Source organism: Prionailurus viverrinus, chromosome A1 (genome assembly GCF_022837055.1).
Source record: "Prionailurus viverrinus isolate Anna chromosome A1, UM_Priviv_1.0, whole genome shotgun sequence".
NCBI classification, from domain to species: domain Eukaryota; kingdom Metazoa; phylum Chordata; class Mammalia; order Carnivora; family Felidae; genus Prionailurus; species Prionailurus viverrinus.
Genome location: NC_062561.1, coordinates 98,359,815 through 98,503,993, shown reverse-complemented (window position 1 = coordinate 98,503,993; position 144,179 = coordinate 98,359,815). Strand labels below are relative to the sequence as shown.

Genomic DNA, 144,179 nt, shown 5'->3' with positions numbered 1-144,179 from the left:
TCTCTCTCTGTCCCAAAAATAAATAAACGTTGAAAAAAAAAAATTAAAAAAAAAAAAAAACAAAAAAAAAAAACCATATCCTTGGATATTGAGAACAGCTAATTCATAACAACCAGAAACTAGAAACAACTCAGGTCTTTCAGTGAGTGAATGTTTAAATAAACCGTGATACATCGATACCATGGAATTCTACCCAGCAATAAAAGAGGAATGAACCTGGATGAATCTCCAGAGAACTATGCTGAGAAATAAAGCCAATCCCAAAAGCTTACATACTAAATGATTCCATTTATGTAACAGTTGGAGATGACAAAATTATAGAAATGGAAAGTGGGTGAACAGTTAAGTGGTTAAGGGGTAGTATGTAAGTGTGAGAGGGAAGTACGTGTGGCCATAAAAATGGCAACATGAAGTATCTTTGTGGTCATGAAAATGTTTTGTGTCTTGATTCTATCAAGGTCAATGTCTTGGCTGTGACATTATACTATAGTTTTGTAATATGTTTCAATTGGCCAAAGTGGGTAAAGTTGACATAGGATCTCTCTGTATTATTTTTTACACAGCACATGAATGGACAATGATCTAAAAATTAGTTGAGTGAGTTTAATTTAAACTAGTTATTTAATTGAGTTAACTAAAAATTAGTTTAATTTAAAAAAAACTGGACTAGGAGTACTTGTTTAAAAATAGAGGTGGCTGGCTATGGGATTCAGGTGAAGAATTAGCTTGCTTCTCCAAACAAATTTTTCTTAGCACCTGTGCAAGTATCCATGGAAGGCACATTGAGTAAACCCTCTTGGCTATCCATGGGAGAGCAAGAAAGTTACTGGAAAAAAAACACTCCATAAACCAGTGTAAGGCTCAAAAGTTATCCTCATGAGCGCTAGACTAGCAGCTAGAAGGACCTTGAAGATCTCTAATCGAATCTAAAATTCTGGCACCAATTCTAATGTGCAAGGGAGTGGCTTCCCCAAGCAATACTCCAACACCAGCTGTGCATTCTACAATTCAATTCAATGTGGACACTGTCTACCCCCAAGACAGCATCAGATTCCACAGGGTAAGGGGTAAATCCTATATGACTTCCCCAACCCACCCAACCTACCCCTGCTCCACATACACACACACCTCGGACACAAGCTGTCACCTGTGCTTCTTACCAACTGGCTGTAGTTGGGAGGTTCCAACAGCCTACCCCACCTTGAGTTCAGCTATTTTGCTAGAGTGACGCACAGAACTCAGAGAAACATTTTGCATACTAGATTACCAGCTTATTCTAAGAGGATATAACTCAGGAACTTCCACCAGCCAGTTGGAAGAGATGCATAGGACAAGGTATGGGGAAAGGGCATGAAGCTTCCATGCCAATCTCCCCAAATCTCCCCCAAATCTCTGTGAATCCCGCCCTTTTCAGTTTTTATGGAGGCTTCATTATATAGGTGCAATTGATGCAATCATTGGCCAGTGAGGCCTGATCTAACCTCCAGCCCCTCTCCCCTCCCCAGAAGTTGAGGGTGGGACTGAAAGTGCCAACCTCTATTTACGTGGTTGGTTCCCTGAACCAGTCTCTATCCAAGGGCGCTTCCAAAGTCATGTCATTAACATAAGCCACCTTCATGGCTCTTATGACTTAGGAAATTCCAAGAGTTTTAGGAGCTCTGTGCCAGGAGCAAATACCTATTTCTTACTATATCACACAACCACCTTCAATTTCTACAGCACTGCCTTCAAGAAGTTGCCTAGTCTATATCTCACTATTTCCAATGATAGAAAACTTACTTCCCCTCCAAGCACCTACAACATTTATCTATAGAAAACTTAGTAAAATCTTAATTTAAGAAAAGGAAACATCTTCTTTACCGCATTCATCACAGTCAAACTCTCTGGGGACCATATCAGTCTAGAATAAACTTAGGGGCACCTGGGTTGCTCATATGACAGCCCAGAGCCTAGAGACTGCTTCAGATTCCGTCTCCCTCTCTCTCTCTCTCTGCCCCTCCCCTGCTCATGTTCCATCTCTCTCTCTCTCTGTCTCTCTCAAAAATAAATATTTTTTTTAATTTTTAAAGAATAAGCTTAATTGTTTTATTGTAACAAATAACTTCCCCCAAAAAAACAGTAGCTTAAAATAATAAAAGTTCATTTCCTACTCCTTGTATGCACCACTGTGCGCTGGCCAAAGTTCCACTTCTCATTGTCCTCATTCCTGGATTCAGGTGGATAAAAGCCACCACTATCAGCCTTCACTGACAAAGAATTCCGGAGTTTCACACTGCCATTGAATGTTCTGTCCCAAAAGTAACACATTGCTTCTAGCCAAAATTGTTGATCACAATCTTAAGTGTCTCCCCATCTTCTGAATTTCTTAGGCAAAAATAATCTTGAACAGTACCAATGAATAGCACAGAGATCATCTAGAAAAATCCTAATCACTCCCCATGAGATATGAGACCTAACAAAACTATCATGCCACATACAAAACTAGAGTTAGCACTCAGATCTCTTAGATAAAAATTCATCACCTTTTCCTACCATGCTATGTTGGGATTTTTATACCAGGATGATATAGTTGGGATTACATGGCATTTACTTCATTTTTTGTTTTGTTTCTTTTTTCTAAATAGACTCAACAGAGGGAGGGCTTGGGAGTTCCTAAGCCACTTGCCTTAAACTGAAAAACAACTGGAAAATAATTTCACTGCCTCTTGAAATGTGTGACCCGGTAAAGAGGAGAGGTCTGGGAGGATTTTATATTCTGAATTCAAGGAAAACAAAGGAAACAATCTTTCCAAGACTTTTCAAGCAACAGGAGGAAAAACTCTTGTCTCACATGTTGCTATTTTGATTTCCTTGTTGACACTCCAGGTCTTTGAATAATAATGGTGGCAAGAGCCAGAGTCTAGCCAAGACAAAAGTCTAGATAATGGCCTGACAGCTCCTGCAGAACCAAATACTACAGAAAATGCTTGAGCTGAATCCTATTTGCTCACAGGTCTGTGCAAAGCAACAAAGGGTTCTGAAACATTTGCTTCAAATAGCTTTTGTTCTTAGTATCTTAAAGGTAATTTCACTGCAAAATATTCGCTCCATGATGAAAAAGAATGCATACACGGGAAGAAGATTTTTGCATTGAGATAGGCTGCTTACTTTGCACCTGAAGGTACAATGCACCGCTAATTAATTTAAGGCAATCTTCCACTCTTCCCCCAATTGTAGACCAATGAGTACATCATCCCCAGCCTTTAACCCATCTTGGTCATAGTTATTTTCTGAAAGAACATTGTTCTCCTGCTCAAATTGTAAATGGCTTCTGAATTAAAATCTAGAACATTCAACCCAGTACTCAAAGCTCTGCACGATTAAGGTCCCTGTTGAGTTTTCCAGGCGACAACACAACACCTATCTTCTCATCTCCACGCTACAGGGCCAGACTTCCCCACCTCAAACAGAGCACCTTCCTTGCTCAAGTCATTTCTTTCAAAAGTACAGATTTTCAAAGAGCAATTTGTATTTTGTTTTTGTTTTCATATATGACGCTATTATATACCATTGACTGTAGTCCCTATGCTGTGCCTTTTATCCACATGACATTCATTCTATAATGGGAAGCCTGTACCTCCCTCTCCCCTTCACCCACTGTGCCCATACCCCCACCCCCTCCCCTCTGGTGAGACCATCAGTGTGTTCTGGGTATTTACAGGTCTGTCAAAGTACAATTTGTTTTTAAGTTGAACTAAAATCCTACTTTGGAAAAGAAGCCTCTCCGGGTGTCCTAATGAGAATGGACCACTGGTAGTTGTACCTCTGATAGCTCTTTTCATATCCTGCCTTTGGATCAGTCTATTAATGAATGTGTCTCATTCACCCCCAACACGGTATGAATCCTTGAGAAGAGGCTATGATTCCTTATCTCTGGAATCTCTGCAGCTCCTTGCACTTAGTATGAGCTACCTCCCTTACAGGCTCCCCCAACCCCCAAAAACAAAGCTCAAATAAATCAAATCCCAAAACACAGGATCTTCTTTTTCTCTAGACCAAACAATATCCTGACCCGTTACGTATCTTTTCCTCATCCCAGCACAGAAGTGCTATCTCTGCATCTATCCCAGAATTGGCACCACACCCACATGCCTGAACCAAAGCGAGAGCCCTGGTCATCCTGTGTCATCAACCCAACTCCCTTCATCTCCCTCTCAAATGATTTTTTCCATTACCTAAAATTTAGCCATAGAGATTCAATCCTTTGAATACTTAAACCTTCTGAGAAGCACTACCTTCATTTCAGCCATTATTAGCCCCTGTGTTAGGAAGGACTAGGGGAAAAGAGGCTGAGAAGTGGGCCATTTTTTCATGGGATAGGAGATGTGGAAATTGGGAAAAGAAAGGATGGTATCTGGCAGGGAGACAGATGTTGGCCATGGTGGTGAGAAAGTATCAAAAATAAATATTCAACTTCTTCAGAAATTTGCAACAGACAAGCTCTTCCAGAGATGGTGTCCCAGGGTGAAGCAATGTATTAAGAACATAAAACAGGGGCTCCTGGGGAGGTCGGTCAGTCAAAGGTCTGACTCTTGGTTTCAGCTCATGTCATGATCTCACAGTATGTGAGATCAAGCCCTGCCTTGGGCTCTGTGCTGGCACTGCAGAGCCTGTTTGTGGATTCTCTCTCTCTCCCTCTCTCTCTCTCTGCCCCAGCCCTGGCTCACATTCTTTCTCTCTTGCAAAATAAATAAATAAACTTTTTTTAAAGAAAGAACACAAAACACATATACCCATTGCAAATTAGCAATGTTAACAAACTGAGATGAGACTCAAGGAGTTCAAAAAACCAGAGTAATCAAAGTTTAATTATAAAAGAGCCCAGAGTTTGCAGTAAAACGCACAACTAGAAAGGACACCACACCAGGGACTCAGCTGCTAGGAGTATAAACTGTAAGCAAGTGAAGCAAGCTTTATGAAGCAGAGTTAGATGATTATTGGTGCCTAGAAAAAACCCTGGCCAAAAGGAATAATCTTAATGGAGCCATATCTCCCTCTAAACCTATTTAGTAGGGCTTTGAAAATCTCCGTGAACCTAACACCTTTGACATCAATTCATGGAACTAAATGAGATTCATGGTCTCAGTGTCCATGCCAAAAGATGGGTGGTATATCTTCAATGAGGAGGGGAATGTGAAATTCCCACAAATCCCACACTTAAAATGCCTCTTGGTCTATAAATTATGCTTCTCTGATATTTACAGGTCTGTAATGGATTAAAGAGAAACCTGCTTCTAGGTGTGACAAGTGAGGTCATTGAAGATTACATGTTGCCATTAGCCCATGGTGTTTGCCCCAGGGAAAGCGATAAAATGGTCAGCTCCCACTTTTTTTGCTGGGATATTTATTGGTTGACTCTACAAGAGTTCGGCTGTAGGCTGTGAGCAAAAGCCTTCTGTCAATCTCATTGAGTGTGTATATGGATAAAAAGCCAGTAGAGGCTCAAAACAGTTGAACATTCCTACCTGATACAGAGCCAGCAGCCGTGTACTAGCAGATGAGTAATTTTCAAAGGTACTTTCAAGTGTGTATAAAACCCTTTGATGGATTCTCTGTCACTTGGATGACCCAAAATTTCCATCTCATTGAAATCTGGAAAAGAATTCAGGTTCTGTCTTCCCCAGAGAGAGGAGGCATCCAAAAGTTTCACAAACCTAGAGTTTATGTAAGCAGTCAAGTCAGATTGTCTTAGTGCTGGAGCGTGACAATACTTGATCTCTGATTTGATACTTGATAAAATCATTTCAAGTATCATTTCTAAGAACCCAGTGGCATGAGATGGTGGGCTAAGTTGAGGATCGTGATTAACGCATTAGTCCTCCACATGCCCACAGTCTAAGGCAAGTCTGTGAATATAAAGGAAAGGGAAAATAGAAATGGCAGACCAAATGAGAAGGGCTGAAATAATTGCTCTGCCATTATGGATTCTTTCCCTCCCCTGCCATCCATCATGGATTCTTTCCATTCTCTGTCTGCCATCCCCCCATCTGTCCATCCATCCATCTGCTAAAAGCATATTCCAACCATGGCGACCAAGGTGGAGGCAAAGTCTAAAAGGACAGTCCAGTAGCTTCTGAGATGCTCAGGGTTGGAAAAAACTTTGATGCCTGTGAAATCCAGTCCCCAATGGTACTCCAATTCAATGGTTATCTTGAATTTCCTGTGCGATGAATTTCCTCTACCAAGTAGTTACTTGGCTCGTATTCCAACAACTTAAGGCCCAGGTATCCAACATTTCTGTCCCCCAAAAAACAAAACAAACAAGAAAAGAACAACTCTCTGTATCTGGGTGGGGATAACAGAAGACTCTTCCTTGTGATACAGGTGTGCTGTTTCAAAGGGGCACATGCACCCCAATGTTTATAGCAGCACTATTGACAATAGCCAAAGTATGGAAAGAGCCCAAACATCCATTGACAGATGAATGGATAAAGAAGAAGTGATAGACACACACACACACACACACACACACACACACACAATGGAGTATTACTTGGCAACCAAAAAGCATGAAATCTTGCCATTTCCAACTACGTAAATGGAACTAGAGGGCATTATGCTAAGCAAAATAAGTCAGAGAAAAACAATATCATATGACTTCATTCATATGTGGAATTTAAGATACAAAACAGATGAATAGCAGGGAAGGGAAGCAAAAATAATGTAAAAACAGGGAGGGGGACAAAACCTAAGAGACTCTCAAACACAGAAAACAAACTGCAGGCTGCTGGAGGGGTTGTGCATGGGGGGATGAGCTAAATTGGTAAGGGACATTAAGGAAGACACTTATTGGGATGAGCACTGGGTGTTATACATAGGGCACGAATCACTAGAATCTAAACCTGAAATCATTATTGCACTATATGCTAACGTGGATATAAATTGCACTATATGCTAACGTGGATATATTGCACTATATAACGTGGATATAACGTGGATATAACGTGGATTATATATATATACACACACACACACATATATATGTATGTATATATATACACACACATATATGTATATGTATGTATATATATATACACACACATATATATGCATATGTATATACACACACACACACACATATATATATATATATATATATATATGGAAGCACTTCCTTGTAAGGACACATCTACTTTTCCAGAGGTTGCTGTTTCTCGTTGCATCCCTTGGGGCCACAAATAACAAATCTGCATCCCTCCATTAAGACAGTCCTTCTAATTTTTGAAGACTGTTATCTCAGCTGTTCAAATCTTTTCTTCAACAACAGAACCCTATTCTTCCAAACATCCAGGGTTCATTTCCTCTTTGCCATTCATCTTTCTCCTGAAAGTGTCCTAGTTACTTTTTGCCCTAATGTGCATTCCCCAGAACTGAATGCAGTGTTTTCCAACTAAGGTCTAACCAAGGCAATGTGGGATGGGGCTCTTACTTCCCTTATCACAGATATCTCTCCCACACCCAGTTTTAGGTAGGCATGTCAAACTGTTCAGTCCTACTGAGCTGACTTGGCCACTCTGAAATAACCACATTGCAAGTCAAAACAAATTATTTGTTACCAAGTAATATAGCCAAATGGTATCCAGACCCTTTCTGTCCCCTACCCAGAGCCCATCCATAAGTCCCACTCCACAAACACAAAAGCATGAATGAAGTTTTCTGTTTTGCATATTCCTTTTAAAAACCTGACAATTGTTTGATTTGGCCAGGATTCTTCAAAACGTCCCCAAGTCAAAAAATGGTCATCTCTAAATTTTATACAACTTGATGAGCTGACTGCCTAAGCCTTTAAATCTCATGAAGGGATACCTGAAAAGGTAAGCCATTCAAGGTCAAATGGTATCCTGTCTAGTTAAGAGCTGAATGTCAGGGAAGGAACTCAGGTCAGTCTTTAGAACTACCTGAGTTTGAGTCAGAGCCGCATTTATCAAATGGCCCAGGCAACTTACTCTGAGCCTCAGTTTCCTCCCCTAGAAATGGAGATAATCCTCCTATCCTGCCATGTCCTTAAAGTGCTTGATGTAATACCTGGTCTATGGTAGATTAAAAACTAAATGGCTTGTTTCCCCTCAGAGCACAGATCATTACTAATTACATCTTATTTCTCTTAATCGATTAGTAGCCCTGAGAGAAAGGGACAAACTCTTGTTTATTCTCATATCCCTCAGCACCCTGACGCCTAGCATGAGTAGACACAAACTTCCTTCATTCTTTTAAATGTTTATTTATTTTGAGAGAGAGAGAGAGAAAGAGAGAGAGAGAACACATGCACGTGAGTGGGGGAGAAGGACAGAGAGAGAGAGAGAGGGAGAGAGAGAATCCCAAGCAGGGTCCACACTATCCTGCAGAGCCCAAGGCAGGGCTCAAACTCAAGACCATGAGATCATGACCTGAGCAGAAATCAAGAGTCAGACACTCAACCAGCTGAGACACCCAGGCACCACATCACAAACTTCCTTCTTGAATATATATGTGAGCATCTGGCTTCAAATTCAGTTCTATATCACACAGAAATAATTGCATTTCTATTCTGAAATCTCAGCTATACCAGGGATATTGACAATTCCCAGGGAGTATCTAAGGTTACCCGTTATAACAACAACAACAAAAAAAGACTCCCCTCAAGTCTCAGGCAGCCATGGTCAAATGATGCTTTAGGTTTCAGCTTTTTGGGAAAACAGACTGGCATTGACATTTCTAATATTTTTAATGCTGACCTAGTTTTAAGCTCTATTTCTCTCCTAAAGTAATGATGTTCCTAGACACGGCTAACACATGAGGGGCAATAGGAGGTTACTGGGGAAAGCCAACATCTGATATATTCAATTTCTGACCTATGGCTCAGGAAGCTACAGCGAAGTTTTGTTGGTCTCCCGTGTCTACCCTGAGCAATAAAATTCAAAGAGTTCACTCCCACACAGCCTCGACCAGGTTGAGGTAATTGTTACTGTTATGGCTTTAGCAATTTGAGTGGGAGAAGATGAGAATTTCAAAAGAGATTTATTTACTGCAAGGCATCCCAAATATCTCATTAATCTGCTTTTCATTTGGCAAACTTTTCCTTCATCAAAAGTGCCACGGTCTGCAGTTTATGACAAGGCAGAATTGCCTCTGGGAACACACAACGGCGAAATGAAAAGGATCTGGGCTCGGGAACGAGGAAGATGTGAGTTTGGTTTGCAGGTGTGCTGTGTACTTGCTCTTAACCTTGAGCAGTTTCCCTCAGGCTGCGAGAACCCCAACGTCCTCATCTGTAAAGAGAGGATCATTGTCCTGCCCTGGTTTATGAAGAGCTGAGATCAATGGTCAGACCTTGGGCAGGTCTGTTTGTGTTTGTTACTTCTGGAAGGCTTGGGTGGTCCTCTGCACAATGAAGATTGTAAAAGTAGCACTGCACAGGGTTTATGATGAGGATTCAAATGAGTGAATATATGTAAACAGATTAGAACATTGTCCGGCACAGGGGGGTGCTATATGTCTGTTACCATCATCATGATTAAGGATTAATGACCCATGTAAAGAGCACCTTGCACAGCGACTTGACATCTGGCACATAGGTAGTGCTCAATAAATGTAAGCAAAAACACCTCTGCCCAAAATGAGAGAGTTTGCACTGGGGTCTGAAGAAACTCCTTGGGTAGGAGGACCTTTTCCACAATTATATACTCAGAGCTTTAAAGAAGGAGAGATCAGGGGTGCCTGGACAGCTCAGTCGGTTAAGCATCCCACATGGGCTCAGGTCATGATCTCACAGTTTGTGAGTTCGAGCCCCACGTCAGGCTCTGTGCTGACAGCTCAGAGCCTGGATCCTCCTTCCGAATCTATATCTCCTGCTCTCTCTACCCCTCCCCTATTCGTGCTAAAATGAAATAATATTAAATAAATAAATAAATAAATAAATAAACAAATAAATAAATAAATAAATAAATAAATAAATAAATAAAATGTATGCATGCATGCATGTATGTTACCTTAAGAAATACCTTTCTACAGAGTTCAAACTGTCAGGTGGCATCTGATCCTCTTTGTGACTTGAACAAAAAGGAATCTTTGCACAGAGCTGACGGGAATGCAAACTGACGCAGCTACTGGGGAAAACAATATGGAGGTTCCTCAAAAAATTAAAAATAGAATTACCATATAATCCATTAACTCTACTACTGGGTATTTCCTCAAGGAATACAAAAATACTCATTCGAAAAGACACATACACACTTATGTTTACTGCAGCATTATTTTTTTTTTTTTTTTTTTTTTTTTTTTTTTTTCAACGTTTATTTATTTTTGGGACAGAGAGAGACAGAGCATGAACGGGGGAGGGGCAGAGAGAGAGGGAGACACAGAATCGGAAACAGGCTCCAGGCTCTGAGCCATCAGCCCAGAGCCTGACGCGGGGCTCGAACCCACGGACCGCGAGATCGTGACCTGGCTGAAGTCGGACACTTAACCGACTGCGCCACCCAGGCGCCCCATGCAGCATTATTTATAGAAGCCAAGATAGAGGAACAACCCAAGTGTCCATCAACTGATGAATGAATAAAGGAGATGTGGCATATGCATATATTACGCAACCATAAAAAAAGAGCTAGACAATGCCACTTGCAACAACACGGATGAAGCTAGAGGGTGTTATGCAAAGTGAAATAAGTCAGAGACAAACACCATATGATTTCACTCATATGTGGAATTTAAGAAACACAACAAATGAACAAAGGGAAAAAGAAACAAAGACTCTGAAATACAGAGAACATACTGGTGGTTACCAGATGGGAGACGGATGGTAGACCAGGGGGTGGGTGAAATAGATGAAAGGGATTAAGAGTAAATTTATGAGCGCACCTGGGTGGCTCACAGTTGATCGTCCAACTTCGGCTCAGGTCATGATCTGGCGGTTCATGAGTTCTAGCCCCACGTTGGGCTTTGTGCCGACAGCTCAGAGCCTGGAGCCTGCTTTGGGTTCTGTGTCTCCCTCTCTCTCTGCCCCTCCCCTGCGTGTGCTCTGTCTCTCTCTCTCTGTCTCAAAAATAAATAAATATAAAAAAAAATTTTTGTTAAGAGTACCCTTATCATGGGGCACCTGGGTGGCTCAGTCAGTTAAGCGTTTGACTTCCACTCATGTCATGATTTCATGGTTTGTGAGTTTGAGCCCCACTTGGGGTTCTCTGCCGTCAATATAGAGATGGCTTCAGATCCTCTGGCCTCCTGTCCCTCTGCCCCGCGCGTGTTCTCTCTCTTTCAAAAATAAATGAACTTAAAAGAAAAAGAGAACACTTATCGTGATCAACACTGAGAAATGTAGAGAACTATTGAACCATTATACTGTATGCCTGAAACTAAGATAACACTGCATGTTCATTTTACTTGAATTTTTAAAAAGTTGTTTTTCTTTAAGAGAGAGTAAAGAAAAGACATGGGCTCAGGACGTTTTGGGGAGATGCTTGCAATGTCAAGGGAGAAAAGGTCTTCCCAACAACATTCCCAGGAGTCCCAATTCAGGGTAAGTAATATTCACCTCACTCTGGACAGTAAAACAGGGGCAATAAACTCAGGAACTTGCCACCTGTGAATTGATTCAAAGAGCTGTGTATCCTTTGGTTAGTTTTATCCCCCTCCCCCTTTTTAAAAAAGTTTATGTATTTTTGAGAGAGTGCAAGCCAGGGGAGGGACAGAGAGAAAGGGGGACAGAGGATCAGAAGCAGGCTCTGTGCTGGCAGCACAGAGCCCAACGCGGGGCTTGAACTCACAAGCTGTGAGATCATGACCTGAGCCGAAGTCAGACGCTCAACCAACTGAGCCACCCAGGCACCCCTAACCTTGGTTAATTTTAAACACTGCTTTTACAGCACAGTTCAGATTCATTTTGTTTTGTACACACAATACCCCCGAGTTCCACATTCCTTACTCCTTAGCCCTAGGAATGACAATGCGTTCCTACTGCTCTGGTGTCACTCACTTCCGGGGGGAAGTAGGATGTTCCTCTTCTCAATGGCCACACATACCTTTGCTTCAGTGGGTTTCTCTCATTTCCTCTCCTTCAGTCAGGAAGATAGATCTGACCTAAGGAGTTTGGCCTTTCAAAGCAGCTCTCACTTCATGAATTTAGGATTAAAAAAAAAAAAATCAATTAGCCAAAGGAAACAGGAGACTACAAGAAAGAGAGAACAGAAAATAGAAGGGGTGAAAAAAATCAACCCGGGTTGAGCACGAAGTATTGATATTTTGTGTGCCCCAAGCTTAACCTAGGTTCTACTTTGTGCTGAGATTCTGGACCCCTCTGGCAGTGAATAGGTAATAGTCTGCCAGGAAATGCTAATAAATATTTTCATTAAGAACCAAGGGGAAGATAAAGTGATGGTCTTTAGACAGCTTTTAATGTTTCCCAGTTTTGCCTGTGACCTACCTCCCCTCACAGACTCACCTCTCAGGGCTAAAAAGAAAGGGCTTGAACTTCTGAAAATAAAATGGAAACATGCTAACAACTTTGCCCTGCCTTGAAATCCACACTTATCCCCAAAGGGGAAGACCACACTATATCCTTCTGCCTGGCTTACGTTAAGAACCCCAAGAACAGAATCAGAGGCGGGGGCAAGAATGGTACTAGGGGAGGCTGCCAACAGAGCAAAATCTGTGTTCCCTCGGAGGACAGCCAGTTTTCTCCAAATGACACTGAAGCAGGAGAGGAAGGAAACACATCATGACCCCCATGGGTGGTAGAAAGAACTAGAGAGCATGTAGAAGACAACCCTTGGGGACTCTGCTGAGGGGTGGGTGGGGAGGCACAGAGGTTCATACCATCAAAGGGATCAAAAGCTACAAATAAGGGTTATAACCATTCGTGTGACCCCTTTTAAAACTCCAGGCTAGTGTGGCCTGAGAAAATGGGCTGACATTGGTAATATCACCTCCTTCTCTTCTTTTTCTACAATTTAAACTGTACACAGGGTTATAATGAAGCTCCCTAGTGGGCTGTGTTCATCCCAACTCTTAACTGATGCAGGCGTTCCCACTAAAAGAAGTATGATTCTTGACTCTTAGAATTTAATTATGTGCTGCTCTTCAAATATTGGAGTAATTCAAACTACTGAACCACTGGGTATATGATTTGTGTTACTTTCCTTGTAAGTGGGATGGGCAGGTACTGAATCATCCATTTTCTCACTCAAATTCCCTTGTAATTAACTACACATGTTTGAGAAACAGCAGGTGAGGGGTAGGGGCACAATCTGTGTCCATGAGAGAATTTCTCTTCAAAGAAGCAATATAAAGAACCATGAGATCAACGTCTGATACTTTAGCAGCCCCTATAAGCAAGCAAACCAGAACCTAAACCTATAAATGCCTCAAGGTTAAGAAATCAAAATCTCTAATATGGGAGCACCTGAGTGACTCAGTGGGTTAAGTTTCTGACTCTTGGTTTCAGCCCAGGTCATGAACTCATTGTTCATGGGTCCAAGTCCTGCATCAGGCTGCGCACTGACAGTGTGCAGCTTGCTTGGAATTCTCTCTCTCCCTCTCTCTATCTTTTTTTTAACAGAACTAAGCAACTCTGGTCCAGAGGATAACAAAAATATTCATTATTATTAGCTAGAGCTTTAGGTTTAAAATGTCCGGGCCTCAGTTTCTTCATGAATTAAAACAACAACAACAACTCACAGACTTATGAGGGCCAAAAGAGATCTTCTGAAACATTTTTTTTAACCCATAAAGTATCATAAATAATAAGGGGCTGTCTTGTCCATTGGCATAAGAGGTAAGTTAAAATACCTGCTTCCCATATTATGCTGAGTGAAATAAGTCAGTCAGAGAAAAACAGATACCATATGTTTTCACTCATATGTGGATCTTGAGAAGCTTAACAGAAGACCATGGGGGAAGGGAAGGGAATATATGAGAACAAACTGAGGGTTGATGGGGGGGTGGGGGAGAGGGGAAAGTGGGTGATGGGCACTGAAGAGGGCACTTGTTGGGATGAGCACTGGGTGTTGTATGTAAGCGATGAACCATGGGAATCTACCCAAAAAAACCAAGAGCACACTTTACATACTGTATGTTAGCCAATTTGACAATAAATTATATTAAATAAATAAATAAATAATAAAATACCTGCTTCCCAAACGGTGATATTACAGTTTAACAATTTATAAAACATAACACTCTGGCTCATAATTCCCATGTGATTGCCTGAAGTTCAGGGCAAAGAGAATGAATATCAAATCCTTGCCCTTTCTGGGCAGTTTTAGCTCGTATTAAATCTAGGAGTGACACTTCATTCTAACATCCAATATTAAGCTTCCTCCCAATAAACTAAAAAGTTTATTGTGCCAATACCAAGTTGCTTTTGTCCCTGGTATCTTAAATGCACATGGATGTTTCCTTAAGGCACTTCATCAATCAATATGTCCCCAACCTAGAGAAATGTAGCCACACTCACCCAAAGTGTGACTAAACAGAAGCATCCTTCCCATGAACACAACTATTGGATTTTAGTGAAGAGAGTAAGAAAATACATTGGAATCTGTGCATGGTGACAGCAGAAGTGGGTCATCCTTTTAAAATCTATTTCCCCCAAAGTTTCGTGTTAACATTAACAGAAGCCCAACCTCCAAAAATGAGTTTCCCATTGCCCAGGGGGAATGATGTCAAAGTAATTTGAATATTTTTCAAGTAACTTTCCTTAATACTCTATGCAACTGAGAAATCCCACAGGCCTGTAAATGTTAGCAAAACCACTGTTCCCAGCTGTCAACTTTGTCTTTGGGTTTGTCTTTCTCTCTTCTTTTTATGGATGAATAACATTTTCAATCGAGTTGTTTTTCTAGTTACTCTGGGAACCAGGCTCCATTATAATAAGCAGATATTCTAATAGAATAAGCGGATAGAATCCTCTATTTCAGGTTCTCTGGCCTCAACTTCTCTGTCTTGTTTCTGCTAGAGCATGACATTCACATTCCAGGAACTGTGTGGAATACAGGGGAGACATTTTGGGTTGGGACAACAGACTTTTGAAATCTTAAGAGCAGGGTCACCTGGGAGAAGACGCTTCACCCCTCTGAGTCTGATTGTCCTCTATAAAACGTGGCCAATAATGACACTAGTAAGAATCAAATAGGACTTCACTCAATGACACCTCCTCTACAAATGCTCTCCTGTAGACTGTCCTTCCCTTAGTGAGAACCACCCACTCCCCACCTTGTGTCCCTTCTCTGATGTGTACCAACTTCAGACACAACCTTCTAGCTCATTTCCTGGTTTATATTTCTCTCTCCCCCCACCAGATTAAAAACTTGCCTTATTTATTTTAGGAATCCCCAAATCAGGAGGGCCAATGTTTGCTACGCAATGGGTTCTAATAAAATGTCTGTTGAAGGACTGACATGTTAATCAACTAGTTGACTGATTGAATGCTACAGATGAAAGCACCTTATAAAGCTCCAATCACAGACAAATGTAAATCATTATTACATGGAATGCTGTGAATTTGCTTTGAACTTAAGGTAATGAGGCAATTGCTCAAAGTCAAGAGGTAATGGACCTTATAAATGTTATTTCATAGCATCTTTAGTTTTTGTTTATTTGTTTAATCCAGACAGGTGCCAAGAACTCAGACACTCTAGGAGAGCCTGGGTGGCTCAGTCAGTTGAGTGTTTGACTCTTAATTTCAGCTCATGTCATGATTCCAGGGTGGTGGGACCAAGCCCCACATCAGGCTCAGCACTGAGCATGGGACCTACTTAAGATTCTCTTTCCCTCCCTCTTCACAACTCACATGTGCTCTCGGAAGGAAGGAAGGAAGGAAGGAAGGAAGGAAGGAAGGAAGGAAGGAAGGAAAAAATTCACACACTCTAAAATAATAACACACTAAAAAAAGCAGTGTATGAGGGGGGAGGGAAGGGGGTAAAAATAGCTACAGAGAGGGAGGGAGGCAAACAATAAGAGACTCTCAAATACAAAGAACAATGAGGGTGGATGGGAAAATGGGTGATGGGCACTGAGGAGGGCACTTGTTGGGATGAACTCTGGGTGTTGTATGTAAGCGATGAATCACAGAAATCTATCCCCAAAACCAAGAGCACAATGTACACACTTTAGCCAATTCAACAATACATTATATTTTTTTAAAAAAGCAGTTCATGCAACAGAAATACTGAAAAATATTCTGCTGGTTAAGTTTGTGTTGCCTCTAAAAGACATAATAATGAAATAACACACTTGTATCCATTTGTATCCAAGTGCTTCTTGGGTACAAACTGGCATCCTGGTGAGACCATTAACACAAAAGGCCAACATGAAACACTGAGGTGACAGTCCTCAGACACCCATTTTGTTTTTACTGATAACTCTTGGTATAGGATACTTATAGGAAGTACTTGGGGGTGCCTGGGTGGCTCAGTTGGTTAAGTGTCTGACTTCAGCCCAAGTCATGATCTCACAGTTCATGAGTTTGAGCCCTGTGTTGGGCTCTGCACTGACAGCTCAGAGCCTGCCTGCTTCAGACTCTGGGTCTCCCTCTTTCTCTGCCCCTCCCCTGCTCACACTCTGTTTCTCTCTCGCAAAATAAATAAATAAATAAACAAACAAACAGTAAAAAAAAAAAAAGTACTTGGCTTTGAAGGAGTTTTTTTTTCCCCCACTATTCAACTTAAAAATATTGGACACCAGCTGCACATTGTCCAAATCCAAGAAATGCAAACACAGTTTCTAGATGGGCTGTGGGTTGCATGACAGGGTGTTGACAAGAACACAAATATCATAATCAAGGTTGAATGTAAACAATAAAATACAGACGTAACTTTTCCAGTGTAATGGGTCTAGAGACAGAGAGAAATAACAGGCACTTGGAGGACATCAGAGAAGACTTCATGGAGGGGGCGGTATCTCTGACAAAAAGTTAAGCTTTGAACAGTTTGTCAATGCACATACAAAGGGCACATAGCGTGGAAGGGTGGGGGAAGAGTGGGGATTGGGAGGAAGGATTGTGATGCTGCACAGAAAGCCCAGAAGGGAAGACCAGCTTCCATGGCGGTCTTTAGTCTTCATTTCCAGAAGTTTCCATTCTATCTGCTCCTGGTACACTGACTCTAATTACCAATTCAAAATTGGCTGCATTTAATGTAAAGTAACACTCATATTATTACTGTGAAGATCTCTCCCTTCTCACAACAGTGGTAAATATGATTTTGAAGGAATGCATTGAATACTATGTGTATATAATATCCCTGGAGAAATTATTCATAATTGAAACACATTTGGGGCATACTGTAATTACATTCTTTAATTTTCATTAGAATTCAAAACAAATCCTTCTTAGCCTTTTCTGAAAATGATCAGTGCTTAACATGGAAAAACCTTTTAATTATTAGAGCGTAACATCTTGCCAACTTATACATCATTTTGCCCTTGCGAAATTCTGATGTCTAGCATTAGAATTTGTTTCTTTGGGATATTTTTAAGAGCTGGGAAATGCAGCTGTAGAACTGTATGACATTTCTTAACTCCATCAAAGTTCAGAGAAGCCTCTTCCATCTGTGATAGAAATAAATAATAGATTTAATGGAACGTCTCCCAAACTGGTGTTCTGCCAGATATTAAAAGATGTTTCATTTAAAAAAAATGGGACGTGTTATTAGAAAAAATTTAATTAAAAGTTTTTGTTTTCCCTACAAGACTTCTCAGTCATTAGTGTATTCTTATAAATTGTGAATCTCTAAAGAAGTGAAGGGACCCATGTCTCCATACTTACTATACAATGAAACATTTTTTCAGAACACATTCCCAGAATGTTGTTTCAAGAAATACCAACCTGAGAAATACTCATGGAATGAATTACTCTAAATTAAAGATAAGTCACAAGTCATGTTTGGGGGGGTCAGTTGACCTCCAGAGAAACTATCTCCTTCATCCAACAAAGAGCAGGCTTAGCAAAACAAATAAAAACACACAAAAAACAGAGTATGGATCCAAAAACAAAACAAAAGTTATATGAATTAGGTGGCAAATGCCACTTAGATCATTCTTTCAAGATGCCAAAACAAAAACTTCAATCATGAATTCCAAAGAAATTTTGAGCTTCGGACTTTGGCTCAGGTCATGATCTCGTGGTTGACAAGTTTGAGCCCTGAGTTGGGCTCTGTGCTGACAGCTCAGAGCCTGGCACCTGCTTCAGATTCTGTGTCTGCCTCTCTCTCTGTCCCTCCCCTGCTCATGCTCTGTCTATGTCTCAAAAATAAGTAAATGTTAAAAAAAAATTGTTTTTAAATAACATGTTTGGTGTACTAGTAAGTTAGTCAGTTACCATGTATGAGACAAGTAGAAACACAAGCTACTTTACACAGGTTTCCTCATCTGCTGAACACTTAGCATCAGAATATCTACTTTAATGGGGATCCTGGATGACTCAGTCCATTGAGGGTCACACTTGTGATTTTGGCTCGGGTCAAGATCCCAGACTTGTGGGAATGAGTCCTTCACATCCCCCCTCCCCCACAAACCCATGTCAGGCTCTGGACTGAGTATGAGCCTGCTTACTGCTTAGGATTCCTTTTCTTTCTTCGTCTCTCCCCCACTTGATACCTCTCTCTGTCTCTCTCTCTCTCTCTCTCTGTGTGTGTGTGTGTGTGTGTGTGTGTGTGTCTTTCAAATAAAATAAAATAGCAATAGAAAAGTCCCCTCTGGCTGTTCTCCAGACAGACCTGTATACTCTTCGATCAAAAGTGTTGTGTATTACCACCATCACCTCCCTCACCTTACTAAGGGAAAAATCTACCCAAAGAGTAGAAAGATAGAAAAGCTTGTGAAGGAAGTAGGTACATCTAAGAAGGATGGAAAAGCCCAAAATTTAGAAGGGAGAAGTGAGAAGACAGAAGTTTGGTCACGCATTGTTCCCCTCTGCCAAGACTATGATTTTTTTTTTCTATGTGTGAAAACTTTGAAAGATATTTGAAGTTGTACTTGGTTCCAGAAAACTTCACTTTGTTGTAGAAGGATGTAAGAGTGATTTAGTGATTTGGGAGCAAACTGTTTTGAGTGGGTTGGAAATGCTTTACAATCTTTCCTATTTAAAATAATGGGATATAGGTCACCACAATTCCAAATTTTAACATCCAAAATCTTTGCTTAGATGTGGTGAGGAAAGATGCCTGAATATGTATATGAACTATTCATGAGGTAGGTGGTTCAATACCTGCCAAAATAAAGAGTTAGCCTTTCTCCAAGTAGGCACCTTGGGAATCTATGCCTTTTATCCGATAATGCTGCCATTCCTCAAAATATTTTGGAACACCTCTTTTAAAATTGCCTTTAGTTTGTGACATATACTTTTAAATTTCTTCAGTGGTGAGAAATTTTCAGCAATTATGGGTAGATTTGATTTGGAGAGTAGACAAAGACATTCAGAGCTGCATCTGGAAAATAAGGTAAATGGTCCTTCCAAGAAATGGTATTTTGCTCCATGGGAGTCTCCATATGATGTAATGACATGACATTTCTCTTGTCACTTATGAAGTGGTTTTTAAATCAGTAGGATAGAAGGAATTCCAAAGTGTTTTTATTAATGGCAGCATCGTTAGAAAAAATATATTTTTCCAAAATGAAAGTAAAGAATAAAATTTTTTGTTATGAACATGTAGATACGGTTTTTCAAAATAGTTCCTATTGCTTTTTCCAGATTTTTTTTCAAAACAACTTGTCCACACAAGGCAAATCCCTATTAACTGGATACCTACCTGTTTTCATCCAAATGGGTTATTTCCCTTTCAAGTATTATTTGGAAGGAGACTTACTCTGTCTTCTCTTGAACCCTCTCATTTACAGGACTTAAAAAAAAACTGATAGGAGATTTAAAAAAAAGAAGAAGAAGAAAAGGAAAAAAGGCCAAAGTTGGGTGGATGGGAACTGGTAGGTAGTCAGCAGGTATTACCAAATTGTCTTTTGACCTGGAGGTCAATCAGATCCCCAAAGTAAAGACGGTTTCAGTATCTCCCAACACCTCTCAAAGCAACCACACAAACAATGATGGTTTTGCATCACAGTATTTTTTTAACTTTAATTTCAAATAACCTTAAAGGTCCAGTCCTTTTGGCCCTAAGCAATGTGGCAAAGTGCATTTAAGACACTTGCCTTCCAGTCTCCATTCTGTGCCTGCAGGTGGGAACTTGGCCCCTGAGCCAGAAAACCCTGTTTTTGTCACTAATGAATGAGTCCCAAACACTTAGAATGTGCACTTACAGGTACTCAACAAACACCTGCAGCAAAAGGGCTTAATCTCTCTAAGCTTCAATTTCCTTATCTGTTAAACGGGGATACTGGTTCAAACCAAGAGATTCCATTCACAGGGATACAGTAGTTACTAATAGAGCCTCATCTTTTTTTTCCTTTCATTTCCTTTCCAGGGGTACAAACTTCTCCCCAAACTAGACCAAAGGGCAGAAGATCAGTCGTGTTAAAAAAAATATATATATATACATATATGTATATGTATACACACACACACACACACATTGTGATGCAAAACCATCATTGGTTTGTGTGGTTGCTTTGAGATGTCTTGGGAGATACTGAAACCATCTTTGCCTTGGGGACCAGATTACTATCTGTATTATCAACAGGCACTTTACTTTCATAAACTCAAGATTTTCCCAGAAATGAAAATGAAATGGGACAGAAATGACTGGTTGCCCACGGAATAGCCATGCTTTTCTTCTTTCTCAGTAGAAGTTTCAGTTTTGCTCCAACTATCCTGTGTTCAGCTAAAACAAAGGGAAAATATTTCCCCACAGGCCCTGTGGTCTCTGTAGTTATAGGACACAGCTCTGGGGAAAGCTGTAACATTTCCTAGAAGAAGAACAGAATCTCCTGATAGTGCCATAGCCATCTGGAAACAAGGGTACCCACCAGGGCTGAGATGCTGGAGGTGGGCCCGCCGTGTAGAAACCTCTAGCAGGGGGATAGGGGAGGGCCAGGTGGAACAGTCCCAGGGAGATCCTCCAGGAGGCACTCAGAATCAGATTGTTCCAAGAACATTATTGGGACGGCATCCACGTTTTTCTTTTCATTTCATTTTTTTTTCATTTTCAGGTCACATGAAAATAAAAACCTAAGTGGAGGGATTGCTTAAACTGATGATAACAAGAGCTAGAAAAGATCAATGATCTGCATATAAAGATGGACACTCATACGTATGTAAAGGATATCAGGCGTATATACACCAAGGCACTATTTACATTCACTGTGTCTTTCTTCATCAGACAGTTCTGGGATCATCTGAGTTGAATCAAAATAGTTCAAACTTACCTAATTATTAAAACTCATTTGCATCACATCCCCTAACACGGTTCTCAACAGCCGCCACTTACTCACCAGGAGCTAATTGAGGTGGGGACTTAGTTTTCAAATTGAACCAAAAGGCTCAGGCAGCCGGGACCCAGAGGGTAGGGAGCTTTGGTAGTCTGAGGACCTCTTTCTGGACACCACGTTTCCTCCCGCTTCGAAGAATCTCCAGGTAATGGTGGTGCCTGCACCCTCCAATGAGGAAAGCCTTCCAGAAGCTTCAAATGGAGGTGTTTTATCTGTTACATGGATCATGCCAACATTGTCAATGTCACCAGGCCACAGGGCACTGACTCTTGATTAGGAAATTCTTTATGGCTACTTCTTACAGTCAAGCAAATGATTCGTAAGGGAGCCCAGAACTGCTAAGACCTTCCTGGAGCCACAGCATTTATCCATCCCTAGACCTTTCAGGAACCAGACTTCTAAAGCAAAACCTCTGAGTAGATCAAGGCCAAAGCTGACACCCCCTCACCTACCTTCCCTTACAACCATTACTGTGTTTTGTTCTCTAGAAGCTTCTGGGCACTGCACACCACCCAGAAGTTCTGAAGAGCCTAGCATTTCTTTGTTTTGTGTGAGCATTTTTGTCATCCTCCCTAAAATCATATGAATTAAAAAGCAATCCATACTAACATAAACTGGCTTTTGTTCTCTTAGAAAGACAGGGTTTCATTCCATGAATAAGAAGCACCTGCTCCCATCCTTCAGCTTCTCCTCCTCATCATCTACAGCTCCAGCCACGTGTGACCCAGTCACTGTGGCTCCAGGAGGGCAATGCGGGGGCTAAGTGGAGAGCGTCACTTTCGGCCATGGCTCACTAAAGCCAACCCAGCAAAGGTTGGCTCGCTCACCAGCGAGGTAACAGAATTTTCTTCACACGGTGAATTTTTCATTCCCATGCACCTCACCACACTCCACCAAGGATTGAGGAAGGAATATATGGCCACTTAATCAGGTTAAGAAGAGAAACCTATGAAACCAGCTGGGAAAATTTACCTGAAAATTAGGTTTGTTCTGTTTTGTTTTTAAGGAAGGCATGTATTTAAGGTAACGTCAGGGTCCATCTTGTTTACATTTAACATTTTAATGGTAGGAAGGTTAAGGTTTGGGAGTGAGACTTGTTGCTACTCATGTCCAAGCAACTGATTTTATTTTAGTGAACCTTACCCCCTCCCAGGCATTTAAAGAGTCCTGTTATAATGTCAAGCCCTGATCTTTTTTCTGAAAGCAGGCAAGAGAAGAATTAACTCTATAAAATGGTGCCGTGTCACAGCAAAGCCAGCCTACCTACAGGGGAGCTGAAAAGACAGAACAGACAGTGAGTTGAAAAGGACAGAGGGGAAGGAGCACCGGAGAAACGAAATTTCATGCTAAGTTGTCTGCAGAAAAACAGGAGGCAAACTCTTGGGAGGGGATTTGAGGTGATAACTCCCATTACAAGCTGGGGTTCTGCGGCCGATTTCTCACCCTGTCTGCCCTCACCCTCCTTCTCTTTCCAAACTTATCTTCGTCCTTGCAGGTTGCAAATAATTAACAGGTGCCCCCAGATGGAGGACCTTGCCGTCATGCCTTAATGTCTTTTCCAATTGCCTAAGAAAACGGGAATCTGGGATTTACTAAACCCGTTCCGCATATGCACCCCCAAAAAAGAAAATTGTACACTCACGCCTACTGTCGATGGCCTTTCCACAGTGAAATGTGTTTTCTTCAATCTCGAGCTGCTAGTTAAATAGCCAATTCCACAGAAAATTGTCCCTTCGGAGAGAGTGCTGTGATTTCCAGTGCGGGAAGGTAAGAGGGCACTTTCAGGCCATCGGTCCCCAAGGGAGCGAAAACCAGCGGCCCAAGTCAGAGCAGCCTCAAGAGTGGCAAGCTCCCTCCTTCCACAAAGACAGCTCCAGGTGGCCTCGGGACACAGCCCAGATGAGGGAAAACAGGTGAGGAAGAGCAAGTTGCCCTCAAAAAGCACCTGAGCACAATCCTCATACCAAATAGGAACTTAAAATACTATCACGTCAGAGAAGAACTTTCTGTTGTTAAACCCAAACTCCCTAACCTGAAATTCCCTTTCATTTTTTTTTTTTATGCTTTACTTACTTCTTTATTGTGAGAGAGAGAGGGGGACAGAAAAGCAGAGGCAGAAAGAGACTCCCAAGCAGACTCTGGGGCTTGAACTCATGAATCATGAAAGCATGACCTGAGCCTAAGTCAGAGACACTTATCCAACTGAGCCACCCAGGCACCCCTCTTTTTTTTTTTAAGATGATCTCAGCTACGGGGCACATTGGAATCACCCAGAGAGCTTGGTGGAAAAAAAAAAAAGTGATGTCTACTCCCATGCCAAACCAATTACATAAGAATATCTGAGGGCAGGGGGAAAGCACTGGGGGGAGGGTACCAAAACCTCTCCAGATGATGCTAATGTGTCAGGAGGGTCCACGGTCCCTGGACTCCACCATCCACACCTTGATCAAGCAGGCACATCTGACACACCTCTTGTGACAAGAAATTCCCTAACCTGGGGCACCTGGGTGGCTCAGTCAGTTGAGCAACTGACTTTAGCTCAGGGCATGATCTCATAGTTCATGAGTTCGAGCCCGGCATCAGGCTCTGTGCTGACAGCTCGGAACCTGGAGCCTGCTTCAGATTCTGTGTCTCCCTCTCTCTCTGCCCATCCCTGTCACGCGCTAGCTCTCTCTCTCTCTCTGTCTCAAAAATAAATATTTTTAAAAATTTTTTAAAGGAAATTCCCTAACCTTCCATGGAAATCCATTCCATGTTGAGACCGTTCTGATTTTTAAAGGCTTTTCCTTACCTTGAGGCTCAACCTCCCTTTCCATAACATCCACCAATTTGTCCTTGCTTGCTCTGCTCACAAGGGCCACGGAAATCTGCACAACACATATATGGAATTTGGGAAGGGTACAAACCCAGAGGAACTTCTGTGAGAGCACAACTGACAAGCCGAAGGCAAAGGTGAGGCCAAATTTCACAAAATAAAACCCAACATGTATCTGCATCCTGTCTTTTACTTAATCAAAGAAACACCTGTGAGAGGAGAAGATGGGGGAGAAAGGGTTTTAGCAGCATGACTTCCGGGATGGACGTCCAGCACAGCGATGGAGGGGTGGAGGCAGGATCTTGATATGAATCATCAGGGGGACGTGGCTGTCCACTTTGCTCATGCTGTCCCAGGCTGCGTTCATAGACGTGTGATCCCCAGAAAAAAGGGCACTCAGGAGACACACCTGCAGTAGAGCCCTATCGTGACCATCCTTCAAAATAGATGGAGGAAAACAGGAGAAAGACCCCGATGGTGATCGATTTTTAAAGGTCTTCAGTAAAGAAGTGTTGGCAGAAAAGCCACTGAAAAAGACAACATTAAAATGGCAAGAGAAGGGGCCGGGTTGCTCGGAGCATCCAACTCTTGATTTCCGCTCAGGTCAGCATCTCACAATCATGGGACCTCTACATGGGATGCTCTACAGAGCATCGGGCTCTGCATGGAGCCTGCATAAGATTCTCTGTGTCTTTCTCCCTCCCTCTGCTCCTCTCCCCTGCTCACCCATTGCTCTCTCTCTAAAATAAAAAAATAAAATAAGATAAAAAATAAGTAAATAAAATGGCAAAAGGAAACTCACATTTGAGTTTATGCTCTTTGCCAGGTGCCCTATATCCATTCCTTCCAGTAATCAAGACAGCCTCTAAGGCTACCCGATGATCTAAAGGGAAGGTGTTTCCATGATTTCAAGGAATAAAACCAGGCAGGTGAGGTAGGCTTGAAGCTTAAAGGAACAGGTATCTGCAACTCTCTTTTTTCTTTTTGAGTCTCCTTCAGAGAAGACTCAGTTCATCATGCTTCTCACTTGGTGACACTCCGTTCACTAGTCCGAAAAGCCTCCTCACCTACTTATCTAAATGAACCCTTTTTACCGTTTATTCACATGTATATGGTTTTAAATCCCACTCTCCTCTTCCGCTTCAAAGATAACCATATATATTCTTTTCTTTGCGTATGTCCTTGTAGAATTTTGCAGGTATTCTGTAAATTTTTCTTTCCTGTAATACTTTGCCATTTTCCACTAGAGTTTGTATCTTTTTCCTGTTAATTTGCAGGCATTCTCTGTGTTCTAGGTATCAATCCCTTGTGGGCATTCACCACTTTATTTCTAGTCTATTCTGATCTTTGTAATAACATTTCCCAGATGTCCTGAAAATCAACTTTTTTTGGTATGGATTTTACATCTGAAGCTTTACTTAATAAATCCTTCCCTACCTAAGGTCACAATAAATTCTACCTTTTCTTCAAACAACTGTATCATTTCAGCTCTCCTATTTAGATTTTTGATTCATCCGGAAGCTATCATTGTGTGTGGTGTGATGACAAGGTCAGTGTTCTTTTTTCCATAGAATGAGCCTCATTTTCCAGTAGCATCTATTACACAGCCCTTCCCTTCCCCCGTTGACTTAGGGTGCAACCTTCATATTTTATCACCTTCCAATCAGTGTATGAGTCTGTTTTAAGCTGTTCCTCCTATCGCATTGGTTGGTCTGTCCTTGTACCAGTACCACACTGGCTTAATTACTATGGCTCTGGAGTCTGTCTTAATATCTGCCCAGGGAATGGTGCCCCACTTACTCTTCCCTGTCAAGATTGGCTTACTGTGAAAAACTTCTGGACATCTGCCATACAACATTGTGCACATAGTTAACAGTACTCTACACTTAAAAATTGTTATGAGGGTAGGGGTGCTCAGTCGGTTGAGTGTCCAACTTCGGCTCAGGTCATGATCTCACAGTTTGTGTGTTCGAGCCCCCTGTCGGTCTCTGTGCTGACAGCTTAGAGCCTGGAGCCTGCTTCAGATTCTGTGTCTCCCTCTCTCTCTGCTCCTCTCTCTCTCTCTCTCTCTCTCTCTCTCTCTCTCTCTCTGCCCCCCCTCTAAAAAATAAACATTAAAAATTTTTTTTTAATATTTATTTTTGAGACAGAGACAGAACCTGAACAGGGGAGAGGCAGAGAGAGAGGGAGACACAGAATCTGAAACAGGCTCCAGGCTCTGAGCTGTCCACACAGAGCCTGACGGGGGGCTCAAACTCACGAACTGTGAGATCATGACCTGAGCCGAAGTTGGACGCCTAACCGACTGAGCCACCCAGGCACCCCTAAGAAATTTTTTTTAAAGAGACTGGCTCACTATTTGTGGACTGTAATTATTCTGTATAAATTTCAGAGTAAAGCCTATCAAGTTGATCGAAAAAAAAAATCCAAATGAAATTTTTTATTGGGATTGAATTGAAATCACAGATAATATATGAAGAATCACCATGTTCATGTTTAAGTCATCTCATGAAATGTCTCTCCATTTACTCAGATCATCCTCTATGTCCTTTACTTACATTTTAAACTTGTCTCCATAGAGCGTGTGCATAATCCTGAATAAGTTAATTCCTAGATACAGTCTTTCTGGCGGGAATCCCTCTCCATGGACTGATAGAGAAATGATATCTGGACAGCAGTTCACTCTTATCGGTGGAGAATATGTTCCAAGACTCCCAGTAGATGCCAGCAACCGCAGACAGTACTGAATCCTATATGGGCTACGTTTTTTCCTCTATATACACACCTATGATAAAGTTTAATTTATAGATTAGGCACAGTCAGAGATTAACAACATCTAATAAAATAGAACAATTATAACAACATACTGCAATAAAATTTATGTGGATGTGGTCTCTCCCTCTCAAAATATTTTATTGTACTATACTCAGCCTTCTTCTCCGGACCACGTGAGATGATACCATGCGTGTGCAGTAAAATGAATCGAGGTGAATGACACAGGCTTTGTGATGTAGCATTCAGCTACGTATACTGCTGTCAGAAGAAGGACCATCTTCTTCCGGACTTTGTTGACCGAGAGTGACTGAAACCGCAGAAAGTAAAACCGCGGATAAGGGGAGACAGCTATGTAATAGAGAAGCCTCTCACATTCATACCCTGTGCTATCCAGCAACAGCAGGTGTATGCAAAGCAGCAAACCCAGCTGCCATTGGCTCCTGTGGTCAGGACCCTACACGTCCTTGATCTGTTTCCATCTGCTTCAAGCCCCAGGTGTGTGAAAGCCAGCACAGATTTAGCGCTGGTTGTATAACCTCTGCACCACAGACCCGAAGTCTCTGTTTTTTTCCCAGCTGGTTGCTGTTCACTTCCCGGGTTAGCGACTCACCCAGACAGATCATGTTCTCTGGTTAGTCCCCAGAGAAGTAGATTTCAGCTCAGTCCCAGGAAGGACTTTCTGTCCCAGCTGTCCTAGGAGAGAGTGGCTAACAGGTAGTTACAACCTCACCTAGTGAAGAGGGCATTCACTCAGCCTGGTCAGAGAGGTGATGGTGCAATAATCTGGAAACTGTGGTCTCTGTGGTCCCTCCCACTTCTGATATTTCGTGGTTCCCAGGCTTCAGGTACCTCTTCTCATGGCCCAGCTTCACCTTCAGAGGACCACTCCCCTTGTTCATCAGTGGTCCCCGCTTACCCCTCTAGGTCTCCAATCCAGAGCATACAGAGCTCTAGTCTTCTGGAGAGCTAGAGGGAGAGAAGGGACAATGGAAGGATCTGGCAGCCTTGTGGCACATCTTTGGGCACAGTGGGCATCACCCATGCTCCAAGAGTTCAGCTGGTACTAAGGAAACCCCACCTCCCTGCAGAGGGGTGCACTACCCCCACACACAGTGTGAATCTTGTTCATTACTCTAGATCCATAAAATGAGCTGGGCAGTTTTTACTCTCTGGAACATCTAGGAGGAGTTAGAAATGAACTGTTTCTTGGAAGTTTGGTAGAACTTACCTGTAAAACAACTTGAGCCTGGGGTCCCAGGGAGGGGAAGCCTCCTGAAATATTTGTTTAATATTGATGGTTCTGTTCAAGTGTTCTATATTTGCACTAGTTCTGCCATTTTATGTTTTTCAAGGAACATATCCATTTCATCTGTTTTAAGTTCCCTTGCCTATAGGAGAGAAAATCCCATAATTGGATAAGTAGAGTGCAAACAAACAAAAGAAATCCATTGTGTAAGCGCAGAGCTGTTGAATTGCAAGGTGAACCAGATGTTGGGGGCAAGCCTGCACAACCAGGGGCTAAGAGGGGCAACGTCACAAAGTTCACACTTACCCGGCTCGCTGCAATGTGATGCCATCTAGTGGTAATTGTCTGCTCTGGCTTAAATACACAGCAGAATACTTCTGGGACCCAAGGCTGGCCAAAACTTTCAGGTCACTGCCAGCAATTCCAGAAATGTCTCTGGTTGCCCAATGCTGCAGATTTGGGCTAAAGAGATCCCTGCTCCCTTTCAGGCCTCTTCAGTAGTTGCCTGCATCTGCCCTACCTCAGTCTCACTCCCACACAACGGCCCCAGAAAAGATCAAACTTGAGCCCACAGCCATTTGAGAACAAGGGCAGGATACATCACCAAGCTCAGTGTATCAAGTTCATGTTACTGGGAGATATTAAGGTAATCTTTTATGTGTGTGTGTGTGTGTGTGTGTGTGTGTGTGTGTTTCTCCCTCTCTGTCTGCCCCTCCCCTCGCTTGCACGCTGTGTCTCTCAAAAATAAATAAAACATTAAAAAAACTTTTTTAAACATAATGGTGTTCTTACCTTACTGTAAATTATAAAGACTTTGGCCTGCTATAGGAAGAGGTGCTCTTGCCTAATTTAATAACTACATATAGACGTATATCTCCAGCTTTCCTGGATCAGCTTATGTCCTATGAGGTAAAAAACCAGCTTTAAGTTAAAAGCTAGCCTGTTTCCCTGTTTTCTGATTGCATTTCTGATTACGGTTTATTGCTTATCATTTATCTCCCATAGGTGTTACTGAATGGAGTTTTACCCTGAAGCTTCATTTGTTAAAAAGAACACTATTAACATAAAAGAACTCTCACTAGAACTCCAAGGAAGATGTATTACTCCAGTTTTTTCTAGTAGCAGCCAGCACATATTTTATTCAAAGATTTAATAGACTATTGTTTACAAAAATGACGCATGGAAATCTAAGTCACAATTTATTTCTGAAAGATATAATGGGAAGGATCAGTCATAGAGGAGACACATGAGGAGTTGAGAAACTCTTTTGTTAGTCGGTGTCTGATATTATATCCAGCCTTCTAAAAAATAATTTCACCTTTCAGGATAGCCTGAGAGGGAAGCCAATCAGCCAGAAAGAGTTCTCTAATTTTCTTCAGCATATAATATCCATGCAAGGGAAGGGGTAATTTTAAAAGATTGAGAGCCTCATATCCCAAAGGTAAGGCATCCCCAAGGTGATATTTTTAGTTTTATAGATGGTTTCTCCATTATGCATATAAGGGTTCTCATCTTTCAGAAAGCCTTGAGTTTGGCTTGAGGTATAGTTTGTTTTTAATTTTGGATCATTTCATGTTGGTGTAAGTCTGTGGTCCAAAAGCTTCCTCGCCCTTCATACTAAGGCGACTGATTCTTCCGCAAGCTATTTCACTGAAGAGAACACTATTACACCTATGTCTACCCAGTGGCCACCTAATCCATTCTGGTTACATTTATAAAGGAGAATAGTCATAAAATTCCATATCCCAACTAGAATTCCTTGCATTACCTAATGAATTCATCTCAATCTGAAGGACTACACAAATATAATGATTTGCAAGACAGGTTTCACATTCCATTTTCATACAATTTGATTCTCACCTCGGACCCATTACAACCGATCCCAGGCTACATGGGCAAAACTCCCATGATGCTTATAGTCTCCTGATGTTGCCTCTGAGCCGCCATAGAGTTAAAAATGTAATTTCTGCAAACGAAAATTGCCTTTCCTGAAATTCAACAGTTTCATGGTAACTATCCATCCATATTTAATTTTTATGCACTATCATTTGGATACATTTTCATTTAATATCATCACATAAGTTCCCCCTGGGGCCCAGTGATGTTCATGTTGTCAACTTAATCACCATGAGTCAGGTGTGTATCTTGGTGTTTCCCAGAATTGCCCTTTTTCCTTTGCCTTATGAAGTCAGTACTGCCCTTCTTAGGCTCAGGAGTATTTTATACTAAAAGAGGCGAGATACCTTCCAGAGCTTTAGAAAAAAAAAAACAAAAAATTGTGGTTGGCTTTGTGGTGGAATTGCACCACCCCAGCTCAACGGGCCACATACGCATTTGCTACTAAAAGAGCTTGAAGACCAGGCTCTGATCTCCACCGCCTCTCACCAAAGAGTTCTGGAAATCCCACCTTCCTGGGGCTGGAATCCACTGAAGGCATGGAGATGGGGTGGTGCTGTGACCTGATCATGCCTCAGAATCACCTGGAAACTTGTTAACACAGACTGCTGAGTCAGTAGGTCCAACCAGGCCCAAGAACTTGCGTTTCCAACAATGAACCAGATGGTAAAGACACTGCTTGTGCAATGACCATAATTTGGAAACCACTGCATAAATCCCACGACATTAACCTCTTATCTGGAAAGATACTAACTTTTCTCAATGCATACCAATTGCAAAGACTGAAAAGACTGGAAAAACAGGTAGCACCGTCAAAAACTCGTTGGCGGCCTACTTCGAGATATGGTGGATTTTGTAAACCACTTGCCAAATCTGGCAGATTTCCTGGCCTTCTAGATTCTGGACCTTCCTCCCTTACCTAGATTTCCAGAATTTTCCAGACTCTCTCTGCTTCACTATTGGACTGTTGTTACCCTTGTCTCAGTATCACGGCTTTATTACCACATATCTTCTGACTCTGATAAAGCCTGCTGAAGAAAAACTTTAGTCATATTCTGAAAGCAGATGAAAACTGCTCACCAGGTCAGGATTCCTGACTAATAGTCTCCTGACTATTTAGATTCCTCTAAAAGCACAAGCCCTTTTAAGGGTTCGACATAAACTAGCAATTCCGGAAGTCCCTGCACATTTTCAAGTGACTCCAAACTCATAGGATGGAGAAGTATCTGATATTGGCTTCCACTATTACAAACACTTTAATAGCTTGTGAACAATTCAGAAAGGCAAAACCATGCCCTCAATGAGCTCATGGCTGCAATAAAGGCTGGATGAGGCTAGAAGAGGGGGTAATGTGACTGGGATTCACATCCCCCTGATAGTCCCCTTAATTCATTCCTGTTCAGGCCCAGCCATTTACAGATGCACTCACAATATAGCTTCGGCTCACTTAGAGTCCCTGGCACAAAAGAGGTTTCACAGGGCACTGCTATTTTCATCATCGAGCAAAATTATGTGTTGATTACCTTGGGATAGTTTGGGGAGAAGTCATGGATAATCCTTATTAAAGACAAACACCTGGTGGGGCACCTGCGTGGCTCAGTAGTTAAGGGTCTGACTTAGGCTCAGGTCATTATCTCCTGGTTCTTGGGTTCAAACACCACGTCAGGCTCTGTGCAGACAGCTCAGAGCCTGGAGCCTGCTTCAGATTCTGTGTCTCCCTCTCTCTCTGTCCCTCCCCCAGTCACACTCTGTGTGTGTCTCTCTCTCAAAATAAATAAATAAATAAATAAATAAAGAAGACAAACACCAGTTGGCTCAGTCATTTAAGCAACTGACTCTTGATTTTGGCTCGGTCATGATCTTACCATTTGTGAGTTTGAGCCCTGAATCAGGCTCTGCGCTGACAGTGTGGAGCCCGCTTGGGATTCTTTCTCTCCCTCTCTCTGCCCCTTCCCTGAATGCTCACTCTCTCTCTCTCTCTATCAAAAATAATAATAATGATAATAATAATAAAAATAAAATAAACTGTGAACTCCCTAAGGGCAGGAGAAAAAAAAAAACACGAGGGGCACGGGGTGGCTCATTTGGTTAAGGGTTAAAGGTCTGACTTTGGCTCAGGTCATGATCTCAAAGTTCATGAGTTCGAGCCCCGTATCAGGCTCTGTGCTGACAGCTCGAAGCCTGGAGTCTGCTTCGGATTCTGTGTCTCATTCCCTCTCTGCCCCTCCCCCGTTGCACTCTGTCTCTTTCTCAAAAGTAAACATTAAACAAGCAAACAGACAAACACCATCACCACCCCCCCACAACAAACCCTCTGAATTATCTTCTCACAACCAACATAATGATTGAAAACAATGCCAGAACATATTAACGACTACAATTGATTTATGGCACGGAGCAAGAATTTCAAACCATAAATAAGAAGACCTTGTGTGGCCCAGTTCAGTTGTGCAGCCCCCGACTTGACATCACAGAGTCAGAGAGGAGAACCCAACTGTTCTACTATCCAAAATGAGGTGGTCACCCTGGTTCCTAAGTCCATGGAAAACACGTCAGCCATGTTGGCTGCTCTCTGGTTATGGCTGCCTGTCTTCTCTGAAGCTAAGAGGCTTCTTCCCCCTTCACATTTGGAGAAAGAAAACCTAACACTGCAGAGCAATGAAATTCATCTCCTTCAGGCAAATGTAGCAGGGAGCCTCCTGGCTTCAAAAGCAAGGGTCACCGTTCGCCTTGGGGTCTTCCTTGCCTTAGGCAGTCAAGGCCACAGAAGGAAGGAAGGAAGGCCCTTTGTTAGTCCAGGCACAGACTGGAGTGAGTCCTGAGTGGCCTCTTCTGCTTGCCAGGCACCCTCCCCACCACCTTCTTCCCTCTCATTAGAAAACCTCTCATATCACCACTTAATTTTTTTGACTGATTATACTTCAAGGTAAATGAATTCCAATGCTTCATCCCAGCCAGGTGTTCGCTTTTATGCACTTAATCACTGAGGACAGATTGTGGTACCCTCTCTCAATACTGCTGTTTCGGCCAGCAGCAAGTAGTTGGAGGGCAAATTTTCAGGGAATGGTTGAGAATTGTTTCCCGGAAATAGAAGGGATATGGTAGGTGGGAGCAAGAGCCAGAGGAAAGTGGCACCTGAGGGACTGGAGCCCTTGTTCTCCAGCACAAATATCCCAACTGCCATACAGGGTCAGCCTGAATGTCAAGAGCATGCCTTGGGGAGCCTGGGTGGTTCAGTTGGTTGAGCGTCCCACTTCGGCTCAGGTCATGATCTTGCGGGTTCATGAGTTCAAGCCCCACCTCAGGCTCGCTACTGTCACCGCGGAGCCCCCTTTCAGATCCTCTGTCGCCCTCTCTTTCTGTCCCTCCCCTACATGTGCTCTCTCTCTCTCTCAAAGTAAATAAACATGGGGGCAACTATGTGGCTTAGTCGGTTAAGTGTCCGACTTCAGCTCAAATCATCTCATGGCTCGTGAGTTCAAGCCCACTTCAGGCTCTGTGCTGACAGCTCAGAGCCTAGAGCCTGCTTCGGATTCTGTGTCTCCCTCTCTTTCTGCCCCACCCCTGTTGCACTGTGTCTCACTCTCTCAAAAGGAAATAAACATTGAAAAAAAATTTTTAATAAAAAAATAAACATAAACATAAAAAAAAAAACACAACTTGTCCTTTCCTACACACACCAGTGCCACACCAGATGCCAGGATCCTGGGCCCATTAGGACACACAGGGGTGTCTCTTGTTATCACAAAAACTCAGGAGGACCCCCAGCATTTCCCAGGACTCCTTACTCATCTTTTCAAACTGGACAGAGGGTGGTAGGTCACTGGATCAATGTCTTTCGTTGGATTACACAAATATCCAGTGATTCCCCTAAATGAGCAGCTTCTTATAAACAGAGTTGGAAAACACAGCTTAGATCTAAGGCCACAATATAGCCTTTTACCTCAACTTACTGTGTCCAAGAAGTCAGGGTAATGAGGGGCGCCTGGGTGGCTCATTTGGTTAAGCATCCAACTTTGGCTCAGGTCATGATCTCACCATTCATGAATTCAAGCCCTGAGTCAGCCTCTGTGGACAGCACAGATCCTCTGTCCCCCTCTCTGTCTGTCTCACCCCCATTCTCTCTCTCTACCTCCCTCAAAAATAAACATTAAAAAAATTTTTTTAGGGGCGCCTGGGTGGCGCAGTCGGTTAAGCATCCGACTTCAGCCAGGTCACGATCTCGCGGTCCGTGAGTTCGAGCCCCGCGTCGGGCTCTGGGCTGATGGCTCAGAGCCTGGAGCCTGTTTCCGATTCTGTGTCTCCCTCTCTCTCTGCCCCTCCCCCGTTCATGCTCTGTCTCTCTCTGTCCCAAAAATAAATAAACGTTGGGGAAAAAAAATTTTAAAAAAAATTTTTTTTAAAAAGAGGCATAATGAAAAAGGCTATAGCCTATAATTAAGGATATCAAGAACTGTGAACAGGGAAGTTTCCTAAAAAGGGGGTGTGACTGAGCCAGCATTACTGGCCACCTTTGGAAGGAGGGCTGTGACTGGAACCTGATATCTGGGAGGATGAGATGCATTGGCTTTGCACTACACTTACATATATGAGGGGACTACCTTTTTTTATGAAAATGTTCAAATGTGCACAAAAAACAGAACAGTATCATCAACTCTTATCTCTTTGACCCTACATAATTCAGTGTGTCATTTCTCTAACAGAAGGACACTTTCTTTTAAAAGTTTATTTATTGGGGCGCCTGGGTGGCGCAGTCGGTTAAGCGTCCGACTTCAGCCAGGTCACGATCTCGCGGTCCGTGAGTTCGAGCCCCGCGTCAGGCTCTGGGCTGATGGCTCAGAGCCTGGAGCCTGTTTCTGATTCTGTGTCTCCCTCTCTCTCTGCCCCTCCCCCGTTCATGCTCTGTCTCTCTCTGTCCCAAAAATAAATAAACGTTGAAAAAAAAATTAAAAAAAAAAAGTTTATTTATTTTTGAGAGAGAGTGAGCAAGTGTGAGCAGGGGACCGCGCTGTCAGCACAGAGGCTGACACGGGGCTTGAACTGACGAACCGTGAGATCATGACCTGAGCTAAAATGGAGAGCCGATCACTTAACCAACTGAGCCACCCAGACATCCCAGCACATTTTCTTACATAAGAGAACACCACAGCTGCCCTTAAAAAAATTCCTAGATATCATCTGGCATCCAGTTTCATATTCAATCCTGAAAGAAGAGACATGTTTTTATTTTGCGTGGATAACAGGCAAACTGGTAATATTGAAAAATCGGTTATAGCATCGCTGACTGTAGATACCAAACAACTGTAAAAGAGAAACAAAACTTAGGAACATTTGGTAATTAACACTAATCACAATGATTTATTCAACTGCCTGACACTTATCCCCAGTAACCACAGATCATAATAACAATTATGCATGTCATTAAATGTTCACGGGAGTACAGCTGGAATCAAATAAAATGGACATGAATAGGGACAGCATCTGCTTGCAAATTTACAAGAAAATTGTTTCCTTCCGACAAAATCGAATCGACCTAGATCATCCGAGTTCAGACCCAAGGAAGGGTAGTTTCTATCAAGAGAACCAAAACACTTTGGACTTCATCAAACTCCTACCTTTTCTCATTATCTTTGCAATGATACATTATGCTCTCGGCTAGGTGGAGAAAAACGCTGATCCCAAATCAGCTGAATTACAGACCCAGCGCACCTGTTCTGGCATCTCTGAGAAGGAGCTCATCTCCCATGAACGTGACAGAGTGAGAAGGGCAGGTTTTGCGTACTGTTTAAGAACACTTCGTCCTCCCTACCCCTCCCTAAATGCACTTCAGTTTGCAGGACTGCACATAGGTGAGGGCGCAGAAAACTGACCTGGAGCAAATTCCTCCTGTGACTCGGTTTGTCATTTGGGGGACACTGATGGTTACATCAGAAGGCTTTCTGTCATGCTAGTGCACTACCTGTGTGACAAATTTGCGTGGTCCTTTCTAAATCCAGGTATAGGGGCACCTGGGTGGCTCAGTCGGTTAAGTGTTCAACTCTTGATTTCAGCTCAGGTCCTGATCTCAGGGTTCGTGAGTGTGAGCCCTGTGTCGGGCTCTGCGTTGACATCACAGAGCCTGCTTGGGATTTTCTCTCTCTCTCTCTCTCTCTCTCTCTCTCTCCTCTCTCTCTCTCTCTTCTCTCTCTCTCTCTCTCTCTCCTCTCTCCTCTCTCTCTCTCTCTCTCTCTGTCCCTCCCTTGCTCTCGCTGTCTATCAAAAGTAAATTTAAAAAACATGATAAATGAATCAATCCAGATATAAAAGGATACATTTAGTTCAAAGGCAAAGGGTCCAACAGAAGGTGAGGGCACTCTGTGCACCTAAGTCTCCATTCCCTAGCAGTTGGTGTTTGCCATGAAGGCAGCCCAGATCTCTGTCTCATCCTCTCCAGTGCTGGTGGCCACCTGGTTTTTTGGACACAGAATCTGGTGAACTCAAGGACCCCAACCTCCCCAGGGATCAACAGCTGGGCTTAGAGCCCTTCTGACAAAACCATCCCTGTAATGTTGACCTTGACTTTTTAGTAAGGCTGTAAGTATAACTGGGCGGGTTTTGTTAAGTTTACATTAGCCTAAGCCTTCTGCACAAGGGGAGGGAGGAAGAGAGGAAGGTGAGAAGACAGGCAGGCAGGCTGGGCTTGGAAATGGGACTCTCTGAACCTGAAACACTAGAGAGCCTGTTAAAGGCTTTGGGTCTGACAGCCCAGCTTCCCCATTCCACGGCAGCTATAAACAGAATATAATTATACTTAACAGAAGCCACCTGCGTTTTGAAGTTGCCCTAAATTTAAAGCTTCTGGGAGAGTTAATTAAATTTAATGAAAACCAAAGCCGCTAAACAAAGATGTATTGTAGCTCCCACTTAGGTATTCCTGAAGAAATTAAGTAGAAGTCATGAAGACCTACCTCACCTTTCCCATTTAAACCTCTGGATATTAACGCCCTAAGTCCATAAATAAGGTAATGCGGTCTTCTTTTCGTTAGCTAATAACACTGTCAAACTGCTCATCCGTTCCTGTAGCAAGCAAGTAAAACAAAATTAGAAGGGAAAAGAGGAGGAGAAAAGAAGGAAAGCTATCCTGAACATGACACGGGGTAATATCCTAACTGACTTCCCATCCCTAAAGCCCCTCCACCCTCTCCACCCCACACCCAAGTGGCATCTCTTTAGTTTGTGAGAAAACTGTATGTTATTTGCCATTGCAGAGCAATGCAGATCAGAATGGATACCTGTAAATCACAGCACCGGAACATGTGGCTTGCTATGCTCTTGTGGTCATCTTATTTAACCCAGACTATTTCTATGTAGACGCCATGGTGATCCTTTGGGTGGAGTTTAGCAGTAGGCTGGTAGACGGTAAAAGGTGACACCAGGCAGAAACTTTTTTTTAAGTTAATTTGCTTATTTTTGAGAGAGGCAGAGATGGCATGAGTTGGGGAGGGGCAGAGAGCGAGGGAGAGAGAGAATCCCAAGCAGGCTCCACGCTGCCAGCGCAGATCCCCACGAAACCACAAGATCACGACCTGAGCTGAAACCAAGAGAAGGACGCTTAGCCAACGGAGCCACCAGGTGTCCCAGCAGAAAACTTTTGTCTAGAAGAAGGACAGAAGAGGAGGAGGTGAAGTGACCTTATCTGCCTGCACAGAGGGTAACCAGACAGTCCGGGACAGGGTGCTCATCACAATCCCCTGGGGAGCTTGTTAAAACATAGATTGCTGGACCTTACTCCCAGAGTTTCTGACTCAGGGGGTTTGAAGTGGGGCTCCAGAACTTGCCTCTCGAACACATACGCAGATGCTGACTGATACTGTGGTCCACCAGACCATATTTTGAGACCCACTGATCTAACATGTAGTGTCTCCAAAGTCTAGAAAACAGGGGCATTTTTTAGGAAGTGTTTTGGTATTGGGTCAATCCAATCCAAAAGCACAACACAGTGTTGAGAAAACTGAGCCGCCAATGACAGGAAGTAGGCAGGTAATGGCTGAGTCCCAGACATCAGCCCCATCTGGCAGACCCATCAGTATCAGGTGAGCAACAAAGCCTCCCCCTTGAAAGGTGAAGAGAGATGGGTGGGGTCCTACAGCCACTATCTAGCTGCTGGAATCAGATTACAACCTCAGCCCTTAGGGGAACCAAGAATAAGCTGTGGAGGGTCCCCATGGGCTGAGGAATGAATTTGGGACAGACTGCTTCAGGCCAAGGAAGCTGGGAGCATCTCCTACCTATGAAAAAACCTGACCCTCCAGGAATATGCATTACCCTCCTGGCATCAGAACCTACCCTCTCCCCACCCATGTCCACAAATGCTCCAGCTCTTTACAATTCCTGTATAATTAAGCAAAATACCCAAATCACTAAAGTCCACACTCATCTGCCTACAATTAGAGCCCTGTACACCAGTTTAATGAATGATAAGGCAGAGAACCATAACGCAAAGTTACTAAAACACTTTCATGTTCACTGTCATGTGACTCTTCAAAGCACCCCATGAGAGGTACCAAGAGAACAGGCAAGATAAAGTAAAGGATTCTCAGGCATCACAGGACTGGCCCTCAGACCCACAACTGTGTGAAGTCGAGGCCAGCCTCCTGATTCCAAGCCTGGCCTTTTGACTGCAAGTCTAGTATTTCCCCCCCCCCCCATTAGACCACACTCCCTCCCATTTAAAAAGGATTTGAGGGGCACCTGGATGGTTCAGTCAGTAAAGCATCCGACTTCGGCTCAGCTCATGATCTCGCAGTTCATGAGTTCAAGTCCCGCATCGGGCTCTCTGCTGTCAGCACAGAACCTGCTTCAGATCATCTGTCCTCCTCTCTCTTTGCCCCTCCCCTGTTTGCTTTCTCTCTCTCTCTCCCTCAAAAATAAATAAACATTAGGGGGGAAAAAACACTTATGTAAAAATAAATAAATAAACAGAACAGAAGAAACTTCATCTCTCCTGCTTCATTAAGCAAACACCCAAATCAACAGATTATCCAACAAGCATGTTTCATCACTGCACTGAACTTTATAACACTTAGCTTAGTCCATTTCCCCACGGAAAGGGAAGTCCCTCCCCTGCCTTAGGAAAAACAGACTTCTCCATCCCTAGAGGTAACCAAGCAAAGGAACGTTGCAGAATTACTCACCAGGTACATTAAAAAGGGGATTCAAGTATTCAGTGGGATGGATATTGACAGATATGGCTATTGATTTTATTGATTATAAATTCTCTTAATTTCTTCATTAGGCTATTCATTAAAAAACACTCAAGGGGCACCTGGGTGGCTCAGTCTGACTTTGGCTCAGGTCATGGTCTCACAGTTCATGAGTTTGAGCCCCACATTGGGCTCTCTGCTGTCAGCACAGAGCCTGCTTCAGATCCTCTTGTCCCCCTCTCTCTCTGTGCCTCGCCTGCTCACATTCTCGATCTCTCTCTCTCTCTCTCTCTCAAAAATGAATAAACATTTTTTAAAAATTAAAAAAAAAGTATTTAAAAAAACACAATATCCCTATCACCCTCTCTGTCACTTTTTTTTTATTTTATTTATTTATTTTGAGAGAGAAAGAGAGACAGAGACAGAGAGACAGAGAGAGATACAGAGAAAGAGAGAGAATCCCAAGCAGGCTCTGTCCTGTCAGAGCAAAGCCCAATGCAGGGCTCCACCTCAGGAACCATGAGATCATGACCTAGACGAACGAAACCGAGTCAGATACTTAACCGATTGAGCCACCCAGGTGCCCCACTCTCTCTGTAACTTTTAGGTGCAAAAATGTTTCTGTGGGCACACTAATTTCAAAGGACCATGAAAGCCTGGTATTTTTGTCGCAACAGTGAACATAAATGACAACGTATTGTTTCATACTTGCCAGCTAGTTCATTTTTGTCAAGTGGAAGAACACAGTAAGATATTTCTTACTGGAATCCATGGGTTTGGAATTCCAAAATTAGAACAATCCTAATACCTCACAACCCCAAGTCTGTGTATTTCTTTTCCAATGGTATCTTTGCTATTTGAAAGTGTTATCTTTAATCTTCTTTAATGTATTCTTCCTCCTTTTCTATTGTTCTCACTGTCAAGTTTTCAAATAAATGTCCATATGCATCAACTCTGTGATGTTCATTATAAAGTCTACAAATTTTTAGTACAATCATTATAAAAAATTCTGCCTGTTAAACCCGAGTACGAGTATGGATACATGAATATTTTTTTAATATGAAATTTATTGTCAAATTGGTTTCCATACAAAACCCAGTGCTCATCCCAACAGGTGCCCTCCTCAATATCCATCACCCACCCTCCCCTCCCAACCCCCATCTACCCTCAGTTTTTTCTCAGTTTTTAAGAGTCTCTTATGTTTTGACTCCCTCCCTCTCTAACCTTTTTTTTTTCCTTCCCCTCACCCATGATCTTCTGCTAAGTTTCTCAGGATCCACATAAGAGTGAAAACATATGGCATCTGTCTTTCTCTGCCTGACTTATTTCACTTACCATAACACTCTCCAGTTCCATCCATGTTGCTACGAAAGGCCATATGTCATTCTTTCTCTTTGCCAAGTAGTATTCCATTATGTATATAAACCACAATTTCTTTATCCATTCATCAGTTGATGGACATTTAGGTTCTTTCCATAATTCGGCTGTTGTTGAAAGTGCTGCTATAAACATTGGGGTACAAGGGCCCCTATGCATCAACACTCCTGTATCCCTTGGGTAAATACCTAGCAGTGCTATTGCGATACATGAATATTTTAAATGGAAAGCCCATCAAGGCAGTGTGCCACGTGGAATTAGGAGACAAGTGATCTAAGTTTGACTCCCGGCACCACTACATCCTAAGTCTGTGACTTTGGCAAAGTTTCCTCTCTGGGAAAAAAAAAAAATGAAGAAAACTGCACATAAATCACAGGAATAAAATGCAATAATGTCGGGGGTGGGGGGCGCCAGCATAATGGATAAGGCAGCATTTTACCATGATGAAAAATGAAAACTATGTGTCTCCAAATCCCAGATCTGCCACTTGACAGTGATATGATGGTGAGCAAGTGATTTAACCTCCCCAAACCTATTTCCTCATCTTTGTAATGAGGGTCATCATATCATCTACCTCACAGGTTTGTTGTGACGACTGGCTGGGATGGTGCTTGTAAAACTCTTGGCACAGACTGCTCCCTTTCCCAGCATCCTTTTCCCCAGGGTCCTCAGGTCTTCCTATGCACCTCTCTCCCTATCTTGCCATCTTACGTGGCCCAGAAGGAGATAATACATGTAAGCTAGATGCTGAAGCCTCTCAGGGAAAGAAATGTATCTGTTGAGGTATGTACAATGGAATCCTTGTTATTGAAGAGAAACTCCCAAATGGCCTGGTTGAGAAATGAGCCAAACCACTGGATATGATAAAGGGGGAGAGCATGGAGCTTCCAGGGGCATGAGAGGTGAGCAGAGATGTGAGAGGAGCCATCCCATTGGGGAATGGCCAAGGCACTTGGACAGTGGGAATGGCCAAGGCATTTTTAAGAGCCAGAAGGTCTAGTATATGCCATGAGTAGCCAGTTGGGCTAAGCTGTAAGGTAAGGTTCATCCAAGTGTTTCGGTATCTGCCCAGTACACATAATTACCTTGAGTGTGTGTGGAGAAAATGTCAACAAAAGTGAATGCTGCTCCAAATTTAGTTTCAGGGTAGAAAGGAATGGCTGAGCCCGGTGAAATGAGAGATTATGATCCAATGGAATCAGGAAATCATATCAAAAGGTGACTGGAAAAGCCATTAAAACTCCCCAAGAATATTTGGGTGCATTGGTGGGGACACTGGATTTCTCACTGTAAGCAGGAATGAAACTCTGGATTTAATTATTAATGAGGGGTGATGGAGTGCTGGAAAACTTGGGCCTGACCCCCTTCACCTATCAAGACTGCTAACAGCTTAATTGTGCCATTTTCCCCTTTTCATCACTGGCTTTTAACTGGACATATGTATGATTCTTACTCAATGAAGTGAAATATTTGATTTCAAAGCAACGTTGGAAAGTGCATGCTCATAGGGTTCTGGAAATCTTGAAGCAAGACAACCTTCTGGCAGTGACCTAGTCCATGCTCGTAACAGCTAGGGAACCAGCCTGGGGAGTGGCATGCCCAGATCTCACAGCTCATTCCAGCAGTAAATGGACTGGAGCTCACAGCCACAGGCAGCCATTCCCCTCCTTATCGCTGGGCTGGTTTGTTTCACGTCAGAAAGGGAATAAAAATGAGCCTGAGTGTGTAAGGTGGCTCACAAAACCAGGCAGCTCTTCCTAGTTCCCTGCAGACGTTCCAGAGTAGAGACACTAGTGAATCCATTTCAGCAACAATCTGTTTCAACTACACCAATCAACTATGTCAATAGATTATTAGATCCAGTAACTCTGACGACAAATGAATGTTCTTTTGAGGATAAAATATCATGATAAGACTCATTCTTTGACATAGAAAAGTGAGATGAAGTATGAAAACAGGCCCATTGGACTATCAGAGCTTGTAAAGTTTTAGGGCACCTGAGCGGCTCAGTCGGTTAAGCAGCGGATTCTTGATTTCAGCTCAGTCACGATCTTACGGTTTGTGAGATCAAGCCCTGCATTGGGTTCCATCCTGACAGGGCGCTGAGACTGCTTCTGATTCTCTCTCTTCCCTCTTTCTGCCTCTCCCCTGCTTGTAGTTGCTCTCTCTCAAAATAAATAAATACACTTTTAAAAATATTAAAAAAAAAAAAAAAGAACTTCTCGAGTTTTCATTTGCTTTTCTGTGTCGTGAACTGATTTTCTGGTGAGTTGAAACAAAACGAACACAGGTTTAGAAAATTGAATGCCTTTACAAAGAATACAAGACTGAGCAATTTTTGTGGTTGTAGTCTAATTATCGAATATGTGCTTAAATTAAATGTCACTGAATGTATGAAATAAAAATGAACTAACCGTTTTAATTAACTTCATTTGGAGATTTTAAACCTGTGATTTTTACAGAATGGCTGAATGATAAAGGCATAACTCCCACAGTTATGATATAGGCATAACTCCCTATTACATTTATAATAGTAATAACTGCACTTTCAAGGTATACAAAGAAGTCAACGATGAGCTACTCTATAGAACTTGAAATTTGGGCAACTGGGTGGCTCAGTTGGTTGAGCATCTGACTTCGGCTGAGGTCATGATCTCACAGTCCGTGAGTTCCAGCCCAGCACCGTGCTCTGTGCTGACAGTTCAGGGCCTGGAGCCTGCTTCAGATTCTGTGTCTCCCTCTCTCTGCCCCTCCCCTGCTCATGCTCGGTCTCTCTCTCTCTGTGTCAAAAATAAATAAACATTAAAAAAATATAAAAATAAAAAAGAACTTGAAATTAACAGACCATGTCTCACGCCTCTAAGTATTTGCCTGGATAATAGAGTTATAAACCTAATTAAATTCAAGAGAAAACTTGACTGTCAACTATAAGATTTTGTCAGAAAAAGACAAAAGATATTTGCTTGGGTATTAGAGGAGGTGTGATGGTCCAGGAGAGAGGACTCCCCAAGGTATTGTAAAAAGGAAGTTAGGGGAAAGAACTTTAAAACATTGAGGAGCTAGAGGGGAATAAGCCAGGGGCATGTTTTCAACCCTGCAAGGAAAATCAGAAATAAAACATGTCCAACATAAAGGGGCTTCTCTGGTCCAAGTAATTCTACAATACCCAGCGTTCTCCTATTTCATCTTTTTTTTTCAACGTTTATTTATTTCTGGGACAGAGAGAGAGCATGAACGGGGGAGGGGCAGAGAGAGAGGGAGACACAGAATCGGAAGCAGGCTCCGAGCCATCAGCCCAGAGCCTGACGTGGGGCTCGAACTCACGGACCGCGAGATTGTGACCTGGCTGAAGTCGGATGCTTAACCGACTGCGCCACCCAGGCGCCCCTCCTATTTCATCTTTAGAGAATTTTCTATAATTCCAAAGTTAAAGAGTAAAAGTCCTGCTGGCATTATAGATCAGCACTCCTCTGAGCTCCATTTAGTTTAATTTTTTTTTAATTATTTTTAGTATTTATTTTTATTTTTGAGAGAGACAGAGTGTGAGTGGGGGGAGGGGCAGAGAGACAGGGAGACACAGAATCCGAAACAGGCTCTAGGCTCTGAGCTGTCAGCACAGAGCCCGACGTGGGGCTCAAACCCACAAACCGCAAGATCAGGACCTGAGCCGGAGTCAGACACTTAACTGACTGAGCCGTCCAGGCGCCCCACATTCAGCTTAATTAAGGGGCCTAAGTCAAATCAGATGATGTACCAAAGATAGGGATGGAGGTTTAGAGATATCACTTCGAATGCATAGTAGAATAAACACGAAGTAGGAGTGGGCGACCTTGTTTCTTGGTGTGACATTCCTGAGTCTCCCAGGGTGATCTGGCACAATTCATTATCTTCTGAGTTACATGGCCGTCTGCCAAATCAGGTTTTTTTAATTGTCAACTCTAAGGAGTTAGAGGCTAACAATTCACAGGTAGGAAAAATACATATTTCTCCTTTTTTAAGTTTATTTATTTATTTTTGAGAGAAAAAGAAAGGGGCAGAGAAAATCCCAAGCAGGTTCTACGCTGTAAGCTCGAACTCGCAAACAGTGAGTTAGTGACCTGAGCCGAAATCAAGAGTCAGACACTTGACCGACTGAGGCACCCAGGTGCCCTCATATTTCTTTTTTTAAGATTATATTATTATTTTTTAAATAATCTCTACACCCAATGTAGGACTCAAACTTACAACCCCGAGATCAAGAGTCACATGTTCCACCAACTGAGTCAGAGAGGTATCCCAAAATACATATTTCTTGAACGACTCCTAGGCAAATATATATTCTCTAATTAATTTAAAAAGTGCAACTGGGGGCACCTGGGTGGCTCAGTCGGTTAAGCATCTGATTTCAGCTCAGGTCATGATCTCACAGTTTGTAGGTTCAAGTCCCGTGTCAGGCTCTGTGCTGACAGCTCAGAGCCTGGAGCCTGCTTTAGATTCTGTGTCTCCCTCTCTCTTTGCCTCCCCCCGCTTGTGCTGTCTCTCTCTCTCTCTCTCAAAAATAAATAAACATTAAAAAAAATTTTAATGCAATTGAATTCAAACCTGAGACATCATGGAACATGTGCTAAAAATAGTAATTTCTTTAAATGATAATATCTTAAGACGTAACAATAAAATTGCATTCACTCTTCAATGGAACTAGCTCCATAACGTCAGATATTCTGTCTTCCTTGTTCACATCTGGATCTCCAATGCCCAGTACACATTAGGAGTCCAATGAATACTCCTTGACTGAGGATCCATTAATGGTCTTGAAAATTGTTCTCTGGGAAACAATTTCTGCTACTGCTTCCATATTAAGCTGAAGGGTGAAGAGTGAGGGGAAATAATTTGTTCCATCCAGTGTGTCCTTACCTCCACAGGCCAATAAAACTGAGTACTCTGAATTAGGCAGAAGAAAAAGAAGGGAGGTCTATTTTCATTGGGGGCAGTGGGCAAGAAAGTCGTGGTACCAACACCCCAATCTCTAATCTCCCAATCAGAACTCAAGGGTAAAACACACTTTCACTGTCCATGTGTCCTCCGTTGGGGCACGGGCAAACGTGAAGGCTCACATTTGGGTTGAGGCTTGGCTGTCATTGGACCCAGCTTCAGGTGATTATTCACAAAGGTCAGGACGACTGGGTGACTCAGTAGGTTAAGCGTCCAACTTTTGATTTTGGCTCAGGTCATGATCACACGATTCATGAGATTGAGCCCCACATCGGACTCTGCACTGACAGAGTAGAGCCTGCGTGGGATTCTGACTCTCTCTGCCCCTCCCCTGCTCATCCTTGCTCACTCTCTCTTAAAATAAATAAATAAACTTAAAAATATTTTTTTAAGTCAAAGATTCAACTCACTTAAACACACAACACTACGGATTTTCTTACAATACACTGGGTGAACAGGACTGTTAAGTCCTGATCACGAACCCACTTCCAATCAAAAACAGGGGCCAGCCCCCAGACACAGGGCACATACCTCTTGTCCAATTTACTGCCACAGCCACCTCATTTGAATCAGACATCTGAGTCTTAATTGCTTCAATTGCTTTTTCTTGTTCGGTGATACAAAACGTAGTAACGCTAAGCAATGAAAGCCTTGCTGCTGTCAGCAGGGAATGACTTTGCTTAAGGCCATTGCTTTTGTTTTTTTTTATGACAAAACTCACCGTTATGGACACGCTGACACCTGCCTTCCTCGCCTCACCTCCCCAAGTGAGACAAGCTTAAAGGGAACCTGCCAGCTGTAAAGCCGCTCTTACCATCTGACCCAGTAAGTAATTCCACTCCTGAAAGTTTTAGTCTAAGAAAACAACTCCGAGGAAGGGCAATGTTTACAACAGCACTGTGTAAACGAGGCTCATGAATGTTGACAGGGATGAAAAGCGAAGATGGAGGTGATACCTGAGTTGCTGGGTTGGAAAACTTGAGTAGGTGCCGGTGCCTCTCAGTGATACGGGGAATGCGCAGCTCAGGCTGGTACGAGCTGGTAACTGTGTGTGCCCGGCAGTTTTATTTATTTTTTATTTTTTTAATTAATTTATTTTTTTAACATTTATTTATTTTTGAGACAGAGAGAGACAGAGCATGAACGGGGGAGGGGCAGAGAGAGAGGGAGACACAGAATCGGAAGCAGGCTCCAGGCTCTGAGCCATCAGCCCAGAGCCTGACGCGGGGCTCGAACTCACAGACCGTGAGATCGTGACCTGAGCTGAAGTTGGACGCTTAACCGACTGAGCCACCCAGGCGCCCCCTGCCCGGCAGTTTTAACTGCCCTGGTGTGTGAGTGGGAGAGGGTCTTGTGTACTTCCATCATTGTTTACAGCAAGAAAGAATGACAGTCTTAAATACTGTTTTCTTTTTTGTTATTATTCATTTATTTTGAGGGAGAGGAGAGGGAGAATCCCAGCGAGGAGTCCCATGCAGGGCTCAAACCCACAAACCACGAGATCGTGACCTGAGCGGAAACCAAGAATCGGAGGCTTAACCGACTGAGCCACCCAGGCGCCCCTTAAGTACTGTTTTCTTAACTGGCACTCAATATCTACCCCAGGCCCATGCTATAGGCCAAATCCAACCCCCGACCTGTTTTTGTACAAGTTTGTACCTTTTTTAACAAAGGTGTTTAAAAAAAAAAGTTGTAACATCAAAAGATATTATAGAATACAAAGCTGAGCTGTTCAATATCCCTTCAAAGGACTCTTCCTCGATGTGATACTTTTTAGTCTGTTTTTCTGGTTCAATTTTACATCTTCTTCCATTATACCTCCAGAAACTTCCCCCAGTCAATGCTGCCCCAAGCAACACACAGCTCTTTCTGCTTGTGTATTTTGTTATTCTCGTCAGCTGTGGACAATTTATGTAGCCAAGCTTCTTAAAACAGAGGTTCAGGGGGTGCTTCGGTAGCTCAGTTGGTTGAGTGTCTGACTTCGGCTCAGGGCATGATCTCTTGGTTGGTGGGTTTGAGCCCCGTGTCACGCTCTGTGCTGACAGCTCAGAGCCTGGAGCCTGCTTCAAATTCTGTGTCTCCCTCTCTCTCTGCTCCTCCCCTGCTTGTGCTCTCTCTCACAAAAATAAACATTTTAAAAAATTAAAAAATAAAATAGATACACCGACTTCTGTGAGAAGTCAACAGTATTACTAAGAACAGTTTCACACAGGTGCACACTTGAAAAGTTTAAGGATATAGAGGAGTTTACCAGGTGATGAAGTTAAAAAAAAAAAAAAAAGAGCTAAGGAGTCTTTGCAGAGGCACCACTGTGATTTGGTTTCCCAGTATTCTCGATTTCCTCAGACATCACACCTGATGAGCTCTTGGGCCATGAGGTTCGGGAGAATGATCCCATGGATGCAGAAGAGTTAACAGGGCAGCTCTGAGACAGCTATCCTTAGAAAGGTTTGCCTGCAAGGTTGGCCCTCGGCTGGCATGTGGGAACTTAGATTTCAGGAGGGCTCCCCCATTCCCTGAGAAAGCGGCTCCCTGTTCCCAAACTGTACCAGGGGGTTTATGCTAAATATACCTGCTTTCCTTCTATGAATCTGGAATTTTGCTACGGGGTCTGGCAAGACGAGCCTGTGTGACAAGCCTCCCAGTGAAAACCCTGGACACTGAGTCTTGATAGACATTTTACACGTGTTGTCACGATTTGATGCTGGGGGGATTAAGCGTGTCTTGTGTGACTCCATGGGGAAAAAAAGTCTTGAAAGCTTGTACCTGATTTCCTCTGGACTTCACTCGATGCAGCCTCTTCCTTTTTCTGATTTTGTTTTATATCTTTTTGATATAATAAATTGTAGTCTTGAGTGTGGCTGTATGCTGAGTCCCACGAGTCCTCCCAGCAAATCATCAAAACCAGGGGAGTCTTGGGGACCTGCCAACACACTACCCTCAGCCATAAGTTTGGGTCCTGATAGATGCATGCATAGCCAACATCTCTATAGAGGTGATCCGAGGATTGGCTTCTGACTCCAGCATGGCTAGGGAGACCACATGAGGCCTTCCCGGGGGTTCTGAGAGAACCCAGCGTTCTTTATTCTGCTGGTTGATGTGGGATGGGACTGTGAGGCTGCACCTGGTGGTTGCCTTCTTATGACCAAACAAGAACAACCTGGAGTTACCAGGGAGGGTACCACATGGAGCCTATGGATAAGGCAGGCACAGAAGGCAAGGAATTGGGCCAGGATCACAATCAATTGCTTGATCAAGCCCCTTCAAAGACAGTCCTACCCTTCTAGATGTTTCCTCTGTTACGCAGGCAAGTTGTGTTACCAGTGTGAACTAGTTTGGCCACCGCAAGGATCCCAACTGATGCGACACTGAACCATGCCAGAGTCTGATGGAGAGAAGACTAAGTGAGAACCCTGTCAGGTTTCTGAGTTGGGAAGTCACATATTTATTCAGGTGTGTGTCCTAGTAAGGCCCCTCTGCTGGGCAGGAGGTGCATGGTGAAAAACTGGAGACCAGTGGGAACACCACTAAATGAGCTATCCACTAAGAGGGTATACATGGTAGCAGCAACTGGAAAACTCTGGAAGATTCAGTAAATGGAAGTGAAGGATTGGATGTGGGGGGTGAGCACTAGAAAAGTCGAAGATGACTGGTTTCTTAGTATGCCTCAGCAAAGCAAAAGGTGGTGTTCTTTTGTTTTGTTTATTTGAGAGAGAGAGAGAGAGAGAGAGAGAGAGAGAGAGAATGAATCCCAAGCAGGATCCCCACTCAGTGCAGAGCCCCATGCGGGGCTCAAACTCATGAACCACAAAATCCCGACCTGAGCCAAGATCAAGAGTCTGATACTTACCCGACTGGGCCACCTAGGTGTCCCTAAGAGGTGATGTTCTTAACTAAGGCAACAAGAATACATGCGCATTTAGGGGTGGAGGGGAAGACGACGTGTTGACCTGCACAGTAACCAGAGGACAACAGCCTCGTAATGACTTGTAACTGTGGGTGGGACTGTGGGATTATGGAAGGAGCATAACTAAAATACAGGTTCAGGGGCACCAGCACTCAGGCGATGGGTGAAGATATGAGAGGAGATGAAACCATCCAGGAAGAAAATGTCTTCCAAAGGGTGGTCAGGCCTGAAACCTCAATCCTGATCCTACAGAGATGGGTAGATAGGAGAAATTATAGAAGAGACAAAGAGAAAACAGGGAGACTAACCCATGGGTTCATTAATAAGTTAATATATTTCTTAATGAAGGATAAAAGGGAAATGATGAATTAAGGAGGACAGTGTATTCAACAGTATGAAGATTACAGAAAAAGTTAAGGAGCACAAAGATGAAGAAGAAGCTGCTCAATCTGGATAACAGCCTCTCTCTGACCTTTGAGACTGACAAGAGAAAGGTTAGGAAGATAATTAAAACATCTCTTTCTTAACATGCTTTAAAGACGTAGGGTCTACATTCAACACTCTCATCAGTGTGTGGCATTTGATTCATTTTGACATACTGTTTCTATTTGGAAGGACACTAAGCTCTTCCAAGCTCAAGAGCAACAATGGCTATGACAAAAGACCAACGTTAAAAGGCTGCCCCTTTAAAAAATAAATTCAACTGGTGTAACAAAATATCACTCTGAATTATAGTTTTAGGATACCATACAGAGATCGTGAGGCTGAGGCATAACTTCTAGGTCTTCTCCGCATCCTGCTCACTCATTAAGCCAACAATCCTGAGGCGTGCCTTCGTGTTCCCCCACTGTGCTAAATGTTCCAATTCCATGTTTCTGAGACCGTTTCCCTTGATCCTTGAGCCTCCTGAAGCGAAGTGCCAGGCCACACTCCCCGAAGCCCTATTTGGGACTGAAGATGGTCCCCCAGCTCTTGAGCAAGTCAACAGCGGTCTCTGAGCACACTCGTCGGCCCCAGGTCACAGTCCGTCCATAGGGCAGGCCGTAATCGGTGACTGGTTAGCGCAGGGCAATGCTGACGGGCACCAGAGCCTCCTCTGTTCTCTCTCTGCCTCCTCTGCTTACCACTCTCCACCCAGGCGTTGATCCCCACATCTCCAAACACATTCCTGCCCGGAGATCTCCACGTCAAAGCCGGGTGGCCAGGGAACGCAGCCCATAACAGCCCTCTCCGCACACATGTTCTCGGCTGCACTCCACAACTGGAATTCACTCCATCTCCGACCTTGGCATCCCACTTGCTGGTCGCCTCTGCGGCCGACCCATCAAAAGGGCATCTCCTCGGCACACATCATCCGAGCTAAAATGGTGGGGAAAACACCAGTGTTGACAGCACTTGCCTGTGACCTATTTCTGATTTGAGAGTACTGATTAAACAAGAAAATTCTTATGTTTGGTAGATTTACAGGCATTCTAGGAAAATAAAAAAATTTCAACAAAACCGAGGCGAGAAGAAGGAAAACTATTTGGGAACATAAAGACGTTTTTCCTGCTTTAAAGCAGAACACTGTCATAGCAAAGTATGGAAAAATAAGTGAATACATGTGACAATTCATGTTAAAACTGGGGTATCAATACATTAGAGAACAGAAATTAGCAAAACAAAGGGCAAAAGACATCAAAGTGGCTTTCTTCATTTAATGTTCCTTTCCACTTATAAATGCTATCACAGTTCTAAAGAATTGGGAGAAAATTTTTTATTATGAAGATATAGCTCTAAGAACAGAAAGATAATTACATGCTAGCTTATAGTTCATTGTAAAAAATAATTATAACATGAAAAGTTAGTAAAAAATTAAAATCTGAAAAGTTATCTAAAGTCTGAAAATGTTAAGCAGAGTCCTCTGTATCTTGGCTGTGATCACTTTTGCATATCTGGGTGAGGAGAGTACTTAATTTCTCTATTCTTATTAATAAGGTGGTGTGTCCTTCACAGCTTGGCATAGTCTTTAAGAATCATCTGAAGCTTCTGGCTCAGCAAGATGTTCCCTCTGGCCTTCAGTCTGCCACTAAAGAATGCCTGGAAAGGAGAGCGGGACAAAAGAGCGCCAGACTTTATCATGTTGCATTTCATTTCTTTTTCGAAAAGATCTCTGTTCAGACTGGATACAATTGAGATAATACCTCTGGACGACAAAGGCAACTTTTATCTAGCAATAATACTTTAATGATTATAGATACTACCCAAATCCCTAGATACCTAAGGAAACAAACAAACAAAAAGACTCCTTGTGTATTTTGGAAAACCACAGAATAATTTATCTGAACTGACAGATCTGGGAGTTCTGTGTCTCAACCCACACTTGGATGTCGGTCTATGTTCTTAAATGTGAATTTAAGACCCTATGAACATAGGGCTTTGCTGTAGTCCTGACAATAAAAGTATTTCTTACTCCTTGAAAGAGAAAGCCATGTAATGACAAAACAACACCGTGTAACTAAGTAGCGAATCGGCCCTGTGCTGTAGCATCAGAAGGGCTGGGTTAAAATCGAGGCTCTGCCACTTCCAAGCAAGGTGAGCTGGGCAAATTACTTAACCTCTCTGAGCTCCAGCTTCCTCATCTACGGGGGCATGACAACAGTACCTAAATAACGCAGCTGTGTCGCTGAGCTGAACGAAATAGTGTGTCAAGCGCTTAGCTTAGCGTGTGATGTGTGGTAAGGGCCTATCAAACGTGTCATTATTACCAAGTGAAGGCTGGAGAGTTCGAACACTACAGAATCGCCTGTGGTCCTGGCCTGACACAGAGACTTGTCCACGTTCCTTAAGTTCACCCTCGCTATCAACTTCCCTCGCAGTAAGAAAACACATACGTCAAAGTTCATACAGCTAATGGGGAAAAAGTATATAGACTATGAAGCGAAAAAGAAATCCCTAGGTTTTTAGATAGATGGAAAAAAATGTAATATCCATGTATTCTTACCATTACAAAGCAGCCTAGGAATACAGTCTCACCTGAGAAGCCAAGCCATCAGCTTGCAGTGAGCCTGTTTCCTGCCAGTCGACAGCTGAGAAAACTTGAGAGCTGTAATAACCAGCTCAAGGCCACAGCGCCAGTGAGAAGCGGGGCTAGGCCTTGAACTCACACAGGTTCTTCCTCAACACAGCCTCTGGATTATCAACATACAGCAACTTGATCTTAGAAGCAAACCCTCATCAACTGGAGGGAAAGCCAAAACTACGCCAACTTCTTATCCCAGAAAAAAATAACGGGGAACTCATTCACAATCAGGATCAACTGCGAGGGGTCCAAAGAGGAGCCTGGGATTTCAAAGCTAAGACTGCTTTCGTGGGGCAGTGACAGGCGCTACGCTCCACGAGCCTGGCAGAGGCGTCAGTACCAAGACCTGCCTGCTGGGGTCCAGCTCTGAGATGGACCTGCCACTGAGGATCAGAACACCTAATTCCTTGAAGTAGATACACCAAAGGCAACGAGGACGGGTGTCTTAGAGTAGACGAATTCTGTACAGAGATCTCTGTCCCTATCTATTTCCTTAGGATAGATTCCTAGAAGAAGAAATACTGAATCATGACACAACCACGCTTGCCCATCACCAGTGTGCAAACTGTGCAGCACAGTATGGAACAATATGGAACATTTAACATTTTCGAGGGAAATACAGAGACATCAGTGAAACACAACTCTTGCTTGGACCTAATCACTTAATAAAGGGCTGTTAGGTATTTCTCTGAGCCTAGGAGTGTGAGGCAAAAAGTAATGAGACCGTAGGTTGCCACAAAGGAACAAAGTCTGAAGCCCTCCCACAGTGCTTTCCAGAAAGACTGTACCCAGTTTATACTCGCTCCAGCTACCTATGAGTTCTCTTATCCCAACTGTAACAATACTGTTCATTTTAACCTTTGAAAATTTGAGGCAAAATGACATCCGCTAATTTGCATTTTGTGGCTACTGGGAAAAATTAATAGTTCTTATGTATCTAAGTCATTTCTATTTATTGATTACTGGATCATACCTTTTGCTAACTTTTTTCTATTTGGTGTTTTCCAGAGCGTTGCAGAGGTTACTGACACCACTCTACCGTGTATCGTCGTTGTCTGTGTTATTTCCCCCAGGTTTATGGGACCACCTCGAGGAGTCCGACAAGCTGGCGTTTTCAGTTTCCCTATGGCCTCAACTGCTATTGGTGAGCTCCTGTTCCTGATTTTTATCCTTGCTTTCATCTGCTCAAGTATCAGTGAGGGCCCACAGTATGCTAGGCGATAATCTAGGCAGGAAATAGGTTATCTTCCTCTGTTCCCATGGTGCTAACATTATGGTAGGGGAGTCAAAAAATAAAATGTAAGCAAGTAATTAAAACCTGTTATAAACACTAGGAAGGAGAGAGCAGGATGCTAGCTCACATCCTTCCTAACAGAAAGGAACTACTCTGGATGAACTGAAGCCAGCTCTGCCAAAAGCTCAGGGGACAAGATCCAGAAAAGGCAACGGCACAGACACCAAAGCAGTAAAAGGTGATGGGAAGAAATGGAGAGAATGAACAATGTGAATGAGTTAGAATTCTGAGTGGGGAGACAAACGGTGTGGGCTGAAGCGAGAAAAGACGAGCAAGAAAATCGCCATGCAGGACATGGGAGATTGGTAGTCTGGATGTCATCCAAGTGCAAACGGAAATCTTAGGGAGGTTTTCAGGTAGGGCGACCAATAATCCAATTTACATTTTTAAACGGTTCCCCTGGACCCTGTGTGGAGAACAGACTGGTGGAGAGGCAAGTTTGGAAGTAGTAAGACCAGCCAAGAAGCCATAGGAGTAAGCCAGCGGAGATACTGGAGGCTTGGATCGTGGTGGTATCTCTAGCGGGGAAGGTGGAGGATGAATGTTAAGATATATTATGGAGAAAGATCAGGCAGAATTAAGGACAGAATATAGAGGTATAGAAGGAAGCCAAGACAATCCTTACATTACCAAGCATATTAACTTGTATAGATAGATGGTAGTACCATTTACGGAGACAGAAAAGACTGGGGGAGAAAATGAACTCATGAGTTCTATCTTAGATGACGTCAGTGAGAGATGCCAGTAAGACCTCCCATCAGAGGGTCAGGTGGAGAGATGCCGACAACACTGTGGAACTCAGAGAAGACAAGTCAGACATTTAGATCTGTGAGTTGTCAGCACATCCAAGGCTTTAAATACCATAGGATGGAGGAACGCATTTGGGGAAAGACGTTACTTAGAGAAGAGCCCTGAAATGAGCCCTGAGAAGCACCAAATTTAATGGGTGGGGTAGAAGAAGAAGACAGTAGAGGATATTAGGAAAAGCCAAAGGTACAGAAAGCAAAACAGGAGAATATGGTGTCAAGAAAGCCAAGGGATGACATCATTTCAAGAAGTTGGTGGTTAACTCAGTTGAATGCTAAGAAGGGCTAAAGCATACGTGGAATGCAGTAAAAGATAATCAGAAGAGAGATGAATGAACAAAGGGTCACTTGTTGGAGAAGCCATTTTTATGAATCATGAGGAAAGGTACCAAGGTCAACAAGAGTCGGTGGCAGAGAGAGAAAGACTGTATATACGAGGAGATGCGGTCTCTGATGACTGAAGACTAATGACCTTAGCACTGAGGTTGGGGAGAAGGTAACAAAGCCAAAAGGCTTCAGAAAAACTCCGATATTAATTAGAATTTCTCAAAGGATTATCATTAAGAATAATAAGTAGCTAGGTTTCTGTTAAGTTTTTGCTTCTGCTTTTATTTTTTACATTTAATCCCATTCCGTCTGGTGGTGACTTAGGTACATGGAGTGATGAAAGCACTACCATTTCCTATGCCACTGCCCAGTGCCATCCACTAAATGATCCATTCACCCCCAAGGGTCTCGTATTCCTGGCAATTACAAAAATGTTTCCCTGATCCTACATTAAATCTTTATATAAGGGCACCTCAAATGTAACACGTCTAAAAAAGAACTCCTAATGACCCACTCTCTGCCCTGGAGTCAATTTTCCACTCAGCGGCCAGAATGACCTTTCAAACTCATGCCACAATGGCTTCCTATCATACACGAGATCTAGACTCCTTGCCAAGACTGAGAAGGTCCTGTGCAAACCAGCCCTTCCCCACTCTCCCACTTCCCCCCTCCCCCCCCCCCCCCCACCCCCCGTGCTCTTCACCTGTCTCCTCACAGTTAAAGTGCTTCAGTAAAGTCCGGCTACATCAACACTTCGTGTCCTTGGCCTCATGGTTCATCCATGAGCACTCACTTTGGCCAGTGTTCTGTCAGGCCTTTTTGGACAACCCCATCTCAAACAGTTCCCCTAGCCTATCACCATCTAATCCAGGGGCCAGCAAACTACAGCCTGCAGGCCAAACTCTGAGGCCAGTTTCTGGAAATACAGTTTTACAGTTGGAACACAGCCCCATTCATTTATTTCCATATTATCTGTGGCTACTCTGACTCTACAGGGGCAGAAGTGAGGGGATGCAGCAGAAACCATCGGGCCCACAAAGCCTAGAATGTTCACTAGGTGACCCTTTACTGACAAAGTTTGCCAACCAGTGCTCTGACCCATTACTGTGCCTTATTTTTCTCAATACCTGAAATTAGATTTTTTTTCCCTTCCACTCCAGAACTAAGCTCAAACGGTAGGGGGCACTGTCATGTTGAGCCACACCTAACGTCCGAATCAGAGTTAAGTGCTAAGTAAATTTCTGGGAAGGAATCAACTGAGGTCAGCTGGTGCAAAGCACCAGACTGAGCTCTTCGTATACGTTATCAGGTTTAGTTATGACTATTGTTTGGGATTATCACAATTATTGTATTAACTTTATCGTTGAGAACACTAGAATTTAGAGAGTAAGTGACAGCGTGGATTCAAACTCAGACCTATCTCATGTCAATGATCGTATTTTTAACACTACACTAATTACTGTACAGTTCTTTCTAAATTAGTCTTTCTATCCAGGAAAAGTGCACTTTCTCAGGTATCCAAATTGCTCTGCTCCTTGTAAACTTGCACAACTGTTCTCACATAGGCTTTCCTTGTTCGGCAAGTCACTGGCATTTCACAGTTTGCGTTGTGATTATAAACAACTTTTATTTTCAGTGACATCTTCTACTTGGGTTCACTGCTGTGTGAAAGCTATTTTTTAATAATAATTGAATATCCAACTGCTTGCTTGAAGCCCTTCATTCTAATAAATAGTAGTTGATTCTCTTGGGATTTCTAGCTACATGATCATGGTTTGAAAGTAACAAGTTTTTCTCCTCCATTCTAATTGTTACATCAGTTTCTTTAATTTTGCGTCTGTAGTTTGGCCAAAAGTCTCAGAACAATATTAACTAATAGTGATCTGAGAGGGCAGCCTTGTCATAAGCATTATTTTCCAGGGAAAGGCCTCTAAATGTTTCATCTTATTAAGTAAGACACCAGCTGTTACATTCTATTCTTCTATTTCCAGTTTTCAATGATGATTAAGACAACTTATTAATCTTCTACATCAGGAATGAATTTCTAATTTCATAAAGTATCTAGTAATGCATGGTTTTTCACCTCTGAATTAATGACAGAATATATTTAAAGGTCTAGATGTGGGTTTTATATTGTTCTAGTCTATGCTGAAGAAGAACGTCACCCCCAAATTCAGTTTTATTTTTTTTTTTTTTAAATTTTTTTTTTCAACGTTTTATTTATTTTTGGGACAGAGAGAGACAGAGCATGAACGGGGGAGGGGCAGAGAGAGAGGGAGACACAGAATCGGAAACAGGTTCCAGGCTCTGAGCCATCAGCCCTGAGCCTGACGCGGGGCTCGAACTCGCGGACCGCGAGATCGTGACCTGGTTGAAGTCGGACGCTTAACCGACTGCGCCACCCAGGCGCCCCCAAATTCAGTTTTAAAAGGTGTTATTTGGAACTCCTTTAAAAATATATATGATCTGTCAACCCAGATATTGATATCAACTGTGTCTTCTTCAAAGTTGTAAGGAACCTGTCTTATAAATCAGCATTTGGGAGTCAGCTGAAAACTGCAATTGTCAAATAGGAAGCAATGATGATGAATGGACTTGTTAGGAACATTACCTTCTGAGGGTCAAGCTTGCCCAGGACTACCTGCATGAAATCTTCGTCTGAAAGTGTGAAGGTCGTATCCGCAGAGCCTACTGCAGGGCCTTGATAGACTTTTCCAGAACCATTTTTTAGGTCAATAGCTGTCAAAGATAGGAAGAGAGCAACGTGTGTTATTTTTTTTTTCTTCACAACAGGAGAGTAAAATAAAGCAAACAAAATGCAAACATATTTATAGTTTCCAAGATAGTGTGGCGCTTTCTATATTACACGTTCTCTGTCATTTAGAAAAATTAGAAAATCCTTTATTTTTCTTTTTTTTTTTTTAATTTTTTTTTTTCAACATTTATTTATTTTTGGGACAGAGAGAAACAGAGCATGAACGGGGGAGGGGCAGAGAGAGAGGGAGACACAGAATCAGAAACAGGCTCCAGGCTCTGAGCCATCAGCCCAGAGCCCGACGCGGGGCTCGAACTCACGGACCGCGAGATCGTGACCTGGCTGAAGTCGGACGCTTAACCGACTGCGCCATCCAGGCGCCCCATAAAATCCTTTATTTTTCAAGATATCTTTTTTATAAAGAAGTTCTTCACAAGAGTAAAAATCAATAATAGTTTCACTTCACTAAAGAAGTATATACAACAGAGACATTTTAAATGTGAATTAATGTAGAGTAAGATATAAGGAAGCTAAATTGTTGGTGGTTATATGGTTAAGGCCTTTAGGTTCAAATACAAACTCTGTAGTCAACAAAGGAAGAAAGACGAATTTTAAAACAGGTGCATGCTGGATACACCTGGGTGTCTCAGTTGGTTAAGCATCTGACTTTGCCTCAGGTCATAATCTTGCGGTTTGTGGGTTCAAGCCCCGCATCGGCTGTGCTGACAGCTCAGAGCCTGGAGCCTGCTTTTGATTCTGTGGCTCCTGTTGTCTCTGCCCCTCTCCTGCTCATTCTCTCTCTCTCTTTCTCAAAAATAAATAAACATTAAAAAAAAATTTTAAACAGGTGAATGTTAGTTCGGTTGGAGGAAGGAAATACACAATCTAGTCACCTTTTAAATACCTATGTTCATCAAAGGTTCTGTCATAGCAAGATAGTCAAAACAGATGCGTAAAAATGTTCTAATTTGTTGCATGTACTTAGTATTTATTTACAAAATATTTCTTGCCCTAATTGTTGCAAATAAACATTAAAATCTAACTTCTTTTCCAGGGCACCTGGCTGGCTCAGTCGGTTAAGCGGCCGACTTCAGCTCAGGTCATGATCTCATAGTTCGCGGGTTCGAGCCCCGCACTGGACTCTGTGCTGACAGCTCAGAGACGAGCCTGCTCCGGATTCTGTGTCTCCCTCTCTCTCTGCCCCTCCCCTGCTCTCTCTCTTTCTCAAAAATAAACATTAAAAAAATTTTTTTTTCAATTTAACTTCTTTTCCCTTAACTGTTTTTGACAGAAGTATTTAAGTATCCCAGAAAAAGGCTGGGTAACTGGGAAAACTATGAAAAATTACCTTCATTGCTCTCTATAACACTTATAGAGTTGGATACTAAAGCCACAATTGACGAAGTTTTAAGTGCCTCCCATGTGACTGAGACCATCATCCCCTCCTCCAGTGCCAGCCTCCGGAAGGCGCTTTCTCTTGCTACAGCAAAGGAGCTACAATCGCATCACTGTCCCTAAGAGTGTGCAGAGAGCTCCCAGCTTAGGGCCAAGCTACACGTGCATGAGGAAAACCCTGAGTGCTTAACTACCTCCTGCTTAGCCCAAGGCCTGCTCCAGAGGGAAAATGATATCACTCCAACTCTTCAGAGTACAGAAGTTGGCCAACGAAGGTAAAACAAGAACTCAACAAAAAGTCACCTTGGGGAAGAGAAGGGCAAGGAGAAGGGGAAGTTTTTGCTTTGTACACTTCATTCACTTACTCCACTGCTGAGTTGCTACTACGGGTGTCAGACGAACGCAAAGTACTAGAAGTCACGTGTGAAGAGCAAAGGCTCTGTTCTTACTGGCACTTACCCATGACATGTGTGTTCTCATGTATTGCTTGTAGAGTTAAACAGAAAGAGAGAAAAAGGGAGGGAGTCAGGAAGGGTGGGAAAGGAAAGGGCGGGAGAAAGACTCTAAACTCTTTTAGAGTTTTGCCTTTTAGGCAAACCTCTGGCGCTCAACAAACAACCTTCATGATGTTAATTCATCACAAGTGAGTCTAAAAGCCCACACCAGTCCTGCTCAGGAACGTTAGTGGGCCGCACAGGTCTTAATGCTCAGGTGAGGGAGGAAGGCTCTGAGCTAACAAAGGTTCTTATCTGTCCGCCTGCCCTCTCACTCCCCCTGGTTCTACGTGCGGCTTCACAGCCATGACTCTTGGAAAGCAATATGACTCTCTTCTGTGGAAAGCTAGAAACTAGGACTGATGAAAGAGAAGAGGGCTCAGAGAAAGAGAAGGTTCTTAGCAAGAACACAGAGAGTGAGGGGAAAGGATTGGCATGTCCAATTCCAAGGTGGCTCAGGTCACGGTCTACAATATGGCTCGTTCAGGAGACGCATCATCCACCACCATTACCTTGAGTTTACATTCACCCACCGGTAAGGTCATGGTTATTCTTACTGAAATGAAGAAAACATACTATATGTATTTTCTTTTACTGGTAGCAACTATTTTAAAAGCTTTGTGAATGACTTCAGCTCTGTATTTATATGATCATTAAGGCTCCGAAAGAGTCTATGAAAATTTCAGTTGTACTTTACAACATTTAATGGGGGTGAGAGACTATGCCATTTGGAAAACTGGGGATCTCTAAAGGTCTTAGGATATATGTACCTTACAAATCACAAAGGAGAAGGCAGCTGTTTATATTGATGCCTCCTTCCCTGAAGATTATAAATGCTCTGCTGGAACAAGAATGTCTTGTCTGTATCCCCTACACTTCCTTGAATAGAAAGACTTAGAAACTATTTATTAATGGATGATTAAAAAAGCACATCGACGAAGCATCTCTATTTAAAAAAAATAGTAACAACAACAAAATGAAAACTTAAGTTAAAAATAAAGATTTTTTGGGGGCGCCTGGGTGGCTCGGTTGGTTAAGCATCCGACTGAGGCTCAGGTCATGATCTCACGGTTTGTGAGTTGGAGCCCCATGTCGTGCTCTGTGTTGACAGCTCAGAGCCTGGAGCCTGCTTCAGATTCTGTGTCTCCTTTTCTCTATGCCCCTCCCCCAGTTGTGCTCTCTGTCTCTCAAAAATAAATAAATGTAAAAAAAAATTTTTTTTAAATAAAGATTTGTTTTAAATCACACCATGAAGGACACAATACTTTTGTGCTGTTCCTGCCAAAAACTCAAACTCAAACTAATAATCATGGGAAACATCAAATAAACATAAACTGAGGAACATTCTACAGAATATCTGGGCTCTATTCTTCAAATATGTCAAGGTCACAAAAAACAAGAACAGACTGAGGAACTCATCCAGATTAACAGACTCAAGAGACCTAATAATGAAATGTAGTATCTGATCCCAATTGGACCCTGGACAGCAATTTCTTTTTCTTTCTTCATTTCTATTATTGTTGCTATTATTCTTTCTATTGTTACTCTTTTGCTATAGAAAACATTAGTGGGACGACTGGTGGAATAATAAAGTCTGTAGATTCATTAATACTGTATCAATGTTAACTTCTTGATATTGAGAGTGGTTCTATGAATAGATAAGAGACAGTCTTTGTTTTTAGGAGACGCTACTGGACTATCCAGGGAATAAAGGACACTGTATCTATAAGTTTCAAATGCTCTCAAATGCTTTAGAAAAATGACCATAATATGTACGATGAAAAAAAATAGTAAAGGATATGGAATAAAATCATAATTTGGAGAAACTGAGTGAAAGACACAGACCAGTTCTCTGTACTATTCCTGCAACTTTTCTGTAAGTCTGAAATCATTTCAAAAGAAAAAAGTACAAAAAGATGTTATTAAGATGAATAGCACCCACAGCAAGATGGAAAGCCATTAACGATTTAAGTGATTTTGTGAGTGAGTGAGTGAGTGCGGGCAAGCAGTCAGGGGCTGTGCTGTAGGAGGGGATGTGGTCACGGGTGCTAAGGGAATCGAGAGTAACCTGAGGTAGACACCCCTCCGACACACAGGTCCCCACCCCTGACTGGATGCCATGGTGCTTTCCAAAGGTCATCTCTTCAAGTCTTTCCTGTAAACCCATGAGACGCTTTCGGATCCCAGTCCAAAATGTGGAACAAGCATCCTCAAGCCTGAGTTTATAGCCCATCTGAGAAACCCTCAAAGGTGAACTGGCTGGTCTGCTAGAAGATGAACACCGACCGTGAAGCTAATAGGTCCTAATGATCAAATGGTGCCACTGAGGATGAGTGTATTCTGATCTTAACAGAACGCCAGTTGCCAAATCCATATATATCCTTCCACATTCTGGCAAATTTCTAAGGTCCAAAATAAATGACCTCTAATATTTAAAGAACATCTTTGTCCAGACATTAATACATGGTGCATAATGGATGCCTGGATCTAGTCCAATTATGTAGACTTAGCTCTATACAATTAATTTCAGTATATATATTTTTTAAACCCAAGTAATTTCATTACATAACCAGCAGTATGCAAGCAATAATGCATAGTATTTCTACAATCTTGCTATATCAATGCCAATTCCAATCATGTTCCTATAATGGCAAAGAATACAAATATGTGAAAAGAAACTAAATTTCCTTTAGGGGAAAAACAACCAAATCCTTCAACGCCAACCAGCTTAAACCTATCATCAGAACATATTTGTTACTCAGCAACACTGTATCATCACTACACGAAAAGAAATGGGTCTTTATCAAAAGTTTCAGTAGCGTGGCTATTCTACATCTACTAGATACAATCAAACAACAGATAGACTCTTATTTGGAAAGAGGGTAATATTCATGTCTAGACTTACAACAAATTGCATCTTTAAGATTCCCGGGCCACAGAGTAGGATGCTCACTTTATTTAGACACAAATGGAGACGCTGGGGCCATTAGCTACGCAGCAGACAGTCTTGTCGGAACAAGGATCTCCCTCCATTTTCTTCCTGCGTGCCATGAAGCACAGCAGCAAAGCTACTGCCCGGAGTCCCACCCACCATTTCCCTGAGCGTGGTTTCCAAGGCCCTGTCTCAGCTGTGACTTTATTTATCCCATGTTCCCGGCCCACGGTTCCTACCCACCAGCCCAGATCTCAGTCTGCTACAGGTAAGCACCATGGCTTATCCTCTTCTCCCAAACCCCTCCCCTGGCCCACGTTTCACACATCTGGCAACACAGTCAACAACCCCAGCCACACAGGCTCCAAACTCTGGCATCCGTTTGGACTCCTTCTCTTTCCTCTTGTTTTTTAGACATTATCAGTAGCCAAGCCAGTCAATTCTTCTTAGCAATAATCCACATATGCCCTCCTCCCTCCATTCCTTCCATGACCTTCAATTAGGTCTTCCTTCCCTTTCATCTGCAATGCAACAATCCTTGTCTCTCCAATCTCTGTATTCAAATTTTCCTGTGTCCCGCCTCTAAGAGTGAACAGCCAGTCTTCTCAAATTTGTGATCTGCAACCTAGCAGGGCACCTGGCACATTGTGAACACTCAATTATTACTTGAACGAGCCAATCCCCCTGTTCTGTGAGAGTTGATGACACCTTCTCCATGTCTCTTATCAATTCTGTTCAGAATTATTGATGGATATGAATAGGCCCCGATTCCTTATTTGTACTCCTCCAAGCAAAACGTGTTTCAGAATTCAGAATCTTCCAGATTTCAGGAAGGAAATACAGTGCATAAAACACGTATCATCTATTATGGAAGAGCTGCAACACTGTAACACTCTATACACAGATACACGATTTCTGTACTCAACTCATTCACACCGGGTGAGATGCGGACAATTATTTACATCATATGAGTTCCAGTCAGGTTCTGGCATCAATGAGTTGGAAGGAAAAAGACCTTTCCAGTTTTAGACTTTGTGGTCTCTGGAATGACGGACAGAAGAAGCTGTGTTTTAATTTTCAGGTAAAGCCTCTGATTCTTTATCATCCTCTATGCCTTCCTGTCATCTTTCATTTCCTCTGAATTTTTCCTGTTGCTTAGAACAACAGAATGGGATCCAAAGGGTTTAGCAGAACAACTTTTGGCTGGCTTTAGAAATTAACAGCCATGGGGGCGCCTGGGTGGCTCAGTCGGTTGAGCTTCCAACTACAGCTCAGGTCATGATCTCACATAGTCCATGAGTTCAAGCCCCGCATGGGGCTCTGTGCTGACAGCTCAGAGCCTGGAGCCTGCTTCAGATTCTATGTCTGTCTGTCTGTCTGTCTGTCTCTCTCTCTCTCTCTCTCTCTCTCTCTGCCCCTCCCCCCCACTCACACTCTCTCTCTCTCAAAGTAAATAAAGATATAAAAAAAAAAGATTTTTTTAAAAAGAAATTAACAGTCATAGATGTTATAAGCTATATTGCTTACTTATAAAAGGTTTCAGTGGGATCACCCTGTTCCTGATTATTTCACTCATACTAACTAGAAAATATCCACACAACACGTTATCATTTTAAAAGACAGAAGGTACCAATTTCAGAACTTTAAAAAAAAAAAAAAAAAGCAGGTGTGTGATTCATCTAAGACTATATACTCTACATGGCTTTTAGCACTTAGTCAACATACATGGAAAGAGGCTACTGTGTTACAGGTTGTACTAGAAGCAAGAAATCAAAAATTAATCTGTACCCTTTCTCAGGCTTACCCCCAAGGTCAGATGGGAGGAGACACCTAATTATGAACGATCATAACCCAGTAAGATAACTGTGACAAATAAAAGACTGTTCAAAGGAAATTTAGAGATTTCTTTCTCCCACTAATGTCCATCTACACCCCTGCAACAGAATCCAAGAATCCCTATAAAAATAAAAAGCCAAAGGAGAACCTTTATTCAAAAGGGTAAAATACCCAAAGGAACAGAACATGAGAACATGGCAAGGCTTTCAACTACATTTTAGAGCCACAAAAAGACACAAATAACAAGATCATTATGTCCTTGATATCATTATATGGTTACATGTTATAAATACTATTTTATACACTATTATATGGTAATGATATGATATATAACATTATTCATTATTAACAGTGAAATAAGAAAAACAGGCTTCTCAATTTCTATCTACATAAAGCACTATGTACGGATTGTAACATTTTTAGTAATATAAAACAATGCTCTGTAATCAAACCATTGTCTCCAGAAGCAGAAATGAGAAGGTCCTAGTGAGCCTCCTCCCCAAAGTTCCTCATCAAGGCCCTGCTTCCGGCTCTTTATGCAGATCCAGCGCCCTCATCCCACATCTCTCTGTTCCGTGCTCTCGGCCCACGAGAAAGGAACAGACGGGCTCTCCAGCCTCTCTGAGGCCATCTCTGCCCAGCGAGGCAGAGGCCACACCGGCCCTCCTGCTCCTGGGTGACGACGCACAACAGGCTTCACGGGGCCTCACCTCAAAGACGCAGATATGGCTCCTCTGCAGCCGAAACCAACCCTGACCCAAGGGCCAACACGAGAACGCAGCTAATTCTCCCGAGATTCAGACAAATTTGGTTTTAAAAGACTCTTACTCTCCCCACCTCCAACCACACATGACTGGGTGATGTCGGGAGTGGCATCGGGATAGCAGGAATTGGGGGGGGGGAGGGCGGGGAGAAGATGGGCACAGTCCAAGATCTGCAGTTGGAATGCACCTTCTGGGCCAATAAGCCCAAACCCCCGGGTTCTGAGACTCGCACAAGGTCAGTCACTTGTGACGGTCACTCCGGTGACACCCGTGCTCAGCCAAGGTGCAGTGAGGAGCTGCGGTCTTCTCTCCTGTCCACCAAGACGCGAACGAGGCTGGGACAGCTAAGAGCAATTTAAAATACTAAGATGTTTAAGAAAAAATCTTTAAAACCGCTTGTGCAAAAAAAAAAAAAAAAAAAATAAGAACTCCCTAAATCAAGGCATTCAACCATCCATTTCGTGGCATTAAGCGCCAAGATGAAGACAACAGATGCCAACACGGAATCATTTTCTAAGATACCATAAGCCCAGAGGCCTAGACAGCTTCTACTGCCACCAGCCACGGTGACACAGTCTGTGACACAGAGACTGGGAAAGCAACAACCAGAAGTGGAAACAGTTACAACACAGCTGAGAATCAGGTGCAATAATAGGTGGCCGACCAAAGGGAACAGTGAGTCCTTTCAGGGAAAGCTTTACTAAGGACTGCTCAAGATGAGAAAGCAAGCAAAAAGCTACCGGGCATCAATAGTAAGTAGTTATTAACAGGATTCCAATATTCCCATTTTTCCAGTGGGACTGTCAGGAAAAACCCTTCTCCTGAGTTAATTAAAGGTCATTTGTAAAGGGAAGCACATTTGCTAACACTGTCTACGAGGAAAGTACCAACAAGTCAAGGGGCAAATCTGAGTTACTAACACTAGTTTGCCAAGAGTGAAGCTCTTGTCTACGTTACACATCCCTGCAGGGTTCGAGGGTGCCAACTTTGGGACCCATGGTTCCAGCACCTTCTCTCACTATTTACAGATCTCATTCCTCTCCTCTACCAGTATCTTCAAAGATCCTGTGCTGTAATTCAACTTCTAACAGACGTTCCTCCCTAGGGAAAAAGCTGAATTCCATCATGGAAAGATAGACAACGGGAAGGGTGTGATAACACCTGCACACACAGTGTTGATCTACGAAGTTATTTAGACAAAAATTAGACACTTTGAAATTTGGGGGACTAAATAACTATCACATGTTTGCCTTCCTTTATCCCCCCAGCACCCTTCTGAATTAACTTCCTAGAAGCCCAGTGAGTCCCAGAAGAACAAACATCAAAATATTAACTGAGGGTGGTGGCACTATATACATCCTTATATTCTTCTTTATGCCTTTATAGATCAAACTATATGTCATAAGCATACACTGCTTAAAAGGAACAACAGTTGCTACATTACAAAGAAGGTTGTTAATATTGATCCAAAATCAGTTTAACAAAACTTCTAAATGTTCTTCTAGGAATACATAACAGGAGACTATTTCAAAAAGTTTCAGTTGCTTTAGAGATATATTTTAATTTTCTGCTCTAAGTGAGCATTTATAGCGATGTTTAGTTGTAGGGAAGAATAAAACAAACTGATTTTCAAGGCACTCACAAAGTCAGTCTTAAACAGCAATCTGAGAATTAAGGTGAAATCCAAATTAGTAATGTTTTGGGATGAGGAAAACAGTTTTAAACGTGTCAAAATATAAAGACTTAAAAATATTTCATTTGACCTAAAAATTTGCTTTCTGTTGAAGGGGAATTTAAAGACAAAAGAAGCACATAGCTAACAAGACTGTTTAAAAGTACTAATTTCAGTTATATACAATGAAATCTTTAAAAACAGATATTTTCATTTTCACGGATTCTTTACACCTCTGAAAAACACACATGGGTTCAGTGCCCTAAAATGTGTTATGTCCCATGAAAAGGTAGGGTTCACCTACCTTCAAAGACACAGGCTCTAATTATAACAAGGACACTTTTCCTCTATGTACTAAGAGTTACCTTAGAACAGGATAAGGTCAGGGATAGGACTTACTCCACTTGGCTGCAGTGTCTCCACCTTTAGTGATGTGCCACTCAAACACAGCATCCACTTTCTTCACCACCTCACGCCCAATATCCCCAAGGCGGCGACCTATTTCCTCAAACACCAGGGTACTCTGAAGCTCCTCACGCTGGCAAAAGGAGAAAATTTAATTTTAAAAGTTTGTAAAATGATACAAGGGGAGAAATGATTACAAAACGTATGTGCAATAAAGTGATTTTTTTTTAATCTGCATAAAAATAAGGCAAATTAGTTTTTTGCACACCAGCCTTCTTTTACTCTTTCCTTACATTCATTCATGTCACCCAGGACCTCAGTCCTCTTAATGAGGATTTTACTTTTATCAGAATTCAGAAGTAATATTTGAAAAGCACACTCGACAACCTACGTCCTAACTAACTTCAGTAGGAAGACACTGGACAAATCAGTCTAACCTCTGCAGGCTCATCCCTTGCTTTATAAAATGGGATTAAGTTATATGAAGCCTGATTTTCCTTGGAGCTTTTTAACACTTCTAAAGTTTTTGATCTTAGATTCTTCTTAAGGGATTTTAATCTTCAGTCATTTATGGGATGACACAGCTCATAAGAGACAATTAAAGATCTTGTGTCTGAGAACCTCAGATTACAAAGTTAATACTTTGAAGACCGAGAATAGAAACATTTGCATTAAAAGCCTCAGCACGTTAATCGAGTAACACAAATATTTTAATAAATAATACATGCTATTGTTTTCATACTTGCATACAAAACTTTACACAGATCTTTAAATCAAGAAAAGGCACAGGATATTTAACTTTTTCATCTGCTTTTCCCCAAAATATTGTTAGCTTAAAATTGCCAACGAAAAAACTGATTCAGGGGCGCCTGGGTGGCTCAGTCGGTTAAGCGGCCGACTTCGGCTCAGGTCATGATCTCCCAGTCCGTGAGTTCGAGCCCCGCGTTGGGTTCTGTGCTGACAGCTCAGAGCCTGGAGCCTGCTTCAGATTCTGTGTCTCCCTCTCTCTCTGACCCTCCCTTGTTCATGCTCTGTCTCTCTGTCTCAAAAATAAATAAACATTAAAAAAAAAAGTTTTTTTAAAAAAGAAACAACTGATTCAGTTACTCTAAAACTAAAATATTAAGTATTTTCTCTTGAAAGCCAACCCAGCGTCTCCCTTTAAAAAGTTTTAAAAATTTCTAAGTTGTCAAAGTATTCCTTTTACTTTCACAGTTTTGAATTATTATCCTTCAGGAATAAGAATCTTTCAGAGCTCTTAATTTTCTAAGGCAGCCTGAACACTCTAGAAGTGATGTTAACTAAAATGCATAACTCAGGAAATGACTGGGATACCAGTTTCTACGACCTACCGCAGAGGATGTCTTCGCTGAAATACCAGATGCTGGCACAAGATCCACATATGCATTTGAAATGACGATGTCTCCGGTTTCATGAATCTTAACAAAGAGAAGAGGGAAAAACACCAGTTCACTCTGATGATTCCAAAGAAAACACAGCATTGCCATAAAACAGTATAAAGTCATTTAAAATTACAGTTTTTCCTCATAAGAAGAAGAAAATAATAATCCAAATTAAATAAAGTTTATAAATTAAATATCAAGATGAATAAACATGAAGTCTTACTGTTTTACTACAACTGTTATTAACCTTAACTGGAGTCAACTGATGCCCTTTTAAAAAATACCTATGACCAAGGTCCCATCTCCAAACTTCTAATTTAAATAGTCTGGGGTGGACCCCTGGCATTCGTATTTGGAGATTTAAAAAAAAAAAAATTTTTATGTTTATTTATTTTTGAGAGAGAGACAGAGCACGAGCGGGGGAGGGGCAGAGAATGAGGGAGACACAGAATCTGAAGCAGGCTCCAGGCTCAGAGCTGGGAGCACAGAGACCGAGGCGGGGGGGGGGGAGGGGGGGAGAAGGGGTGGGTGGTGGGGCTCTAACTCACAAACCATGAGATTGTGACCTGAGCCTAAGTCAGACACTCAGCCTACTGAACCAACCAGGCGCCCCGACTGCATTGGTCTTTTTAAAGTAATAATCCAAATTCTTTCAAATAGGAAGTACACATAGCATAAACAAAATGCTTAAATATACTTTCATCAAAATATTCATTTGAGGAATTCAAATTCTAATTCCTAATACTTCATCTAAAATTATTCCAATAGCTACTCTTTCATAAAATTGTGATATTGCTACAAATATACAGGATAATGTCTAAAAATTAAGGTGGCATTAATGTTGACTTTTAACACTTTAAGAAGATCATTGTTGGGGCACCTGGGTGGCTTAGTCGACTCAGGTCATGATCTCACGGTTTGTGAGTTTGAGCCCTCTGCTTGTGCACTGTCTCTCTCCCAAAATAATAAATAAATAAATAAATAAATAAATAAATAAATAAATAAATAAAACATTAAAAAAAGAAAAGAGCACACTCCTTTGACTACTTGCCATCGTACTTGAGAAAAAAGATTTTCAAACAATTTGTTCATTTTGTTCTAATTATATACAGTGCAAAACATGGAAAGAGACAATTTATGAACAAAATATACTTTAGTAAATTACTTTCTTGTGACCAAGCCAAGCATGTCATTTTGGAATATTAGTTTAAAATGTTTCTTAAAATACAACATGAAGGAAGGAAGAAAGGAAGGGAGGGAGGGAGGGAGGGGAGGAGGGGAAGTGGGAAGGAAGGGAGGAGGGAAGTAGGAAGGAAGGGGGGAGGGAGAGGACGGAAGGGAAGGAAGGAAGGAAGGGAGGGATGGAGGAAGGGGAGGAGGAAGGAAGGAAGGGAGGGAGAAAGGATCCTATATATAACTAATAGGAAAGAGTATCTCTAATCACTGGGGGGAAAGAGCAAATATAGTGAAAAGATAAGAAGATATGCTTAGGTTTTATCAAAATGGCAAGAAGGTATTATATTCAGACATTAAATTATTTCTCAGCCCTTTCAGTTGTATCCATGGAAATTATTTCTGTGCTGTTCATTACTAGAACTGGAGAAAACAGAAACCTGTAATATAGTCATGGACCTTAACACTTTCAGATTTCATCATCTTACTCAAAAAATAAAACTTAATCAAAATAATGAGAAAACAGGAAGGCTCCAGAATATGTGGCACAAACATTAACCATAGGAGGACTTGAGGGAAAGGCAATATGTGAGTTTGTGTGGGCAGAAAAAGAGGAGTGAGCAGTAAGGAGCTGCTGCCTCCAAGGGCAAGGTAAGAGCTTGAAAGGAAACTGCAAAGACAAAAGGCCACAGGAAATGAAGCATGTACACAAATAAAGTAGGCAAGTGATAGTGCAAGCTACAGGAATTAATGAGGAGTAGGGCAACCACATAAAGAAGAGTTCCACAAAGTTATTTATTTATGAAAGAAACTGTGATATAGAAAGAAGAGCGAGGGCCCTGGGATGTAGGCTGTGAGCCAGAAGACCTGGGTTTGTACCCCGGCTCCACCACCTTCCGTGGGACCAGGAGCTGGTATTTAAGAGACCCAAACCCAGGGCGCCTGGGTGGCTCAGTCAGGTGAGTGTCCAACTTCAGCTCAGGTCATGATCTCATGGTTTCATTGGTTCGAGCCCCACGTCATGCTCTGTGCTAACAGCATGGAGCCTGCTTCGGATCCTCTGTCTCCCTCTCTCTCTGCCCCTCTCCTGCTTGTGCTCTCTGTCTCTCAAAAATGAATAAATGTTAAAAAAATAATAATAATAATAAAAAAGAGAGACCTGAACCCAGATTTTCTTTCATCAAATACAGAGTTCTTAGGTATGTTACAGATAATGGTACAGCCTGCTCAGAGATGTTTAATAGCTACTATAATTATTCATGATGGTGCCTACACTGCCCAACACAAACCATCTGTGTGGTACAAAATGATCAGGCCAAAAAGTACCAGCTTGGTCAACCATATTAACAAAAATTAGCTTTAAAAATCTCACATATAAAGGAATGATCGCATGTCCTTTTAGTATTTTACCGGAACACTGCTAACAGCCTCACCCAAACATTACTTAACTCTTTAGGGATACATACTTATTTTGTGTCTTGTTTACTATTCATTAGGCCCAAATTCTGTGACATAAGGTGTTAATTTGTGGATTTTTAAAATTTAAATCCAAGTTAGTTAACATATAGTGTAATAATGCTTTCAGGAGTAGAACTTAGTGATTCCTTTCTTACATAGAACACCCAGTGCTCATCACAAGTGTCTGCCTTAATGCCCAGCACTAATTTGGCCCATCCCCCCACCCCTCCCCACCTCAGTTTGTTCTCTGTATTTAAGAGTCTCTTATGGTTTGTCTCCCTCTCTGTTTTTATCTTATTTTTCCTTCCCTTCCCCTTTGTTCATCTGTTGTGTTTTTTAAATTTTACATATGAGTGAAATCATATGGTATTTGTCTTTCTCTGACTGGCTTATTTCGCTTAGCATAATACCCTCTAGTTCCATCCACAATTTGTGGATTTCTGTATGATTGAGATATCCAGTAGAAAACATACCCATAAGGGTATGGTTTTACTGTCCTGTACAACATTAACTAGTTTTGTCTCTAATTCAGCAAAATTATTTAGAGTGGGTCCTGTTGGGCCACACATTGTTACTCCAATTCTCTTTTGGACCACTTTTATCATCTTGCCGGCTCCCTCATTAAGCAATTAGATTTGTCATATTTTCATTTAAAAAAAGAATCTTTTTTAATGTTTATTTCTGCAAGAGAAACAGAACATGAGTAGAAGAGGGGCAGAGAGAGAGGGAGACACAGAATCCACAACAGGCTCCAAGCTCCAAGCTATCAGCACAGAACTTGACACAGGGCTTAAACTCATAAAGCGTGAAATCATGACCTGAGCCAAAGTTGGATGCTTAACCAACTGAGCCACCCAGGTGCCCCTCATTGATGCAATTTAAAAAAAAAAAACACTTTTTTATTATGTTTATTTATTTTGAGAGAGAGAGAGAGACAGAGTGCGAGCAGGGAAGAGGCAGAGAGAGAGAGGGAGACACAGAATCCAAAGCAGGCTCCAGGCTTCAAGCTGTCAGCACAGAGTCCAACGCGGGGCTCAAACCCACTAACCGTGAGATCATGACCTGAGCTGAAGTCGGACACTTAACAGACTGAGCCACCCAGGCACCCATCATATTTTCATTTTACATCTGCGGAAGAGTGATGCCTTTAATATTCTGAAGATTACATTTTGACAAGTTGATTGGCTGAGTCAAAAAGGCTGGGTTTTCAGAACAGCTGTGCCTCTTATACAAAGGCAGGCACCAATTCAGTAAAAAATAAAAAAAACAAGGGACACAGACACCTTTTCAATTAAAAGTTACCACTGATTAGGGACACCTGGGTGACTCAGTTGGTTAAGCATTCGACTCTTGATTTCAGCTCGGGTCATGATCTCACAGTCACCACATCAAGCCCTGTGTCAGGCTCCATACTGAGCGTGGAACCTGCTTGGGATTCTCTCTCCACCCCCTTCCCCCCCTTTCTGCCCCTCTCCTGCTAACGTGCACGCACAGGGGACCATTCTCTCTCTCTCTCTCAAAATAAATTTTTTTTTGAAGTTACCATTAATTAAAAAGAAAGTCTCTAGATTTTCTATCATACCCATAGCACTAACCAAAATAACACTGTAAGACAGAATACAATTACAGGGTGTGGTGAACCAGATAACAAAGCCCCTCTGACTACATTACTCATACCTTGGTTTGGAAATGAATTCTATTTCCTTCTTTCCACATCTCAGTTTTTATAGTCTGTCCTGGATATACTGGTTTTGAAAAACGAACCTTTAAAAGAAAGGAGTTTGGGGGTTAACAATGTTTTAAAATGAAACCTTTCTACTCGTGGGGAAAGAAATTCCAAGGAAGGTTGGAGAACAAAAAAAGAAGAAAACAGGTTTAAATATATTTAAATTCTTAAAAGGACAAAAACAGTAGTAAGAAAAAATTACAACAACGATATAGTTCTTATAAGCTCATTCTTTATCTTTCAAAGCACAGAATCCATGAATAGTGTTTAATCTTGAGAAACAGAGACATCATTGTATTAAGGACAGTTATACAGGTAGTCCCAGAACAACTTCATCAATGCAGATGAAAGTACTACTAAGTATATCCAGGGACTAAGATTTGGGGTGGCATCTAGAACAAAATAATCCCACTTCTGATTTCATAATTTTCTATGCCATGTTATTTGCTCTGCGTATGTTTAGCTAATAAGAGTAGCTACAGTAAAATGAAAAGCATGAAAATAATCTGTGTTATTAAAGGCAACACATCAGAAAATGCAATTTCACTGCTGCACAGAACACAACTGATAAAAGCTTTTGGAGCCAATTTGATAATGTCTTAAACTATTTGTTAGTGTCTATCTTTAGACTTAACTTCTGCAAAGATGCTGTGTAGAGACAGGGTTTTTTTGTAATTTATAATAGATGAAAACGTGAAACCAACTTAAAAGTACAAAAACTAAAATCAATATGCAGTCGTCATGTTGACATAGGTATACGTTAATGAGTTCAAATGCAGCCACTTAACATTTTTTAATTAAATTAAGACAAATTACAAAATAGTCACAAAAAAAATGTTTAAGGTAAACCTCAAGTTTTTATTAATGCGTATATACTGACATATGCATGTATGCTCCTAATTAATGAAACAATCAAATTAATCTGTGGACATTATAATTGTATATGATATCTTTCATGGTTCATGCGTAAGAGGTATTTATAGCTACAATAAGAACACGGGCTGATTGCCAAGTCAATGAAATAATAAAAATGTGTATTGCTTCAGTACAGTACCTATTTCAAATGAAGTCACTAAAACTCCTTTTCTAAAAATAAAAAAGGGAACTAATGTTCAAATTATGCAATAATACACGTATACCTTAATTGCCTTGAATCTTGACGCATCATTATCTGCAAACTTCTGTAATACATGCCTGGCAGAAAATCCAAATGTACATAGTCCATGTAATATGGGCTTGTCAAAACCTAAAAAAAAAAAAAAAAAAAAAAAAAAGAGAGAAGAGAGAGAGACTTTAGTTAGTTAGATATAGGTGTATTTCCTACTTAAAAGCCAAGGGCCCCTGAGTGGTTCAGTGAGTTAAGCAACTGACTCTTTGTTTTAGCTCACATGATCTCACAATTTCATGGGTTCAAGCCCCACATCAGACACTGCACTAGCAGCTGGCTTGGGATTCTCTCTCTCCCTCTCTCTCTGCTCCTTCCCCACTCACACTGTCTCTCTCTCTCAAAATAATAAAAACTTAAAAAAAAATTTATTCATATATATATGCGCACCAAGGATAATTAATTCAGGATTTCAAAAACACATCTTCAAATGGCACTATGATGGGGCATCTGCATGGCTCAGTTGGTTAAGCCTCCGACTTGAGCTCAGGTCATGATCTGATGGTTCGTGAGTTCCAGCCCTGCGGCAGGCTCTGTGTTGACAGATTGGAGCCTGGAGCCTGCTTCAGGTTCTGTGTGTCCCTCTCTCTCTGTCCCTCCCCTGCTTGTGCTCTGTCTCTTTCTCTCTCAAAAATAAATAAATATTAAAACTTCAAAACACAAACAAAAAAAAACAGCACTAGGATGAATTAATACCATCTATTTTAAGAAACATGGAAAATACTTTATAAATAATACTTCCAGGGAGAAAACTATGAAACAAACAGAGAAGAATCAAGAAAGGAATGTGAGAGATGTGGGAACACAAAGAATTGTTTTGTTTGGCTGTGGTCCTGAGGATGAAATCACCCCTGCTGATTTCAATATCCAGGTATGCAGATGATCCTTTCCTAGCCTTTCAGTTCCTTCCTCTCTCCTCCAATGTCCTTGCCCAGCAGGATAACTCCGACACCCACCTACATGATAAAATCCTAACCCTGCACTAGGAGCTGCCTTCCTCCACAATCTGAATTATGAATTCCAAGCACACCACCTCCTGAACACTACTTCCTACTTTCTCTACCCTTAGCATAAATGTATTAGGAGAAGGCTATTTTTTAAATACAACAGGGATGCCTGGGTGGCTCAGTTGATAAAGGGTCCAACTTCGGCTCAGGTCACGATGGCGTGGTTCGTGAGTTCGAGCTCTGCATCAGGCTCTGTGCTAACAGATTGATCGGAGTCTTGAGCCTGCTTCAGATTCTGTGTCTCCCTCTCTCTTTGCCCCACCCCCACCTCCCTAAAAAATAAACATTAAAAAAAATTTTTTAAATACTACTCAAACTACCTGTCTTAAGTAGCAATGTCCCTAAGAGTTATTCGGATAACGGAACTACTAGTTTTCATTGGTACACATTATAAGCAACTCACCAGCGAAACTAGAGAAGTTAGGATCAATATGTAAGGGATTCCAGTCGCCACTGAGGCGGTACAAAGCAGCCTGCAGAGAAAGAATTATAAAAATAACTAGCACTCAGTGCTTTCTGAAAATACATTAAAAGAAAAACAGGAAATATGTTCAATTTTTATATAAGAAATATATAATATACCAAATTGAAGCTCTACTTAGAAAATAACCATCTCTAACACAGATGAACTGTAAATCAAGTGCTTTTTATAACACCTGCCACTGGAATCAGCTGGGGAGGAGGGGACCTGTCGGGTAATGGGAAGGGGCCAAGAACTACACCTGGGTAAAACCATGGTTAACTCTGCCTGAGGAGCAAGTCACAGAAAGGAATCCATCTATCTACTCTCATTACAACACAATGAAAGGGTGGGCGCCTGGGTGGCTCAGTCAGTTAAGTGTCCGACTTTGGCTCAGGTCATGATCTGATGGTTCACAAGTTCACACCCCGCATCAGGCTCTGTGCTGACAGCTTGGAGCCTGGAGCCCATTTCAGATTGTGTCCCCCTCTCTCTGCCTCTCCCCTGCTCGCACTCTGTCTCAAATATAAATAAACATTAAAAAAAAAACACACACACATACACACAGTGAAGATAAGGTAGATGTTTACAGCCTCTGCTAACCAAGCATAATTTAGGCCAGTTAATGGGGTGCTTTCAGTTGAAGCCTGTAGACTACCACAAACTTCCATCCTCCTGGTACCCTAAGTCCTGAGCACTAGCTCTCCTGCAACAAAATAGACTGACAGGTTGCCATGAAGATTAAATTTCTGCTTGGCCCAGACCTTCATATCACTTCTTCACTTAGATGAGGCAGGATGAGCAGAAAGATACAGGTAAAAATAGAAAAAAAGTTACCAGAGCTCCCAGCATTTAACTTGTTTACTGTTCAAACTAGAAAGTACTTTTCAGAAGGGGAGAGATTCACAAAATAGCAGACAGTAGGCATTTAATATACCTGTATTTAATTTTGATCCTCTTGTGCTGCCTCAATACTTCTCCCTGTTCTCACAGATTGCAATGTTAGACTTTCCAAGACTACCTAAATGCTGCATAAAGACTAATCATGTCAGGGGCACCTGGGTGGCTCAGTGGGTTGGGCGGCTGACTTCAGCTCAGGTCATGATCTCACGGCTTGGGAGTTTGAGCCCCAAGTCAGGCTCTGTGCTGACAGCTCGGAGCCTGGAGCCTGCTTCAGATTCTGTGTCTCCCTCTCTCTCTGCCCCTCCCCTGCTCACACTCTGTGTCTCTCTCTCTCAAAAATAAATAAATTTTTTTTAAAAATTAAAAAAAAAAAGACTAATCATTTCAGCATATCTGACTTTCTTAATTACTGGGTTTTTTAATTATTGATTATTCTTTTTAAATAGATTTTATTAATAGAAAACAACATTTTCTATAATGCATAGGAAAATGTCATTTCTTTTTTAATATGCTTTGTACAATTTTAATAAACTCTTTCTCTTCTCCATCACCCCATATAATAGTTGTATCAATTATTCATTTTCTCAATTGCCGAATATTATTCCCTTTCTACTACCTTCTAAGAATAACTAAATCAGATCAACAATTATCTTACAGCGGTGGCTGACAAGATTCCACATAATATGTTGGAGGATTAAATGACAATATTTGAAAAGCTCTTTACAAACAATGAAAATCCTAGGCAAATATACATCACTATGTTGCATACAAATGAAAACAAAGATACATTTCAGAGTCTGAAAGGCAAACTGTCCAACACATGATAGACCATGGGCTTTGATACCAGCTCTGCCTTTAATGGCCGAGTTTCCTTATCACCCCGAGCTTCAATTTGCTCACCTGATAAACCTTTCAGAAAGCATAACCCATGATAAATATTAATACCTCAATAAATGTGAGCTATTGTTATTATTTTAAAAGGTATTAGCAACAGTATGTCAACGGAAAGAAAGCTGACCTCAAAGTAGGTAGGTAAATAAACGCTTTATTCGTTGCCTTACTGAGGATGCCAGCCTGGGAAAGTCTTTCCATTTGCCCAGAAGAACTGCTCTGCTCTGCAGCGCGTCAGCCACAGGGGAAGGGGGAAGGTGTGCTTGCAAGCAGTTCTCCAAATGCTTGCACGTCACAAGGTGTATGTGTTATGAATGTCAAAACTAAAGCTTTCTGATTTCCACAGAGACACAAGAAAGACCCTTAGGTCATCTTAATACATTAGGTTTCAGGGCGCCTGGGTGGCTCAATCAATTAAGTGACCGACTCCTGATTTCGGCTCAGGTCATGATCTTGGAGTTTTTGAGTTTGAGCCCTGCTGGGTGTGGAGCCCGCTTTGTCTCCCTCTCTCTCTGGCCCTCCCCTGCTCGCTCTGTCCCTCTCTCAAAATAAGTAAATAAACTTAAAAAAAATATATCAGGTTTCTATATATCTGATTGTTTAAAAATATTGCTTCCATGTCTCTGTTTAACCGGTTCTCCAGTTCTTGCTGGTTTTGATTTCTCCTTGAGGTCACTTGAGACAGTTCCAGGAGGCTAATGTCAGTCACCTACTGCAGTTGTAGTGCACAAAAGTAGGACAGTCAAGTTTTAAGATTAGTACCAGTATTCTTATCCCACAGAGATCATTCCTATAAATGGAAAAAAAAAACAAAAAAACAAAAAAAAAACCCAAAAACCAATTCTCCTAAAGAAATCTTCTTAAAGGAATATGAGAATTTTCATATTCTTTCTTTTTTTCTTTAATGTTTATTTATTTTTGAGAAAGAGAGAGAGAGAGCGTGAGTGGGCAGGGGCAGAGAGAGGGGAAGACACAGAATTTGAAGCAGGCTCCAGGCTCCAAGCTGTCAGCACAGAGCCTGATGCGGGGCTTGAACCCATGAACCACGAGATCATGGCCTGAGTTGAAGTGAGACACTTAACCGACTGAGCCATCCAGGCGCCCTGAGAATTTTCATATTCTTTCAATGATAGCATTGCTTCCTACAGATGGCAGAGAAAGCAAAGACAAAAAAAGAGCCATCATGAGACATGACTAAAGTCAAGTAATTGGAGGTTCAACGAAATTCAATCATAAAGCAAAATAACCATTCTCCAAATAATAAGGAACACTGTGTTCAAGGCTTACTTTCTGAATATCTTGAGGGACATTCATATTTTAAGTTTCAGAAGGAGAGTTAAAAGCTTCTTTTGTTACATCTCTGCCTCGATAGAAAAGTCATTAAAGCTTGCAAACACATATACACAGAACTTAGAAAATCAGCTATGAATTACCTTGCCCGTGTATTACATGTCAGTGGGAGTATCTTCTACATATGAGTAAATTAGTCCTTAATTTTATTTTTAAAAGTTGTATCTTTAAGTTAAACTAAATGCTAAATAAAAGAAATCAGGAACTTGTGCTTCCCAAATCCTCACATGCTCCAAAAAAAGGTTACAATCAACAAAAGGAATAAAATGACACAGATCCCAAGCCTACAGTGTAACCAAAAGACAGAGAATACTGCCCACTTCAAATTGCTATAAACACAAAAATGAACACCCATCTCCCGCACCCTCTCCAAGCTACTGTAGAGTGGTGGGGGTAGAGAGGGGAGCACGGAAACAGTGCATGGAAGAGAGAGGAAGAAAAGAAAAGTCACTTCTAGAAAGACCACCTTAAGAGAAAAAAGTACTGAGAAGAATCCTCGAAGATAAGAGCACTGACTACAAAGAGAAGAATTAAGAATGTATCAGCCTCCAAGTCGCAGTCCAGACTGGCCACATTTCTAAGGGAGGAGAGGGTTAAAAAAAAAACAATGTCCCGTTTGAAGACTGAATAATGTAGGAAAAAAGAAGAGAGGAAATTTAAGATAAAGAGAACTAAAAAAATGTTTTGAATAAAACAGCTCCCGACAACGTCTCACTCCAAAAAAGCCATCTCTAAAAAAAAATGCACTTTGCCACACTGACAGAAGAGGGCAATCTTGAATTTCATAATGAGAGAATTGTGTAAACCATCACAAACTACTAATCTTCCTCTCAAACTGCATACATTTAAGTAACCTCCATCTATATATATGAAGCTACTCTAAGACTAAAAGAGGAAACAAGAACCAAAACATTACCATAAATGAAATCTCCCCAAACAACCAACTACCAAACAGAACAAAACTGTAACACAACATTTAAGCATTTGGGGATATGAAAGAAACACCATGAATTTAAAATTCAAAAACTAAGAACAACATCAACAGACAACAAACATGAAGGAATGAAATAAGATATAATTAAACTCTAAAAAGAAAAGGAGGGGGGGAAATCCTATCAGAAATGAAGACTAAATTATAAGATGCCTAGAGGAAAACATATTCAAATACAAATTTAATAAGGGGCACAGAAGAAAGGGAGGGAAAAAAAAACAAGAGAACAGAAATGAGACCAAGAGGGGCACCTGAGGGGCTCGGCTGGTTAAGTGTCCAACTCTTTATCTCAGCTCAGATCATGATCTCACGGTTCACGAGATTGAGCCCCACATCAGGTTCTGCACTGACAACATGAAGCCTGCCTGGGATTTTCTCTCTTCCTCTCTCTCTGCCTCTCCCCTGCTCCTTGTGCTCTCTCTCTCTCAAAACAAATAAATAAACTTAAAAAAAAAAAAAAAAAGAAAAGAAAGAGAGAAAAAAAAAAGGAAACAAAACCAAGAAAGAAGTAAAAAAAAAAAAAAAAAAAAGCTACAAAGTGGCTAAAATAAGACAGAAAAAAGATCCAATGCATATATAACTTAAGTATTTGAAGAAGAAAAACAGAAAAATGAATGAGAACTACTATTTAAAATTATAATCCTAGGGGCGCCTGGGTGGCTCAGTCTGTTAAGCATCTGACTTCGGCTCAGGTTGTGATCTCGTGATTCACGAGATAGTCAGCTGTGCTGACAACTCAGAGCCTGGAGCTTGCTTCAGATTCTGTGTCTCCCTCTTTCTCTGCCATTCCCCTGCTTGAACTCTGTCTCTGTCTCTGTCTCTCTCTCTCTCTCTCTCTCTCTCTCAAAAATAAAAAATAAAATAAAATAAAATAAAATAAAATAAAATAAAATAAAATAAAATAAAATAAAATAAAATAAAATAAAATAAAATAAAATAAAATAAAATAAACATTTAAAAAAAATTTTTTTTAATTTAAAAAAAATTTTACTATCTAAATATACCTATTAAAAAGGCCCACTAGTGACATAGGGTCAATGGCCAGGAATGGGCAACACTGAGACCCAGCCTAGTAAAACTACTTGACTTTAAAGGTAAAGAAAAAAGATAAAGAACAACTCTAAGGGCCTAAAGAATAAAGACCAAGAAACCTGGAGAAAGATAAAAAGACTGTCATCAGAGTGTTCAAAAGCCACATTCAAAGCAAGGTCCATGGAGCACCATTTTTAAGAAACTCAAGATTTCATATCCAGCCAAGTTGTTCTTCAAGTATGCAGGGTATAGAAAAATAGTTTTAAATACACAGGAACCAAAGAAACACTACATACATGAGCGCTTCTTGGGGCACCTACCACAGGAGGGGCTTTATCCAACCAGGAGGTGTTGGGGGAAGGTTTGGCAAAAGGACTGATACAATCAGTCGCAAATCTAACACTAAAATGAAGATGGGGAAGAGAATACACAAAGAATATACAAATGTTAAATGCTCCGAAAAAGTAAAATTAATGCATATCAAAAGATGAGAATAAAGGAGAGAGAAACAAGAAAATAAAATAGGCTCTTTAACTGTAATACAGGAAACAAGTAAAAAACAGAGACAATGATAAATACTGAAAAACCGTATGGTAACAAGTGAGAAAATGAGAAACTACTATTTTATGGTAAAAACCATAAAAGGTTTGTACCAAGGGCATAGGAAAAGGTTTATGATTTCTACTTCTGGCCATGAGAGAGTACTCTTCTGCCAACAACTAGCAAAAAAATTTTTAAGGCAGAGAGGGAGGCACTGCTCTTAGATGTTACACAGTAAGCAGTATGGGATTAAGACTTGATAGAAGAGACACAAACAAGAGCCACAGCTCTCTGACAGCACTTTGCAGACTGTGGGGCAATTAAGGAAATCCAAACACAGCAAAACAGTCTCAGTGAGTTAAAGAGATAGAGATCAGAGTTCCAGGAGTCTATGCAGATAGAATCTGTACATACTGAAGAAGAAGAAGCTACACAGAAAAGAGCTCCAGAAATCTAAACACAGGTCAGTCCCCTTGAGGACCATACAGAAAGGCCCTGGAAGAGGAGACATCACATGAAGAAAGAGGCCTTGTGGAGAAGTTTAGAGGCACTCCAGCCAAAAGTCAGCAAGAAGCCCCTAAACTTAGCAAAGATGGTATCTTTGGCCTCCCAGCCCTACCCAGCCACCATCTGAGAATAGCTACACAAGCTAAGGCAGAAGGAACACCCAGTCAATCCACAGTCATTAAAAAAAAAAAAAAGCAGTACTTATAATACACCTCGTAACGTAATAAAAAATATTTTAATGGATGATATAACTAATATGCCAAAGACTAACTTTATTTAATAATGACAGTAGTGGGGCACCTGAGTGGCTCAACTGGTTGAGCACCCAACTATCGATCTTGGCTCAGCGAATGATCTCACTGTTTGTGAGCTCGAGCCCCACTCCAGGATTCTGTCTCTCCCTCTCGCTGCCTCTTCCCCGCTTGCTCTCTCTCTCTCAAAATAAATTAATTAATTTAAAAAAATGAGAGTAGCTAAAATCCTGTTGGAATAAGTGGTATAAAATAACTATCTGGGAAACTAGAGATACTTTTTTCATTCTTCCCCCAACTGTAAAGCCTGACATCTAATATCTATTTATTCTTTGGCCTTTCTAGATTACTAAGGATGGATTTTTTATTTATTAATTGTAAAACACTCAAAGGACACTTACAACTTCATAAGTTTGAAGATGAAGAAATTCCCCTAAGGACATGATAAACAGACCACCCCAGAAGTGATCTCAGTACAACTAAAACTACGGTTGCCCGCTTCCTCAGTGATTGAAAAGTTACTGACTTAATTTAAAACCTATCGTACAGTTGACACTATAACAGCGTAATTTTTTCCTTATTTCCACTCCTTCAAGATCTGCCCATCCATAACCATCTCCCACTTCTCTGTCATGTGGCTGCTCCAGTTTTTACTCTTTCTACGCCATCATGCTCTTCTCTTCTCTTACAGTCAGCTATCATGACATCTTATCCTCTTTCCAGCCAAACTGCAAGCCCTACATCTCTGGTAAAGAGAGAGTATCTACACGCCATTTTGGTTCAGCTAAGTTCCATCTTTCCTACCAAAGCCTGCTGAACATCATTCCCTGTGAGTATCCCCACTGTGAATGTCCACAGCACTTGCTCAGCAATTCAAAGCCTGTGTTTAATCACTCACAGTTTGGAAGAGGTGCCCTAGTTATTTTGACATTTACATCTTGAGTATTTGAGTGTCTTTCAGCTCCTTGATGACACATCAGTTCTTCCACTTGATCTATATGTCTCCTATATAGCTCAGATTCAGTTTAAAACAGCCCATAAAGCCCCTGAAATTTATGCAAAGTTTAATGAAAAATGGTTTTTGAACAAACGGTGGCTTTTGTGAGATTTTCTTTTTGTGTTTTTTTTTTTAATTTTTCTTAATGTTTTATTTATTTTTGAGACAGAGAGAGACAGAGCATGAGCAGGGGAGGGGCAGAGAGAGAGCGAGACAGAGAATCCAAAGCAGGCTCCAGGCTCCAAGCTGTCAACACAGAGCCTGATGTGGGGCTCGAACTCATGAACCATGAGATCATGACCTGAGCCAAAGTCAGACACTCAACTGACTGAGCCACCCAGGCGCCCCTCGTGAGATTTTCAAATGACCACATGAGACTAAAATGCTCTGTCAAATGACAGGTGCCCATTATTTATACAAAAAATATTTGTTAACTAGGATCGCCCGGGTGGCTCAGTCGGTTAGGAGTCCAACTTTGGCTCAGGTCATGATCTTGCAGTTCATGAGTTCTAGCCCTGCATCGCGCTAACAGCTCAGAGCCTGGAGCCTCCTTCAGATTCTGTGTCTCCTCCTCTCTCTGCTCCTCCTATGTTCATGCTCTCTCTGTCTCTCTATAATAAATAAATGTTAAAAAAAATTTTTTTAATAAAAAAAAATTTGCTAACTTAAAAACTGCCCTTTGTCACACAGCAAAAGAGAACTCTGCTGAAAATAAACGAAAAGTTCTACTCTGAAAAAGAGGAAAAGAAAAAAAAGTCTCTCTACTTACTGTGTGTAGAAATTCAAGCCTTGCAAACTATTCAGCTTTTCTTATCTACAGCAGATACCTTTCATCATTTCAGTAACTCCAGAATAATAAGGGAGCACTGTGGGGTTTTGTGAACCATGAAACCACGAAGTCCTTTTCTGTTCTTTCTAGTGCCTTAATAAAATTAATTTCACTATGAAACTTTAATTAAACACAAATATGAGTGCACACATAAGAAACTGATAAGAAACAGGGATGGGAAAAACATTTAGAGGCAAAAACTAATCTCTGGAAAAAAGTGTTCTTCTTTCCACCACCTGGTTATACAAGCACAGGAGAAAAATATAATTAAATATGTACCAATCTTAATTCTTTCTGGCTCGTGAAATTATATTTCTATTTGCCAGCAAATAGAAATCCTGCGTAAGTTCTCATATCAAGCATATCAAAGTTAGTATCAAAAACCACATATACTTTATAAATAATTTGCTGTCATTACAGTAGCTCCCTCACAGTGTATCTTCAGAGCTTTATGTTTTCGTTCTATACCTGCATGGTTACTCCTCTGGCCACTGTGGGGAAGAATCTTTGGGGACTCTCAAACACAAAGTGGCTTTTCTCATCTTTATGGTTACCTTCTGTTTCTTAAATAAATGTCTGCATGCTCAAAAAATTTGTCAACTGATAGGGCATTTTATCTCCTCCATCAGAAAACAAATTATTTATGCCCAAAAAAAGACATTAAATCACCTACCCCTCCTAAGATGCTTTATTTTGCCCATCTACTAAAGCTGGCATAAAATAATCTGTTTCCGGGGTGCCTGGGTGGCTCAGTCGGTTAAGCGTCTGACTTTGACTCAGGTCACAATCCCACAGTCTGTGAGTTTGAGCCCCACATCAGGCTCTGTGCTGACAGCTCAGAACCTGGAGCCTGCTTCAGATTCTCGGTCTCCCTTTCTCTGTGCCCCTCCGCTACTCATGCTTGCTCTCTCTCTCTCTCTCTCTCTCAAAAATAAACATTAAAAAAGAATTAAAAAAATAATAATAATAATCTGTTTCCAAGCAAAGTAGCTCAACTTTCTTTCCTGAAAGAGGAAAGGGTGACCAAAATTTGCCTTTTAATTCTTCTCCTCCTGCTCATTAGGGGTTGAATGAAATTCTTCACTACTAAGTTAGGCAGTGTCTTTAAGCACTGCCCAGCAAAGCAGGATGCTTCCTGAGGTGACATGTGAAAAGTCTTTCTATATTTTCTTTTGATTTATGGTGGAGAAAAAAATCTAATGAGCAAAAATGTAGAAACACCAGATTACAACTATGGAAATATACCCTTAATCTTTAACATGTTCAAGGACAAAGCCCTACGTTTGGACTCACAAAACTATAGGATATCAGAGTTATATATTCAAGAGCCAGCAGTCAGGTGGCTTTATCGCTTTTCAAAAAGCACAATCTCACCTGATTAAGTGAGGTGACATCTGTAAGTACAGCATCAGGAGGTCTATTAGGCACGGCTACAGCTTCCTGAAACCAAAAAACATCACAGGTTAAATACTAACAAAGTAATTGGTACTCTCTTTACTCAGATTAGTATTTGATGAACAACCATGTTTCAGTATAATAAAATCTGCAAGTTAGATAAAATGTTTTTAAAAATAATTTCTGGGGGCGCCTGGGTGGCGCAGTCGGTTAAGCGTCCGACTTCAGCCAGGTCACGATCTCGCGGTCCGGGAGTTCGAGCCCCGCGTCGGGCTCTGGGCTGATGGCTCGGAGCCTGGAGCCTGTTTCCGATTCTGTGTCTCCCTCTCTCTCTGCCCCTCCCCCGTTCATGCTCTGTCTCTCTCTGTCCCAAAAATAAATAAACGTTGAAAAAAAAAAATTTAAAAAAAAAAAAAAAAAATTTCTGTTCAGGAGATAACATTCAAAATCTCATAACTGCTAGCCTCATCTATGCTGTGATTTCCCTGAAATGACCCTGTTTAACGAAAGGAATTATACAACCAGATCCATTCCCTGGGCCACCAAGGAGAAAGAAGTAAAGACCCTTTTCCCAGTGCAAAAGATGATAATAACTATAAGAACTAGACAAACAATTCACACCTACATTGATTTAATCTTTAAATATACTTTTTACTAACAGTGCGGGTCTCTTTGCATCTATATCCTATTTGGAGTTGGTTCAGATTCTTGCATGTGTAGATTAATGTTCTTCATCAAAACCATCATTCCTTCAATTATTTTTTCTATTTCTCTCTCTCTCTCCTCTCCTTCTGGTCTTTCCATTACATGCATCTCGCTATACTTAAGGTACCCCACATTTCACTAAGACTTCTTTTTCTTTTCATCTTTTTTTGTCTCTGCAGATAGACAGAGAGAGAGAGAGAGAGAGAGAGAGAGAGAGAGAAAGACAGAGAGAAAGATCTTCAGGCTTTTTGATTCTTTCTTCTGCCAGTTAAAATCTACTATTGAGTGCTCTAGAAAATTCTTCATTTCCCTTATTGTAATCTCAGCTCCAAAACTTCTATTCGGTTGTTCAACATAATTTCTATTTGTTGATTTTCTCTACTTGATGAGTCACTGTCATCATACTTTACTTCTTTAAGTGTGCTTTCCTTTGATTCTGTGAACACATTTAGAAGAGCTGCTTTGAAGTCTTTGTCTACAAAGTCCTCTCAAAGGCAGTTTCTATTGCCTGTTTTGTTCTGGTTTTATTTTCCTGTCTATGGGTCATGTGCTCCTGTTTCTTGCATGTCTTGTAATTTTTTGTTGATGACTAGACATTTTAGATAACCTATTACACAACTCAGGATATTGACCTCCTTTCCCTGTGACAGGCTTGTGGTTATTGTTAATTTATTTATTTGTGTGGTGCCTTGGCTAGATTATTTCAGCTAAGTCTATTTCCCCAATAGTGAGCAACTTCTGGTGTGGCTCCTCAGAGGTATAGCCATGGGCAAGAACACAGTCAGTTACCCAGGGATAACAGTGGGTTTATTCACCAGGGTTCTCTGTGACTCTCTCTCCCTGACCTCTCTGCTCAAGTGTCTGCCTCATTTGGTATCATACCCAACCGTTAGGCTCCACTAATCGCCAGATGATTGCTCTATTACTTTCAATAATGCCCTGGGGCATAAATCACTCTACAGTCTGATCTAATTAAAGTCAGGCCAGTTTTTGTCATGATCCCATGAGGGCTCTTCTTAGCTCTCTCTTTCCATGGTTCTCTCTAGAAAACTTCTAGTTGGGCTGGTTGTTAGCTTATTGTTCTCATGGAGCTACAAGGTTCCTCTTGGTTGTTAATCTAAAGTAACTTAATATCTGTGGGCACCCTTACCTTTGAACTTTCAACTACTCTATTCCTTGGGATGAGCTTCAGAGATCTCTATTATTACAGGCTGCCTCAGTGCCTGGGTGAAACCTCTCCTCCACTGCCGTAGAAGTAGGGGCAAGGATAGTGGCCCACTCATCTCCAAGTGACATCCTCACTCTACAAGAAGTTGTGCTGGGCAGGGGTAATAGCTTCTGGCCTCCTCAGCTTTCCTCACCCTGTGGGCAAGTGGGGGCAAGAGGGATTGGGTCCTTCAGTCTTCTCATACTACCATGTGTGGAGCAGAGTTTCCACTCTACATGTGGAGGCCGGGTAGAGAACGAGAATGCTGTAACTCTTAGCCACTTCTACCTGGAACAGAGCTTCAACAACACAAGCTGGGGGCTGTGGGAGGCATAAGAAAATCTGGTGACCTGCTCTTGCTGGGAGGATAGCCTGCTCTGGGAGCAGGGACAAGGGATCCTGTGCTTGGGCTACACATGCCGAGAGTGGAACTGCCATTATGCTGAGCCCAGCGATGAGGGGAAAAAGGAGAAAGCCGTGGCTCAAATGCCACAGATTCTCAATGGTCTTACCAAGATAAAGACTTCCTTGAATAAATATTTCCTAATTTGCTATATGCCCTGAGGACAATCTCCAGATACTTTAAATGGTTTTCTTTTTGTTTTAACTTTCACCCATTATGATGTTATAGCTGACTCAATGGGGAGAGGGTCCAGGGGACTCCTCACACCATCATTCCAGAAGCAGTTTCTCAATACTGCTTTAAGCGTACTTCCATTTATCCAGAATGTTTACAACATTATAATCTCGTTACCTCAAATAAATCGGAAGTAAAGGCCAGGTTAAATGAAAAGTAATGTCCAAGTTATAAAATATTTTTAGAAAAAAAAATGTTTTTAGGTAGAATTTGAGAACTAAAGAGTAACTAGAATCGTCTTACACAAGACAAGTGCTTAAGTCATTTAATGAATAAAGATTTTATTTTATACAAGGATGACTCGCATGTGTTAGGTTTTCCTAAAGACTTCTGGGTGATGCAAAGTCTGTAGAAGAAAGTAAAAACGTTCCCATAATTATCTCAGGTACATTACACTTATGTCAGCCAGACTCCTCTACAAATATGTGTTATATATTAAAATATGCAAACATACGTAGCTCTTTCAATTAATTCAAAGATACTCTGATTCAAAGAAGTGTGAATTACTGAGGATCTACTCTGTTAAATCACACCTATGGTAATATGATAAGTTCAAAATATACATACAGATACTTACATACCCATATATTTTGCTTATAAAGCTTATAATAGCCTACCTTGACTTTGTCTGACGTCCGTTTTCCACCAATGCCTCCACAGCCAACGAGGAAGAGAGAGAACTGATTGTAACATATAAGTTCCTTCTCAAAATAAGAATAGACTGAAAAGCAAATGAAAGAAAAAATAAAGGAAGTTATTATTGAAAGACATAACCAGTTAACCAAGACATGATTAGCAATTCCTTTAAAAGTTTCAAAAACAAAAAGTAGTCACTAGAAGGTCTGATAACTTAAAGATGCCCAAGTTTCGTTTATAAAGCATCTTTCAATTTCTTCACTACCAGTCTCTAGAAGGCAGAGTGAAGAGGACCTTCATATACCCTCTCTTGACTGTGAAACAGCAGTTTCTCTCTCCTCTTCTTCAATCTCCCCAACTGCCTATCCTATCTTAACTCTCTCCATCTCAAACATTTCACAAAATCCCACTATACAGTGCAGGTATCCAACACTCTCAAACATTCCAACATTCTGCCAAAGGACTCAAAAAGAGCCTGGAGGGGTTCCTGGGTGGCTCAGACGCCCCTCCCCTGCTCGAACTCTCTGTCTCAAACAAACACACACAAACAAAAAACAAAAAAAAAGAGGGGCGCCTGGGTGGCTCAGCTGGTTAAGCATCCGACTCTTGATTTCCACTAAGGTCACGATCTCACAGTTCCTGAGTGCAAGCCCCACAATCAGGCTCTGTGCTGACAGTGCGGAACCTGCTTGTAATTCGCCCTCTCCCTCTCTCTCTGCCCCTCCCCTGCTCTCACTTTCTTTCTCTTTCTCTATCTCTCTTTCTCTCAAAATAAATAAATAAATCTAAAATTTAAAAAAAAATACTTGAAAAAAAAAGAACCTGAAATACAAAAGAAGAAGTGAAGATCAAGGTATAAGCTTCAGGAGGACAGAATCATGGGTCTTGCTCACCATTATATTCCTAGCAATCAGAATGGTACCTGGGACAGAAAAAGCACCTAACCAATATTTATTAAATTAATGAGTAATGAGGGGCGCCTGGGTGGCTCAGTCGGTTGAGCAACTGACTTCGGCTCAGGTCTTGATCTCACAGTTCGTGAGTTTGGGTCCCGCGTCGGGCTCTGTGCTGACAGCTCGGAGCCTGGAGCCTGCTTCGGATTCTGTTGTCTCCCTCTCTCTCTGCCCCTCCCTCACACACACTCTGTCTCTCTCTGCCTCTCAAAAGTAAAGAAAACTAATTAAAAAAAAATTTTTTTTAATTAATGAGTAATGAATAAATGATACGAGTCAGTGAATGAGTAAGCAAATAATGAATGAATGTAGGACAGCTGTCCCTCTTTCTACTAACTTCCTAGTGAGGGTGTGAGAACTCTATCTCCAGCTCTAGAAAATTAGAAATATGACTTTGAACTGCACACAAAAGAAAAAAATCTAATTATAACAAAAAATAAGGAAGGTCATGGCAATTTGTATTAAAATAAGATTTTTAACTGTATTACACAGGAAATTGGATATCTGATTTCATTTGCACTTTGCGTACAAATTCTAATACATTATTACCCAATATCAAGCTGTAGTTAACTAAATGGAGTGGGTCAAGAGAAAATAGTAAAAATGAAAGTTAAGGTTACTGCAGAAACTTTGTTCTGAGGTATGTCACATGTCTGGTAGCTCAGGGAGAAGAGTAAAAGAAAACTGGGAGAGGGGTGCCTGGGTAGCTCAGTTGGTTAAGCGCCTGACTCTAAATTTTGGCTTGGGTCATGATCTCGCAGTTTGTGGGATTGAGCCCCATGTCAGGCTCTGCACTGACAACGTGGATCCTGCTTGGGATTCTCTCTCTCTCTCTCTCTCTCTCTCTCTCTCTCTCTCTCTCTCTGCCCTTCCCACAACTCTGATACTCTCTCTCTCTCTCTCTCTCTCGCTCTCTCAAAATAAACTTTAAAAATAATAATAAAAAAAAGAAAAAAGAAAACTAGGATAGTTGCAGCCAAATGTTGGCCAACTTCTGGAATGACAAACACAAAAATCTAAAACATGGGGCATCTGGGTGGCTCAATCAGTTGAGTGTCCAATTTCAGCTTAGGTCATGAGATCATGACCCCATGGTTCATGGGTTTGAATCCTTTGTCGGGCTCTGTGCTGACAACTCAGAGCCTGGAGCCTGTTTCAGATTCTGTCTCCCTCTCTCTCTGCCCTGACCCCACTTGTGCTCTCTCTGTCTCTAAAATAAATAAACATTAAAAAAAATTTTTTTAAATAAAAAAATAAAAATCTAAAACAGAAAGGGGAGAAGGAAGAAGAGGAAGACAAGAATGACAGAAAGAGGAAAAAAACAGACATACTATGAAATACTATGAGCTGACAGAAATAATGTAGTAGGAGAATATTTAAGAGCATCAAAAATGTTCTCAACATATTATGTAGTAAAAACAAGGCAAGTTCCTACACAGCATATACAGTATGACCTTCCGTGTATTTAGGACAAAGATGATGAAGCCTATATTCCAACTATCAGACAATATCATATTTCCCACTCTAATTTATTTCCAAAATTTTTGACAACAAAGATCTATTTCTTCTTTTTTTTTAATTTTTTTAAGTTTATTTATTTATTTTGAGAGAGAGAGAGAGAGAGAGAGAGAGTGTGAGAGAGAGAGTATGAGCAGGGGAGGGGCAGAGGGAGAGGCAAAGAGAGAACCAAGCAGACTCTGTTGTCAGCACAGAGCCTAATGTGGTGCTCGATCTCACAAACCATGAGATCATGACCTGAGCTGAAATCAAGAGTCAAACAGATGCTTAACCAACTGAGCACCCAGGTGCCTCAATATCTATTTCTTCTTAAACTTCAGAATAAATAAATTTTAAGCAATGTATCTTGAGCTGATGTTTAATTACTAGTATGTCAACCTTTACTAAACTACTATAACCTTTTTTTTCCCACTGCAAATAAAATATGGCTGTGGTGTTTAAACCACATTTGAGTTCAAGAGGCTTGAATGCACAACATTAGGAACTTAACCACCATTCATGAAAATGATTGAGAGCCAAATACGTCCCAAAGAGTTCCAAAGAGCGAACAAAGACAAGAGTATCTACAATACTAATTATCCAGTGATGGTTGTCGATGTGTTCCTTCCTGCCAAGTCCAAACTCCAGTCCGCCACTACATTCTCTGTACCAGCCACAGTTTGCACCTCTGTGCTCTGGTCATGTGGTCTCAAATCCCCTGAAATGCCCCACTCTTCCCACCGCTACCCTAACCTGCTCCTTTGCCTCATCCTCGCTTATTTCCTGAGAGCTTATAAAATTTTTAGAACGCTGATCGTTATCTTGGTTTCTCGAAAACTGGAAGATGAATGTGAACGTACCGATCAGTTTCTATGGTGAAGCACCACATGACACACACGAGGCCTGTCAATCTAACAATATTATTGTAAGAATTAAAAGTGACTTACCATCCATAAGAATTACTAAACCAGATCCTTTATCTAGGACATCGGCAATAACAGCTTCACATTTTAAGTTTCCTGAAATGAACGGTGAAATCAATCAATCATCTGTTTTTAAAAAGACCGTAAGATCATTATATTAAGATATGAGAGAATTTAACAAAATCTCCACTGTAAGTTCAGCAAAACTAAAAGCTATGCTTTGATATAGTTTTCAAGGTACTGTTAAATCATTCAACATTAAAAGGAAAGAGAATACCTCAGTCACTACATTTGAAACATCAAGTAGAAACACAATAAAGATCAAACTTCTAATACCCAGAAAATCTGGAGACCAGCATAGCCTGAACTAGACCATGGTCTAGTTCACAATGGACACAAAGGGCTGCTATTAGGTTTCTTGTCCTCCATCTAATGCTTCTTTTTTTTATCCCCAGGAGGAGTCACACGGCCTCTGACAGTACCAATGAAGCTGACAAATCCAGTGAGAGAGACAGAGACGCTGACATCAGTCTCCTGATGCTTGTGGTCCTGAGTCTCATCACCTGCTGGGTTTCACAGGAAGATTATAAATAGTAGCCGTACCTTAGCTTTCTGTAGTTTAAAGAGATTCCAAACCACAAGTATCTCGAATTTTGAATATTCATATTAGAGAGGCATTAGAGAGGTAGCTTTAATGGGGCGCCTGGGTGGCACAGTCGGTTGAGCGTCCGACTTCAGCCAGGTCACGATCTCGCGGTCCGTGAGTTCGAGCCCCGCGTCGGGCTCTGGGCTGATGGCTCAGAGCCTGGAGCCTGTTTCTGATTCTGTGTCTCCCTCTCTCTCTGCCCCTCCCCCATTCATGCTCTGTCTCTCTCTGTCCCAAAAATAAATAAACGTTGAAAAAAAAAAATTTTTTTTTAAAAAATTAAAAATAAAAGTACTTAAAGAAAATGCGCAGAAGCTACTGAAGAAAAATAATTCATGAGAAACGTAACTTGACGCTAAGGAGGTACACGAAGTTAAGAAAAATATTTGCCACACCTTCCTATTCATATCACTTTCCAGGTATAATCATTTTGGAGTATATGCCTGTGTCTCTCTCTTGATATTTAAAATCCCTAAAGGCAAAAATCTACCTTACACATTCGTACTTTCCTTGTAACAATGGTTCCCAAGGGAGCCCACGGTCGAGTGACTGGCACATGCCAGACAGAGGGAGCCTCCTGGCCTCTGCCCTGGCCACCAGTGCCACCGCCACATGCCCGCACACGATGCACGCGTGCACACAAAACCTCCACGGTGGGGATCCAGACACTATTTCATTTAAAATAACAGGTAACTTAACGTAGTAACAGGCTGTTTCAGTAGGTAGCCAGGTTAGAAAATGTATCTAAAACTGAAAACTCTGCCTTGTCCATGGCAGGTAAGCAGCGGATGTCTGATGAAGGCAGTCACCACACATCACCTCAGATAAAAACGGTTGTGTGAAAACTTCTGCTATAACACTGAAATAAGGCTATTCAAATTGAAACAGTGAGAATCTCATACATTTTTTTGGTAAAATAAAAAGCTTTGGAAAAACATGAAAGGAGGATTCTAGCTTCTTGCTGACCTGCATGTTACATAAGGCGAAATGATAAATAAGCCCTTTTTTTGGTATTTTACCACCTTATGTGGTCAGTATTTAATTAGACAATATGCTGACATTAGAGCACTGAAACAAATCTATCAAACTATAGTCAAAGAATAAGAAAAGCAGCTTTACTGAACGAGTAGGATACTCCTGAGAAGAAAATTCATTATTAAGGCAGACCTGATTTTACTTACTCTAAAAGAAAACAGGAATAGTTAATTACAACAAATCCTCTATCTTTTAATGCGCTTGCCTTTATGAAAATTGCTACCAACATAAATACCTGAGAAAAGAATCAAAAACCATTATTCATAGGAATCATAGCTGCCTATATACAATTACTAAGTTTAGAACACATGTATACAACAGAGATGCTTTTTCAGTTGCTAATGACACCTGTATCATTAGAAATACACTGTTAGTATTTCGAGATAATTTAATAAACAAGACTATTCAAGGACAAAGCTTAAGGTCACCAAAATAGGTCCTGCTTCACATCAATCTATTCTAATCCATATCCACGCCTTGCGATATGACTTATTTAAAGTCACTCTAGGGACGCCTGGGTGGCTCAGTCGGTTAAGCGTCCGACTTCGGCTCAGGTCACGATCTCGCAGTCCATGAGTTCAAGCCCCGCGTCGGGCTCTGTGCCGACTGCTCAGAGCCTGGAGCCTGTTTCAGATTCAGTGTCTCCCTCTCTCTCTGCCCCTCCCCTGTTCATGCTCTGTCTCTCTCTGTCTCAAAAATAAATAAACATTAAAAAAAATAAAAAATAAAAAAAAATAAAGTCACTCTGTGCCAGTTTAACACAATGACACAGTTTGGAAGGTTAGTCAGGAAATAAAATCAGGGTACAATTAAGGAATCCATGTATCAGGAACTCACCTGATCTGGGAAGTGGTTTATACAACTCCAAGTACTGCTCCCCATGGAGAACCTATGTTAGGGTAAACAAAATTTTATTGGCCGACTTTCCTGTTCCACAAGCTCTGCTATGAATATGGCTAATCACAAGTGATATTTCACTGGCCGCTTGCTCACATCAGTACTCCCCCCAAATTATCTGTCTCAGTTTGGCTTCTACTTCTTAATCATAATCATAATCAATCATATTCAGAAATAATCAGCCTCCCAATCTAAAGACTGTTAGATCTTTTGGAGCAGAAAAGGTATCTGTGTGTTCTTTCTTGACATTCATAAATCCTTACTGACTGGTAATTATGGATTACTTACTGATGCAAACACTAAACTAGGCTATATTTCCAGGGCTTATCACTGTGCCTGGAACATAAAGGGTAATTAATATATATCTGTTGAATAAAAATGGATAAATTGGAGGTGCCTAGGTGGTTCAGTCAGTTGAGCATCCCAACTCTTGATTTTGGCTCAGACCATGATCCCAGGGTCATAGGATGGAGCCCTGCATTGGGCTCTGTGCTGAGCATGGAACCTTCTTAAGATTTAAGATTCTCTCTCTCTCTCTCTCCACCCCTCTCCCTCACTCACACACGTTCTCTCTCTAAAATTAAAAAAAAAAAAATTGGGGGTTCCTGGGTGACTCAGTTGGTTAAGCCTCCGACTTCAGCTCAGGTCATGATCTCACGATTTGTGGGTTCAGGCCCCGTGTCGGGCTCTGTGCTGACAGCTCAGAGCCTGGAGTCTGGTTCAGATTCTGTGTCTTCCCCTCTCTCTGCCCCTCCTCCCCTGCTCTTGCTATGTCTCTCTCTCTCAAAAATAAATAAAATATTTAAAAATAAAATTAAAATAAAATAAAATAAAAGTTTTAAATGAATTTCAAATCACATGTACCAAATACAAACAACTCAACTAAAACACAGGAGAGTATTACAACCATGTTCAAAGTAATTACAACCATGTTCAAAGCACTATCATTGTCCGTATTTCCTTAGTGTGATATCTTACAAATTATCTATAGATACAAAAATAGACATAGATGCATCTTATAAATTAACTATCAGTAGATACTAAGGACACTGTGTAACACTTAACCTCAATGTATGGAAGCAAAAATACACCAATATATGTAGGAAAATAATAAGACAGAAAAAACAAACTCTGACCCATATACTCAAATGACCACACCCCACTGCCATGGGACACCTTTAATTCTGTCTTCCTCCGAACCCAGAAGGAGAAAAAATGAGACAAATGGAGGATGGCCCACCATATCAAATGGCCTGGACACTCAAGGTGGGAAGACAGGGATTTCAATTCAAGAGGGCTATTATTTCTGGCCACAGATTCTGAACACCATTCATGATTTTTCCAACTCCTCCTGACTCTGAAGGAGTACAAGTGCAGAATTCTGAAACATTTGCTTTAACTGTTTGCATTTCAATTATTCAAACAGAACTGTATGCAGCAAATACCATGGGGCAGGGACTAAAACAACAAACTGCCTGGTCCATATCTCTTGCCTCCCTCCCAACTCATCAGATACTCAAATAAAATAAGTTCTCACAGATTCAGAGCAGCAATGGGCGAATTGCTCCTCCAGTAAATGGGTCCTCCAATCACCAAAGCCAGAGAAATTGACTCACAGCTCTAGAATTCAACAGCTATCCCTGGACTCATGACCTGAACCTTGACTCCAAGAAATGAAACATGCCCCACCTCAAAAGCTTTCTCACAGTTGTTCACACCTTCCTTCTTGAAACGACTTGTCCATTTTGCTTCTCAGATACCACATTCTCCCGCTATTCCTCAGAGCTCATACCTTGCCAGCCATTCCTTCTCGGTCTCCCTTGCTGATTCTTCCTCATGTCTTCAACCTTTCAACACTTGTAGCGTCCGGTCCCTGAGCTCAGGCTCTTCTCTACCTACGCTCACACGTTACGCTACGTGATTTCATCTAGTCTTGGGTCTTCAAATATCACTTCAAGTCTAAGAACCCCAGCGACACCGCTACCCCCCAAACTCACGACTCACATATTCAACCGCCCGTTTTACATCTCTACTGGATTGTATAAGAGAATCTCAGGTTTGTCCAAAACCAACCCCTGACCATCCCCACCTTAAGGTAACTGTATACATCTATCTTGTTATATATATGTTCTATATAACTACTATACATACTAAATATATTGTATATAGTTAATTATAAATCATGTATAGAGACATATATGCATATATTTCATCCCAGTTACAAAAAACTTCATCTTTGACTCCTCTTTCCTTCGACTCACATCCAGCCTTTTGTTTAAATTACTATAAGAGACTCTTAACTCGTTTGCCTGCTTCGGCTTGGCCCCCATATAATCTATTCTCCACACAGTAGCAAAAATGAGCCTGTGAGTGAACACAGCCAGATCATATCACTCCTCAGTTCAAAGCACTACAGACTGTCTCCCATGTTAGTTAATCAGAGCATAAGCTAAAATTCTTGTAATGACTACAAGGCCCTCTTCTCCTACCACCACCCACCCCACCCCACCCACCCCGCCCCGGTTCATCCTGTAACAGACTGGCCCCCTTGCTGCTCCAAAAACAAGCCAAGTATGCATCTGCCTCAGGGCCTTTTACACTTGTTCTCTCTGGCTCAAATACTCTTCCCAGATCATTACCTGGCTTGCTCCCTCACCACTATCATCAAGCAAGAGTTATCACATCCATCTTATAGATAAGGAAACCAAAGCTTCGGAAAGTTCTGTACCCTTGGTCAAACAGCAAGCAAATGGCAGAGAGAGGATTGAGAACATTATGTCAGGGTCGTAGGACTGGACCTAATTGCAGTTTTCTTCTTTCTGCTTGTCCTTTCAACTAAGTCTCTTCTCTTATATGCTCAGAAAGGAAAATCAAAGATATGCTAAATCTTTATTCCTGAACCAACCATGTCAAACTATTTTAATACATGTGCCCGCAAACAATGTGACATTTATCAATCATATTTGAAGAAACCAAAGAAAAGCAAAATAAAGGCTTCTTATTACTCTTACCTTTTCCAAGCTGACCGGAAGCTCAGGAACCTCTCCTAACCCTCCACCTACTAAAGGTTTCTGAGCTACGATAACTCCAAATGTAGGCAAACAGGAGAAGTCAGAGCTTCCTTCGTATATAAATTTCATATCTTTTGGCTCCTTCACCGATGCTCCCACGCCAAGGGCATACATAATAGTTTCCAGCTCCGTGTAAGCAGAAGAAAATGGAGGGAATTTATAGCCAATGGCTCCAGCCTATGAGAAAGGTATACGAGAGTGTTTTTTCAATGATATTTTTGTCAAATCCTTAACGTTTTAACTTTTTCAAAACTATTAACTGCTTACGTACCTGGTTTTTGCTTTTGAAGACAGGTGAATAGAATGTCATGTTGGTGAATTTCATGGAGTGTCATAACTGTTTCATTAGATTTTATTTTAATAGAAACCAATTAGAAAGTGTGTGGGAAAGGACTTCATTTACAGATAAGAACTTTTTTTATAATTTGCTTCTTACTAACAGTATGTCTCATTTTCAAATTTCCTATCTCTGATGATGAGACGCCCTATTAATTCAGCAACTATTACAAACTAAAAAATACAAAATAATAATAATAATAATAATGAATAGGTCATAAATAGTGATAGTGAATCGCCCTACAGGAGCTACTTATAAAATTAAATGTAAAAAGAGCAAAATGCTGCTTAATGCTTGTAAATTAGATGGCCTCAGAATGGTTTTAGTTAAAATGAGATTTTACCTTAAGTTCCTGGCTGGGAATGTCCCTCATCAAACTGGATATTGTATTTTTGTACTTAGTGATGATATGTCTTGCTAATGTGTGAAGTTGATACTGGGCTAAAAAGCAATGATGTCCAATTGTCAATCACTTTTATTCCAAAACAGGAGTCCACAAACAAGGGCTGAGAGCTAAGAATGGTTTTTACATTCTTAAAGAGTGGTTTAAAAAAAAGAAAAACAGGAAGAACATGTGACCAGGAAGGGTAGGTGATCCACAAAGCCTAAAACATCTACTATCTGGCCCTTTCCCGGAAAAGTTTGCCAACCCCTATTCTAGGATAAAGTCATATTTATAACCCAATCATATTCTCAAGGTTAAAATTAGATTGTTAACATTATCACTCTATCTGCCCTGAGTCACAAAACACCAAAACCAAATGCATCAAATGATTTATTTCTATTTATGCACTACATTTTTTTGTTTAAAGGCGACAATAAATCAGCAAACTTCACATGAGCTATAACCACTATTCCATCAGAATTTCTACACAGTCGGAGGTCCTTTATTTGCAGCGATGTTGAAATAGTTCCAAAATACAATCTATCAATGCTTTCACTAAAAAAAAATGACTCAAAAGAGGCACTTAAATAGATATCCTTTTCTAAAAAGTTAGAAAAAACAGTAACTACAGTAGAATTATCAACAATACTACCAAAAAAAAAAAAAAAGACACTTGTGTAATTATACTGAAGAAAAGAAAGTAAAAGTTACATAAGGCTACATCTTAGCCTCATGTTCATTCAAATTCTATAAATATTTAGTACATATTTTAAGAAAAGTCTTGTCACTTATCTTTCCTATCTAACAATGGACTAATAGCTTGGAAAATAACATTTTTGTATGAGAGAAAAGAGAAAAAGGAAAAAAAAAAAAAAGAAAGAAAAGAGAGGATCTCAAGAAAAGGCACAGCTTTTAGGCTTTTCTCCCCAACTTACAAATCCTGATGGTGCTGTCGATGCTGCGTGACTCACATGATTTGTCGAAACTCCTCCATCTGAATCGATTTTACTTATAACTCCAATTATACTGCCAACTGATTCTAAACAGTAATAACAACAAGGATGCTTCTGTTACAAGACATGACTAAGAAAAGTGACAACGTGCTCGATTATCACTCCTCTAACAGTGAGTAAGCCTGCCACAGGACCTTCACAGGCACTCATGAACTGAATATATGAGGTAAAACTATTAAAGGAAGAAGCTGTGAAAGACTCCGAAATAGACCAAAGATCACTGGGTGTTGTCAATGGAAAACAAGCCATTGTCCAACATACTCTTCCTGGGTTTTGATTCCAAAGAGGCACTGAGCTTTGCAATGTCTTTGATCAATTTTACAGCTCTGTAAAATGGGACCCTTGTCCAGAGACATGCAATTTTTGGTGAAGGAAAAACAAATTTCCCTTTCTCGCCATCATCACCCCTCCTCCAGGATGGAACAATGCCAAGATTATCCTCCGAACCCCCCCCCCCCCCCGCCCCACGTCTCAAGTGATAGCTCTGAAGTCGGTACTAAAAATTCGCCCAGAGGGGCGCCTGGGTGGCGCAGTCGGTTAAGCGTCCGACTTCAGCCAGGTCACGATCTCGCGGTCCGTGAGTTCGAGCCCCGCGTCGGGCTCTGGGCTGATGGCTCAGAGCCTGGAGCCTGTTTCCGATTCTGTGTCTCCCTCTCTCTCTGCCCCTCCCCCGTTCATGCTCTGTCTCTCTCTGTCCCAAAAATAAATAAACGTTGAAAAAAAAAATTTAAAAAAAAAAATAAAAAAAATAAAAATAAAAATTCGCCCAGAGAAAACCATCATTACGAACAGAGACTTCAGACAGGGTTCAGAAGCTACTGTTCTGGGGTCTAAAAGGTTAATAAAGGAGACTCATGGGGCTGCCACATATGCCAGAAGATTCCAGGGACTCCAAGACCTAACAAACCTGACAGGTACAGGCCTCTTTCTAACCTTGGACACAATCTATAAGCAAACCACAAACTGGTGTGACCAGGGATATCAGCCAGCTTCTTGCTTCTGAATCCTCCCCTCACCGCCCCACTAAGAATGCTGCCAGAAGGAGGCTTTTAACTGAAACTTACCTTGCTACGGGCTGAAAGGACACACAGAGACACGGGCAACCTGAGTTAATGTGGCTCAAACACTGAGAAAGCTTGGGCCAGTTACGGCACTTTTCTGGGATTTAGTTCCATTATCTGTAAGCCATGATCAGTTCTACAGAAAAATGTGACATGTTTCTTCTAACTCTACTTCTAACACTCAGAGGTATATTTTCATTTAGAATTACGTAATTCATTTAGCTTTTTCTTTAGAATACTTTTAAGGCAATACAGTGGAACTTGGACATCAGAGGAAAGTTTTTAATGTACTTCTTTCTTTTTCCTTTCATTCATTTTCAATGATGGGTGACTCATTCACAGGCTAAATTCATCACAAACAGAAAAATACGGAATACAGGAAATGCTACCATTAATGACATTACAATCGTGCTATCATCTGGTTGAGAAAGAGCATAATGAAAATTTCAATGAGGGTACCAGCAGGCAGGAAAGTGTCATTAAGGAGGAAAAAAAAACAAGAATAGTCATTTTTTGAGATATATTCCCCTACCAAACACTGAATATAAAATTACTAAGAGGGAAAAAAAAAAAAAAAAAAAAAAAGATCTGTCTACAAAATAACCCTGAATCATTATCTTTCCCAGAAGAGTCGTTTAAACTCCATATACTAAAAAAATAGGTAAATAAGTAAAAATAAACTTCATATACTACATGCATATGTGAGTTACACTAGAAAAAAACAACGTGCCTTTTGCTGGTTGTCTATTCCTATGGCAAATCATAGACAGCTCGATAATTCCAAGGAGTAAGCATTTGCTGAATCCTTTCTGAGTTTGGCTCCAAGCGAGCACCAAACACAAAAGAAGTACCTCCAAGACACAGTCTCCACCTCCAAAGGACCTTACTGTGCAGTTAAGAAACCACATATTTACGAAACAAAAGCAGCTCTGAGGAGATGCTAAGTGGTCAGAGTCCAGCTAAGAGAGAAATCAATGTAGCCTGAAATATCTGGGGAGGTTTGGTTGAACATCCAGGGCTTGAGTTTTGATTTTACGAGAAGTACTCGGGTCAGCACAGGTGATAAAGGCAGGAAGGGGCATTTTGAAGTTTCTTCTCATTTATTTTTGAGAAAGATAGAGACAGTGAGAGCAGGGGAGGAGCAGAGAGAAGGGAAGAATCTCAAGCTCTACGCTGACGTGGGGCTCGAACTCACAAAACTGTGAGATCATGACCTGAGCTGAAATCAAGAAGCAGACGCTTAACTGACTAAACCACCCAGGCACCCCAGGAAAGGGCATTTTAGAAGGGTGAGACACAGCAGCAAAGACGAAGGGATAAAACAACACAAAATTTACTCATTAGACAGAAAAGAGCTAAACCTAAATAAAACTGGCCTATGTGAACTTTTTGGGAAACAGAGAAAAACCAGGTGAGGTAAGCAGTGACTGGTTAGGTAAGAGAAGACTCTGAAACCCGAATCATCAGGGAGGAAGCACGGAAGGGTGAACAGCTTGTACTATCCCCCACCCGGACATACACCCAAAACACAGGATTACAAAACAAAACAGAAAAAGTGACAGTGGGGGTTGACATACATATCTTAAATCTGAAGAGTTCTAATCGCTCCTGGTGCAAAAAACACTCACTAGTTAAAAACAGAAGACAGGTCCCTAAGAGAAGAGAATGCTTTGTTGCCTCTGGCTCCCCAGCCAGGAGCGAAGGGATCTGGGCCTCTACCTTGAATTCTCTGAGGCTTGGTGGCGTTCTCAAAGTCACAGATCTTCTTCCAATTAGCCTTCACCCCCTCAGGGGTCATGGGTTGATTCTTCTGTCTTACGATGGCTCCAAGGGACCGCTCCCAGCGTACTGAAACAAACGTACAGAAACGTACAGAAACAAAACGAAGAAGCTAAGCACAGAGTTTAAAAGGGACACAGGAAGTAAAACTCATCTGAGACCCTTGAATTTTTTTTAACCGCAAGAGAAAGGAATTCAGGCGGGACAAAATGAGTCTAATATCTGAAGAGTTATACTACATGACTTTAAAGAAGTTGTTCTTGAGATGACAATCCCATGAGGAAAATGTGAATTAAAAAAAAAAAAAAAAAAAAAAAAAAATATATATATATATATATATATATATATATATATATATATATATATATAAAGCTGAAAGTAAACAGCTCTCCTCTGACCATGCCAGATACTACTAAAGGAAGACTGTAATGCTGCTCAATCATAAAAATTTTAATTATAGACAATCACACCAAAAGACTGACTTCATGACCAAAGATCACTCAGGTAATATACTTCAAGATCTTTGCTAAACAGCAAAGTGAGGGATAACCAAATTAATATGTCACATAGCCCCAGATAATTCCCTCATGCCTCCCTTTGCTCTTTGCTCCTTTTTCACAGGAAGTCAACTAGAATAGGGCAGATTCACAAAAATCATATTGCTGTAGAAATTCTGTGAGGAGAATTTTTAAGACTGTTTGTTGCCTTTCAAAAAAGCCCAAGGAATAAAATAACCACTAGTAACCTTATTTAAACATATTGGTCAGATTTTGATGATTATTAAATTGAAGCTTTGTCTCAGGCAATGACAGAAATGCATGCTTCTAGAGTTTTCTTATTGACAAAGTCTCAGAAAAAACTTTTATTGCAACATTTCCTTTCTTAAATGGATATCCTGAGACACTTATGTTGAACAATGCTTGAGTAATATACGTTACTTTGATAACCAAAGAGAATAGTCATTAATGATGAAAATATTGATACTCTATGCTATATCAATGCCTTCCAGTAATGACAACCTTTTAAATAATTTCATTAATTCTGATACCAGCAGCCAACTGAAAACTTGATTTGGGATACTGGAATTTTTCACAATTTTTTTAAATGCCATGAAGCAATTGTCCAATGTGGAACTCACAAGATTGGGGAGCTGGGGAAAGAGATGGTTGAAGCCAAATGAGTTCACTATTGGACCAGAGGGCAACAATTTCCAGACATCAGTTGCAATTTCTGTCTCAGCAAGTTGTCCTCTGTGATTCGTGACCATTACCTCCTGATGTCTCATAGCCCCAAGGAAGAAAAGAATCAAACAAGAGAATTGGAAAATTTTCCTGCTGTGCTCTCTAGGACAAGACTCTTCCCATCTTTAGAAAACAGCCCCCTCTCTCACTCATTACTCTGCAGAAACAGCAAGAACAATCATGTGGGGGCACCTGGGTGTCTCAGTCAATTAAGCATCCTGATTTCGGCTCAGGACATGATCCCATGGTTCCTGAGTTCAAGCCCCAGCATCAGGCTCCATGCTGACCATGTGGAGCCTGCCTGGGATTCTCTCTTTCCTTCTCTATCTGCCCCTCCCCACTCATGCATGTGCACATGCTCTATATCTCTCTCAAAAATAAATAAACTTTATTAAAAATAAATAAATAATGTGGGATGCTGGAGACATAGGAGGACACAGGAAGACAAACAGACTGTGCTGTCTGAAGGAACAGCCAGTTACGCATAGGCCAGATAACTCCTGAATAAGGACTGCCAACAGGGAAAAAATCCTCAACAGTTTCTTGAAAATGCCAAAGGCCTTCAGGACAGCTTCCACGTTTTAGAATGCCTATTGGTATACCCATGTTTGAGGTAGAATATGCATGCACGAGCTCCAATAGTTAGCCATTTGGCAAGACCTTTACCCAGCTCCAACTGGATGTGCAAGGTTAAAAATACAGAAACAATATACGGCAAATGAAAAACTAGAAGAGACTTACATTTTCCAATCCATCCTCCTCCAACCTACCAAAAAGAGGGGAAGACAGTTATACCATCTAAAACGGATCACAAAGAGGCTTTTTTAATAGAAAAACAGGCAGGTGTCATACTAAGAGTATTAGAAGGCTAGATGACAATGGATGAAAATAACACAGTTCTACAAAAGTCCATGGGCCTCCATGATTTTGCTTTGTTCATGTTACCACAGTAGAAATACAGAGCAGCATTAGGTGGTAGACAATGCATGTGGTAGAAAAGCATGACTGATGTCAGAAACTAAGGCTTTAGGGCCGCCTGGGTAACTCAGATGGTTAAGCGTCCAACTTCGACTCAGGTCATGATCTCGCTGTTTGTGAGTTCGAGCCCTGCATTGGGCTCCATGCTGACAGCCTGGAGCCTAAAGTCTGCCTGGGATTCTATGTCTCCCTCTCTCTGCCCCTCCCCTGCTCATGCTCTGTCTCTCTCAAATATAAATAAACATTAAAAAAAAAAAACTTAAGAAAAAAAAAAACTAAGGATAGATTCTTCTACTGACTAGTTGTGTGAGTCCCATCAAATCATTTTTGAACCCTAAATCCAAGTTTTCCCCTATGTAAAATAAGGATAATAATATTCTTCATGAGCTAACCGTAAAGGTTAAATATTATAAAATAGTAAGATTGTCCCAACAACACAGGCATGAAATAATAGCTCCCTCTAGAAAGATCTAGTAAAGAAAAACATAAAAAGGAAAGAAAATAAAATTAGGATTTGACTTAAACAACTACATATAGTCGTTTCAATAAGATATCTTTATAGAGAGAAGGCAAACGACCAAATATATTAGTTGCCACACAGAAAGATCACATTTTTTCTAGAGGTCATGCAGGGGAATCCCCAGAAGAGAATGTCTGATGTTAAAAAAAAAAAAAAAAAAAAAAAAAATCTTCAAGCACCACAACTACAATGTGTCAGAATTGATCATGAGAATTCCACAGGCAGAGGACAACAGAATATGTTATCAGTAGAGAGCACACAGGTTAGTGGCTCCAGGTCAAGGGCATGGCTTTTTATCACCCTTTGCCTCTATATGAATATGCCCACAACTTTTACAACAGACCAGTCAGCCCTGATGCTGTCAGGGTAGATAAGTCAGCAGTGGTTTCGGTAACAGACAAGACAGATGTCATATTGTACCGTATTTGGGAGAGGCTCAAGAAGCTGGAAACTCCTCCAGGCACTAGAAACAGGAGGTCCAACTGAGCCAAAGAATCTCTATCTCTCCCTCTAGGTACCTCTCAGAATTTGGCAAACAGTGGCAAAACTTACTTTCAAGGTTTAAGGTGGGATATTACAGATGTTTCTTACTGTATTTTATCAATCATGCATACCAAATGTTCCTCAATAAAAATGTTCACAACATACAGAACACATAAAACTGTACCTATAACATGACCTTGTTGTCTCTATAGGTTTTGCTGTATGTATAAAATGTATATCTAAGAAAAGAGACTGTTCGTGTAAGATAAACATCTAGGGGCGCCTGGGTTAAGTTAAGTGTCCAACTTTGGCTCAGGTCATGATCCCATGGTTTGTGGGTTCAAGCCCCTCATTGGGCTCATTGCTGACAGCACAGTGCCTGGAACCTGCTTCAGATTCTGTGTCTCCCTCTCACCCTGCCCCTCCACTGCTTGTGTTCTATGTCTCTGTCTCCCCCTCAAAAATAAATAAACATTAAAATTTTTTTTTAAAAAGATGCAAATCTAATTAAAGACTGGAAGAATACATAAAAATATTAATAGTAGTTATCTCCAGATAAGGGTAATATGGATGGTTTTTATTTTCTTCTCTAAACTTTTCTGTATATTTAAATTTTTCTATAAAAGCATATACGATTTTTATCTACAAAATAATAAAAATTCCTTAACGACATAAAAGGCAGGCCAACTTCTGAGCTCCAGATGGCTTGATATTATTAAATCTGTAAAGTTCTTAGAAAGTTCTTTTCACCTCTAATTTTCCACAATTCGCAATGTCTGTAATTAAGAAAGTGGAGGCACACATCTCTGCTTAGATATGTGTACATTATTTTTTATTTTATCAAGTTTTTATTCAAATGCATCAGGTTAATATAGCATTCACTTCCAACTAAGCCAGATAATTTTGCTACCAAGAAATATTTCTGGATGTCATAGTATTCTTCATATAACAGGTTCCTTATTACCACAGAGAATCAAATAAAGGTGGGGCAGAGAATCTAAAATATAACAGTACTAGGGGGAAAAAAGAGATCACACTTAAATGAGGAATCAAAAATGTATAAATTGGCATAAAGAGATCTAAAAGGACTTTGATTACAAAGTGAAAACTGGATCTCACTGGATGTTTGGATTATGTGTGCTTATTTTCACAATAAACACTTAAAGCTCTACGATGAGGAAAAATACGAATGCTTATTCTTAAAGTTAAAATACATAATAGGTTATGTTTACTGACCTATCATGCCCAGACTAAATTTCTGGTATGCTGACATAACAGTTACAATTGAAAACTAACTGTTATGTACTAGATCCAGTGCTAAGAGTTTAAAAATAGGATTTCTCGTCACAAAAGCCCAAGAAAACTGATGCTCAGGGACATTAATTTGTACAATATTCCAGCGAGCCAGCAACTGTCAAAACAGAGAATTCAAAACTCAGGCTGGCTGACTCTGAACCATAAGCTCTATCCTCCTACTTTAACAATCAGGTTCCCAAACCAAATAAAACCTTCTTCATTTGACTAAACACCTCTAACCAGCCACATTTTCATTTGGTAAGCATATTAGAAATGAAGAAAGAAAGAAAAACAGAATTTATCAAGTTGCTATTTCTTTCTCAAAAAAGGACATTTGTCAACACTTGTTCCTTAGTTAACTATAATATTTAAAAAATACAGGGGCGCCTGGGTGGCGCAGTCGGTTAAGCGTCCGACTTCAGCCAGGTCACGGTCTCGCGGTCCGTGAGTTCGAGCCCCACGTCAGGCTCTGGGCTGATGGCTCGGAGCCTGGAGCCTGTTTCCGATTCTGTGTCTCCCTCTCTCTCTGCCCCTCCCCCGTTCATGCTCTGTCTCTCTCTGTTCCAAAAATAAATAAACGTTGAAAAAAAAAAATTAAAAAAAAAAAAAAATACACAAGTGAGGGGCACCTGGGTGGCTCAGTTGGTTAAACACCCGACTCCTGATTTTATCTCAGGTCATGATCTCACGGTTCCTGAGATCGAGCCCCGCGTTGGACTCTGCAATGGCAACATGGAGTCTGCTTGGGATTCTCTCTCCCTCTTTCTCTGCCCCTCCCCTATTCACATTTTGTCTCTGTCTCTCTCTCTCTCTCTCAAAATAAGTAAATAAACATTAAAGAAAAATATACAAGTGATATCAAATGATGCAGATCTTTCCAAATGTGAGCAAGTGGAAAATATTAATGCTTAAATCATTTTTTATGTTTAATTACACAAATATTACTTTGAGAGAAAGCAGGAAGGTGCAAAATACCTCAAACAAGCCACCGTTCTCCTCACAGCTCTCATGGCAAAGCCAAAGGACCAAGGGCGCCACGTAATCAGGCTTCAAAGTTTCCAGGAGATCTAAAAGACATCCCAAAAATGTTTATGAACAAGAATATACACATATTCAATCCACCATTTTGCTTTCTGAAAACTCCTTACTTACAAATTTTGGTAATTCAGAGGCTTTTTTAATAAGAACAAAATGAGATCTACAAAATTAATCAGTCTAACATTCAAAGCTTTTGAAAGAACTGTTTCATCCCTTCTAACTTTGAAGGCAACAGATACACCTTTCCAAGAGGGGTAACATACTATACAAACGACAAGTTAAGTTAAAGCTACCTAGGCAGTAAGTGGTGAGTAGAATTCTACTTAACATGAGGAACTGAAGTCACCATTCATTCCCAAAACTATTTGGCTCTCCCAGCAATTTAACCAGAAGCTAGAAAACTACAAAACAGCCTTGACCATTGTAATGGCGGTAAGATAATGATGTGAAATGAAGCTTGCAACCATCACTGATGAGTAACGAAGTGTAAGAAATATTTTCCCACTTGATGCTTTCCATGAGCAACTTAATAGAGTAGAAAGGAACAGGCATACCTTGGAGACATTGTGGGTTTGGTTCCAGACCACCACAATAAAGCAAATATACCAATAAAGCTAGTCAAATGAATTTTTTGGTTCCCCAGAGCATATAAAAGTCATGTTCATGCTACCCTATAGTCAGTTAAACTGTACATTAACATTATGCCTAAAAAAGCAATGTACATATTTTAATTTTAAAATACTTTAGCCACACCTGGGTGGTTTAGTTGGTTAAGCCTCCAACACTTGATTTCAGCTCAGATCATGATCTCGCGGTTTGTGAGACTGAGGGTCCACGATGAGCATGGAGCCTACTTGGGATTCTGTTTCCCTCTCTCTACCCCTCCCCTGCTCATACTCTCTCTCTCTCAAAATAAATATTTAAAAACTAATAATAAAATAAAATACCTTATTGCTAAAAAACGATAATCATCATCTGGGTTTTCAGTGAGTTATAATATTTTAGCTAGATGAGAGTCTTGCCTGAATGTAAATGGCTGCTGATTAATCAGGGGGGTGGCTGCTGAAGGCTGGGGTGGCTGTGACACTTTCTTAAAATACAATAATGAAGTATGTCCCACCACTCGACTCTCCCTGTCAACTGATTTCTCTGTAGCATCTGATGTTATCTGACAGCATTTTACCCACACTAGAACTTTCAAAACGAGTCAATCTCTCAAACCCTGCTGCTGCTTTAACAACTCAATTTATATAATATTCTAAATCCTGTGTTATTATTTCAACAATCTTCATGACCTCTTCACCAGGAGTAGATTCCATCTCAAGCACCACTTTCTTTGCTCATCCCTAAGAGCTCCTCATCCGTTCAAGTTTTATCATGTGATTGCAAGAATTCAGTCACACCATCAGGCTCTACTTCTAATGCTAGTTCTCTTGCTATTTCCACTGAATCTGCAGTGACTTCTTTCACTAAAGTCTAGAACCCCTCAAAGTCATCCATGAGAGTGGAAATCAACATCTTCCAAATTCCTGTGAATGTTGATAGTTTAATCTCTTCCCACAAATCACAAATGTTCTTAATGGCATCTAGAATGGTGAATCCTTTCCAGAAGGTTTTCAATTTATTTTTCCCAGATCCATCACGGGAATCACTGTCTAGGTCAGCTATAACATTATAAAATGTATATCTTAAATAATAAGACTTGAAAGTTGAAATGACTCCTTGTAGCAAGCCTGAAAACAACATTAATCTACATCTCCATCAGAACTCTTGGGTGAGCTGGTGTACTGTTAATGAACAGTAATATTTGGAAAGAGATCTTTTCTTCTGAGCACTAGGTCTCAACAGTAGACCCAAAATATTCAGTCAACCCTGCTGTAAACACATGTGTTGTCATCAAGGCTTTGTTGTTCCATTTATAGAACACAGGCAGAGTAGATTTTGCATAATTCTTAAGGGTCCTAGGATTTTCAGAATGGTAAATGAGCACTGGCATCAATTTAAAGTCATCAGCTGCATGGGACGCCTGGGTAGCTCAGTTGGTTAAGCGTCCGACTTCAGCTTGGGTCATGATCTTGCAGTCCATAAGTTCGAGCCCCACGTCAGACTCTGTGGTGACATTTTAGAACCTGGAGCCTGCTTCGGATTCTGTGTCTCCCTCTCTGTCTGCCCCTCCCCAACTCATGTTCTGTCTCTCTCTCTCTCTCAAAAGTAATATTTAAAAAAATTTTTTAATAAAATATTATAAAGATTTCCTTTTAGAAATATGTTAAAAACCAGAAGTATTAAAAACCACAAGGTTGTCCACTAGTCAAGTAGTCTATTATATAATCAAGTATAAGAACAGGCTCTCAATCATACACTTAAATTTTACATTTTCAAAGAACAAAGTTGGAAGACTCATATTACCTGAGTTCAAGACTTACTATAAAACTACAGTAATCAAGGGACACCTTGGTGGCTCAGTCGGTTAAGCATCCGACTCTTAATTTGGGCTCAGGTCATGATCTCACAATAGTGAGATCAAGCCCCATGTCAGACTGAGCCTGCTTAAGAGACTTTCTCTCCTTCTCCCTTTGCTCCTCCCCTACTTGCACTCTCTCTGTCGAAAGAAAGAAAGAAAGAAAGAAAGAAAGAAAGAAAGAAAGAAAGAAAGAAAGAAAAGGAAAAACTATAGTAATCAAAACTTCATGGCATTGGTAAAAAGACAGGCACACGTCAGTGGAACAGAACACAGAATTCATAAACAGACCCGCACCTACATGGTCAATTGATTTTCCACAAAAGGACAAGGACAACCCAAACCAAGAATGAGTACTAATCTCTAGGACAAATTAACTAGTTTCTTCAACAAATAAATGGCTTTTTTTTTTTTAAAGAACAAACACTTTTATTAAATAAAACAAGAGCTATGGTAACAAAATGCCTGTGGACTTTATCTGGATCCCTGTGGAATAAGCCAACTCAAAAAGGGTACCTTTTAGACAGCCAGTAAATCTTAATATTAATTTGTTATTAGGTGATGTGAAAGAATTATTTTGTTTGATGTGATGATGACACTGTGGTTACAATGTCCCTATCAGTTAGAGATATATTTCCAAGAATTTATTAGGTGAAATATAAAGTCTAAGACTTATTTTGAAATATTACAGAAAAAAAAAAAAAAAGGAAGAAGGTGACAAAAAAAAAAATCATTTTGAAATATACCCAGAGCATGGTGCTTTCCTTAACAAAGGGCTATCTTCACGGGAGACTACCAGAGCCTCATCTGACCTAGGGAAAAGGCAATTAGCAAACTGGAGCCTCTCTAGCATTCCTGTCTCAATTAAGGAAAGACGGTGAAAATGGCTAAGAAACTCTTCTGAAAGTCACAACCCAGGACTTTGACTCCCTAAAGAAAAATGGAGATTCAATCATAAGATTATAGAACATCTTTCCTCCCCGTGACTTACAGCCACAGCAACAGGGCTCTAGTATAACAACAGTGGGTTCTACCTGACAGAGCTCAAAGACGCATTCTATTTAACAAAGAGTTTTTGGGGAAACCCAAAGACAACAGGGAACACAAAAACAAGGACAGAGAGGAAAAAAGCCTCTGACACAGATAGTCCCAACAAACAAAAAACATGGCCTATGGCCTAAGCACATATACTTAAAATCTCACACTAAAGGCCTATTTACCTCACTTTCTACTATACCCCAGTGCACCATGTTCAGCTTTCAACAAACATTTCAAGGCATGCTAAAAGGCAAGAAAAGCACAGGCTGAAGAGACAAAGTATCAGAACCAGGTTCAAATAAAATAGACATTCTGGAATTATCAGACGAAGAATTTAAAATAGCTACAATTAGGGGTGCCTAGGTGGCTCAGTCAGTTACACGTCTGACTCTTGGTTTCGGCTCAGGTCATGACCTTGCAGTTCGTGAGTTCGAGCCCCACCTGAGGCTGTGCACTGACAGTGCAAAGCCTGCTTGTGATTCTCTCTATTCCCCATTCTCTCTGCTCCTACCCCAATCGTACACATGTGTGCGCGCTCTCTCAAGACAAATAAACTTTAAAAAAAGTCTTTAAAATAAATAAATGAATACATACAATAACTATAATTAATATGGTACGGGCTGTAATGGAAAAAGCAGACAGCATGCAACAATAGATATGGCTACAATAAGCAGGGAGATGGAAACTCTAAGAACAAATCAAAAGGAAATGTTAGAAAACAAAAACAATATAACAGAAACGAAAAGGGCCAGTGAACTTAAATATATGTGGATAGAAACTTCCCAAACTAAAATGCAAAAAGAAAAAAGAATTTTAAAAAAGGAAAAGAATATCCAAGAACTGTGAGATAACTGCAAAAGAGAGAATGTGTACATAAGGGTAACACCAGAAGGAGAAGAAAGAAATAGAAAAAAATATTTAAAGCAGTAAAGGCTGAAAGTTTTCCAAAATTAATGACAGACACCAAACCACAGATCCGTAAGTTCAGACACTATCAAGTATCAGTATATTGCCAAAAATCTCCACTAAGTACATTATATTCCAGCTGCAGAAAAACAAAGAGAAATATCTGGGAAGAAGACAGGGGGGAAAAAAACACCTTGCCTACAGATGTATAAGGAAAGGATTACAGCAGACTTCTCTTCTGAATCAGAAACCATGTAAGAAGCAAGAAGAAGGTGGAGTGAAATAGTTAAGTGTTGAAAGAAAAACAACTACCAATCCAGGATCCCATTATCAGTGAAATCATCCTTCAAAATTGAAAAACATTAAAGGGAAAAAAAGACAAGCTATAGAGTGGGGAAAAAAATTTGCAAAACATGTATCTGATCAAGAACTTGTTTCCAAAATATGCAAAGAACGCTAAAAACTCAACAGTAGGAAAATAAACCACCCAATTTAAAAATGAGCAAAAGATAGGGGGCCTGGGTCGCTCCATCGGTTAAGCGTCTGACTTGGGCTCAGGTCATGATCTCACAGTTCGTGCGTTCAAGCCCTGCATTGGGCTCTGTGCTGACAGCTTGGAGCCTGGAGCCTGCTTTGGATTCTGTGTCTCCCTCTCCCTCTGCCCCTCCCCTGCAGGTGCTCCGTCTATCTCTCTCTCGCAAAAATAAGTAAACATTAAAAAATGAATAAATAAGGGGCGCCTGGGTGGCTGAGTCAGTTGGGCATCTGACTTCAGCTCAGGTCATGATCTTACAGCTCATGGGTTCAAGCCCCACGTCAGGCTCTGTGCTGACAGCTCGGGGCCTGGAGCCTGCTTTGGATTCTGTGTCTCCCTCTCTCTCTGCCCCTCCCTGCTCACGCTCTGTCTCTCTCTCAAAAATAAACAAACATTTAAAAAATTTTTTAAAAAATGAGCAAAAGATGTGTGCAGACACATCACAGGAGTGAATAAACGGCAAACAAGCATAGGAAAAAATGCACAAGATCACATATCATTAGGGAGCTGCAAATTAAAACATGAGACACTACTACAGACCTATGAGAAGGACTAAAATGCAGAAGACAGACAACAGTAAATGCTGGCAAAGATGTGGAGCAGTGAGAACTCTCCTTCGTTGCTAGTGGTACTACAGCACGACACACCCCTTTTGAAAGGAAGTCTGGAAATTTCTTAACAAAGCTAAACAGTCTTAACATACAATCCAGCAACCACGCCCCTTGGTATTTACCCAAACAAGTTGAAAACTTACGTTCACACAAAAACCTGCGCATGGGGGCACCTGGATGGCTCAGTCAGTTAAGAGTCCGACTCTTGATTCGGCTTAGGGCATAATCTCCTGGTTCATGGGATCAAGCCCTGCAGTGGGGTCTGTGCTGACAGCACAAAGCCTGCTTGGGATTCTCTCTCCCTCTCTCTCTCTCCCCCTCCCCAACGCATGCATACACACACACACACACACACACACACACACACACACACACTCTCTCTCTCTCTCTCTCTCTCTCTCTCCCTCTCCCTCAAAGTGAAGACACTTGAAAAAAAAAACTTCTTAAACTGCACATGAATGTTTACAACAGCTTTTTTCCATAATTGCCAAAAGCTGGAAGCAACTAAGATGTTCCTCAATAGGAGAATGAATAAATTATGGACCCTCCACACCAGGGTATGTTATTCATGGACAAAAAGAAATGAACTTCAGTCCTCCCAGACATTCAAGGAGAGGGAGGATGAAGAGGTGAAGGCACGGGGGTACTTTCAGGGCAGTGAAACTATTCTATAGAAGAGAATTCTGTATATAACAGTGGATACAGAACATTACACGTTTGTGAAAGCCCATATAACTATACAACACAAAGAGTAAGCCCAAGTAGAAACGATGAACTTGAGTTAACCATAGTGGATCAATACTTGTTCATCAGTCATAACAGAGGTAGCGCACTAGCACAAAGTGTTAATACATAGTAGGAAAAACCGTATGGGAACTATCTTCACTATCTGCCCAATTTTTCTATAAACCTCAAACTACTCTAAAAAATACAGCCTATTAGTATTAAAAAATAATCATTGCTGTAAACCAGAATGCTATTGCCACCTTCAGTAAAAAGCAAAAACAACAAAGCAAAGATATTTAGGTATTCATGTGTACCTATGCAGAGAAAAAGAATGAAAGTTCATCTCTGAATGGTAAAATTATGGATCATTTTACATTTTTTTCCTTTGGGTTTTCCTAAATTTTCTGTAACGAATACAAATTATGCATAATGCTTTTTGAAACTGTAAGATAAATAACATTTTAAGTATTCAGAAAATTAAGTACTTCTGCAAAACTCACTCCACACAGATTTGTAGCTAAGAGCACTGAAAAATCTAAGCTACTTACCTTCAGGCATAACTGTCTGGGTCATCCGGGATCCAGCTGTAGGGGCAATAGTGTTACAGTGAATGTTGCTTTTCTTGCCTTCAAGTGCAATAGTGTTTGAAAGCCCCAGAAGACCCAGCTTCGCAGCACTATAATTGGCCTGGCCAAAGTTGCCGTATATTCCTGAAGCTGATGAAGTCATAATAATCCTGAAAAGAAAAATCCATCTCTCAAAATCTCTTTCCCATGTTTTGACAACAATGCAAACTCCAAACTTAATTTTTTCTTTTTCCGTACTATTACACCTGTCAAAAGCAACTCTGTATACTGTCATTAGGTTCCTACAGTCATGATTCATACATGTAAAATAATCTTAATAATAAAAGTAATCTCTCAAAATTTAACTACAAGATTTAACTTTTAAAAAGAATCCCCAATCAGGACCAAATAAATTCAAGTGTAAGAACGTATATTCATTATCTACTGAGAACAACAATAAATATTTATAAACAAAATAAAGTGGCAACATATGAGTTAATGCTACAATAAGAAGTATAAGGAAAACCAGTTCTAATTCTTTACTTCTCATTACACTGCCCCTTTTTGTGGATAATGTTAAATGCCTCATACTAAAACTATGCCATCTCCAAAACTGGACCCAATCTCACTCACTCTATTTAGTCGACCAAAGAAAACAATTCACATCATTCATTTTCAGAAACTGAGGGTCAGGAGAAACGCTCCAAGAACAGGTATCACAAACAATTTACTGCTAGAAAATGCGTGTGAACCATAAGTTAACAGGACGGGCTATGTCAGAGGGCACCAAGCCACCTCCTAGCTCTGCTTTGTTCCAAGGCACTCGCACAAACACTGCCACAGATGGGACCTACCATTTATAAAGAGCATTTATAAAGAGCATTTATAAAGAGCAGCTCCTGTCTGACCAGTACCAGCCAGCTGGACACACAGCTCATCTCCCCTCACGTGATCAGTAGACACAAAATAATACTTTGGTTAAAAAATAACGTACGGCTGAATCCTCCATGTTTGTACTGCTAGAATATCAGAGAGCAGCAGGAAATTCATTAATAATGAAAAGCAGGAGGTGAAAAGAAATACAAAGTTGGCCAGCTCAGCTAATAGGTGGCTAAATGACCCCCAATTTAATGAGAGGGTATATGGCAACACTGCATTAAAAAGCCTGTGAGGGGCACCTGAGCAGTTCAGTCGTTTAAACGTCCAACTCTTGGTTTCAGCTCAGGTCATGATTTCACAGTTCGTGAGTTTGAGCCCTGCATCGGGCTCTGCGCTTAGAGTGCGGAGTTTGCTTGAGATTCTCTCTCTCTCCCTCTCTCTCTGTCTCTACCCCCCTTGTGCTATCTCTGTGTCAAAATAAATAAGTTAAAAAAAAAAAAAAAAGCCTGTGCAGATCTGAATATATCTTCATCAATGTCAAAGCACTTAATCTTTCCCTGGACACGAGGACCCACACACAGCGTCTCCAGTCCCCCAACAGCCACATGCAACTCTACCTCCCAAACTTCTGTTTCTTCATATGATCCCAAGCCGCCCGGGTCACTTGGAATGAGCCTCGTAAATGGACTCTATGGATTATATCTAAAAACAACAAATTATTTTTATTACATATTTTGTTAAAAATTAGATAGGCATGTCTCATAATCAACATAAGCAATGATTTATTTATACATAGACATCCATTTTATACCAAACATTCATTTAACTTTTTTAGTTAATTTACTTATTTTGAGAGAGAGAGAGAGTGAGCGAGCATGAGCGGGGGAAGGCCAGAAGAAGAGAGAGAGAATCTTAAGCAGGCTCCACGCTCAGTACAGAGCCCAATGCAGGGCTCGATCCCACAACCCTGGGATCATGACCTGAGCTGAAATCAAGAGTCAGATGCTCAACCAATAGAATCACCTAGATACCCCTATACCAAGCATTCAAAATCAACTATTGTCACACTACTCCCTGAGTAACCATTTTTTGCTTTTATCCCAATTATGTAAGCAATCAATAGTTAATACTCATTTTCCCTATAATTCATGATAAAATTATTATAATCCCCGAGTACATCTAAATACAATGCCATCTTTAATTTAAAAATAATTTAATTTAAAAATCCACTACTACAGGGGTGCCTGGGTGGCTCGATCAGTTAAGTGTCAGACTTCAGTTCAGGTCATGATCTTGCAGCTCATGGCTTCAATCCCTTCGTCAGGCTCCAAGCTGCTGGTATAGAGCCTGCTTGGAATTGTCACTCTCTTCTCTCTCTCTCTGCCCCTCCCCCATTTGCGCTTTCTCTCTCTCTCAAAATAAATAAACTTAAAAAAATAAAATCCACTGGAGCACCTGGGTGGCTCAATTAAGTGTCTGACTTCAGCTCAGGTCATGATCTCACAGTCCGTGGGTTCGAGCCCCACATCGGGCCCTGGGGTGACAGCTCCAAGCCGGGAGCCTGCTTCAAATTCTGTCTCCCTCTCTTTCTCTGCCCCTCCCCTGCTCACTCTCTCTCTCTCTCTCTCTCTCTCTCTCTCAAAAATAAATAAATATTAAAAAAAAAATTTTTAATCCACTACTATAAATATCCAAGAATTTTACACATACATTGGGAATCAACACAAACATTAAAGTGTAATGTATATAATTGTTGAATCACTATGCTGTGCATTTGAAAATAATATAACATTGTATGTCAACTATACTTCAATAATGAACATTTTTAATGAAATAAATAAAATTTGAAAAAGCGTGATTATAAACTACACAGTTCACTGTCAAGAAAACGTTGCTCACTATTTCCCTATTTTTACCAGGGTAAACTATAAATGAGTTGGGGCAGAGGGGATAAGAAAATGGAGGGAGAGAGGGAGGAGACAGGGTTAAGACAGACCCATCTGCTTTTAGAGATGTCAATCTCATGAACACACAAGTTGGGGAATGATTCAGATAGACAAACAGCTGCAGATTTCATTTGTCCTCTTAATTATCAAGGTTTTACCGTTACTTATTTTTGTTCTGATCTGGAACATCGACAAATGTTTTCACGTGTATATTAGAAGAATAAGGTAAAAATGAAAAGAGAGAAACTTAAGAAAGAAAAAGAAGAAAGGGAAGGTGACTAGGGGGTTCGGAATAGTGAGCCTGGGATAAAAGCAGAGGAGGAAACGGCCTGGCCCCACCAGAGTGGAAAGGAAATCGAAAAGGTAAGCCCCTTTTGCTAACTTTCTCAGCTTCTTTTTTTGCCCCAGTTGTTAAAACAGAAAGAGGAAATTAAAAGCCCTTCTTTGCTTAATTCTCAATCATAAAAATATTTTGCTTCTTCTGAAAGAACTCCTGGCCATTGTCCCCAGAAGCACATTCTATAGACGGTGATATGATTTACCTCAGTTGCCATGCCTCCCCAGGTCTCAGCCACCTTTGTTTGCTTTCGTTCTGACAGCCAATGAAAGTAAAGGCATGAAGACCAAACGGCAGGGGACATGGGACAACTGTGACTTGTTTGTTATCTAAACTCAATCTTTCTGGGGCTCCTAGGTGGCTCAGTCAGTTACGTGTCCGACTTCAGCTCAGGTCATGATCTCACAAGTTCCACATCGGGCTCTGCACACGTCGGATTCTTGGTCTCCCTCTCTCTCTGCCCTTCCCTGGCTCACCACCCCCACCTCCAATCAAAAACAAATAAATAAACATTTAAAAATAAATAAACTCAATCTTTCTGTGGCATTCCTAATGGGATTTTCCCCTACTCATTAGAAACTTTGAAATTTCATCGATGGTTCTCCCTCCCCAGTTCTCAGAGCTCCAACATCTTCGGTGCCTCACACCCCTTCTATATCCTGCTCTGGCTCTTGAAATAGGAATCACACAAGCAGATAAGCATGTTGAAGACGGTTACAAACAGGTAATACAGCTGAGGGGCACCTGGATGGCTCAGTCAGGTAAGTGTCCGACTCTTAATTTCAGCTCAGGTCATGATCTCACAGTTTGGAGATTCAAGCTCCATGTCAGGCTGTGTGCTAACAGTGAGAAGCTTGCCTGCCATTCTCTCTCCCTCTCTCTCTGCCCCTCCCCTGCTCTCTCTCTCTCCCCCTCTCAAAAATAACTAAAAAAAAAAAAAAAAAAGAGTTAGTACAGCTGGGAAATGCTAACATCTTCTCAAGATAAAGGGGAAAATGACTTGAAAGGCACAAAATCCATTCAGGTAACTTCTGTCAACTGATTTAAAGTTTTCTGGTTTATCAAATGTTAAAAGAAAATAAGCTACTTCCAAATGTTGTTGTCATTTTCAGTTGTAAAGTTTATTCATCATATTCATCATCTACATTTGGAGGAGCAAAAGTAGGCAGAAGTAGGTTTTTCCTTAAATATACAAATGTCTCAAATATTATAAGGTTAAATGGATAGGTTATGTCCCACAGAGATATATGTTACAAACAACTTACCCCAGTCTTCATCACTTATTCTAGCAAAAGAACCATCCCTCAGAATTCTAAAAACAATGATATTATATAGGTTAGAGGGGAGGAGTATCTACTTGGAAAAAAAAAATTTCACAGACACATTATTTTACTTAAAATGAAAAAAGAAATACTCACCCAGCATTGTTGACCACAACATCTACAACATAAAAAAAGAAAAAAAAATATATATATATATATCCAAGTCACAAATATAAAAGCAAGCATGTTAATTTGTATTGGCTTACAATTCATATTTCTTTCAAAATTGGGGTCCCCCCCATGGAAAAGTAAATAATAATAGGAAAGAGTGATATCAGAAAAAAATTTTATACCTAAAGTAAAATAACAAAAAAAACAAAAACAAAAACAAAAAACAATTCACAAGTATCACATCCTTATCAGTGCTTTCCTCTCAAACTTACATACATACGTTTTTCCACCTCCACCTTCTGCCAAAATTCTATCAGCTTATTTGTAGGATTAGCTGTTGTCCAACCTGTAAGGTTCTTAGCATTCAGTGGTAACCACAAGCCATCCCTCAATTAATCTCAGAATTCACTCAGAAAATCAAGTTTAAAAGATTTGTTTTTGCCACTCAAAAGTCAAAATCCCAGAAAGGAACCCATCAGAGTGAGAAACTAATGGCCTATCATAACACACACTTGTAGTCCCACTATTAAAAAAAAAAAAAAAAAAAAAAAAAGGAACCATTTTTTTAAGGTTCTTGTGGCTGTTTTCAGCCTGTGACTTCTCACCTCTGTGGCCTCTATCCCTCCGTCAAACTATATGTAAACAAGTCCCTCATAAGATTAACCAAACATAACTAGAAAAACAAACATCCTAGCCAAAAATAAAAGCAGGGGGAGCACATTCAAATTATAAAAGTTAATGTCTTCCAGACTATAAACATGTTGGGCTTACCAGAGGTAATGTTTCCCTGAAGTAACTAATAACCTTTACTAAGAATGTGTGGAACTAAACGAAGAACATTATCTAGAGAGGGATAAACTAAACAACACATATGAAATGCTTCTTAAAAATATATTTTAATTATATATAATTCATCTTAACTAATTTGCAAAACATTGAATCATTTTAATCTAAATCATAATTATCCCAAAATTCTACTGGGTCCTCTATTGCCAAAATATTTATTTTACAAACATATTTGAGGTATAATTAAATTATGATAAATAAGGAACTTAGAAAATGCTTCTAATTTTTTAAACATTCTTAAAATCTGAAAAAATATAAAACAAACTCGACACATTCTTGCATTAAAAAAAATGCCACCTCTTAGCCCTTTGTGTGAATGAGGTAGAGTATATAAAATAATTTGTAAAACAAATCTAAAAATTTAGTTATAAAGAAAGAAGGAGTTTTGGGGTGCATGGGTGGCTCAGTTGGTTAAGTATCCAACTTCAGCTCAGGTCGTCATCTCATGATTCACGAGTTCGAGCCCCGCGTCAGGCTCTGTGCTGGCAGCTCAAAGCCTGGAGTCTGCTTCATATTCTGTGTCTCCCTCTCTTTGTGCTCCCCCTGCTCACGCTCTGTGTCTCTCTTTCAAAAATGAATAAACTTAAAAAAAAAAAGTTTAAAAAAAGGAGTTTTTTATAAACCAAAATTACATCAAGAACATTTTATTAGGAAAGGTAGAAAGTGCTCTGTCAGGACCATAAACACAAAGAAACATCACCTATTCTTCCAAAAGCATCCAGTGCTGTCTTCACAACCTTCTCTCCTGCTTCTACTGAATCTGGGGGAAGGGAAAATTAGTGTAAAACATCAGTAATATCCCTCACGAATGACTCCTAAATTCTGTGGATCAGAGCACAGGACAGATACTCTTCTCAACAGAATTCATTTCCACAAAAATAAACGTGTAATACAGGCACATAACAAATCAAAATATAGATGACCTAATGTTACAAAAGAAATGTAGCCCTTAAAACAATTATTTAACCTACTAAAAAAAGAGAGAGAGAAAGAGAAGGGGAATAAGGAATATTTGGCAAATGCTACCTGAAACAGCACTGTCTAGTACAACTTTCTGTCCTATTTCTGTACTAAGACAGTAGCCACCAACTACTGACCTTGAAGTGTGGCTAGTATGACAGACAAACTGAGTATTTCATTTTGTTTAATTTGAAAAAGTCACACGGACACTTCCCCTTAAAGATGCAAATTAGAAACGAGGAGGGAGGAAAGGGGGTACACGTTTAATTTGAAAAAGCATGTCCAATGCTATATAACTACACGTGGAGACACTGCATTATTAAATACAAAAAGTAAACCTCAACAAAATAGCATAGCTTTCTTATTTTCTGCTCATCAGCCCAAGGGAAGAGCTCACAGGCCCGCAGTTGTGTGTCAAATGGTCAGGTGTCAACTCAACATCACCCCTGCCTTTCTCTATGCTCTCTGCCATCACTTGGGAGGAGCCGGGAAATACATTCCCTTCCCTGAGATCCATACAGTGGAGTTAGATCTGCCAAAAAGAGACACCCACTAAAGGACAGAAAAGTAGGAAAAGCCTGCGGGTGCGGGCAAATCTTATGAGCAGAGTGCAGATGAAAGCTCGAAGGCACATCTAGGTGAGCCGTGAGAACCACGGGCTGCAGGCTGACAAGGTTACCCGGTTTCCCAGACATGCCCTTCCAATGGTCATGCAAGCCTCTAACTCTTTGCATTAAAACGCTTCACACTCGGAAACCTAGAGGGGCCTCTGTTTTCCTCACTGAATCTTGGGTGATATGGGTTGCGTGTCAAAAGTCGGGGGGGGGGGGGCGGAGAGGAAGAGGGGGGGTCTGGAATTATTATCTTTATAAAAGTGATTCTTTAAACTCCAGAACTTAAAAAAAAAAAAAAAAAGTTGAAAACATTTTTCTAGATCCTCAGTGTGAAGAAGATGCTAAGATGTCTGTCTCATTATTCCCTGGAACACTCAAAACAAATCATTTCCTATTTCCCTTCCCTTAAAATTTCAAAATGAAGTCACTGGCAATCTAATTTTATCTCTGGCCAATAAAAACAATCTGATTTGCAGAGAAGTCAGTAAGTACTCATTTCTGTTTGAGAAGGTTCCTTACAGATACTATTATAATCAACGTACCAAATGCTGTTTTCCTCCTGGCTTCATTTTAATGCCTAACTTTGAGTCTTAAGTTTTTCTACAGGTAAGAAAGTTACATAAGCAATGATTACTTATGCAAAATCGAACGCAGTGGTTGAGTAGAGAAAGGGGGCATTTCACTTCCCACGCTGTATTACTTCAACAGCTGTTCTAAAACAATTTTTAAAAGAAGAATCTCATGTTACTCTGTACAAATACATAAAATGTTTTAGCTAAAATAGGTCTTCCAAGAACAAGAGCATATTCATATCCACATTATTAATAATTTACTGATTTTATCATGTGCTTATTAATAAAAATATTACATAAACAATATGCTAAAAGCTAGACTCATGAAATAATCTACATCAAAAGTTTATGAAAACCTCATATGTTATATAAGATAGATAGCCAAACAGATTTGGCTGACTCAGAAAAAAAATCTAATCTCCTAATCACAATGGAATGCTGAGGTATTTGTTCAATGATCATTAATGGAAGCAAAAGCGTTAATTGAAGGAGAATAAAAAGAGTATAGTTCTTTCGAATATCCTACCATAGTTGGCCACGGCTTTTCCACCTTTACTTCTTATTTCTTCAACAACCTTATCAGCAGCAGAGGAGCCTTTACCAACTCCCCTGAAGTCCCCACCTAGGTCATTCACTGCAATGCAAAAACATACACAAGTCATTTCTAGACAGTCCAAATACGAATTGGAAACAAAATCCTACAGTGAATATATTTCTTCAGTCACCTCTTCAATTCCCTCCTTCGGTAACCCCATCTCATTAAACACGCCATGACAGGCACCTGGGTGGCTAAGTCAGTTAAGCATCTGACTCCTGATTTCAGCTCAGGTTGTGATCTCACGGTTCACAAGTTTGAGCCCCAAGTAGGGCTCTGCATTGACAGAGTGGAGCCTGCATGGGATTTTCTCTCACTCTCTCTCTGCCCCTTCCCCGCTCGCAAGCATAACGCTCTCTCAAAATATATAAATAAACCTTAATAAAAAAACAAACACATCATGAGATACACACTTTCAAACATGCCTCTTTGTTTTTAGATACAGATATGAAGCAGGTATTAAACATAGGCTCATGTCATGAAATGTTCAACTTTGCAATGGTTTTCCTTTTTTGGAAAGAAAAAGAATGTGATTCAACCCAATTTCAGCAAAAAGAAGAAAAGTACTCATAAAACATATTGTATCAGGGTCTACAATAAAAGAGAGAAAGATTATTTATTAAAAGAGATCAGAAACTACATATAAAACTCACGCATTCAGTCACCACGCTCACTACATAGCATCTCCCTATATCCAGCCATAAAGGTATAAACATTAATTGAGCATTTACTATTAGCAAGGAAATCTACGGAGAGGCACAAAGATGTGTAAAAGTGGTGTCTGTCCTCAAAGACTTTCTCATCTACTGAAAATTAAGTATGGGATGACTACAATAATGCACACATTTTATTTCTTTTTTTTTTAATGATGACTAACCAATCTTTTTTGTTTCTTTAATGTTTATGTATTTTTGAGAGAAACAGAGACAGAACAGGGTTGGGGCAGAGAGAGAGGAAGACACAGAATCCAAAGCAGGCTCCAGGCTCTGAGCTGTCAGCACAAGAGACCGATACGGGGCTTGAACTCACAAACCATGAGATGGTGACCTGAGCTGAAGTCAGACATTTAACCAATTGGGTGACTGAGCCACCCAGGCGCCCCTGCACAGATTTTAGCAACAAGTGTATGAAGGTAACAAAAGTGAAGAATGGGGACAAATAACAAAGTTAGTTTTATGTGATAATTTAAGGTAAAATTTATATAATAGTATGCAAAACCTAATGAAACGATATATAGAGCAAGACCAAAGAACTTGAAAAACACAATTTAATAAAAACACCTGGGACAAAGAAATAATTTACTTCGCAAGATGAACATTTGGGGAGTAAAAAATTTACCAGTTAATAAATGGCATGGTAGCATATACTAAAATTTAAAGTTTTTTTTAACATTACCAAATCGACGGTTGCCACATACGGAAAATTTTTTTTTTTCTTTTGAATAGTTTTTCTTTTTTTTCCCCCCCTTTGGATGGGAGTCAAGGCTGGTGGGACTGGGTGATTAAAGAGACGAAAGAATGATGCAGAGAAAAAGCCAATACTAAGGCACCTGGTGGCTCAGTCAGTTGAGTGCCTGACTTTGGCTCAAGTCATGATGTCACAGTTCATGAGTTCAAGCCCCACATCAGGCTCACTGCTGTTAGTGCAGAGCCTGCTTTGGATCCTCTGTCCCCCTCCCCTGCTTGGGCTCTTTCAAAAGTAAATAAATATTAAAATAAAAAAGAGAGACATTAGAAAAAGCCAAGGCCTAGCCATACTGAAAATCCACTAAGTCAGGTGTATTTTCACATAACGTTTTTAAGGAAACGCGCTTCTCAAAATGTGGCCTGGGATACATTTTTCTAACGATACAGTCTTATTGTCTTACCACAAATACAAACCGGTATGGAGGCACAAAGTAATGAAAAGAGGTTTACATTATCCCTCAAGAGATGAAGAAAAGATTCTCAAGACTCAATTCCTATGAAATGTCCATTTCCATGCAATTATTCTAATGACAGGAAACAACCAGTAAAAAAAAAATCAAGATTTTAAGACATGCAGCTAACAGTCTTTTAAGAGCCTTTTTAACTTAGTAAGGAAAAGTTCAAAAGCGAATTGGCAAACGGGATATTTAAGTAAAGAAACAACTGCTCTGTTGTGCAATAGAACACTACCCTCAAGTGGAAACTGTTCAAAGTACAACCAAACACGTAAGCACTGAAGCCTGGGTAAATAATTCACTGACGTCAATGATATGCAAAGAAACAATGTGAGACAGACTTATTTAAGACAAGCCTTTAAACGAGAGTGCACTAAGTTAACCGTGACCCCCATCGGTCATGCCATCATCACCGGACCTAACTCACAGGGTTACAACCTGAACTACAAAAGCACTCTGCTTTTGTGAAAACCTTTTTTAGCCACTGTATTATGCAAAGAGACATGTATCCATACTGTGTGACACTGTTACCACTCAAACGTGTGGTGAAGGAATAATAGTAAGTATATTTTTAAAATACCAATGCTACCTTACACTGGGAACGTAAACTGTGCATTTGTAGACAGCCATGAGGTACACTGCTGCCTCTGATCTCCATAGACCTTCTTAGGAAGCTGGTGGGAACAGCTGTTCCAACTTTCACGGATAAGGAAAGTTTGGACAAGTTAGGAAACCTGCCCCAAGCTCCAAGGCAGTATGAAATGGCAAACCCAGACTAGAGCGCAGACGAACTAACAGTGCCTCTAATGCTGTAAACAAGTCTCTTTTATCCTAAAAAGGGTGTAATTTTTTCCACTAAATGAAAAGAGAACAACACGGAGTCGCCATACTATTTTCACTGTTCATCAGCCTAGTTCATCAGGAATCTTCTCCAGAGAGCCATAAATGTATCTAAATATTTGAAGGACCACAAAATGTGGACACAGTGCAGATGTAGGGGTAGAGGTAGTGTCGAGGTAGGGGCGTCTTAAATTAGGTTCCAGTAACCAATTCTCCTGTCTCAACAACAAGATGGCATCAAAGGTATCTTTACTGGGAGAAAAAACAGAAAGTGGGAAACTGATCATCCAGAGTTCAGTCCTCGGACCTCTTCTCTTTCTCATTCATACTTACTACCTGGGTAACCTGATCCAGTCCCCTGGCTTCAAATACCACCTATAAACTGAGAATCTCCAGATTTATATAGTTCGCCTGTGTCCCCCACTAGTCGCGTATCCCGCTGCCTACTTAATAACTGTCTGAAAGTCTACCAGGAGCGCCTCCTCTCTGCCCATCTGGCCCTCCTTCAGGGCTTCTTGTCTCAGTAAATGGCCATTCTATCCTCTGCCTTCCCTTGCAACCCACATTAGCAAATCAGCAAATCCTGCCATATCTACCTTCACGATATACCCAGAATTTAACCCCTTTGTACCACCTACACTCCTATGACCTGTTTAAATCACCACCGTCTCTTACATGCATTACTGCAATATCTTGACAGGACTCTGTGTTTCCACTTCTTACCCACCCCCTCTCTTTTTTCGTGGAAAATCACAAGAGTGTACAAGAGGAGTTAATAGCATAAAAGCCCCAACGAGCCCATCATCCTCCTCCACTTCTAAGACCCTTGCTCCTCTGCAATCATTCTCCACATGACAAGCAGAGTGATCCATTTAAAACTTCAGGGCGCCTGGGTGGCTCAGTCGGTTAAGCGTCCAACTTCAGCTCAGGTCATGATCTCGCAGTTTATGAGTTCAAGCCCCATGTCAGGCTCCGTGCTGACAGTGCAGAGCCGGCTTGGATTCTCCCTCTCCTTCTCTCTCTGCCCCTCCCCGACTCGTGCTTTTCTCTCTCTCTCTCTCTCTCTCTCTCTCTCACATAAACTTAAAAAAATTAAAATAAATAAAATTTAAATTAGGGCATGCTGCTCTGCCATTCACACTCACCAAAGGCTTCCCATCTCCATCAGGGTTAAAAGCCGGTCCTGACTCAGAACTAAATGGTCTTATGCACCCTGGCCTCCTGTGAACTCTCTGCCCTTATCTCTTGGTTTTGTTCCCTGTGATGATTTTGCTGCAGCTGCACTGGGCCTCTCATTGACCCCAAACATGCTGAGCCTGCCCCTGCCTCAACACAGAGGCACTGTGGCTGCACTATGAGGCACATAGGCTCCTGGGCCCCCCATCTTGTCCCCTGCCTGTAGGTCTCTCCTAAGAGCTCTCTGGTTTTCTCTCCATATCGTTATCTGATATATATATATACAGGTATTCACTGTCTGTCTCCCCACCACGCACCCCTAGAACATCAGCTCTGTGAAAGCCGGGCTCCTGTCAGTTTTATTCCCCACTCCACCTCCTCGACTCCTAGAGCAATGCTTGCTACCTAACAAGCATCCAGTAAATTAAGTGCTGGATGAATAAATGAGCCCAGATGATGCTACAAACTGTATGGATTACTTTTAGTTTCTCAAAACCAGGGTTTTTAAGCGATAAATGGCTAAGAGCTATTCTAAAGCTATCTTTACAGGCTGTCACCCATAACCTGGGTTAGTGACAGTCATAGGAAGCATCTGAGGAAGACGTGAGCGTTGCATGTATAGGTCATTTATTATAAGCCGGAATCCACATGTGCTTTCTCGTGATCTCCGTGTGTCATGTAACCCATTCCCTTCATCAGCACGGAGGTCTTGACTGATTACTAAGCAAAGCACTATGCTCACACGTGAAGAGAATACCTCAGTACATAAGACAGGCCCTTTTCTTTAAGAATCTAGAAAAGGAACACGTGTTAGATAAGGAGGCCGGGATGCCCGTGAGTTGTGACATGACATATATCCAAGTCCTAAGCACAGTGCCCAGCACGTGGCAGGCAGTCCTGACTACTGGCTCCTTGCTTTCCCCTTAGAAAGACATCAAATTGTTGATGCCACTGAACCCCTACCATAATCCTGAAAGTCAGACAAGGTGGTTACCAATAGTGTGTGAGAGGTCACACGATTAGGCAGTATGGCCAGGACTGGAAACGTGACCTAACTTCAAAGGCAGCTCACTTTCCCTACCACGGTTCAGCTTTTGGCCATGAGGATCACACAGGGGTAGAAACATGGGCTCTGGCATCAGCCCCCAAGAATCTGAAAGGCACCTTTACCAGTCACTGTGTAACTGTAGCCCAGGAAAGAAATGGTGCCCACCTCACACAAGAGGATTAGGATTTGGGTTACCCAAAGGTGCTACTTCTCCAGCTCAAGAACAGAAAACTTTCCTCCTTGCTTACTGTCAAAGAAGAGGTTCTTCTTGCTACACAACTTCAGTTTTTTTCATGTTTGTGCCCTCAAGAGAAAACTTAATATTTAGAGTAGTGGACACGGCTCACCTACTGAGCAAAATTCAAAACTATCCCACTCCCAGCATTCCCTTCAAATATGGGCAAACATTTCCTGTAAGCTGTAGTTTCTAGAAAACCAAACATCCTTTGTTGTAACTATTAGCCAAAGGCTGAGCAGTCCTTATGCCCAGACTGAAACCTCCCCTAAGGTTTTATATTATGCAACATAAAACACAGCAATCAGGGGCACCCTGGTGGCTCAGGCGGTTAAGCGTCCGACTCTTGATTTCAGCTCAGGTCATGATCTCACGGTTCATGAGATCAAGCCCCATGTCCAGCTCCACAGAGATAGTGTAGAGCCTTCTTGGGATTCTCTCTCTCCCCCTCTCTCTCTGCCTCTCCCCTGTTTTTGCATGCTCTCTCTCTCGAAAAAAAATAATAAACTTAAAAAAAAACAAAAACCTCTATTTAAAAAAAAATAGCAATCATATTAATACAGAGTTAGAGAATATCTTAAGTGATGCTTGGCCAAGTGATTTCCTTTGGTCACTGAAACGTGAGTGGAAGTGGATTTCAGAGCCACCAAGCAGACCCACTGGTATTTCTCATCCATCCACCACCAGCAATGTCCCAGACAGAGCTGCTCCTTTAACTGGAATCCTGAAATTAGGAAGACGCTTAGAGCAGAGACACAGCTGACCAGAAGCTGAAAGCTCACAAAAAACATGAAATAATCCTTTATTATTCTACATCACTGAGATACATTTGTTTATCCGGCATAACCTGACATAAGTTGACTTATATGAGAAACAAGTTCTTCTATCCCTCTGTTCTTACTTCTTACTGGACTCTGAGCTAGTCATAAAATTATCGGAGGAATCACCCTCCCACAAACGAGATGTTCTGATGTCACGCCATTCCAGGTTTACTTATTCCTCTACTTTTTCTTACTCATGTAAAACATACACGAGCAGAACTAACATTAACAAAGGAGAAACATTAGTGTGCGTGAGGCACCCCGGAAGCAGGGCATCTAGGTTTTCAAAAGCTGAAAGAGAGGGCAGCAGTGGTTGGAGAAGAACACGACTCACGGCTGGCCTAGAAAGCTCATAGGTAAGTCACAGAATAAAAAGCTGTAGAAAATATCAGCCAAAAGCTAAGCAGTATGACACAGTCTGACTTCTCCCCTCCACCAAACTACATCTGGCTCTTCAATCAAGTTTGACAAATATTTTTCCAAGGGGCAAAACTGCCTGCCTCGCCAGAGTTCTACCAGCACTTGTGGCAACACTCCTCTAAGGGACATGCCATGCCTATTTATCTGCTTGCTGGAACTCAAAAACTCCTCTCCCCAATTTAATAAGTTCAGCGGTAACACAAAAATATAGGGAACCTGATCCACACAAACACACATTGCTGTAAATTTCTCTCCAAACCAAGTTTATAAACTAAGATTATACCTAATCACAAGAAGGACTTTATCCAACCAGTCTCAAACACACACCAGGCCCTCCCCCATTCCCTTCAGAACGAGTCTGCTTCAAACAACAATAAGGGCTCCAAGGAACAAAGTACCTTCTTTGCACAAGGATATATTCCAGGTCCTATAGGAGATAGAGAAGATAAAAAAGGACCTTATACTTACAGAAGTGAGTAGAAAAAAAAAATGTAAATGCATAAAAGTTAAAAGTTAATAATATTAAGAAATGGATAGCAAAAGAAAAAAAAAAAAAAAAGACAAAACAGTAAAAACATGAAATATCTTGGGAAAATGTGGCAAAGAGGGCCGGAACTATATACCCTCTAGCTAAATTCCACAATGTCAAAATGTGTCCTTGTCACAAGAAGATGGGATTAATGGACAGTGGACATGACCTTAAGCAAGGAACATCCAAAGACTCTGTGTCCCTTCCATAAAGGTAAGCTACATAGGGGCACCTGGGTGGCTCAGTCGGTTAAGTGTCCGACTTCGGTTCAGGCCATGATCTCACAGTTCATGGGTTTGGGCTCACATCAGGCTCTGTGCTAACAGCTCAGAGCCTGGAGCCTACTTGGGTGTCTGTGCCTCCCTTTCTCTCTGCCTCTCCCCAACTTGCACTGTCTCTCTCTCTCTCTCAAAAATGAATAAACATTTTAAAAAATTAAAAAAAAAAAAAAGATAAGCAACGGATCCACACTGAGGGAGAAGAGTATATTCAAATGTCCTGCTTGGGTGTTCTTTAGAAAACCAGGCTATGCACTTACCCTTTTGTTATGCATGGCTCCATAAACAAATTGGAGGAAATTTGTTTCTCTGTATTCCTTAGTAAGAGGTAGAAAAACGGGCTATAGAAAGTCATGATGGGTGAACAATTTTATCCCAGCAAAGATACTAATAAATATTGGGCCATATCATCTGCCTTGCCCACCTACCCTGCACTGAACACTCATTCATTTATTCCCCACAAAGGAATGGCTGAAGACGAATCCACTCCTGTGTGCACACCACATCATGTCAGTCCAAAACGTTTAGATTCCTACAACCTCCCACCTTTGGGATTCTTCAGTACAGCATCTTCTAACTGATGAGCCATAATCAAATTCATGCAACTGCCTCTCCAATTAAAACTTTAAAAATGTGTTGCAAAAAGCTTCCATGTGAAAAATTTTAATGAAAGAGGTTTAAAAAAAAAACAGCAACAACATACTTTGGATTCTCTGACTCCAAACTTCTAGTCCTCAAAATACTTCTTATTCTTATCAATATACTTACTTACACAGATTCATCTCGAACCAGCCTTCTATCTCAAAAACTTACAGCTGGCAATTTACCAAATTCAAGAACTTCCTTTTATACAATAAATGCCTGACCATCTTTATCAATTCTGTTCATGTGCAAAGTCTGTGAAACTAGTCTACTTTAAAAAGTAAGTTATAAAGTCATTCTCAAGGAGGACAATTGTGCTGGCAGAAGAAATTAACCAGTGATGAAATCTGACTTGGGCAAATTATTTGCTATAAAGGCAAAGCTGGCTGACTTGTGAAGACTCTACTTTAAATACCAGCTACTCATTAAAAAGAAAAATATCAACTTACCAACAACTGATGCACCTCTTTCTGCAAACGCCAGGGCATAGGCTCGGCCCAGTCCTAATGAAAAATAAAATAATCAGAAAGTCGACCAAATGTTGGCATCATTTTTTTGGTTCGCTCAAATTAACCCCTATTTCAAAGTAACTGGTGAGGAATTAATTATATTACAGTGGTAGTGTCTTCATTGGTACTCTCAACATCTACTTTACCTTCTTCAACCTATAGAGGTCTGAAAGCTTAAAACTATATTTTCTATCTATTCTGCCTACCATTTCCTACCCCTCTACCTAGCTGCTAGGCTGGCTCGATGTGGGCACCACCATTACATGTATTTGCCTACCTGGAAGGTGGAAAGGAGGCAAAAGTTACCTTACTGTGACTTCTGGCTGTTGCTGTTGCTTAAAGGCTGATTTCTTGAAGTTTCCTAGATATTAAGAAACAGTGAGTGGGGAACCTGGGTGGCTCAATCAGTTGAGCGTCTGACTCTTGATTTCAGCTCAGGTCACAATCTCATGGTTTATAAGACCGAGCCCTGTGTTGGGCTGTGTGCTGACAGCACAGAGGCTGCTTGGAATTCTCTCTCCCCCTCTCTCTCTGCCCCTCCTCTGCTCACTCTCTCGCTTTCAAAATAAATAAATAAACAAAAGAGAAGGAAGGAAGGAAGGAAGGAAGGAAGGAAAGAAAGAAAGAAAGAAAGAAAGAAAAAAAGAAAGAAAAAAGGAAAGTAAAGAAAAAGAAAAGAAAGAGAAGAGAAAACAAGGAAACAGTGGTTATAGGGGCAACTTCTTGATCTAGCTCCCTAATCTCTGGACAGCACCTTCCATTCTCTAGATCCTTGATATCCAGGGCTGTTTGGGCTGCAGCAGTTCCAGAAGCAGCCGCAGGGGTAGTAGCTCCCCTAATGAACCACTTCCATATCGTTCCACAAGTCAATGCAAAAGGAAGTGCCTAAGACCCAGTGCCTGTGTTAAATCCTTTCCTGCTCCAAATATCTAGAGATTTCTATATCCTGCACTGAACCCTGACTACATAATCACCAAACACAAAAAATATTTAATTCTGACTCAAAGGTATGAGGTGTAAATTTGTTATCTGAAAATATATATACACTTAGGAGTTTTCTGGGAAACAGAAGTGTGTGACTAGCAACCAAGGGAGGAATTCTTGCAGGGCACCTGGGTGGCTCAGTCGGTTGAGTGCCCAGCTTCAGCTCAGGTTGTGATCTCGTGGTCCATGGGTTTAAGCCCCACAGCTTGGAGCCTGGAGCCTGCTTCAGATTCTGTGTCTCCTTCTCTCTCTGCCTCTCAAAAGTAAGTAAACTCATGCTGTCTCTCTCACTCTCTCAGAAATTAGTAGACATTTAAAGAGAGGAATGCTTGCTTTTGTATTGTTTAAATTGTTTTAGCATGTATACATTTTTTATTTAAATTGATTGGCAAATGTGATTAGTAGCTTAAATTTAATTTAAATGGATAAAGAAGTATACAAAGAAGAAAGAACCCAAGATAGTTTTCCAAAACTGAAAGATATCACCAAATAATTTATTTTACAAGTTAATTCACCATTTTTTTTTTTTTTTTTTTTTTTTTTTAGAGAGAGAGAGAGCAGGAAGAGGGGCAGAGGGAGAGAGAGAAAAAAAATGAACTCCAAGCAGGCTCCATGCTCAGTGCAGAGCCTGACTCAGGGCTTGATCCCACAACTCTGGGATCATGACATGAGCCAAAATCAAGAGTGGGACGCTCAACCAACTGATCCGCCCAGGCGCCTCTTTTTCAGAAATTTTTTTAGAAGTTAATCCACTTTGAATGGATAAGAGAGACCTCAGCCAATACAAGAATTCACGTCTTCTCATATTTTATACAAGCAAGGCTGAAGCACGTGTTCTAAACATGGTGTTTAAAGAAATCACATGCTCATGACCAGAATGCAAAATTGATGGTAACACAGTAGAAAATCATCAGATGAAAGGAACAGGGTAGGTCTCTCGGAGAGAGAGTGACCTAATCAGAAAATTACCTCAACTTAAAATCAAGATACACAGTTCTCTCAAAAGATTGTTAAGTGATGTACTTTTATCACAAAGGCCCATATAAACTGTACACAAATCTGCACACAAAGTAAAAAATGACAGCCTCCTTTTTCCTCCAATACCACTAGCCCACAGCAGACTGGTAAGGGTCCTTCCAGATTCTAACATGTGTGCTTAGGTAAACATTATTTAACTACTTCATGTCCATTAGTCTGCCTCCCCACTTAAACTAGAAGGCTCTTGATGGCTGAGATTGAATATGTCACTCTTTTGCATTTCCCACAACTTGGCTTTAAGGGCCAAGGGCACAAAAAGTTAAATCCAAGAGCCTCCATTTTGTCTTAAGCTCTTAAATCCTGTCTTAAATCACCCCCTCCCCTCCATTTCTTTCTTTCTCTTTTTTTTTTTTTTTTGACCTTAATTTCTTTAGCATTGTTAAATCTCAGTTGATTCTTAACTCAAACTGCTAGTTCAGTTTCTCTTTGATGGCTTACACTTCTCTCTACTCTAACAATGGAGCCCCTGAGAATAGCTTCCTAGACTCTTTCACTCTGTAGCTTTATCAGTCTAAGGAATTCAGATGACTTCCAAATCTCTCCCCTGACTTCAGGATCTCCACCTACTCACACCCTTCTCACTATCTCCAGATCCAACATTTGCTAATCTCATAACCATCTCGAATTCAAAATGGCCTGACTCCCTTCTTTCCCGGCCCAAATCCTCCACTCTCAACAGTTACATCCCCAATAACCATTTCAGTCAGCTAATAAACAGCTGTTATACCCTGTTATTCCCCTGTTGTACTACCAATCATGGCAAAAGTGTTTACATAAAGCCTGGACAATTCTAAACCTCTCCTATCAGGTTATTTCACGTAATAAATCTCCCATTTTGTTGCTCCTGAAATACATTAAACTAATCTATATTTCAAGCTACACAACAACACTTTAATAATGCAGATATATTTCTCTTTAGCTGCAGAATATGAGTGGATTGAAGTCAGACTAATTCCCACACAGGCCCAGTAGGCATTCATGGACACCCTCTCCAGAGATGTTCAGCACTACCTCAGTTCAATGGGTTTGGATCTCTAAATAAGAACCCCAAGACTCAAGGACAATGGCCTCTGTGGCAAGACTGGAATTTGATCCCTAGCTCCCTTCCCCAGTGATGATCTGGAACAGTCTCTACTTCACCACAAAACTCCCTCATATTGGCAACAGCTAATGATTGTATCATAATCCAGGCAATGGAAAGTCTGCACAGCTCTTTAAGACACAAACCAGTTTGTAAACAGGAGGTACTAAGTCCTTAATTGTCGAGTCACAACTCTAATGATTCACAAAATCAATTTTGTAGGTTTTGCAATCTGCATGTACTTAGTGAAAGAGAATAGAAAATTTTAGAGTGCACTTTATTTACTATGTACCATGTCAGGAACTTGCTTCAAATATAAATGATGTACCTGTGTACTGAATCTTGGTGCAAAATGCATTTCATACTGTGAATCACTATCAAAAGAGGCTTAAAACACTGAGGGCATCACTTAATTATTTCCATCAAAAGCAAAGTGTAAACCAAATGTTTTCCTAAGGACATACGATCATTTTAGAATGAATATGGCGAGGAATACAAACTTGGCCACCAATTAATACTAAAGCACTTTCCAAAAGGCAGCATTAGAATCCATTCTATCAATGGAGATACAAAGATACAAATGGACCAACTGGAATAATTCCACTGATGTGACTGTTAATACACAATTTAAATTAATTACACATTAGGTCTATTTTAGATATAAGGTACCACCAAAGGGGATTCAAAGGCACTGAAGGTCAAGATCCCTACATGTGGTGGTTACAGAGGGGAAACACTGTAAAATCACACTGCCAAGCACCGGTATGGGTATGGTATGGGTATGAGTGGTTTTAGTTTTTTCTCCTTCAAGAATGGGGTTATTTCACATAACAAATCTCCATTTTGTTTCTCCCGAAATACAGGAAGATCTGGTCTACTTCAGAAATGTCTCTGCCCACCAGTTTGTCCCCACTCCACTCCCACACTAACGCCTGCCTGACTACTGTAGGCATTTGAGGCTTGATAAGCATACCAACTTAAACTTCAACAAGAAGACTCTTATCAGATAACTTCTTTAAAGAGGAACTTCTCAAGATGCCCAAATCAACCGACAGATGAAAAGAAACACTGCCTGGTTGACTTTTCAAAGGCAAGGGGCTGACATCTCTACTCTTCTGCTGGGGGTGGGTGCGGCGGGAGGTTCCTGCCGCGAACGACTTTACTGCAACCTTTAAAAGACTTGACGACAGGCCTAAGAGTCGCAAGAAGGGTCGCGATCGAGCGTCATTATCAACTTTTACCCAGTCCTGCAAGCCGTAGTCCAGCCCGGCCTCCGTCTTGCAAGACCCAAGGCCTTGGGAAGCGGCCACAAGGAAGGTGAGGCAGGAAGCGAGCTGCACGGGACTGTGTGACGAGGTGTTGATGGCTCCCCACTCAGTGCTGGCCAGGCCCACCTCTCCCTGCTCGGCAGAGTCGACGACCCAAGAACAGCTGTTACCCGTCCTCCCTCCCGGCCCACCGGGTCCAGTGGGTCTCCACAAATCTCCTACTCCCGCCGCCCCACCGCTGCCCGCAGCCCCGACGCCAGGAATGCAGCTCTGGCTGCGCGGGTATCCTGGGACGAAAAGGGGATCTCAGGGTGCAACAGCTAGACCGGCATCCGCCCTCCGGCTTTCGCGTGCTCACCTCCCCCCGCGCCGGTGACCAGTACCACCCGCCCGTCGAATCGCAGCGGCGAGGCCATGAGTCCTGCCTGCGACACACACACAAGCCGAAATGCCGCAGCTCAGACTGAGAGACCGAAAGGAGAGGGGGAGACGCAGAGGCGGGATGGGAGTGACCTGCGGGTTTTAGGGAAGGACGCCGTAGTTTTCCAAGTGCGCCCGCGCGAGAATCCCTTGGAACTCTGGGAAATGTAGTCCGGCGTGCTTCACGTGGCTGCAAGAGCCAGCTCAGGCGGTTTGGCTTGAAAGGGCCACTTTTGCTGCTGGAAGTAGTGGGACCTCCTAGGACCTGTGGAGTAAAATGGCTCACACGACACCAGGCTTACCTCCATGCTCTTGTCGTTTTGTCATTCACTCAAAACTGTTTTCTGGACTTTGGCTCTAGCCTTAAATAGCTTTAAGACATAGCCTCTAAGAAAGGCACCTTTACCAATGGGTAAAGATTTCTTACAATGTAATACTTGAACCTCATGCATGAAAATCATCCGAGAACTGTCAAAAACGGACAGTCCTAGACCCTGACAGTGAACTCCCAAAGAAGAAACTCGGGGGACAAAAACAAAAACAAACTTTTAACAAGTGCTCCTAAATGACCTTCGCTTTTGTATATTAAGAAAGGTCATATGGGGCGTCTGGTTCGCTAAGTTGGTTAAGTGTCGGACTTCAGCTCAAGTCAAGATCTGGACGTTTGTGAGTTCCAGCCCCGCATCAGACTCACTGCTCACTGCAGAGCCTGCTTCAGACCCTGTCTCCCACTCTCTCTGCTCCTCCCCCACTTCCGCTGTCACAAAAATAAAACATGAAAGAAGAAAAGAAAAGAAAAGAAAAAAGAAAAAAAGAGGGCACAGTGGATTGGGTGGTGACTTCGCCCCAGGTCATGATTCCTGGTTCGTGGGTTCCAGTCCTGCTGTCGGGCTTTGTGCTGACAGCTCAGAGCCTGGAGCCTGCTTGGGATTCTATTTCTCCCTCTCTCTCTGCCCCTCCCCCACTCACACTGTGTGTGTGTGTGTGTGTGTGTGTGTGTGTGTGTGTGGCTCAAAAATAAATAAACGTTAAAAAATTTTTAAAGAGAAAGGTCATATAGTGTGATTCATTTATCACTGATTCAATACTTACAGGCGGTAGACACAAGTTTACAGATGAACAATCAGGTCCTCCAGAGGTGTTTAAAGTTACTAAAGGTAAGCCTTTCATAACCTTACAGCATGATAAAACACATGACAAATCTGTACAGGTCTGCAACTAGTGCCAAAATAAACGGCCCCTATCCTTAGGGTGAAAGGGGAAATTTCCAAAGGAGATGATGCACAAAGACCCTTAAAAAGTGAGCTCTGCAAACAACGAATATTACAGGCAATGGAAACACTAGATGCGGGGGAGGGAGGATGTAAAGCCGCAGAAATAGCCAGTCGGTCAGATCATGTTTAGCTGTTTTAACTTATTGCAAATGGTTTAAGCAGGATTACTCCAGACTACACATTAACATCGTGGAAAGCTCACTCTGCCTCATTATTGACGATTGGTTGGAAGTGAACAAGGTGCGCAGAAACCTACTGGGGAAAATCTTGGAGATTCAAAGTAAGACAGAGGAAATGTTGGAGAGGGAAAATCTGGAGATATTTCCGGAAATGGGGTCAGCTCTTTGTGATTAGTTGACTGAATGTGAGGAACGATTGAACCCCAGTATTTCTGGCTTGAGAATCTAGGTTATGGTGGGCCATTCTTCAAAATAAGGAATAGTGAGAGAAGAGCAGCTTTTGAAGGGAACACGGCTTCGATTTAGGGCAAACTGCATTTGGGAAGGGAAGCGAAGCTACAGCTGGAGTTGTCTACAGACAGCTGTGATTCTAGAGCACTGAGAGTTTTTGGTATCCTTGAACTCAAGCCTAAAGCTCCAGAGAGCAGTCCCTTCTTTCACAGAAAACTAAACCAGCACCCTGCTGTTTTAGTCATTTGTCCACATCTGCCTTATGACGTTTGAACCCTGAATTCTGCTGCTCATTGAAACCCAGGAAGGACAGCCCAGAGCGCGCTGGACCCAAAGACAAGAGGATAAGGGTGTTAAGAATTCTTTCCCCGCACTTCTGGCGGAACCTTGCCCCGCCCAGGCATCGCCTCCAACCAATGGGAACGCGCCACCTAAAAGGCGGAGCTCACCTCTCAGTTCCGGGCCTGCGCAGCTGCCACCCTCTGCTCCGCCCGAAGGCTCCTCGGTTCAGGCCGATGGCAAACTTCTTTGCTTATTGGTCATGAAGAACGCCTGGAGGCCTCAACAGCAGGCATTTCGAAGGCAAGCTCTGCTCACCCTGTAAGTGAGCCGGGGGCAAGGCCAAATGGGAATCCCAGGTTCAAGAGTAACCCTGTGTGACAACTCAGGAAATATTGGTCTCCAGGTCCCTACTTCCTACCCACGAAGGATGGAATTTCAGCGACTGAGTAAAGCCTCAAGCTAGAACCCACAGGGAAGCACTGGCCCATTCGCCAAACTCCCCTGATTTAAGATGTTGCAATAGCTGGACATCTGTTTTTATATAGTGTTGTAATCTCTGTTGCTTAATCCAGTAACCCAGTTCTTCTGTTGGAAGGGGGAAAAAAAAAGACTGCGTTCATTATTCCTACTTGCAGAAATGTAAGCACAAAATGAACCCAGGTGACTTACTCTGAAGTGCTTTCAGCCAAAGGCCTACAACAGGAGCCAGAAGTAAGGATTTCTCAGCCATTGCTGGGGAGCCAGTCCTCCATGTCCCAGACTCACAACTGGGCACTGGCTTGTCCCAGACCAGGGCCAACAGGCATGACCAAGCACCAACTAGTCTTCAATGATTGCCCAATAAATATGCTTTGAATATGAATGAGAGGCAGCACAGATTTAAGACCTAGAGTCTTGGAAGTTAATACACTACCAGAGCACTGCTATCTATGTGTAAGTTATTCTCTAGTGTTCTTAGGTTACCCTCACATCCTCATTCTTGTGGGAGGGGAGGCGAAAAAGGACACTTGAACTTGCCAGTTAAAGGCAACTCCATCTGTTTGAGGGTGAATGCTATCTTTCAGGATTTCACCCTCCTCCTTCTGGCCCAAATGTCACCTTAACAGAGAGGAAAGGTTTGGCAGAAGCGGAGCCATGCTGGCCTCTTTTTTCCCTTCTAGCTACTGATAAAGTGCATGGGCTTAGATAGTCCTAGAATCTGCTCTGCATTCTTTGTCACTCTCTGAACTGTTTTAGCAACTTCTGTGTAAGTCTAGACCCATAAACATATGTAGGCAAATAAAAAAATTACTCAAATACAATTTTAAAATAAATCAGAAATATGTATGTATGTATCTATCTCTTCCATACCAGCCAGGAGCCAAAAGAGACAGGAGTAGGACCTAATGCTTGCTCATCCCATACACTAACAAGACCATTGCCATGCTGCTGCAGTTACCCTCTAATAATTCAAGGTCACTTGCATGGCAGTGACTTCTCAGAGTCAAAATTATCCTTTTCATTGTCTCATTTCTTCAAACTAAGATCCCAGGGAGGGAACAAGGAGTGCTGCATCCCTGAAGAACCCAAGCCAACCACACCCCCTATCAGCTACCTTCCTAATCTTTCTCATCCTCTTCCCAATGAGAATTCTATTTAATCTTTCCTGCTGGTCAAAACTCCTCCTAAGTTTGTCCTCTTTGCTCCCATTTTATGGATGTCTCTTTTCTAAGGGGTTACTCTTCTAAGAGAGATGCTAATAAGCTTTATGGCTTAGTCCCAACAGTATATGGTGAACTGGGAGAGCATAAAAGGATATGATAGTGCAGTGAAAGATATTCTTTTTACTGCCAGACTGAACCCACTTCCTATTGTTGGAGAATACCTTCAACAACAATGAACAAGAGGATATATCTAGCCCCTCTTTCCTATGGCCCCACTTAATATGGATCTCCCAAAGAAGGAGGGATGGCTAATCCTACTGCATAGCCAAGGACACATGTTTTGAACCACATTTACCACGGTGAGGATATCATGCTCTAAAGGCAGTAATCAAGCCCCATTTCCCTTTCACTTCCTACACCTACACAGTGGACTTCCTTCTGCTTCCTCTCATCTTCCGTGCAGATCAGCAAGCCAGGCAAGACTGCTTCTCAGCTGGTATGAGGCTCAGCCATCTCCCTCCTGCCCTTTCTTTCCCAATATGACAGCTTGATCTAGATGATCACTTGAGTCATAGAGTGGCCAGCCTAGGCCTGCTTGGCATTGGGCATTAGGACAAACATACACTTTTTTGTAATGTTTCTTTTCGTTTCTCCTGTGGGCTTCCTTTTTCTTTTTTTTTTTTTTTTAATTTTTTTTTCAACGTTTATTTATTTTTGGGACAGAGAGAGACAGAGCATGAACGGGGGAGGGGCAGAGAGAGAGGGAGACACAGAATCGGAAACAGGCTCCAGGCTCCGAGCCATCAGCCCAGAGCCTGACGCGGGGCTCGAACTCACGGACCGCAAGATCGTGACCTGGCTGAAGTCGGACGCTTAACCGACTGCGCCACCCAGGCGCCCCAAGGGCTTCCTTTTTCTAACCCTGCACTTGCAGAGCTTGGAATGTGAAATAGGGAGAAGTCCACATTGCACAGATAAGAACTTCCATCTGGAACTAAAATAAAACAAGGAGAGATGAAAACACCTGTATTCACCATGGCTGGTTTAAGGTGTCCCCGAGCTGCAGCTGGTTGGAGATTGTCACTGTGCAGGCTGATTGAGCACTTGGAGACCACAGTAGCTGAGTTTTATAAGAAAATAGATTCATTTGAGAATCAGCACAGACTTTCCAGGGACTCAGACAGCATAAGCCAGAATAGAATCTTGGAAAGAGATAGAAATTTCTCTTCTGAGTCACAACAAGCACTCAAAGGGACCCTAGAGTAGCTGTACTTTGGATGAACTTCAGACCCAGGGCTATTAGCAAGCATGGAGCACTTCAAACCTGGCTTTTTCTCAAGCTCAGGTTAATAAGTAGGAATCTAACGGATTTTTTGTGATTTTTACCCCTCCTTTTTCTTGTTTCTCAACCTGGGGTAGATGACCCAGGTTGGATTTGCTGCAGTAAGAAGATATTTGCAGGCAAGAAATGGTTGTGCATCTTTCAGAGTAGGACAGCTTACGTGAGCATGCCTTCACTGGGCCTCGGAAGCACCATCTTGATGTTGACGGTGGTGACCATACAGCCGGAGAAAGCCTTGGGTTCTGCGAGGTATCTGCAAGAGGAGTATATGGAAACATAACTCACCTCCTTACAGAAGATTTTCCCGATTGAGTTTAGCTTCACAGACCCGGACTAACTTACACAGTATGACCGGTAAGCTGACAAGCTCAAGCAAGAGGCTCTTCTCTTTTTCTTCATTCCCCAGATAATCCTAACACAGTTGGCTGGCGACTGCAGTATAGGTCGGGATCGTGCTGGGATCTGGGAATCTTATTTTTGCCTCTGGTAACTGCTGCTGATATTTTCACGGGAGTGTGGCTGCTACTATGCTGACTTTATGTAGCCTGTGCTCTTTGGAATAGTAAGACACATGAGGGACTTACAGTTGGCTCAGTCTTGCTCTCCAGGGCTTGGAGGAGTCACATCCATTCTAGTATAAGATGCACAAGATATGGTGAAAGCATCTAGTGGGGGCCAGTGTATAAAAGTTAAAGGCATTCGGGGCACCTGGGTGGCTCCATTGGTTGAGTCCCTGACTTGGACTCAGGTCATGATCTCACAGTCCATGAATTCGAGCCTCGCGTGGGGCTCTGTGCTGAAAGCTCAGAGCCTGGAGCCTGCTTCAGATTCTGTGTCTTCCTCTCTCTCTGCCCCTCTTCTGCTGGCATGCTGTCTCTCTCTCTCTCTCAAAAATAAACTTAAAAAAAGTTAAAAGCATTTAAATAAAAGTAGGACCATGTTTTCCATTTTAAATGTGTCTCTTGTACACACAGCACCTTATGCACGAGTTAAGATTTGAATATTGATAGGTTCCACCTTTATTTATTAAGACTCTTGCACTATGAGTCAGGCAATGTTCTTGATGCCAAGAATAAAACAGACAAGGTCCTTGCACTCACATAGCTTCCATTCGAGAGAAGAGAGATGATTAACATACAGATAAATAAATGATTCCATCTAATTGCAGGCACTAAGGAAAAAAATTATTGATTCATCAGAGTTCATTATGGGCACTTTCTTAGTGCTTTATAAATATTTCCTTATTTGATTTCCTTATAACAATCTGTAAAGTATACTACAATTATCCTCGTTGAGAGATGAGGAAACTAAAAGCACAAACAAGGGTAAATAACTTAGCCAGCATGCAGTGAAGTGAGGAGTCAAACCCCCCACAGTGTAGCTCTGTTGCTGAAACAAAGTAATAGCATTCAAAAGACATTGGAAGTGGAGACAGGAGGGAGGTACTAATTTAGAGAATATAACTAGGAAAGGCTTATGAAGAGGTGAATTTGCAGCTGAGTCTGGAACCTGTGAAGAACCTGTCAGACAAGGATTGTGAAGGAGCTTCTGGAACAGAACAAATAGCACGTACCAAGCTCTGTGGGGAGAAAAACTTCACACTTCCTGGCACATGAGGAGGTCAAAGAAGTGGGCAAGGACCAGCCTGTGTCTAGTCTTGTAAACCACGGTTGGGAGTGTGGATTTTATTCTAACTATAAAGGGAATCCCTTGAAAACCAGGGAAGCAAAATGATCTGATATGCAAACTACATTAGAAGAATGTAAGTGCCCTGGGAGGAACACATCACCCAATAACTGGTTGGTTCTGAACCTGGGTTGGGGACCATGGCAATGATCAAGGAGACTGCTTTATCTGTTCGTTGCATGAAAATTTACTTGTCAGGGACACCTGGGTGGCTCAGTTGGTTAAGTTTCTGACTCTTGATTTTGGTTCAGGTCATGATCTTATGGTTCGTCGATTGGAGCCCCAGATCTGTCTCTGTGCTGCCAGTGCAGAGCCTGCTTGGGATTCTCTCTCTCCCTCTGTCCTTCCTTGCTTGTGTGCTCTCTCTCAAAATAAATAAATGAACTTAAAAAAATTACTGTGTAATTATACAAATGAGGAACTTTTGATTTTATTTTTTTAATGTTTATTTATTTTTGAGGGGCGCCTGGGTGGCGCAGTCGGTTAAGCGTCCGACTTCAGCCAGGTCACGATCTCGCGGTCCGTGAGTTCGAGCCCCGCGTCGGGCTCTGGGCTGATGGCTCAGAGCCTGGAGCCTGTTTCCGATTCTGTGTCTCCCTCTCTCTCTGCCCCTCCCCTGTTCATGCTCTCTCTCTGTCCCAAAAATAAATAAACGTTGAAAAAAAAATTTAAAAAATAAATAAATAAATAAATAAATGTTTATTTATTTTTGAGAGAGAGAGAAAGACAGAGCATGAGCCAGGGAGGGGCAGAGAGAGAGGGAGACACAGGATCTGAAGCAGTCCCAGGCCTCTGAACTGTTAGCACAGAGCCCCAGGCAGGGCTCAAATTCACAGACTGCGAGATCATGACCTGAGCCAAAGTCGGATGCTCAACCGACTGAGCCACCCAGGTGCCCCTACAAATGAAAAACTTTTAGAAACAATTTAAGCTCCATAAGATCCCATGAATTGTCACTTAAAACCCACTCAGTTCCAAGCAGATGCATGATGTTAAAGAAATCACAGTATTTGTGCTGCTTGTGAAGTCTGCTTTAGACACAAACCTGAGTTCCGGAATGTGTAGCTCCCTTAGAGAAACCACAAGCAGTCACGTGTATTGCCCAGTGGACACATCATTGTAGGGAGAAGTTGAGAACACCAAGAAGAGGCATACTAAGTGCAGCTGCATTGTGAGGCTTGGCAAACCCAAATAAGGAATAAGACCTTGGCTGGTTCATCCCCGTGGGAAGCAGCCTCTACTCCTGTGCGTTGTATGAAACACTGAAAACCCTTCTCAGTATCTGGTGAGCTACTGCCATTTCCCTATTTCTTTATAAAATGAACCTGATGAAATGTGCTCTGAGAGAGTTTTATTTTTTATGCTGTAAAAAAAAGTTTTTATTTTAATTCCAGTTAATTAACATACAGTGTTATATTAGGTTCAAGTGTACAATATAGTAATCCAACATTTCCATACATCACCTGGCACTCATCACGAGTGCCCTGGTCAATCCCTACCGCCTACTTCCCCCATCCCTCGGCCCACCTCCCCTCTGTAACCATCAGTTTGTTCTCTAGAGTTAAGAGTCTGTTTCTTGATTTGTCTTTCTCTC

General features: G+C 41.3%; 1 protein-coding gene and 1 long non-coding RNA gene across 4 annotated transcripts; both read right to left on the bottom strand.

Annotated features, from left to right (window-relative positions):
* Nucleotides 1–26,759: 26,759 nt before the first annotated feature.
* On the bottom strand, nt 26,760–28,406 carry LOC125175597 (uncharacterized). Its single transcript, XR_007155891.1, has 3 exons — nt 28,206–28,406; nt 27,708–27,943; nt 26,760–26,987 (listed from the first exon to the last, which is right to left on the bottom strand). It is a non-coding gene; the product is annotated as an uncharacterized LOC125175597 (long non-coding RNA).
* Nucleotides 28,407–51,080: 22,674 nt separating this feature from the next.
* HSD17B4 (hydroxysteroid 17-beta dehydrogenase 4) lies at nt 51,081–136,041 on the bottom strand. Of its 3 annotated transcripts, none has more exons than XM_047861588.1 (24): nt 135,887–136,041; nt 131,098–131,151; nt 122,670–122,777; nt 120,698–120,757; nt 119,137–119,158; nt 118,984–119,030; nt 116,053–116,137; nt 114,539–114,726; nt 107,651–107,742; nt 104,140–104,164; nt 102,098–102,226; nt 99,240–99,343; nt 97,523–97,759; nt 94,452–94,503; nt 91,958–92,029; nt 88,542–88,645; nt 85,355–85,420; nt 75,633–75,702; nt 74,197–74,303; nt 73,009–73,095; nt 68,650–68,736; nt 67,292–67,430; nt 57,656–57,783; nt 51,081–51,635 (listed from the first exon to the last, which is right to left on the bottom strand). In XM_047861588.1, the coding sequence occupies exons 1-24, from the start codon at nt 135,942–135,944 to the stop codon at nt 51,546–51,548; spliced, it is 2,211 nt and encodes a 736-aa protein (XP_047717544.1). In that variant the 5' UTR covers nt 135,945–136,041; the 3' UTR covers nt 51,081–51,545. The 3 variants fall into 3 exon arrangements, with proteins under 3 accessions (XP_047717544.1, XP_047717550.1, XP_047717560.1); XM_047861594.1 differs by having other exon boundaries at nt 99,276–99,343; XM_047861604.1 differs by lacking the exon at nt 135,887–136,041 and adding an exon at nt 135,502–135,523.
* Between the last annotated feature and the right edge of the window lie 8,138 nt (nt 136,042–144,179).

Bases quoted from the DNA above. Each gene is read 5' to 3' on its own strand.
- HSD17B4 (XM_047861588.1), bottom strand. From the start codon at position 135,944: ATGGCCTCGCCGCTGCGATTCGACGGGCGGGTGGTACTGGTCACCGGC. The intron at 68,737-73,008 runs GTATGAGTAATG...CTCTTTGTTAAG, and splicing joins GAATTCATTTCCAAACCAAG to ATTCATGAAACCGGAGACAT. The intron at 51,636-57,655 runs GTAATGTTCCTA...TCTCCTTTCCAG, and splicing joins GCAAGCTTGACCCTCAGAAG to GCATTCTTTAGTGGCAGACT.